The 112,500-nt window shown below is 66.3% G+C and overlaps 12 protein-coding genes across 23 annotated transcripts; 9 read left to right on the plus strand and 3 right to left on the minus strand.

The window, feature by feature from the left end:
* The first annotated feature begins 2,270 nt into the window (after positions 1–2,270).
* LOC135173860 (fibroblast growth factor 11-like) lies at positions 2,271–7,038 on the plus strand. The gene is made up of 5 exons (XM_064141064.1): positions 2,271–3,315; positions 3,865–3,975; positions 4,775–4,878; positions 5,448–5,646; positions 6,240–7,038. Exons 1-5 carry the CDS (start codon positions 3,102–3,104, stop codon positions 6,308–6,310), a joined length of 699 nt encoding a protein of 232 aa, XP_063997134.1. The 5' UTR covers positions 2,271–3,101; the 3' UTR covers positions 6,311–7,038.
* Positions 6,952–13,295, plus strand: LOC135173854 (acetylcholine receptor subunit beta-like). Its single transcript, XM_064141055.1, is given in 10 exon segments — positions 6,952–7,026; positions 7,883–8,110; positions 8,486–8,530; positions 9,042–9,151; positions 9,579–9,687; positions 10,272–10,405; positions 10,862–11,076; positions 11,779–12,002; positions 12,205–12,369; positions 12,371–13,295. Coding segments are annotated over 10 exon segments (1,983 nt in total). The 3' UTR covers positions 13,049–13,295.
* A 699-nt stretch (positions 13,296–13,994) lies between these two features.
* Positions 13,995–20,457, plus strand: SENP3 (SUMO specific peptidase 3). The gene is made up of 11 exons (XM_064141065.1): positions 13,995–14,087; positions 14,633–15,331; positions 15,652–15,856; positions 16,863–16,974; positions 17,461–17,608; positions 17,902–17,949; positions 18,078–18,155; positions 18,691–18,828; positions 19,308–19,391; positions 19,812–19,862; positions 20,178–20,457. Exons 2-11 carry the CDS (start codon positions 15,320–15,322, stop codon positions 20,286–20,288), a joined length of 987 nt encoding a protein of 328 aa, XP_063997135.1. The 5' UTR covers positions 13,995–14,087; positions 14,633–15,319; the 3' UTR covers positions 20,289–20,457.
* A 1,407-nt stretch (positions 20,458–21,864) lies between these two features.
* Positions 21,865–29,697, plus strand: EIF4A1 (eukaryotic translation initiation factor 4A1). Of its 3 annotated transcripts, none has more exons than XM_064141057.1 (10): positions 21,865–21,972; positions 22,761–22,893; positions 23,421–23,560; positions 24,470–24,638; positions 25,713–25,822; positions 26,637–26,780; positions 27,532–27,669; positions 28,232–28,321; positions 28,625–28,704; positions 29,284–29,697. In XM_064141057.1, exons 1-10 carry the CDS (start codon positions 21,949–21,951, stop codon positions 29,426–29,428), a joined length of 1,173 nt encoding a protein of 390 aa, XP_063997127.1. In that variant the 5' UTR covers positions 21,865–21,948; the 3' UTR covers positions 29,429–29,697. The 3 variants fall into 3 exon arrangements, with proteins under 3 accessions (XP_063997127.1, XP_063997128.1, XP_063997129.1); XM_064141058.1 differs by having other exon boundaries at positions 21,882–21,972; positions 23,492–23,560; XM_064141059.1 differs by lacking the exon at positions 22,761–22,893 and having other exon boundaries at positions 21,927–21,972; positions 23,492–23,560.
* Positions 29,698–32,492: 2,795 nt separating this feature from the next.
* On the plus strand, positions 32,493–35,509 carry MPDU1 (mannose-P-dolichol utilization defect 1). 2 transcript variants are annotated; one of them, XM_064141061.1, is made up of 7 exons: positions 32,493–32,632; positions 32,807–32,872; positions 33,242–33,374; positions 33,768–33,853; positions 33,935–34,053; positions 34,539–34,649; positions 35,108–35,320. In XM_064141061.1, exons 1-7 carry the CDS (start codon positions 32,545–32,547, stop codon positions 35,234–35,236), a joined length of 732 nt encoding a protein of 243 aa, XP_063997131.1. In that variant the 5' UTR covers positions 32,493–32,544; the 3' UTR covers positions 35,237–35,320. The 2 variants fall into 2 exon arrangements, with proteins under 2 accessions (XP_063997131.1, XP_063997130.1); XM_064141060.1 differs by lacking the exon at positions 33,935–34,053 and having other exon boundaries at positions 35,108–35,509.
* A 304-nt stretch (positions 35,510–35,813) lies between these two features.
* On the plus strand, positions 35,814–39,522 carry COPS6 (COP9 signalosome subunit 6). The gene is made up of 10 exons (XM_064141056.1): positions 35,814–35,937; positions 36,255–36,380; positions 36,673–36,804; positions 37,051–37,139; positions 37,557–37,619; positions 37,760–37,807; positions 38,275–38,389; positions 38,849–38,941; positions 39,026–39,126; positions 39,360–39,522. The coding sequence occupies exons 1-10, from the start codon at positions 35,859–35,861 to the stop codon at positions 39,498–39,500; spliced, it is 987 nt and encodes a 328-aa protein (XP_063997126.1). The 5' UTR covers positions 35,814–35,858; the 3' UTR covers positions 39,501–39,522.
* Positions 39,523–39,914: 392 nt separating this feature from the next.
* Positions 39,915–45,268, minus strand: MCM7 (minichromosome maintenance complex component 7). 2 transcript variants are annotated; one of them, XM_064141063.1, is made up of 16 exons: positions 45,129–45,268; positions 44,920–44,996; positions 44,500–44,664; positions 44,261–44,391; positions 43,981–44,161; positions 43,761–43,898; positions 43,253–43,402; positions 43,057–43,168; positions 42,777–42,908; positions 42,487–42,570; positions 41,804–42,197; positions 41,315–41,398; positions 40,927–41,095; positions 40,578–40,687; positions 40,376–40,502; positions 40,181–40,268 (listed from the first exon to the last, which is right to left on the minus strand). In XM_064141063.1, the coding sequence occupies exons 1-15, from the start codon at positions 45,157–45,159 to the stop codon at positions 40,409–40,411; spliced, it is 2,052 nt and encodes a 683-aa protein (XP_063997133.1). In that variant the 5' UTR covers positions 45,160–45,268; the 3' UTR covers positions 40,181–40,268; positions 40,376–40,408. The 2 variants fall into 2 exon arrangements, with proteins under 2 accessions (XP_063997132.1, XP_063997133.1); XM_064141062.1 differs by lacking the exon at positions 40,376–40,502 and having other exon boundaries at positions 39,915–40,268; positions 45,129–45,267.
* A 230-nt stretch (positions 45,269–45,498) lies between these two features.
* Positions 45,499–49,853, plus strand: AP4M1 (adaptor related protein complex 4 subunit mu 1). Of its 3 annotated transcripts, none has more exons than XM_064141071.1 (15): positions 45,499–45,816; positions 45,910–46,004; positions 46,090–46,199; positions 46,300–46,396; positions 46,591–46,701; positions 46,790–46,873; positions 46,957–47,019; positions 47,344–47,410; positions 47,609–47,662; positions 47,742–47,848; positions 48,499–48,575; positions 48,721–48,765; positions 48,887–48,937; positions 49,009–49,126; positions 49,416–49,853. In XM_064141071.1, the coding sequence occupies exons 1-15, from the start codon at positions 45,759–45,761 to the stop codon at positions 49,602–49,604; spliced, it is 1,326 nt and encodes a 441-aa protein (XP_063997141.1). In that variant the 5' UTR covers positions 45,499–45,758; the 3' UTR covers positions 49,605–49,853. The 3 variants fall into 3 exon arrangements, with proteins under 3 accessions (XP_063997141.1, XP_063997142.1, XP_063997140.1); XM_064141072.1 differs by having other exon boundaries at positions 45,502–45,816; positions 46,300–46,369; positions 48,484–48,575; XM_064141070.1 differs by having other exon boundaries at positions 45,503–45,816; positions 48,484–48,575.
* Positions 49,779–59,794, minus strand: STAG3 (STAG3 cohesin complex component). Its single transcript, XM_064141066.1, has 33 exons — positions 59,493–59,794; positions 59,064–59,208; positions 58,762–58,846; positions 58,131–58,232; positions 57,950–58,046; positions 57,512–57,874; positions 57,275–57,426; positions 56,990–57,063; positions 56,778–56,901; positions 56,608–56,706; positions 56,454–56,533; positions 56,110–56,217; positions 55,538–55,607; positions 55,344–55,455; positions 55,002–55,105; positions 54,771–54,860; positions 54,577–54,666; positions 53,871–54,071; positions 53,438–53,508; positions 53,267–53,354; positions 53,048–53,128; positions 52,865–52,957; positions 52,591–52,777; positions 52,137–52,264; positions 51,936–52,037; positions 51,504–51,637; positions 51,294–51,416; positions 50,936–51,075; positions 50,682–50,787; positions 50,522–50,557; positions 50,204–50,291; positions 50,024–50,086; positions 49,779–49,929 (listed from the first exon to the last, which is right to left on the minus strand). Exons 2-33 carry the CDS (start codon positions 59,192–59,194, stop codon positions 49,921–49,923), a joined length of 3,531 nt encoding a protein of 1,176 aa, XP_063997136.1. The 5' UTR covers positions 59,195–59,208; positions 59,493–59,794; the 3' UTR covers positions 49,779–49,920.
* Positions 59,671–63,896, plus strand: GAL3ST4 (galactose-3-O-sulfotransferase 4). Its single transcript, XM_064141069.1, has 4 exons — positions 59,671–60,442; positions 60,962–61,078; positions 61,503–61,770; positions 62,382–63,896. The coding sequence occupies exons 2-4, from the start codon at positions 60,966–60,968 to the stop codon at positions 63,237–63,239; spliced, it is 1,239 nt and encodes a 412-aa protein (XP_063997139.1). The 5' UTR covers positions 59,671–60,442; positions 60,962–60,965; the 3' UTR covers positions 63,240–63,896.
* An 81-nt stretch (positions 63,897–63,977) lies between these two features.
* On the plus strand, positions 63,978–69,917 carry TRAPPC14 (trafficking protein particle complex subunit 14). Of its 2 annotated transcripts, XM_064141067.1 has the most exons (11): positions 63,978–64,696; positions 65,276–65,371; positions 66,103–66,235; positions 66,320–66,406; positions 67,038–67,158; positions 67,237–67,384; positions 67,671–67,753; positions 67,856–68,019; positions 68,619–68,752; positions 68,844–69,037; positions 69,393–69,917. In XM_064141067.1, exons 1-11 carry the CDS (start codon positions 64,304–64,306, stop codon positions 69,544–69,546), a joined length of 1,707 nt encoding a protein of 568 aa, XP_063997137.1. In that variant the 5' UTR covers positions 63,978–64,303; the 3' UTR covers positions 69,547–69,917. The 2 variants fall into 2 exon arrangements, with proteins under 2 accessions (XP_063997137.1, XP_063997138.1); XM_064141068.1 differs by lacking the exon at positions 65,276–65,371.
* Positions 69,573–71,561, minus strand: LAMTOR4 (late endosomal/lysosomal adaptor, MAPK and MTOR activator 4). Of its 5 annotated transcripts, none has more exons than XM_064141074.1 (4): positions 71,488–71,539; positions 71,051–71,131; positions 70,816–70,933; positions 69,576–70,237 (listed from the first exon to the last, which is right to left on the minus strand). In XM_064141074.1, exons 1-4 carry the CDS (start codon positions 71,497–71,499, stop codon positions 69,810–69,812), a joined length of 639 nt encoding a protein of 212 aa, XP_063997144.1. In that variant the 5' UTR covers positions 71,500–71,539; the 3' UTR covers positions 69,576–69,809. The 5 variants fall into 5 exon arrangements, with proteins under 5 accessions (XP_063997146.1, XP_063997144.1, XP_063997143.1 ...); XM_064141073.1 differs by having other exon boundaries at positions 71,493–71,531; XM_064141075.1 differs by having other exon boundaries at positions 69,577–70,237; positions 71,497–71,541.
* Positions 71,562–112,500: the final 40,939 nt, after the last annotated feature.

Here is a 112,500-nt window from a genome sequence, read left to right on the forward strand (position 1 = left end):
CCTTGGGGGCTGCCTTGCCCCAGCATAAGGACCCTCAGAAATAGCTGCGGGGGGGCCACCCCCCCCCAAGCTGCCTGGACCCTCCCCCCCCGCCTGGGGGCACTTTTTTGGGGGGGTTCTCATCCCCCTTGCTCGCTGCCCCCCCCCCGTCCCCTCCCATCACCGTTGCATGTTCCCGGCGGCGGGAAACGAGGCCCAGCTCGGGGGGGAACACCCACGGGGACCCCCCACATACACTCCCGGGGGGGGGGCCCTGAAATTTGGGGGCGGGTCTCTTCCTTCCCTCCCCTCCACACCCCCCCTCCGTTTTTTTTGTCCCCCCCCGCGCTGCCTGTACAAAGAACTCTGGTGCCAAACGCAGCAGCTCCGGGGGCGGGGGACGGGGCGGGGTGTGACCCCCCCAGCTCCTTCCCCCCCCCTCCTCAGCTGCTCCCCTCCCCCAAACACCCCCCCCCAAATTCCCCGTGCCAAGATGGCTGCCGGTGCCATCCAAAATGGATGCCGGGGGGGGGATGCTGGAGGGGGGAGCCACAGCCTGAGATGGCGGCGGCCAGGCCGTTGCCAGGGCAACCAGCGGCAGCTCCTGGTTGCCATGGAAACGCCAAGGGCGGGGGGGGGCCTGGGTACCACCTGGCTCGCAGCCATGGTGGCCTCTGGTGACCCTGGCGCCCACCCCCCCCCCCCTCCCCCCCGCCCAGGGCTGGTTGCCATGGCGACCAGGATGCCCCACCCTCCCACCCCGACCCGGCACCTCCCCGCTGGGTCTGTGCCCCCCTCTGGGGCAGGTCGCTGTAGTGACCCCACCCAGCACCCACACCCTCCCCCCCCGCGACCTTTGCCCTCGTGGGACATTCCCTTGCCCCCCCCCCCCCGTTGCTGTGGCGCCCCCATGGTGACGTCACTCCCCTCCCCCTCCTCTCCCCTCCCCCCGCCGTGGCCCCGCAGCCCCCCCCCCAGAGCGTCTCTATTTTTATTCCCAGGGGGCCGCGGGGAGGCGGGAGGGGTAGGGGTGTGGGAAAGGGAGGGGCCTCGGGATGGGCGGGGCCTCGCGGGGGGGTGGGGAGGGGGAGGGGCGGCCCCGGGGGTGGTTTTTAAGAAAAAAAAACGACAAAAAAGAGTGACAAAAAAAAACAAAACTGAAAACGACCTTGTGCGGGGGGGAGGGGGAAGAGCTGGGGGCGGGGGACAGCTGAGGGGGTTACAGCTGGAGGGGTTCCCCCATGCCACCAGGGGGCGCCAGCGCGGCCCTGAGGGGGAGGTAGGGGACCGGGGATGGCCTCCGGCTCCCCCACCTGGAGTACTGCTGCTGGGCTCACATTGACTGCCTCTACCTCTGTCGCCCTCCTGTGGGCACCCCTGGCACCACAGCTCCCATTGACTGCCTCTACCTCTGTCGCCCTCCTGTGGGCTCACCTGGCACCACAGCTCCCATTGACTGCACCACAGCTCCCATTGACTGCCACTACCTTTGTCGCCCTCCTGTGGGCTCGCCTGGCACCACAGCTCCCATTGACTGCACCACAGCTCCCATTGACTGCCACTACCTTTGTCGCCCTCCTGTGGGCACCCCTGGCACCACAGCTCCCATTGACTGCCACTGCCTTGTGGCGCCGCCTAGTGGATGCCCTTTGGTGCTGCCGTGCTCCCATTGACTGCCACTGCCTTGTGGCGCCCTCCTGTGGATTCCAGGGACACCACAGCTCCCACTGGCTGCGGCTCCCCTTATGGCGCTCCCCAGCGACGCCATCGCAGAGCGGGGTTGAGTGGGAGAGTCCTCGGCAATGCCGTGGGGCTCTACTGGGCGCGAACGGGGAGGGGTTGTGGGGGAGGGGTCTCTGAGGTTCCTGGGCTGGGGGCGGTGACTCTGGGGGTGGGGTCCCCGAGAGAGCTGAGTCTGTTGGGAGCCACTGGGGATGCTCCGGAGCTGCGCTAGGAGCCAGCTGAGACTGAATGGGGGGGTGGGTTTGGGGACCCCCTGCGGGTCCGGAGGGGTCCCCTAAGGTTCCCGGCAGGGGAAGCCCGGGGGGAGGGGGCGGAGCAGAAGCCTATACTGGGAGCAGACTGGGACGGCGCTGGGGATGCTCTGGGATATCCCCGACGTGGGAAAGGGGGGGGCAGGGGGAGGTGGAGCCTTGGGCATCCCCCCCCACCCCCCACGGCGCCGTCGCGCCTGCGCCTCGCCCACGCATGCGCCCGTGGCCGCCCACGCCCTGCCCCCCCCCCTCCCCCCCATCAGCATCAGCATCCCCCCCCCACGCCGCGGGACACAGACGCCGGGAACCTCCCCCCCAACACAGCCCCCACCCCCGACCCCCCACCGTCCGGAACCCCTCCCCCCGCCTCCCGGGGACCTGGGAACCCCCTCCCCATCTCTAGAGGACCTGGGAGCCCCCCCCCGCTAAACGGAACCTGGGACCCCCCCCACCCACCTGCTATAGGGGACCTGGGACTCCTCCCCCCCCCCCATAAGGGACTCGCGACCCTCCCCGCACCCCCTCTTAGGACCTCGGGATCCCCCCCCTCGCCTATAGGGACGCCCCCGGCCGTCTATAGGGGACCTGGGACCCCCCCGCCAGGGCACCGAGCATCCGGGACCCCCCCTCCCCCTACAGGGGACTCGAGACCCACCCTCACTCCCGATAGGGGGCCTGAGACCCCCACCCTCACCTATAGGGGACCCCCCCACACTCCCCATAGTGGACCTGCGCCCCCCCTACTCCTTTTAGGGGACCCAGACCCCCCCATCCTCATTGTCCCACTGTGGGGGGGGGTCCCGAAGCTGCTCAAGGGAGAGGCAGGGAGAGGGAGGGGCGGGGGGTGACCCCTCCCAGCTCGTGCCGGGCGCGACCCTCCCCCTTCACCCTCGTGCAGCCCACGTGGTCCTCGTGTGACACGTGCGAGACCCTCGTGTGACCCCCACCCCGTGCCCCCCCACGACTCCCCCCACTCTCGTGCACCCCCATACCCCCTCCCCGCAAGAGCGTTGTGCCCCCCCACCCGCGACACCCATAGACCTCCCTCACCACCCCTCCCCGTTTGTCTGTCCCCACTCCCCCTGACCCCCGCGACCCCCTCCCCACTTCGTGCGCCCCCCCCGAGCCATGGCAGCTTTGGCCAGTTCCTTGATCCGACAGCAGCGAAGGGGAGGAGGAGGGGGTGGGGGTCGCGATTTGCCCCCCCCCCGCCCCTCAGGCCCCTCTCGGGGCCCCCCCGGTGCCCCCCGGCCCCCCTCCCTCTGCCAGCAGCAGCTCCGAGGGCTGGTGGCGAAGGTTCGAGGCTGTGGCAGGAGGAGAAGACCTCGCGAGAAGCCCCCCGGTGAGGGGGGTCTGGGGTCGGGGCGGGTTGTTGGGAGGCTGAAGGGGGCCTGGGGGGGGCGGGGTGAGGAGGAAGAGAATGGAGGGTTGGGTCTGGGGAGGGGTCTTTGGATAGGGAGGGGTCTGGGGGGGAAAGACAAAAGGTCGGGGGGGACGATGGGGGCTGACTGCAGGAGGAGGTCCAGCAGGGCCTGGGGTGGGGTCCTAAGGGGGCAGGAAGGGGGGGGTAGGGTTTGCGGGTGGGGAGGGGCCTGGGGGTGTGGGTTGAAGGGTGGGGAGGAGGATCCTGGGAATGGGGGGGGGGCAGGAAGGGGCAGTATGGAGGGGGGGGAGGCTCTGGTGGGGGGGAGTCTGGGAGGGAGGTCTGGGAGGGTCTTTGGGGGGGCAGGGAGGGTCTTAGTGGGAGGGGTCTGGAGGGTCTGGGGGTTCTGGGGGGGAGGAGGAGGATATTGGGGGGACACTGTGAGGGTACTGGGAATGGGGAGGGGCCTGGGGGTGCACTGGGCCGGGGGGTCCCTGTTGGGGTCCCTGAGCCCTGTCCCCCCCCCAGAGCCGCAGCTGCGGGGGGCTGTGGCTCGGCTGCGCTGCGGCCATGGCCACTTCCTGCAGATGGGAGCTGACGGCCGATTGGATGGCACCTGGGAGGAGGCGGGGCCTGGCAGTGAGTGGGCGGGGCCCGGGCAGGGCGTGGCTGCTAAATGGGTGGAGTGTTGAGAGGGTGGAGTCAGAGGGGTGTGGTCCAGAGAGGCAAAACCTGGGAAGGTGGGGACTGATTGGGTGATGCTTCAAGAGGGTGGAGTCTCAGAGGGTGTGGCTCAGATGGGTGGAGTCTGCAAGGATGTGGTCAAAACGGGTGGAGCCAAAGAGGATGGGGTCAGATGTGGTGAAAAAAAGGGGGGGATTGGTGAGGTGTGGTCCAAAGGGGAGGGGTTTGGTTGGGTGTGGCACAGGAGGGTGTGGCATAAAATGAGTGAAGTCAAAGGAGGTGGAGCCTGAAAGGGTGGGGTCCAGAGGGGCGGGGTCTGGGATGGAACTGGGGTGGGATGGATGTGCACTGGTGTGGCACAGGGATGGGACTGGTTTGCACTGGTGTGGCACTGGCGTGCCCTGGCTGGCACTGGTGTGCACTGCTGTGCCATGGTTGGCACTGGCTGGCACTAGTGTGCCCTGCTGTGCACTGGCGTGGCACTGCTGTGCCCTGGTTGGCACTGGCGTGGCACTGGTGTGGCACTGGCGTGCCCTGGCTGGTACTGGGTGGCACTGCTGTGCACTGGTGTGGCACTGACGTGCCCTGGCTGACATTGGTGTGCCCTGCTGTGCACTGGTGTGCACTGCTGTGCCCTGGTTGGCACTGGCTGGCACTGGTGTGCCCTGCTGTGCACTGGTGTGCACTGCTGTGCCCTGGTTGGCACTGGCTGGCACCGCTGTGCAGCGCTGTGCCCTGCTGTGCCCTCCCCCAGCTCTCTTCAACCTGATCCCCGTGGGGCTCCGAGTCGTTGCCATTCAGGGTGCCCGAGCCGGGCGCTACGTGGCCATGAACGGGGCGGGGCTGGTCTACACCTCTGTGAGTGCCCCCCCCGGGACCCCACACCCACCCGCGACCCCCCCGGGGCCATCACTGACCCCTCAGTGACCCTCCCGGGTCTGTAACTGCCTCCTCCCTGGTCCTCCTTCCCCGAGTCGTGTCCCCCCCACCTCAGAATGCCCCCCAGGGGGACCCCAGTGCCCCAGACCCCCACCCCAATGAGACTCCCACCCTTGAGACCCCCGCCCCAAGCTGCCCTCAGCCCCAGCAGGACTCAGCTGCCCACAGCCCCAAGCCCCCATCCTGCATCCTTCATCCCTCCCCCCAGGAGGACTCAGGTGCCCCAGAGCCCCCTCCCAGCGGGACACTTACCCCCTCCAGCCCCCTCCCCACACAAACCCAGACCCCCCCTCTCAGCAGTACCCCCAGCCCCCTCCCCAACAGGACCCAGACCCTCAAGCCCCCACCCCGAGAGGACTCCCAGCCCACCAAGCTCCCATCCCGCACCCTTCATCCCTCCCCCCAGCAGGACTCAGGCGCTCCAGAGCCCCCTCCCAGCGCGCCCTCCACCCCCTGTGCCCCCTCCCCACCCGCTGCACCCCCCCCAGGTGCACTTCACGGCCGAGTGCCGGTTCAAGGAGTGCGTGTTCGAGAACTACCACGTGCTGTACGCCTCGGCGCTGTACCGGCAGCGCCGCTCGGGCCGCGCCTGGTACCTGGGGCTGGACCGGCACGGGCGGACCATGGCCGGGCACAGAGTGCGCAAGGACAAAGCCGCAGCTCACTTCCTGCCGCAGCTGCTGGAGGGTCCGCGGCCCGGGGGGGCGCGGGGGGTGGATGGGATGGGAGTGGGATGGGATTGGGATGGGGATAGGGGTGGGGAGGCAATGGGAGTGGGGATGGAGATGGAATGGGGATGGGGATAGTGTTGGGGATGGGAATGGGGATGGGGTGGGGAAGGAATGGGAGTGGGAATGGGATAGGGATGGGAGTGGGGATGGGATGGGCATGGGAATAGGGATGAGGATAGTGTTGAGGATGGGATAGGGATGGAGATGGAATGGGGATAGGATGGGGATAGGGATAGGGATGGGGATGGGATAGGGATGGGAGTGGGGATGGGTTGGGGACGGTGATGGGGATGGGATAGGGATGAGGATGGGATGGGAGTGGGGATGGGGATGAGACACTGGAGGGGTCACTTGTTGCTCTGAGGGGGCAAGAAATGCATCGGGGGGGGACACAAGAAATGGGATGAGAGTGGAGATGGGATGGGAAAGGGTTTGTGGGGCTGGGGGTGCAGGGAGATCTTCCAGGGGGTCCCCGACTGGGGGGGGTGTCCCTCATTAGGGGTCCCCCACTCGCGGGTCCCTCATTCGCGGCTCTCTGCTGCCCCCCAGTGGCCCTGTACCGGGAGCCTTCGCTGCACGAGGTGGAGGAGCCCCCCGGAGCCCCCCCCGAGGACACGTAGCCGACCTTTGACCTCTGACCTGTTGACCTCTGACCTGTGACCCCAACCCAACACACACCTCCCCCCCCCTCCGGCCCCTCCTGCACTGAAGCCCACCCGGGGGGGGGAAGTTCCCCAAAACCCCTAACCCCCCTTTCCCCCCCCCCCAAAGACCCCCCCCAAGGTGCGCGTGGGGGCTCGAGCCCCCCCCATGTGCAGCATAGGCCCCGCCCCTTCATCTGCCCACGCCCCCTCGTTTGCATAGCCACACCTTCACGTGACAGCCAATCACATACTGACCACGCCCCCCATTCACCATTCCCTGGTGTTAACCACGCCCCCCCGTGCTGGCCACGCCTTGTATTACCGACCACGCCTCTCACCCGTTGGCCACGCCCATTATTAGTGGACCCTTCCCCCCTCCCCTTTTCTCTCCCACTCCCACTTTTCTCATTGGCCACAGCCCAAGGGATAGCCACGCCCCTCCAGAGATTGGCCCCACCCCTTACTGACTGCCCCGCCCTCCTCGTCTGACCACGCCCCCATGGCCGTCCCCACCTCTCACTTGGCGACCCCGCCCCTTTTCTATGACCCTGACACTGTGCAGGCCCCACCCCCAATAGCAATAAGGCCCCGCCCCCATCCTGGGCCACGCCCCCAGCATGATTGGTATTCTGGCCCCGCCCACCGCGGGCTGGGACACGCCCCCTGCCCCTTCCCCCAATAAACACCAGTTTGTACCAGCGCCAGGCTGGGGGGGGCTGAAATGGGTCTGGGGGAGGCTGAAATGGGTCTGGGGGGGGTTGAAGTGGGTCTGGGGCAGGCAGAAATGGGTCTGGGGGGGCTGAAATGGGTCGGGGGGGTCACTTTGGGGGCTGGGAGGGGTCACTCGTGGCTCTGGGTGGAGCCTTTTGCACCTGGGTGGGGCCAGTTTTGCCCCCCCTACCCTCCCCTTCCCCTCCCCCACTTCCGGAGCAGCTGCTGCTGCCCTTCCCCCCCCTTAGACCCTCCCCTTTTGTGCCCCTCCCCCTCCCCAGCTGTTCCTTGCCCCCCCCCCCGGCCCTCCCCCTCCCCATTTCGCTGCCGATGTCGCCCAAAGGAGCCCCCCCCGGGGCTGTCCTGCTTCTCGGTACCCCCTTGGGAACCCCCCCTGGACCCCCCCCAGCTTTTACCTTGACATCCCCCCCCTCACACCCCTCCCTCCTTTGGGACCCCCCCCCCCGGACCTCCTCCCCTCCACTTTTGGGTGCCCTTTCACCACCCTTGCCCCCCCCCGGCATTAAATCCCCCCCCATGAGCCCTCCCCCACTTTTGGGTGCCCCCCGGAGCCCCCCAACCTTTTTCACTCCTCCCTCCACCTTGGCAGCCCCCCCCCAACATTTGGGAAGGTGTGTCCCCCGCCCCCCCCCTGCACCCTCACCCCCTGAGACCCCCCCCAGGACTATTCCCCCTCCCATTGTTGGGTCTCCTCCCCCTGAAGCCCCCTCCTCAACCTCAGCATCTCCCCAGGTCCCCCTCCCCCTTTAACTCTCCCCCCCCCTTTAATGCCCCCTCCCCTCTCGGGACGCCCCCACCCCATTAACCTGCCCTGAGACCCCCTCCCCATGTATTCCTCCCCCTAACTTTGTGTTGTTTCCCCCTCCCCTGCCCCCAGCAGCCTTATTTTGGGGAGGGGTCTCCCCGCTCGCCCCCCCCGCCGGGGAGCGCCTGCTGGGGGCGCTGCTGGCTCGGTACCGGACGGAGGTCCGCCCGGGGGGGGGTCCTGGGGGGGGTCCTGTGCTGGTGCGCTTGGGGCTGGAGCTGGCGCAGCTCGTGAGCCTGGTACGGGGGGGGTCCTGAGTGGGGGGGGGCTTGGGGGGGGCTTAATGGCGGGGTTATGGGGGGGGTCCTAATAGGGAGGGGCTTATGGTGGGGGGTCCTGTTGGGGAGGGGTCTGAAGAGTCATGGGAGGGGTCCCAAGGGTGAGGGGGGGGCTCAAGGGGGTCAGCACCCAAATTTGGGGGCCTCGGGAGGGGTCCCAAGGGTCAGGCAGGGTCCTAAAGCTGGGGGAGGGCACCCAAAAGTAGTGGGGGGGGGCTTAGAAGAAGGTCCTGGGGGAGGCAGCAGAGGGTCTGGGGGGGGTCAGTGTATGGGGAGGGGTCATAGGGGGAGGGGTACCCTGACGCCCCCCCACCCAATTTCTGTGCTCCCCCCCAGGATGAGAAGAATGAGGAATTGGTCACCAAAGTCTACCTGAATCTGGTGGGGGGCTACGGGGGGGGTCCTGAGGGGGCTTCGGGGGGGGCAGGGGCGGTTTGGGGGTTCGGGAGGGGGCTTGAGGAGGATATTTAGGGGCGGGGGGGGGTGAAGATCTTGGGGGGCTCCTAGAGGGGTCCGGAGGGGGGTCCTGAGGGGGCTTCGGGGGGGGCGGGGGCGGTCTGGGGGTCTTGGGGAGGATCTTAAGGGGCTGGGGGGGGCTGAGGACCTTGGGGGGCCGCGGAGGATGTCTCGTCTGAGTGTGGGGAGGGTCTGGGGGGCGCCGGGGGGGGCATTTTGGGGAGCTCAGGAAGGGCCTTCGGGGGGGGGGGAGGAGTAGAGGGGGTTGGGGGGCTTGGGGAGGGTCTTGTGGGAGGGATCCTGGGGAGGTCCTGAGGGGGAGTCCAAAGAGGGCGTCTTGGGGGGGGGGGGTCTTTGGTGTCACCGGGGGGGCCGGGAGGGGCCTTTTTCTTTTTGGGGGGGGGGGGTCGTGAGCCTGTGCGCACCCCCCCCCCAGAGCTGGCACGACCCAAGGCTGCGCTGGGACCCCCGGGCCGAGGGGGGGCTGCGAGAGCTGCGGGTGGGGGCAGAGAGGCTCTGGGTGCCTGACGTGGGGCTGGAGAACAAGTGAGGGGGGGGCGGGGAGGGGCGACGGGAGGGGGGGACGGGGGGGGCGGGGACGAACAAGAAGTGGGGGCGGGAGAGACTGGGGGGGGCTTCAAAGGGTGGGGGGGGGGAAGGGGAATTGGGCTGGAATGGGGGTTTGGGGAGCATGGCGGGGGGGGGAAGGGGAATTGGGGAAGGGTTTGGGGGTCCTGGCGGTGCCGGGGGGGGTTGTTGGAATCTGGGCCCTGGGGGGGGTCCTGGGGTGAGGGGGGGAAGGAGGGGAAGGAGAAGCCCTGCGGGTGGGGGGGGTCCACAGGGAGGGGGCTGAGATTTTGGGGGTCTGGAGGGGGCTGTTTGCGGTGGGATTGGGGAGGGGAATGAGTCTGGGTGGGGTCGGGGGGTGCTGACTCCTTCCCTCCCCCCCCCCGTTTTTCTCCCCCCCCCCCAGCAACGACGGCGAATTTGGGGTGTCCCTGGGGGTCCGAGCGGTGGTGACCTGGGAGGGCTCCGTGCGCTGGCGCCCCCCAGCGTTGTACCGGAGCCGCTGCCCCATACGCGTGAGGGGGGGGCGGGGGGGGCTGGGGGGGCACGGGGGGGGGGTTCGGGGTCCCTAGAGGGGAAAGTGATGTTTGGGGTGGGGGGGAGAGGGAAAAAGGAGATGGTAGGAAATGGGAGGGGGGTCTGAGGGGGCGTGGGGGAATTGGGGGGGGGTCTCGGGGGGTTGGATTTTGAGGTGACCTCCCCCCTTCCCTTCCCCCCCCCTCCAAGTCTCCCAAGTTCTGGTCCTGGGGTCTGGGGGGGATTGGGTAGGGGGCTTTGAGGGGGGGGGGGCTTGTGGGGGGGAGGATCTGCATTTTAGGGGGGGGTCTGCATTTTAGGGGGGGGTCTGCATTTTAGGGGGGGTATGAACTTTGGGGGGGGCTCCACAAATTTTCGGCTGTGCGCCCCCCCCCCCCCAAAGGATCCCCCCCCAAGGATCCTCCCCAGGTCCGTTCCTTCCTCTGCCTTTGTCACCCAGAGGGGGTTGGGGGCTTTGGGGAGAGGCTTTGAAGGGTCTGGAAGGGTCTGGGGGGGTCCCAATTTTTTTGAGGGGGGGTTACTAATTTTAGGGTGCCCCCCCCGGCCCCCTCCCCCCCCGCAGGTCTCTCATTTCCCCTTCGATTGGCAAAACTGTTCCCTGGTTTTCCGCTCTGCCTCCTACGACCCTGAGGAGCTTCGGCTGCTGCCGCTGGGGGGGGGGCCCGGGGGGGGACCCCCAGGTGACCCTGACCCCTGACTACCAGGGTGAGGGGGGGGCAAGGGGGGGACCCCCAAGTGACCCTGACCCCTGACTACCAGGGTGAGGGGGGGGGCAAGGGGGGGACCCCCAAGTGACCCTGACCCCTGACTACCAGGGTGAGGGGGGGGGAAAGTGAGGGGGGGGGCCGGGGACGTGCATGGGGATTGGGGGAGGGAAGTGTTCGGGGGGGGGGGGTCCCAAGGGAGCTTTGCAGAAGGATTTGGGGGTCCCGCGGGGGCTCTGGGTGGGCATTGGGGCTCCCACGGGAGGTCTGGGTGGGCACTGGGGGTCCCGCGGGGGCTCTGGGTGGGCATTGGGGCTCCCACGGGAGGTCTGGGTGGGCACTGGGGCTCCCACGGGAGGTCTGGGTGGGCACCGCAGGTTCCCGCGGGGGCTTCGCAGGAAGCTTTGGGTGCCCGGGGGGTGTGGGGTGTGGGTGGGTGGCACCGCAGGGGCAGCCCACGAGCGGGTGTGCCCCCCGCAGGCAGCGGGCAGTGGGAGCTGTGGCACCGCTCGGGGCGTGCCCAGCCCGGGCCGTGCCCGCGGGACCTCAGCTTCTTCTTGGTGCTGCGCCGCAAACCTCTCTTCTACCTGGCGAACGTCCTGGTGCCCTGCGTGCTCGTGCCCCTGCTGGCACTCGGCGTCTTCTACCTGCCCCCCGAGGCCGGTGCGGGCACCGCGGGGTGGGGCGGGGGTGGGCACCGAGGGGCTGGCAGCTGGGGTGGGCATAGAAGGTTGGGCACTGAGGGGTTGGCACCGAGGGGTTAGCACCAGGGATTTGCACCAGAGCTGGGCACAGAGGGGTTGGCACCAGGGATTTGCATGAGGGATGGGCACCAGGGTTGGACACCGAGAGGTTGGGCACAGATAGATTGGCACAGAGAGGTCAGCAGCAGGGTTGGGCACTGAGGGGCTGGCATAAGGGATGGGCACTGAGAGGCTGGGCACAGATGGGTTGGCACAGAGGGGTTGGCACCAGGGTTGGGCACTGAGGGGCTGGCATAAGTGATGGGCACTGAGAGGCTGGGCACAGATGGGTTGGCACAGAGGGGTCAGCGTCACGGTTGGGCACAGATGGATTGGCACAGAGGAGTCAGCAGCAGGGTTGGGCACTGAGGGGCTGGCATAAGGGATGGGCACTGAGAGGCTGGGCACAGATGGATTGGCACAGAGGGGTTGGCACCACGGTTGGGCACAGATGGACTAGCACAGAGGGGTCGGCACCAGGGTTGGGCACTGAGGGGCTGGGCACAGAAGCTTGGGCACAGAGAGGTCGGCACCAGAGCATCTGGCGCAAGGGTTGTGCCCCTCTTGGCACCGCCGCCTTGCCCTCGGGCCTTGGCACCAGCCCGCGCCGTGCCCCCCGCAGGGGAGAAGATGTCGCTGGCGCTGTTCGCGCTGCTGACCCTCACCGTGTTCCTGCTGCTGCTGGCGGACAAGGTCCCTGCCACCTCCCTGGCAGTGCCACTCATCGGCCGCTACCTGACTGGCACCCTGGTGCTGCTCACCCTCTGCGTGGTGCTCAGCGTGGGCGTCCTCAACCTGCACCACCGCTCCCCGGCCACGCACAGCCTGCCCCGCTGGGCGCAGGGGGTGAGGACCCCTCCCCACATTCACCCCCTGGCACCCCCAGAGCCCACCGCGACCTCTTGGGTCCCCCCAGACGCCCCCTGACCCCTGTGCCCCCCCACGGGAGGGTGGGAGGCACAGGGTGGGCGTGTCCGAGACCCTCCCCACATTTCGGGGCTGTTGGGGGGGGTCCCTACCCCTCCCCAAAACATTTTCCCCCCCCCAGCTCTTCCTCCAGCGCCTCCCCCCGCTGCTGGGGCTGCGCCCCCCCCCGCCGCCCCCCGCCCTGCCCGCGCTGCCCGCGCTGGGGGCGCTCCCTGGGGCGCCCTCTCGTGGCGCGGATGAGTATTTCCTCCGGAGACCTCCGCACCCCTTCGGGATGGGGGGGCCCGAGGCTGCCTCCCCCCCCCACGCCTGGGGACCCCCTGGACCCCCACCCCCCCCCCGAGCTGCGCGAGGCGGCGGCCGCCGTTGATGTCATCGCCCGGGGGCTGCGCGAGCAAAGGAGGCGGCAGGAGGTGAGCGACCCCCCCCCGGACGGACCCCCCCGTGCGACCCCTCCCCACGCAGCCTCCCGTGCCCCTCGTGTCGGCCAGCCCCAGACGTGCCCCTGTGTGCCCCCTGCCCCCTTCGTGTGCCCCCCCCCGGTCCCCTCATGCCCCTCGCGGGACCCTCTTGTGCCCCTCGTGGGACCCTCGTGTCGGCAAGCCCCAGACGTGCCCCTGTGTGCCCCCTTCTGTGCCCCCCTCATGCCCCTCGTGGGACTCTCTTGTGCCTCTCCTGTGGTCATTGTGCAGCCCTCGGGTGCCCACTGTGTGCCCCCTGCCCCCTTTGCGTGCCCCCTCGGTGCCCACGTGGGCCCCTCCTGCGCCCCGCCGGTGCCAGGCGCGGTGCCAGGCGCGGTGCCAGGCGCGGTGCCCCCCACGCAGGAGCAGCAGGGCTGGCAGTTGGTGGCGCTGGCCGTGGACAGGCTCTTCCTGGGCACCTTCCTGCTGCTGACCGGGGGCTGTGTGCTGGGCACCGGCCTGGACGCTGCCCTGCACCGCCCCCCCGCGACCCCCTTCCCCTGAGCCCCCCTCCGGAACCCCCAAACCCCTCCTGACCCCTTCCCCTGACCCCCCCGGCTCCCGGGACCCCCAAACCCCTCCTGACCCCCCCGACCCTGACCCCCCAAACCCCTCCTGTCCCCAGCCCCGACCCTGACTCCCCCCACCGGGACCCCCAAACCCCTCCTGACCCCTTCCCCTGACCCCCCCGGCTCCCGGGACCCCCAAACCCCTCCTGACCCCCCCGACCCTGACCCCCCAAACCCCTCCTGCCCCCTGCCCCGACCCCTCCCTGCTCCTGGGACCCCCAAACCCCTCCTGTCCCCAGACCCGACCCTGATCCCCTCTCCCCCCGGGACCCCCAACCCCCTCCTGTCCCCAGCCCCGACTTCCCCCTCCAGGACCCCCCAAACCCCTCCTGACCCCAGCCCGGACCCCGCCCCTGCCCCCGGGATCCCCAAACCCCTCCTGCCCCCTGCCCCTTGGGACCCCCCCCACCCCCCAAATTCCTGGCCCCACCCTCGCCAAAAATCAGCCAATGAAAGCACAAACTTTGTGTCACGTGTCGAGGGGGTGGGGCCCGGGAATTGGGGGGGGGGCTTAGGGACTGGGGGGGAGAACAGAAATTAAGGGGGGGGCTCAGGGACTTGGGGGGGACACAGAAATTAAGGAGGGGGCTCAGGGACTGGGGGGGGACACAGAAATTAAGGGGGGGGCACAGGGGTCTGAGAACCGAAGCAGAGTGGGGCTGGGGGGGGTCAATCTCACAACGCCCTGCTCCGAGTGGGGGGATAAATCCCACAATGCCCCGCGTCGAGAGGGGGGATAAACCCCACAATGCACCGCGGCTCCTCCCGCCCCTATCTCCATAGCAATCGCTCGGGGGCGGAGCCGGCGGGTAAGAGCTGGAAGGTGATTGGCTGTGGGCCCTGCCCGCTGATGACGTCACCGCCCATGCCGCGCCCCCTCCCCGCCCCTCTCTGCGTGCGTGACGCACCCTGATGACGCCATCGGGCGGCGCCGGCGGCCGCGGGGAGGCGGCGGCGGCTGAGGGAGCCCCGGGGTGAGCTGGGACCCCCCCGGGGTGTTGGGGTCTGCCCCCGGGGGGGTCGGGACCCCCCTTGCCCACCCCCGTCCGTCCTAGGAATCTTCTCGGGGGGGGTGGAACCGGGATCGGGGGGGGGCAACTGGGACCGTTAGAGGGGAACTGGGGTCTTGGGGGGGGAGTTGGGGCCTGGGGGGCGGCTGGAGCCTGGGGGGGGCAGTCCGTGTGGGGAGGGGGCAGTGGGGGTCTGGGGGGGTTAACTGGGGCCTGGGAGGGGCAGTCCGTGTGGGGAGGGGGCAGTGGGGGTCTGGGGGGGTTAACTGGGGCCTGGGAGGGGCAGTCCGTGTGGGGAGGGGGCAGTGGGGGTCTGGGGGGGTTAACTGGGGTCTGGGGGGGGCAGTCGGTGTGGGGAAGGGGCCGTGGGGGTCTGGGGGGATGGCTGACTGGGATCTGGGGGGGCTAACCGGGGCCAGGGGGGCACTGTTATCTGGGGGTGTTAATAGGGTCTGGGGGGGGTTAATAGGGTCTGGGGGGGTCTCACCGGTGTCTCTCCCCCTCCCCAGCCAATGAAGGAGGCTCTGGCAGCTCGGCAGCTCTGGGGGGGGGGGCCAGGAGGACCTCGCCATTTCCTGCCCCCCCCTCCCCATGATCCCCCCGAGGACCCCCCCCCCTACCCTTTCCCACCCTCCCCTTTCCTGGGGAGGGGTCCCAGTAGGGACCCCTCCCTCGCTTTATTTCCCCCCCCCTTCCTGGGGCCCCTCCCCTCGTGTTGATTCCGAGGAGGAGGAGGAGGAAGAAGAAGTAAAACGAGGGGGGGCTGGAAGGGGGAGGGGAGGGCCCGGAAAAGTAGGGGGGACTCAAAAATGGACCCCTCCTAAATGGAGACCCCCCCTGAGGGGGCTTTTTATGCCCCCCCCGCGCCGGAGACCCCTCCCCAAACGCAGGCTTCGAGCACTCAGGGCCCTGAGGATGCTGCTGAGGGGGGGGGGCCCTTGGAGCTTCCCTTTGAAACGGGGGGGGGCCCTGCGAAGGAGACCCTCCCGGAAGCGACCCCCCCCCCCCTTTGTCTCCCGAGGAGCAAGAAAAGGGGGGGGCAGACCCCCAGACTCCCCCCCCAGAGGAAGATTTGCCTCCCCCGCCTCTGGCTGAACCCCCCTTCCCCCCCCCTTTATTTGGGGAGTTGGAGGAGGGGGGGGAACACCCCCTAAATAATGAGGGGGGGGCGCTGATGGGGACCCCCCCAGGGCTCGATGGGGGAGAAGGTGAGTGAAGGGCCGGGGGGGAGTGGCTTGGGGGGGGTGACCCAAACTGCCTTGGGGGGGGGGGGCACTTTGGGGGGGAGTGGATCTTAAATTTCGGGGGGGGGCTCAGGTCTGGGGGAGGGTCCCCAGGTTCATGTTGGGGGGTGCATTATGGGGGGGTTAAGCTGTCCTAGACCCCCTCCCAGGCCCTTTTTGTGGGGTCCGGGGGGGGGAGTTGGGCTGAAGGACTGGGGGGGGCAACATGGGGGGGGATGGGGGGAGGGGGCTCCAGAACTGGGGGGGGGGGGTTGGAGCCTAAATGCTTTTGTGCCTCCTTTCAGGCCCCCTCCCCAATGGCTTTGGGGGGGGGGGGGGCAGCCCCCTGCAGCCCCCCCGAAGCTGCCATCTTGATCAGCAACGTTTGCAGCATGGGGGGAGGCACTGAAGGACCTCCCCCGACAGGCACTCCCCCACCCCCCCAAATTCGAGGAGCGGGTCCCCAAAATAGCCCCCCCCTGAGAGAGGAACACGTCAGCTGCGTGCAGAGTAAATATGGGGGGGGGCTTTGGGGGGGGGAAGGAAATGGGGGGGGGGTCTTTGGCGGGGGGGAGGTTTGGGCGCGGGGCGGGGCTCAAGGTTTGGGCCCTTTGGGGGGGGTTGGGTCTGTTTTGGGGGGAGGGTCTGGGGGGGTTTGGGCTGTGAGCCCTCAGTAGGGATCAGAGTGAGCAACCTGCAGGGACCTCGGGGCAGCTCCGGGGGGGGGGTTGGGGCCACCTTGGGGTCATTTGGGGCCACCTTGGGGTCATTTGGGGTCACCTTGGGTCATTTGGGACTAGCTTGGGGTCATTTGAGGTCTCTTTGGGGTCATTTGGGGCCACTTTGGGGTCATTTTAAGCATTTTGAGGTAGATTTTTGGGGTTCTTTTGGGTTCTTTAGGGTCGTTTTGGGCTGTTTTGGGGTCCCTTGTGGGCATTTTAGGTCATTTTGGGTCCTTTTAGTGCATTTTGGGGTCCTTTGGGGGCGTTTTGGGGTCGATTTTGGGTGTCTGTGGGCATTTTAGGGTCCTTTTAGGTTCTTTTTGGTCCTGTTACGGCATTTTGGGGTCTATTTGGAGTGATTTTGGGGTCTTTTTGTAGCATTTTGGGGTCATTGTGAGCATTTTGGGGTCAGTTTTGGGTGTTTGTGGGTCAGTTTTGGGCGTTTTGGGGACCCTTTGAATGTTTTTTTTGTCCTTTGTGGGCATTTTGGGGTCAGATTTGGGCATTTTGGGGACCTTTTGAGTCCTTTTTGGTCCTTTGTGGGCGTTCTGGGGTCGGTTTTGGGCGTTCTGGGGTCGGTTTTGGGCGTTCTGGGCTCAGTTTTGGCCGTTCTGGGGTCGGTTTTGGGCGTTCTGGGCTCAGTTTTGGCCGTTCTGGGGTCGGTTTTGGGCGTTCTGGGCTCAGTTTTGGCCGTTCTGGGGTCGGTTTTGGGCGTTCTGGGCTCAGTTTTGGCCGTTCTGGGGTGGGCTGTGGGCCCTGAGCCCCGAGCAGGGCCCAGAGTGAGCTCCCTGCAGGCATCCTGGACGAGTTCCTGCAGGCCTACGGCAGCCTCATCCCGGTCAGCGCCGATGAGGTGGTGGAGAAGCTGGAGGACATCTTCCAGCAGGAGTTCAGCACCCCCCAGAGGTGGGCTGGGGGCCGGGGGGGCTGGGGCAGGGCTTGGGGTGCATCTGGGCAAGTTTTGAGGTAGTTTGGGGCCAGTTCAGGTTGGGGTTTGGAGGCCTTTTGGGGGTGGGTTTGGGGCTCCCCCCTGGACTGGATTGTTTTGGGGGGGGAGGTCCCAGGGTGGGGTTTGGGGGTTCTGAGTTGGACTTTAGGGGTCCCAGGAGGGTTTTTGGGGGTTCTGGGGTGTTCTGGGCTGCTTTTGGGGGTCCCAGAAGGGTTTCTGGGGGTCCTGGGTTGGTTTTGGGGGTCCCAGGAGGGGTTTTGGTGGTCCTGGGCTGCTTTTGGGGCTCCCAGGAGGGTCTTTGTGGGTCCTGGGCCGGGTCTGGGGCATGGGGGGGGCTGGGCCGGGTCTGGAGGAGCTGGGCTGGGTCTGGGCTGGGTCTGGGCTGGGTCTGGAGGGTCTGGGGCCGCCGGGGGGGGCGCGGCGGGCGCTGACGCCCCCTGCAGGCGCGGCTCGGTGCAGCAGCTGATGCAGTCGTACCAGAGGCTCCCTGGCAATGCTCTGCTCCGCGGCTTCCGCGTCAGCTACAAGCGCCACGTCCTGACCATGGATGACCTCCAGACCCTCTATGGCCCCAACTGGCTCAACGACCAGGTCTGACCAGGCCTCCCCAGGGCCGCGGGGGGGGTCCCCAGGGGGTTTGGGGAGGCTTCAGGGTGGTTGTGGGGGACTCCGGGGGGTCCTGGAGGGGATGGGGTCAGACTATCCTCATCTAGTACCTAAGGTGAGGGGATGTAGGGGGGCTGGGGGGACACTGAAGGGACATGGAAGGGGTTTGGGAGGGTCCTGTGGGGATTTGGGCTGTCTGGGGGGGCTTTGGGGTGTGCTTGGAGACCTCCAGGATCACTTTGGGGGGGGAGTCCTGACTCCCTCCTGGCCCCCCCCAGGTGATGAACATGTACGGGGACCTGGTGATGGACGCAGTGCCCGACAAGGTGGGTGTGACTTGTGCCCTGAAGCCCCTCCCCTCGCCTGGGCGTGGCTGGGGGCGGGTCCCCACATTCAGAGGAGGCCTCAAACTCAAGACCCTCCCCCAAAATCCTGCCCCCCCCTGCCCCCCCAGGTGCATTTCTTCAACAGCTTCTTCTACGACAAGCTGCGGACCAGAGGCTATGAGGGGGTCCAGCGCTGGACCAAGAACGTGAGGGGGGGGCTAAAGGGGGCGGGGCTGGAGGGTGGGGCCGCGGGGGGCGGGGCTTACAGAGGTGAGGCCCCAAGGAGGAGGGGTGGGGATGGGAGGGGCCCTGAGGAAGAATGGGGCGGGGCTAAAGTGCTTAGGAGAGGAGCTGGCTGGGAGGGGTGGGGCATGGGGCCCCTGAAAGGGTGGAGCTTTGAGAGGGTGGGGTCTAGTGGGGGGTGTGGCCTAGCAGGGAGTGGGCGTGGCCTTTGTAGGAGGGGTTCGAGGATCTGCCTGTTTGCAGGGGTGGGGCTGGCATGTGGGTGGAGTTAAACAGGGTGTGGCTTGTGTGGGTGTGGCTGAAGCAGGGGTGTGTTTGGGTATGGTTGGGATGGGTGTGGCTTCATGATAGGGGGCGTGGCCTATGGGCAGAGCCCCATTTTAGGGCGGGTCCTGGGAGATGCAGCCAATGGGAGGGCCCTGAGTGGGTGGGGCTGCGGGCTGGGGTGGGCGTGCCTGGACGTGGGCATGGCTCAGCCCCGCCCCGGCTCCGCCCCAGGTGGACATCTTCGGCAAGCAGCTGCTGCTGATCCCCATCCACCTGGAGGTGCACTGGTCCCTGGTGGCCGTGGACGTGGGGCGGCGACGAATCACCTACTTCGACTCCCAGCGCACCCTCAACCGGCGCTGCCCCAAGGTGGGGTGCAGGGGGGGCCTGGGGGGCAGCTGGGGGGGCACTGGGGGCCCTGTCGGTCACTGTCGGTCACTGTGGGGGCGCTGGGGGGCACTATGGGGCAGAGGGGGCCCTGGGGGTCACTGCTTCCAATCCCAGCCCCTCCAAAGTGGGCGGGGCTGTGGCTGGAAGGGGCGGGGCTGTGGAAGGAAATGGGTGTGGCCCTCATTGGGTGTGGCCCAGGTGGGGAAGGGGCTGGGTGGGGTGGGACCAACAGGGGCCCTGCCCCCACACCCAATCCTCTTTGGGGGCGTGGCCTCCGATAGGCCCCGCCCTTTGCGCCCCACCCCCCGTGTTGGGTGGGACAGTTCTGGGTAGGGTCTGTGTTTTGTGGGTGTGGCTTAGGTCATCGAGGGTGTGGTGTGTTGGGAAGTGGGTGGGTGTGTATGTTAATGAGGGGGCGTGGCATGGCATAAGCCCCACCCCTGGTCCTCCCCCCGCAGCACATCTGCCGTTACCTGCAGGCAGAGGCCGAGCGCAGGCAGAGACCTGACTTCAGCAGGGGCTGGAGGGGGGCGTTCAAAATGGTCAGCAGGGGGCGCTGGAGGGGGCTGGGAGCAGTGGGAGGGCACTGGAGGGGCACTGGGAGGGCAATGGATGGGACTGGGAGCAGTGGGAGGGCACTGGAAGGGGACTGGGAGCAGTGGAGGGGCACTGGGAGAAGTGGGAGGGCACTGGAGTGGCACTGGGAGGGCACTGGATGGGACTGGGAGCAGTGGGAGGGCACTGGAAGGGGACTGGGAGCAGTGGAGGGGCACTGGGAGCAGTGGGAGGGCACTGGGAGCAGTGGGAGGGCACTGGGAGGGCACTGGATGGGAGTGGGAGGGCACTGGAGGGGCACTGGGAGGGCACTGGATGGGACTGGGAGCAGTAGGAGGGCACTGGAGGGGCACTGGGGGGGCACTGGGGCCGGCCCAGTCTGACCAGTTTGGAACTGGTGCCCCCAGAACGTTGCCAGGCAGAACAATGACAGCGACTGCGGAGCCTTCGTGCTGCAGGTGAGGCCTGCTGGGAGGGGTCCCGGGGGGCTCTGGGGGGCACTGGGGGGTTACTGGGAGGGGTCCAAGGCTCTCTGGGGGGCACTGGGGGGTTACTGGGAGGGGTCCCAGGGGCTCTCTGGGGGGGGCTCACATCCCCTTTGACCCCCCCTGAGCTGTTACTGCCGGGCAGGGAGGAGCCTCCTTTGCCCCCTCCCCTATTTGCCCCCCAGAGGCGCCCCCTGCTGGCGGACTAGGGTTAGGGTTGGGCACTGAGGGGTGGAGCCTGCCCCTTGTGGCCACGCCCTCACTGTGCCCCCCCCTGTCCCCCCCCAGTACTGCAAGTTCCTGGCCCTGGGCAGACCTTTCAGCTTCACGCAGCAGGACATGCCCCAGCTGCGGCGCCTCATGTACAAGGAGCTGTGCCACTGCAAGCTGGCACTCTGAGCGGGCACCCCTGGCACCCGGGGGGGAGGGGGAGCGGGGGGAGCGCCCCCCCAGAAAAAACTGCCCTGGGAAGTGGCTCCCCCTCTCCCCCCACCCCCCCCTCGGCTCCTTCTCTGTGTCTCCTCCCGGAGGGTTTTTAGTGGAAGCAAATAAAAAGTGAGGGTTTGGAGATGGCTGTGGGGCTGGGGGGGCTGGGGGGGAGTGGGGGGCACGGGGGGGCACTGGGAGGGACTGGTGTGGGTGTGGGGGGCACTGGGAGGGACTGGGGGCACTGAGAGGGGACTGGGGGCACTGGGAGGGGTCTGGGGCACAGTCCTGGGGGGGTTAACCCAAGGGGGGAGGGGTTGGGAGCCCCTTCCTGGAACGGCTCCAAGCTCCTCCCTCCCTCCCCCCTTGCTGGGAGGGGTCCGAGGAGCAAACTGGGAGCACTGGGGGGGGGCACTGGGAGCACTGGAGGGGGGCACTGGGAGGGGCGGGGCGGGGGCCCTTTGTGTGCGCGCGGTCGCCCACGTGATCCCGTAGAACCCCGCCCCTGCCCCGCTCTGAGCCAATCGTCACGAAGAGGGCGGAGTCACGGCCAAGGGGGAGTGGTCAGGTGGAGCCGCCCAATCGGAGCGGGGCAGGGGCGGGGCCAGGCGCGAGCTCTAAAAGGCGCGCGCGGGCGGGCGGGGCCAGACGGATCCCAAAATGTCTGCAAGGTACCGGAGGGGCACCGGGGGCGGGGGGGGGACGCCGACCGGAGCGGGCTGCGAGCGGCGGGGGCGGGAAGCGGAGTGCGGAGAAGCGGGAAGGGAGGAGGCGGAAGCCCGGCGCCGGTTCCCGGCGGCTTTGCCTCCCCACCTCGCGTTGTCGTTTCCGGTATCGCTGATACCGGTTGGACTCCATCGGGATCGGTTCGGCCTCGTTTCGGTCCCGGTTTTACTCCCGCTGGGCCTGGCGGCTGTTCCCCGCCGCTCTCCTGGTGCCGATTCGGTTTCCCGGTCCCGGTTTTCCACCCCCCGATCCCGGTTCCCTTTCCCTGGCCTGGTTCTTCCTCCTCCCCGTTTACTCGGTCCCGGTTTTATCCCTTTCAGCTCTGACTGCCTTTTCCGGTCCCGTTCCCGGCTCCCGTCTTTGGGTCCCGGTCGCGGTTTTCCTCCTTCGGGTTCGGTTCCTTTTCCCGGTGTTACCTTCCGGTCCCGGTCCCTGCTTTGCTCCCTACCGGGGCCGGTTCCGGTCCCGTTTCTCGGCCCCGTTCCCGTTCTCCGCCGCCATTTTCCCTAGCTGGGCCCAGTTCCGGTTCCCTTTCCCGGTCCCGGTTCCTTCTCCCGGTCCCGGTGTTTCCCGCGACCCCTCCCGTCCGTCCCCCCCCCCCCCCCCCGGACCACGTGGTCCGGCCTGGCGCGCGCTCGCGCCCATTGTCCCGGCCGCCGTGCACGCGGCGCTGACGTCACCGCGCCGCGCGGGCGCTTCCTATTGGCTCCCTGGGGCTGGCAGGGCGGGACTTCCGGCGCCACCACGTGGAGCAGCGCGTGGCGCGTTGCGGGGGGGGCGGGGCAGGGAGTGCGGATCCGCTTCCGGGTCAGGGGCGGTGGCGGCCGGAAGCTGAGGGGCCAGGCCGTGACCTCCCCGCGCGGGCGCTTCTTTTCCCGGCAGCCCTCGCGAGAGCGGCCCCGAGGGGATGGAGCCAGATGGGGTCATAGAGGTGAGGCCCGGGGGGGCACCGGGAACGGCACCGGGGGCACCGGGACCGGGGGGCACCGGGAACGGGACCGGGGGCACCGGGACCGGGGGGGCACCGGGAACGGCACCGGGGGGGACCGGGACCGGGCCAAGGCCTGTCCGGGGTTGCGGTGGGGCCAGACCGGGAGGGAGGTTTGCCGTGCCGGGGGCGCTGGGAGCTGCGGGGGGGGACACTGCTGCGGCTGCGCTGGGGTCGGTCGCACCTCGGTATGAACCAGTCCAAACCGGCGCAGCCCCCACCCGCTAGGCAGGGCAGGGCCCCCCCGTGGCCCCGGTCCCGAATCCGGGGGGGGCAGAGCAGCGGCTCCCAGTGCGGAGCAGTGCCCGCTGCTGGTTCATGCCCGGGGCACAGGGGGGCGCTGGGGAAGGGCTCTGGGGGGGGCTGAGGGTGAGGTTGGACTGGGGGTGAGCAGGGGGCGCTAGAGGGGCACTGGGGCCGCTGGGGGGTGCCTGCGTGGCTCTGGGGTGCAATTGGGCATTACTGGGTGGCACTGGGGTGTGGCTGGGCATTACTGGGTGGCACTGGGGTGTGACTGGGTGGCACTAGGGTGTGGTTGGGCATTACTGGGTGGCATTGGGGCGTTACTGGTTGCGACTGGTTGAACTGGTACAGAGCAGACAGGAGCAGTGGGCAGAGCCAGGCCCCAGCTGGGCAAGGCTTGGCTTTACCCTGGGGCAGGGGGCCTGGGGGATGCTCGCAGCTGCCTGGCACCGTGCCCTGAGCGCCCCCCTGCTGGTGCCCCCCCCCAGAGCAACTGGCACGAGGTGGTGGACAGCTTCGATGAGATGAACCTGGCAGAGTCCCTGCTGAGGGGCATCTATGCCTACGGCTTCGAGAAGCCTTCTGCCATCCAGCAGAGAGCAATCCTGCCCTGCATCAAGGGTACAGTGCCCCACAGCTGCCCACACTGCCCCACGGGCACCCAGAGCCCCCCACGGGCACTCAGAGCCCCCCCAGCAGAGAGCAGTCCTGCCCTGCATCAAGGGTACAGTGCCCCACAGCTGCCCACACTGCCCCACGGGCACCCCAGAGCCCCCCACGGGCACTCAGAGCCCCCCCATCAGAGAGCAGTCCTGCCCTGCATCAAGGGTACAGTGCCCCACAGCTGCCCACGCTGCCCCACGGGCACCCAGAGCCCCCCACGGGCACCCAGAGCCCCCCCATCAGAGAGCAGTCCTGCCCTGCATCAAGGGTACAGTGCCCCACAGCTGCCCACACTGCCCCACGGGCACCCCAGAGCCCCCCGCAGGGCTCTCTCTGTCCCACAGTCACCCAGAGAGACCTCCTGAGTCCCTCCCAGGCTCCTGCAGCCGCCCCAGTCCCTCCCTGCCCCTCCCATCCCCTCCCTGTCCCTCCCAGCCCCCCCCGTGCCCCCCGTGCCCGCCGTGCCCAGCGCTGGCTCTCCGCAGGCTACGACGTGATCGCGCAGGCGCAGTCGGGCACGGGCAAGACTGCCACCTTTGCCATCTCCATCCTGCAGCAGATTGAGCTGGACCTCAAGGCCACGCAGGCCCTGGTGCTGGCACCCACCCGAGAGCTGGCACAGCAGGTAGCGGGCACCAGCGGGCACCAGCGGGAGCAGGGCAGGGCAGCGCTGGGCCCCCTGGGAAGGCGACTGCTGCTGGGTGGGCAGGGGGTGTCTGCAGTCCAGACCTGTATGGACCAGTACAGACCAGCATGGACTCATTCAGACCAGTGGGGACCAGTCCAGACCAGTATGGACCCATTCAGACCAGTGTAGGCCAGTGGGGACCGGCGGGAGCCAGCACAGGGCAGGGCAGCGCTGAGCCCTCCGGGAGGGTGATTGCTGCTGGGTGGGGCAGTGACTGTTACCAGTAGGAGCCGGTCTAGAGCAGTAGGAACCAGTCCAAACCAGTATGGACCAGTCCAGGCAAGCACAGACCAGTAAAGACTACTACAGACCAGTGGGGACCAGCAGGAACCAGCCCAGGGCAGGGAGGCAGAGCTGAGCCCTCCCCTGGCAGGGTCACTGCCATGGTGTGGGGCGGTGACTGGCACCAGTCTGGGCCAGTCCAGACCAGTATGGACCAGTTTGGGCAGCAGGGAGCAGTGCAGGCTGGCAGGGGCCAGCCCCAGCAGCGTGGCCCAGTCCAAACCAGTGCAGCCCCCACCCACTGGGCAGGGAAGGGCCCCCCTGTGGCCCTGGTCCCAAATCAGGGGTGGGCAGAGCAATGGCTCCCAGTTCATCCCAGTACAGACCAGTGTCTGCTGCTGGTTCATGCCTGGGGCACAGGGCAGCTGCTGGGGGTGACTGGGTGGGCATTGGGTGGGCACCGTGGCCTTACTGCTTGAGCTGGCACAGCTCAGAGCCCAGGTGGGAGGGCCACAGGAGGTGGCACTTGGGGACCTTCTGATTGCCTTCCCTTGGCACACCCGTGGGGGGCGCTGGGGCACTGGGGGGGCACTGCTGATGCCCTCCTGGGTGCCCCCCCCCCAGATCCAGAAGGTGGTGATGGCTCTGGGCGACTACCTGGGTGCCTCCTGCCATGCCTGCATCGGGGGCACCAACGTCAGGGCAGAGGTGCAGAAGCTGCAGCTGGAGGCTCCTCACATCATCGTGGGCACCCCTGGCAGGGTCTTCGACATGCTCAACCGACGCTACCTCTGTGAGTGGGCACCGCGGGGGGCACCGGGGGGCACCAGGGAGCAGCAACTCCTGCCCGGCGCCGCCAGAGGGCGCCAGAACAGCGCCGAGTGGCTCCAGGCTGACCCAGAGTAGGCTGAGGCTGACCCCAGGTGACCCCACGTTGCCTCAGGTGACCTCAGCTGGCACCGAAGTGTCCCCAGGGGGCACCAGGATGTCCCCAGGGGGCACTGATGCCCACCTGGCACCTCCAAAGGGCACTAGAGCAGCCCCAGGGGGCCCCAGGCTGACCCAGGCCAGGCTGAGGCTGACCCCAGCTGGCACCGAACCATCCCCAAGGGGCATCAGAATGTCCCCAGGGGGCACTGATGCCCACCTGGCACCTCCAAAGGGCACCAGAACAGCCCCAAGGAGCCCCAGGCTGACCCAGAGTAGGCTGAAGCTGACCCCAGGTGGCCTCAGTTGACCCCAGGTGGCACCAGAGGCCACCCAGAGGCTGTCAACCCCACCCAGGGCACTGCAGTGCCCCCGGAGGGCCCCCAGGTGCCAGCTCTGTGTCCCCATGGCGGTTCTCAGTGTCCCCTGGGGGGGGGTCCCCGTCCCCCTGTCTCCCCCCCCCTGCCCGCTGATGACCTCGTGCGTGTCACCTGACCCCGGGGGGCGTGGTCCTGACCCCTGCGTCCTGCCGGGGCTGGGGACCCCCCCGGGGGCTGATCAGAGACTGCCAAGGGCTGAGGGCAGGGGAGGGGACCCCAGGGACCATTCTCCCACCAGGGACCCCCCCAAATCCCTCCAGGTCATGCTGGGATCTCCTGGAGCCCTTTGACTCCCCCCCCCACCCCCAGGACCTGCCCAGGACCCCCAGACCCTTCCAGGTCCCCTCCCAGATGCTCTCAGCCCCCCCCAAGCCCCTCCCTGTGCCCCCCCAGCCCCCAGACTCATCAAGGTCTCCATCCTGAGGTCCTTTATTGACTACTTACACCCCATAGAGTCTCCCCTGGACCCCTCCAGTCCCCTCCAGGACCCCCCAGATCCTCTCAGCCCCTCCCAAATCCTCTCAGCGCCCCCCCCCCAAGCTTTGCCTGTGCCCCCCCAGCCCCCAAGTTCATCAAGATGTTTGTGCTGGACGAGGCTGATGAGATGCTGAGCAGAGGCTTCAAGGATCAGATCTATGACATCTTCCAGAAGCTCTCTGGGAACACGCAGGTGGGGGGGCCCAGGGGGGGACCCGGGGGGGGGGACCCCGCCCACGCCCCCCCTCCTCCCCCTGACTCCCAGCCCCTATCCCCCAGCTGCAAAGCTGGAACCACCAGAGGGGGAGTTGAGAGGGGATCTGGGGGGAGTTGAGGGGGTCTGGGGGCAGAGGTTTGGGGCTTGTGGGGGGGTCTGAGTGTTTTGAGGGGGGTGAGGGGGTCTGAGAGGGGTTTTGAGGGGGTTGGGGAGGTCTAAGAGGGTTCAGGGGTGCCTGGAGGGCTTTTGACGGGGTTTGGGGGGGGGGGTCTGGGGGCAGAGGTTTGGGAGGTGCGGGGAGAGTTTTGGGGGGGCTCTTGGGTAGTTGGAGGCAATTTGGGGGGGGGGCTTTGGGGAGGGTCTGCTGTAGCCTGAGGAGGTTGGAGGTATTTGGGGGGGGTCTTGGGGGGGGGTCACAGGAAAACCTTTGTGGTGCCACAGAGAGGTTTTGGCGGGGGCGGGGGATGGGGTTTGAGGGGTGCTGGGGGGTGCATTTTCAGGGGTGTTCTGTGTGCCCTAGGGGGGCCTCTGTGTGCCCTAGGGGGGGCCTCTGTGTGCCCGGGGGGGGTCTCTGTGTGCCCAGGGGGGAGCTCTGTGGCTCTGTGTGCCCTAGGGGCATGCTCTGCGTGCCTGGGGGGGGGTCTCTGTGTGCCCGGGGGGGGTCTCTGTGTGCCCAGGGGGGAGCTCTGTGGCTCTGTGTGCCCTAGGGGCATGCTCTGCGTGCCCGGGGGGGGTCTCTGTGTGCCCGGGGGTCGGGCACGGCCCCGGTGACCCCCGGGGGGGCCCGCAGGTGGTGCTGCTGTCGGCCACGATGCCCCTGGACGTGCTGGAGGTGACCAAGAAGTTCATGCGGGAGCCCATCCGGATCCTGGTGAAGAAGGAGGAGCTCACCCTGGAGGGCATCAGGCAGTTCTACATCAACGTGGAGCGGGAGGTGGGGCGGGGCCCACGGGCGGGGCCGTGGGTGTGGCAGTCAGGCCCGCGGGTAGGGGGTCTCAGAGGGGTCTCAGCCCCACAGCAGCCTCCCCCCACCCCAGCATGGTTCCAGGATTTGTGGGGCGCCCCCCTGTGGCCCCCCCGCAGTGTCCCCATGCCAGAGTGACCCCCCCTTAACCATGGGTCACCCCCACCCGTGGGGCAGGCCCCTGAGCAGGGGGGGACAAGGGGAGAGCAGCTGGGGAGGGGGCTCTGGGTGGGGTCCTTGGCCGAGTTCTTAGCTGTGATTGGTCTCTGGGGGCTGCAGGTGTGGGTCTGTGGGTGCAGGTGTGGGTCTGTGGGTGCAGGTGTGGGTCTGGGGGCACCCCTGGAGGCGTTGCTGAGGCGTGGGTGTCTGTCAGGAGTGGAAGCTGGACACACTGTGTGACCTGTACGAGACCTGGGGTGTTGATGTGCGGGTCTGGGGGCGCAGGTTTGGGTCTGGGGGTGCACTGATGGCTCTGGGGGTGCACTGATGGGTCTGGGGGCGCACTGATGGCTCTGGGTGCCCATGGGTGTCTGTCAGGAGTGGAAGCTGGACACGCTGTGTGACCTGTATGAGACCCGGGGGGTTGATGTGCGGGTCTGGGGGTTGATGTTTGGGTCTGGGGGCGCAGGTTTGGGTCTGGGGGCGCAGGTTTGGGTCTGGGGGCGCACTGATGGGTCTGGGGGCGCACTGATGGCTCTGGGTGCCCGTGGGTGTCTGTCAGGAGTGGAAGCTGGACACGCTGTGTGACCTGTACGAGACGCTGACCATCACCCAGGCTGTCATCTTCATCAACACGCGGCGCAAGGTGGATTGGCTCACCGAGAAGATGCACGCCAGGGACTTCACTGTCTCCGCCATGGTGGGCACCGCGGGCCCCCCACAGCACCCCACGGCGCCCACGGGCCCCCCACGGCGCCCCACGACACCAAGGGGGCACCGAACGCGCCTCAAGCTGGCTCCAGGGGGCGCCGAAGCTGACCCAGACATCCCCAGAGTGGCACTGACCCCTCCCTGCCCTTGCCACTGTTCCTCAGGGGCCCCAAAGTGCCACCTCAAGGGTCCCAAGGGTTCCCCCAATGCCCCTAGAGTCCCTCTGGTGCCCCCCAGGGACTCCTCCAGTGCCCCCCAGGTCCTTTTGGTGCCACTCAGGGTCCTCCTGCAGCCTCTAAGTGCCTGATGCCCCCAGGGCCCTTCTGCTGCCCCCAGGGTCCCCTCTGCTGCCCCCCAAGGTCCTTCTGATGCCCCCCAAGGTCCCTTTGGTGCCCCCCAGGGTCCACTCACAGCCCAAAGTGTCCCCAAAGCTCTCCTCTGCCCTGCCCCAGCAGGGGTCGCTGTGGGGGGGGGTGCCAGGAAGGGAGGGTGCGCCTGGGTGCTGCCCCTCCCCCTCCTCACTCCTCTCTCTCTCTCCTGCCCCTCCCCAGCACGGGGACATGGACCAGAAGGAGAGAGATGTCATCATGAGGGAGTTCAGGTCCGGCTCCAGCAGGGTCCTCATCACCACCGACCTGCTGGTGAGGGGGGCTGGGCGCAGGGACCCACGGGGAGGGGCAAGCAGGGAGGGGGAGGGTCCAACAGAGGGGAAGGGGCCAGTGGGGAGGGGGGCCAGGAGCTGCCTCCAACCCCCTCCCCAGACACCTTGGAAGGGGTTGGGGAGGGGTAGGGAAGAGTGGGGGTTGGGGAGGAAGGGGAGGGGATATAGTAGGAAAGGGGTGGGGGAGGGGTAAAATGGGGGGGGAGGGAGGCAGAGCGTTGGGAGGGGCTGCGGGGCAGAGGAGGGCCTGGGGGAGGGGTCTCTGAGCCCCCTGTCCCCCCAGGCCCGAGGCATCGACGTGCAGCAGGTGTCCCTGGTGATCAACTACGACCTGCCCACCAACCGCGAGAACTACATCCACCGGTGGGCACCGCGGGGGCGTGGGGAGGGGGCTGGGGCGTCCCTGCGGGTCCCTGCTGCCCCCTGGCGGTGACCGCGGGGATGCTGCGCTGCCGTGGTGGCCGTGGGCGCCCTCTGGTGGTGACCGCGGGGGTGCTGCGCTGCCGTGGTGGCCGTGGGCGCCCTCTGGTGGTGACCGCGGGGGTGCTGCGCTGCCGTGGTGGCCGTGGGCGCCCTCTGGTGGTGACCGCGGGTTCGTGCGGCCCCTTGGTAGTCCCTGTGGGTTCCTGTGGTGCTCCCTGGTGTGTTCCTGAGGGTCCTTGGTGGTCCCTGTGGTGCCCCCTGGGGGTCTGTGGTGGTCCCTGTGCCCCCTGGTAATCACTGTGGTGCCAGTGGTGCCCCCTGGTGGTCGCCCCTAAGGGGTTCCTGAGGGTCCTTGGTGGTCCCTGTGGTGGTCCCTGTGCCCCCCTGGTAATCGCTGTGGTGTCCCCTGGTGGTTCCTGGGGGTCCATGGTGCCCCCTGGTGGGTCCGTATTGCCCCCTGGGGGTCCGTGGGCGCCCCCCGGCGGGGTCCCGCGGCCGTGACCGCTGTGCGTGGCGCAGGATCGGGCGCGGGGGCCGCTTCGGGCGCAAGGGCGTGGCCATCAACATGGTGACGGAGGAGGACAAGAGGACGCTGCGGGACATTGAGACCTTCTACAACACCGCGATCGAGGAGATGCCGCTCAACGTGGCCGACCTCATCTGATTGGCTGCCTCCCCCCCCCCCCCCCCCGGGCCACGCCCAGCCCCGCCCTTTTTGTGCTCTTCTCTCCCCCTCCCGAGGCCTTTTTTGCTCTTGAATAAACGTCAGCCCCCTCCCCCCCGCCCCCCCCACACCTCTGGGGCAGCCTCGCAGCTGTGGGGCAGAGCCAGGCTGAGGAGGAAGCCTCACAGCTGGGGGGGGGGCAGCCCCCTAGCCCCCTCCCCTTTTTGTAACGTTTATTTATGGGAATAAAAGAGACTTTGGGGGAAAAAGAGACTCGGAGAGCAGAGGGGGGGGAAGGGGGACCCCCACTTAAGGGGGCAGCGAGGTGGGGAGGGGCAGGGCAGAGGGGGTGGGGGGCACAGGGAGATGCTTGCATGTTTGTGACCCCCACTGGGGGGGCAGGGATCGACCCTTGCCAGTCAGTACAAAAAGGTCTTTTATTTGGGGGGGGGTCCCACACCAGTCCCCCCCAGCTGTGGGTCTCAGCACCTACCATGCTCTCTGTGTGTGTTCCCCCCCCCCCCAGCCAGGCTCCCCCGTGGCTACCTCAGCCTCGCCTGCCCCACAAGTGCGGAGCTGCTGGGAGACCCCCCCCAAAAGAGTGGCACAGACATATCAGAGACCCTCGACCCCAGTGAGGGTCCTGAAGGCCCCCAGACCCCCAACAAAGCCTGGATCAGACCAAAGTTGGGGGTCTCACTGCCCCCCAGGGGTTTTGGCAGCTCTGGAGAGGGATCCCAGCAGCCTTGAGACCCACCCCCAAGTGCAGGTCCCAGGGAGTCTCCAACCCCCCCCCAGATGCTGCCCCAGGAGCACCCAAACGTGGGTCCCAGCAGCCTCCACCCCCCAGGAGGGGTCTCGAGGGCCTCGATCCCTCCACTCGGGGGTCCCAGGGGTTCCGAGCCCCCCAGCCGGAGACCCTGCCCCCTCCTCACTCCTGCAGCGCCGCCGCCAGCGCCTCCCTGATCCTCCTGGCTGCTGCTTCTGCCTCTCCCCTGCCTTCCTCCTCCTCCTCCGCCTCCTCCTCCTCGTCCTCCCCGCCCAGGCCGGGCGGCGGCGCCAGCCAAGCGGCCGGGCAGGGGTCGCCGCGGGCCTGGCAGACGTTGTGCAGCAGGCAGCAGGCGGCCAGCAGCGTGGGCAGGAAGCTCAGGTCTGTGTCGTTCCTCTTCTGCAGGCACCGCCAGCGGCCCCGCAGCCTGCCCAGCGCCGCCGCCGCCTCCGCCTCGGCCCGGGCGGCTCCGGCGTTGAAGCGCCGCCGGCCCCCGGCGCCCCCCCCGGCCCCGGTCCGCTTGGTCACCTCGGAGCCGCCATAAGGGCGAAGCAGCCACGGCAGGAGGGGGTCGCTGGGGCGCCCCAGCAAGAAGGGCGGCACCGAGACCTCCCCGAAGCGGGCGGGGGGAGCGGGGCAGAGCCCCCCGCGTTGGGCTCGCTGGTACAGAGCCGAGCGGCGGAGACCCTGCCCGGGGGGGTTGACTTCGATGTTCCAGAAGCACCCCCGGCAGTCGACGGCCGCCTGCAGGACCACGACGTGCCAGCCGCGCCCGGTGCTGTAGCTGGGGGCGTTGTCCGGGGGGGCCCGGATGGGCACCCGCAGCCTCGTTAGGACCCCCGCCAGCTGCGGGAGGGCGAAGCCGTGGGCGCGGCTCGGGGGTCGGGCGTAGAGCGGCGCCAGGATGGCGACCACCGCCTCGCAGACGTCCCGCAGGATCTTGCAGACGGTGGAGCGGGAGACGCCGAACTGCTGCTCCACCGCCCGGTACTCGGTGCAGGCGCCCAGGCGCCAGAGCGTCAGCGCCAGGCGCACCTCGGCCGGCACCGCCCGCCGCATGCTCGTGTCCCGCCGCTGGATCGCCGCCCGCAGCCTGCCGCAGAGGAAGTCGAAGGTGGACGGCGCCAGGCGGAAGTTCTCGGCCCACTCCCCGCGGCTGAACGCCTTGGCCCGGACCGTGTCCCAGAACGCGGAGCTCCGAGCCTTGCTCCACAGCCGCCGCTCCCGGCCGCCGCCGCCGCCTCCTCCCCGCCCCGGGGCTGCCGCTGCGGGGCCCAAGCTCCGGCCCGGCGGCCCCAGGCGCGCCCAGAGCCAGAGCGCGGCGAAGCGGCGCCGGTTCCGCGCCGCGGCCAAGCGGCAGCGGATGGCTCGGGCCCGGCGAGCGGCATCCCGCAGGCGGCGGCCCCGCTGCAGCCGGAGGTAGAAGAGGACGCAGAGGGCCACGGCCCCGCGGCACAGCGGGCGGGCGGCGGCGGCCGCCATGGCGGGGCGGCGGGAGACGGAAAGCGCGGCGGGCGCCGTCAAGCGCGGCGGGCGTGAGGGAGGGAGGGGCGTAACGAGCGGAGGGCGCAAAGTGCGTAAGAGGAGAGGAGTGCAAAGCGGGCGGGGGGCGAGAGTGCAGCGCAAAGTGCGTACGGGGGCGCAAGTTGCGTAAGAGGAAGAGAGCGTAAACTGTGTAGAGGAACAGAAATTGCGTAAAAGGGGAGCGTAAAGCGAGGGGCGCGGAGCGAAAACAGCGTAGGGGGGCGCAAAGAGCGTAAGAAGAGGGGAGCGTAAAGCAAGGGGCACGGAGCGTAAACTGCGTAGAGCAGCGCAAGTTGCGTAAGAGGAGAGAAGCGTAAAGCGGCGGGGGGCGAGAGCGCCTAAGGGGCACGCAGCGCAAAGTGCGTACAGGGGCGCAAGCTGCGTAGGAGGAAGAGCGTAAATTGTGTAGAGGGACAGAAACTGCGTGAGAGGGGAGCGTACAGCAAGGGGCGCGGAGCGAAAACAGCGGAGGGGGGCGCAAAGAGCGTAAGAGGAGGGCAACGTAAACTGCGTAGAGGGGCGCAAGTTGCGTAAGAGGAGGGGAGCATAAGCTGCGTGCGGGGAAGCAAGTTGAGCCAGAGGGTTGCGCAAACTGCGTACGAGAGTTACGCAAACTGCAGGGGACGCAAATTGCGTAAGGGGAGAGACGCGCGCAGCTCCCGCCCACGGGTGCCGCCCTCCGCCAATCAGCGGCGGCGCCGGGGGCCGCGCATGCGCGCAGCTCCCGCCCGCGGGTGCCGCCCTCCGCCAATCAGCGGCGGCGCCGGGGGTCGCGCATGCGCGCAGCCGCTCCGGCTCCGGAAGTGGCAGCGGCGCCGCCGCCATGGAGGCCCTGCGCGGGCTGCTGGTGCCGCTGCTGCTCCCCGACAGCTGCTTCGAGGAGCTCGTGCTCAGGCTCCACCTCCTGCACGGTACCGGGAAGGGGAAGTCGGCAGGGAGGGCGCGGGGGTGGGGGAGGGGCGGGCAGAGCCGCTCTGTGGCCGGCGGAAGCCGCAGCGCAGGCCGGGCTGAGGTGGGCGCCGCCATCTTGGGGCCTGGCGGAAGTGGGGAGGGGGTCTGGGGGCTTCATGAGCTGCCCCCCGCAGTGCCCTGCCTGAAGATCCTCCTCAGCAAGGCCCTGGGCTACGCCATCGTGGCCGGATCCGTCTTGGGTGAGCGGCTTGGGAGGGCTGGGGGCGGGGATGGGAGGGCTGAGGGGTCCGTGGGGCTCTGGGGGGATCGGAGGGGTCTGAAGGGCAGTCTTGGGGGGCCGGGGGGGTCTGAGGGGCGGTTTGGAGGGGCTGGAGGAGGCTGAGGGGCAGTTGGGGGGGGCTGGGGGCGGTCTGAGGGGCAGTTTGGGGGGCGGGGGGGTCTGAGGGTGCTTCGGGAGGCGTTTATGGGTCTGGGGGCTTCAGGGGGGATTTATGGGAGGGGTTTTGGGGGTTGGGTCACTCGGGGGGGGCTCATTTGGGCTGGGGAAGGTGTCCGGGGGGGTCTGTGGGGGCGCCTTTGGGTCTGGGGGCTCACTCCGACCCCCCCAGTGAAGCTGCCGCAGCTGCTGAAGGTGTGGGGGGCCCGGAGCGGGGCTGGGCTCAGCCTCCCCTCGCTGGGGCTGGAGCTGCTGGCCCTGGGGGGCTCTGTCAGCTACGGCTGGGCCAGAGGCTTCCCCTTCAGGTGAGGGGGCCGGGGGGGCCTTGACTGGGGAGGGGGCGCTGGGTGGGGCTTTTATTGGGGAGGGGGCGCTTGGGGGGGTTCTTTGTTGGGGAGGGGGCGCTGGGGAGGGTCTTTTGTTGGGGAGGGGCCACTTGAGAGGGGTCCTTTATTGGGGAGGGGGACACTTGGGGGGGTCCTTTATTAGGGAGGGGGCCACTTGGGGGGGTCCTTTATTGGGGAGGGGACCACTTGGGGGGCGGGGGGTCCTGATGCCTGGATCCAAACTGGAGGGGTATGAACTTGAGGGGGAGTCAGCTGGGGGTCAGTTAGGGGCTGCAGGGGGTCGATTTGTGGGCAGGGTCCCACGGGTGCCCCCCCCCCATTACTGAAAGCCTTTTCCCCCTGGCTCTGCAGTGCCTGGGGGGAGGCTCTGTTCCTGCTGCTGCAGACCCTCACCCTCCTCTTCCTCATCCACCACTTTGGGGGCCACACTGGGCAAGGTGAGACCTTGGAGGGGGCTTTTTTGGGGGAGGTCCCCCTGAGCCCACCACCCCTCTGAAGTGCTGTTTCTCTCCCTGCAGGGCTGCTGCTGGTGAGTGCCTATGGGGGGGTTCTGGGGGCTCTGTTGTCCCCCCTGACCCCCCTGCAGGTGCCCACAGTGCTGCAGGCAGCAAACCTGCCCCTGGTGGTGCTGAGCAGGGTGAGGGGGAGGGCCGTGGGTTGGGGGTCCCGAGGGGGGGAAGGCTGTGGGAGGGGTTGGGCCACGGTGGGAGCTGTGAGTGGTGGGGAGGGGTCCCTGGGTGGCTGCAGGGGATCCAGAGGGGTCTCTGTGGCTCTGTCAGGGGTCTGTGGGTGGCTGTAAGAGGGTCCCTGGGGGTCCCTAAGGGCTCACTGGGGGGTCCCTGGGGGTCCCGAGGGCTCCATAGGGGTCTCTGGGTGGCTGTAAAGGGTCTCTGAGGGTCCCTGGGTGGCTGGGGAGGGTCCCTGGGGTCCCTGGGTGGCTGGGAGGGTCCTTGGAGGGTCCCTGGGGAGGGTCCCAGGGGATTTGTAGGGGTCCCTGGGTGGCTGGGGAGGGTCCCTGGGGATCTGTAGGGGTCCGTGGGTGGCTGGGAGGGTCCTTGAGGCGTCCCTGGGGGGGTCCCGGGGGTCTCCCCAGCCCCTCAGAGGCTCCTCCTGCCCCCGCAGCTGCTGCAGGCTGTGGCCAACCACAGGCAGGGCCACACAGGGCAGCTCTCGGGAGTCACCACAGGGCTGCTGCTCGGGGGGGCCCTGGCCAGGGTCTTCACCTCCCTGCAGGTGAGGAACCCCCCCGGACCCTCCCCAGGCCCCTCGCCCCCTCCCCACAGACCTTCTCAGAGTCTCCCACCCCAAACCCCTCTTCCCCCCCACCTAAATCCCATTCCCACCCCCCCAGACCACCTCAGGCCCCCCCAGACCCCCTTTTCTTCACTCAAACCCTCTCTGTCCCCCCCCACTCTCAACCCCTCCCAGATTCCCCTCTCCTATTTTCCCTCCCCACAGACCCCCTCAGAATCTCCCCCCCCCCCCAAACCTCTCCTTTTCCCCCTGCCAGACCACCTCAGCTTGCCCCCCCCAGCCCCTTTTCTTCCCGACCCTTTCTATGCCCCCCCAGACCCCCTCCTCTTTTTTCTTCTCCACAGACCCCCTCAGACTCTCCCCCAGACCCCTTTTCCTCTGCCCCCAGACCCCTTTTCCTCTGCCCCCAGCCCCCCTTCTCCTTTGTGCCCCCCCAGGAGACAGGGGACCTTCTGCTGGCCCTGACCTTCGCCACCTCTGCTGCCTGCAATGCTCTGCTGCTGGCTCAGCTGCTCTACTACGGGGGGGGGCCCAAAGGCCCCAGCCCACGCCCCAAGGCAGACTGAGGGGACCCCTCCCCAGATGGCTGCAGGGAGCCTCCCCCCTCTCAATTCAGGGACTGCAAAGACCCTCCCCAGACACAGTTAGGGTCAGGCCTCTTCCCCCCACCCTGCAAAATGCCCCCTGGGTCACCACCCCCCCCCTGCCCCCAACTCCTTCGGGATCCCTCTGAAGGTTCCCACCCCCCCAGCCCCCCCCCCCCATACTGGACCAAGGGTCAGGAGGAGCCACGATATGGGGACCCCACTGGAGCCCCTCCAATAAAGGCCTCAACTGACCCCTCCCATTTCTCTGCATGGGGTGGGGCTGGGAGGGACTGGGAGGGCAGTGGGAGGGTCTGGGCGGGACTGAGAGGGTCTGGGTGGGGCTGGGTGGGTCTGGGAGGCACTGGGATGGACTGGGAGGGCACTGGGAGGGGCTGGGCGGAGCTGGGAGGGGCTGGGAGGGCACTGGGATGGACTGGGAGGGCACTGGGAGGGGCTGGGTGGGTCTGGGAGGGGCTGGGAGGGCACTGGGCGGGGCTGAGGCATCGCTCCGCCCCTGGGTGCGCATGCGTAGCACCGCCCCCCTCGTGCGCTTTGGCCCCGCCCATGTACGGCGGCCGCAGAGGCTCAGCACGAACCCAAGATGGCGGCGGCGGCAGCCGGGGGCTCGTCCTCGGCGGCAGGGAGCAACGGGGCCGGCGGCATGGAGGTGGACGTGGCAGGTACCAACCGGGACCGCTCCGGGGCTGGGCTGGGGCTGGAGCGGGACCGGGACGGCTCCGGGGCTGGGCTGGGGCTGGAGCGGGACCGGGACCGCTCCGGGGCTGGGCTGGGGCTGGAGCGGGACCGGGACCGCTCCGGGGCTGGGCTGGGGCTGGAGCGGGACCGCTCCGGGGCTGGGCTGGGGCTGGAGCGGGACGGCTCCGGGGCTGGGCTGGGGCTGGACCGGGACCGGGACCGCTCCGGGGCTGGGCTGTGCCCGGACCGGGGCCGCTCCGGGTCTGCCCCCGTGCTGACCGCCGCCGCTCCCCCCGCGCAGCGGCGCCGTCGGTGATGGCAGGCGGCGTGACCGGGTCGGTGTCCGTCGCTCTTCATCCCTTGGTCATCCTCAACATCTCCGACCACTGGATCCGGCTGCGCTCGCAGGAGGGGCGCCCGGCGCAGGGTACCGCGGGGACCCCTCCCCACCCGAGACCACCCCCCCGGACCCCTACAGCCTCACACCAACCCCTGCGGGGATGCTCCGGACCCACAGGGACCCCCCAGGAACCCCTCCCAGACCCACAGAGACCCCAAAGGGACCCCCCCAGGGATCCCTCCCTGACCCCCAGAGACCCCACAGGGACGTCCCAGAGCCCCAGGGCTGCCGTAGGGAGGGGCACGAAGGTGCAGGGCGGGGTGGGTGTGGCTCGGCAGTGCCACGCCCGCCCCGCCCACTCTCGCCCCGCCCCCCGCAGTGATCGGGGCCCTGATTGGGCGGCAGGAGGGGCGGAACATCGAGGTGATGAACAGCTTCGAGCTGCTGGCGCACGCCGTGGACGGCCACGTCCTGATCGACAAGGAGTACTACTACACCAAGGAGGAGCAGTGTGAGGGGCTGGGGGGGCCGGGGGGGCTGGCGCAGCCTGGGGACGCTCAGGAGGCAGCCTGGGGTGCAGCGGGGGGTCCTGGGGGGTCCTTGAGGAATCGTAGGTAGGTCTTAGGGGGGCCCTGGAGGGCTTGGGAGGGGGCTGAGAGCAGCCTGAGGAGGGTCTGGGGGCTTAGGAGGGAGCCTGGGGGGCAGCAGGGGGTCCCGGGGGGGGGTCTGAGGCTTGCCCCCCCCCCCCCCTCCCCAGTCAAGCAGGTGTTCAAGGAGCTGGAGTTCCTGGGCTGGTACACAACTGGGGGGCCCCCAGAGCCCCCCGACATCCAGGTGCACAAACAGGTGAGGGGGTGGGGCTGGGAGGGGCTGGGTGGGGCCGAGAGAGGCTGGCAGGGAGTGGGATGGGGCTAAGAGGGGGAGGGTAGGGTGTGGGGGGGCAGGGGTGGGGCAGGGAGGGGCCCAGAGGAGGTTTTGTGTCCCTGCAGCTGCTGCGTGGGGGCTGTGGGGGAGGGGATTTGATCTCGGGGGGGGGAATCTGGGGGCTCTGGTGGGGCTCTGGGTCCAGGGAGCTTTGGGGATGCTCCTTGGGCCTGGGGGGGGTCTCTTTGGGTTTGGGGGTTGCTGTTTGCATCCGGGGAGCCTCTGGGGCTGCTCTTTGAGTCTGGGGGGGTCCGTTTGGCTCTGGGAGGGCTCGGGGGGGGTTCTGTTCGAGTCTGGGGGTCATGGGGGGAGGCCCAGGTGAGCTCTGTGCCCCCCCAGGTGTGTGAGATCATCGAGAGTCCTCTCTTCCTCAAGCTCAACCCCATGACCAAGCACACAGATGTGAGTGGGGGGGACACACACCCCCTTGGGACCCTTCCCCGACCCCTCCCCAGCTTAGATCTTGGCTTTTGGGAGGGGGGGTCTGGACCTCCCCTCCCCCCACAAAGCCTCATTTTGTGCCCCCCTCTTCCCCCCTCCAGCTGCCTGTCAGTGTCTTTGAGTCTGTGATTGACATCATCAATGGGGAGGTGAGGGGGGAGCAGGGGAGGTCGTGGGGGGGTAGAAATGAGGCTGGGGATGTCCAGTGGGGGGGGCTCTTAGGAAGGTATCTGGGGGTCCAAGGAGCCTGTTTGTGTCCAGGGGGGGACAATGCAGGGGCTGGGGGGGGGCTGTGTGGGTCAGTGTGGGTCTGGGGTCTCCCGTGGGGGGTCCCTGAGCCCTGCCCCCCCCCCCCCCAGGCCACGCTTCTGTTCACGGAGCTGCCTTACACTCGTGGGGGGTCTGTGTGGGTCTGGGGTCTCTGGGGGGGCTCTGTGTGGGTCTGGGGTCTCCCGTGGAGGGTCCCTAAGCCCTGCCCCCCCGCCCCAGGCCACGCTGCTGTTCGCGGAGCTGCCTTACACTCGTGGGGGGTCTGTGTGGGTCTGGGGACTCTGGGGTGGCTCTGTGTGGGTCTGGGGTCTCCCGTGGGGGGTCTCTGAGCCCTCCCCCCCCCCAGGCCACGCTGCTGTTCGCGGAGCTGCCTTACACCTTGGCCACGGAGGAGGCAGAGCGCATTGGGGTGGATCACGTGGCCAGGATGACCGCCACGGGGGGGGGAGAGAGCTCCACGGGTAGGGCACGGGGGAGTGGGCATGGGGAGGGTGGAAGGGATGTGGGCATGGGGGGCACTTGGGAGGGGCAGAGGGAGAGTGGAGGGTATGGGCATGAGGGGCACAGGGTGGGGCAGGGGGAGAGTGGAGGGTATGGGCATGGGGGGCACTGGGAGGGGGCAGGGGGAGAGTGGAGGGTATGGGCATGGGGGGCACTGGGAGGGGGCAGGGGGAGAGCGGAGGGTATGGGCATGAGGGGCACAGGGGATAGCTCCACTGGTGTGGGCACGGGGGGGGCACTGGGACAGAGCAGGACAGGAGCAGGGTGGGAGGGACACTCGGAGGGGTGGGGGGCAGCAGGGGTGCAGGCAGTGCCCAGGCAGTGCCCTGGCAGCTTCTGCCCATGGAGCTGCTGCTGCCCCTGGGCTGCCTCTCGCCCTGCTGTGCCCCTGCCCTGACCCCCTGCCCTGCCGGTGCCAGTGGCCGAGCACCTCCTGGCCCAGCACTCTGCCATCAAGATGCTGCACAGCAGAGTGAGGCTGATCCTGGAATACGTCAGAGCCGCGCAGGCAGGTGGGGGCTGGGCACAAGCTGCCCCAGGCTGTCCCCGTGGTGCCCCCCGAGCCCCCTGCCCACCCGTGCCCGCTGTACCCGCAGGGGAAGTGCCCTTCAACCACGAGATCCTGCGGGAGGCCTCTGCCCTCTGCCACTGCCTGCCCGTGCTGAGCACTGACAAGTTCAAGACAGACTTCTATGATGTGAGTGGCCGCGGGGGGGTCCCCAAAACCCGGGGTGGGGGGCGGCATTGCCCAGGGAGGGTCCCCAGAGCCTGGCAAGGGGCTCCCAGAACCCTGTGTTGGCAACACCCTGGGACCAGCACCGAGGCGACTGCCGGCTCGGGGAGCGGTTTGGTGTGAGGAGTTCTGGGGGGGTCCAGGCCGCTTTGGGGGTCCCCTCCTGACCCCGAGGCCGTGCCCGTGCCCCCCCCCAGCAATGCAACGACGTGGGACTGATGGCTTACCTGGGCACCATCACCAAGGCCTGCAACACCATGAACCAGTTCGTCAACAAGTTCAACGTCCTCTACGACCGCCAGGGGCTGGGGCGCCGCATGCGGGGGCTCTTCTTCTAGGGGGGGTCTGCTTCTAGGGGCTGAGGGGGCTGCAGGGGGGCTCTGCTCCTAGGGGAGGGGGCTGGGGGGCTCTTCTTCTAGGGGAGGGGGCTAGGGGGGCTCTGCTTCTAGGGGAGGGGGTTACCGGGAGTGCTGCAGGGGGTCTATGCCTCCAGGGGAGGGGACTTGGGGGGGGGGGGGGGGAGCCTCTTCTTGGGGTGGGGTCTGCTTTAGAGGGGGGGCTGGGGGGGGTGTCCCAGCAGGAGAAACTCCCCCAGGGGCCACGGAGCTCAGCCCAGGCCTGCTCCCCCCCCCAATGCCTTCCCCTTCCCCCCGTGGCTGACCCCAATAAAGCAGCTGCAGGCTGAGAGCAGAGCTGGGAGCTGGGGGGGGTAAGGGAGGGGGGGTGCGGGCGGGGGGAGGAGTCCCCAAAAATCACACAAAGGTTTTTATTGGTTAAAAGGTCAACAAGGGAGGGGCAGGGGGAGGGGCGAGGACCCAACAGGGCCTGGGAGAAGCTTCAGCACCAGGGGCAGGGTTGGGTGCCCAGGGCAGGGGTGCCAGGCTCAGAGGAAGGTGATGCGGCTGCGGGCAGCGTTGAGCTGCAGCACATTGAGCTCTTGCAGCTCCTGCAGGGCCTCCTCCAGCTGTGCCACAGTGAAGCCTTTTGCCAGGCACCGCTGCAGGGCGTCGGCGTAGGGCACCCCCCTGGGCACCCCCCCAGGTGCCCCCCCGGCCCCTGCCAGCTCCCGCAGCGCTGCAAAGATGGCATCGGCTGGGCGCTGGGCACTGGGGGAGGGCAGAGAGAGAGAGAGAGAGAGGGTCAGGGCTGCGGGGGACCACCCACACCCCCCCATCATGGGCTCTCGGTGCCACCCTGGGCACTGCCCACCCACCCTGTGGTGACTCCAGGGACCCAGAGAGCAGCCTTAGGGGCACCTTGGCACTGCCATTCTCAGCCCACGTTGAGCCCCAGGGAGGTGAGAATGAGCCAAGGGGACCCCTGGCACTGCAACCACCCTCCTAGGGATAGAGGGACAGGGTTAGGGGTGGCCCTGGCAGTGCCCACCCCCAGATGCCCCCCGAGGTGTCCCTCACCGGCTCTGCTGTGCCTTGTCCCCCTGCAGTGAGTCCTTGGCCATCTCCAGCAGCCTGATGGCCTCACTCACATCCTCCTTCTCCACCACCTCACCCAGCCTCAGCCGTGCCTGTGGGCACAGAGGGCACCGTGCCACCCGTGGTGCCACAGCAGGGCACGGTGCCCCCCACCAACTGCCACCCCCGTGGCCCCACAAGCAGCAGCTCCCCAAGCACCACAGCCCAGGAGGGGCTGGGGCCAAGGGAGGGGGGCAGTAGGGTGGATGTGGGCATCAGGATGCCCCCCCCCCCCGACTGTGCCCTGTCCCCATCCCCATGTGCCAAGCTGTCCCTTGCACCCCGCCCTTACCAGGGCCGTGGAGAGGCGCAGGATGCCCAGCAGGGTCCTGGCACAGGTGAAGGTGGCATCGGGGCTGTCCCTGGCCTCTCGCCGCAGCTCCACGTAGGCAGCAGTGATGAACTCTGCCAGCTGGGGGGGCACCACCGGGCGCTGGCGGCGGCACAGGGCAAGGTAACGCCTGGGCACGGGTACAGGAGGTCAGGGGGCAAGGGGGGAGGGGAGAGGGCAAGTGACAGGGGGCACAGAACACACAGGGGCAGTGAGCACAGAGGGTGCAGGGCACACAGAGAACTTAGGGCACAGGGACAGAGAGCAGAGAGGGACAGAGGGCACACAGGGGACATAGGGCGGGCACAGGGGGACAAAGGGCGCACAGAGGAGAGGGCACAGAGCTCACCTCATGAGCCTCATGTCGAGGGGCTGCAGGGCACTGGGCGGCTGCCGACTGTGCTGGTGCACATAGGTGATGTGCTGTGCTAGCCTGGGGGGCACGGGAGGATGAGGGGCACTGGGGGCGGCCAGAGACCCTCACAGCCAGCCCTGTGCCACCCCACATCTGCCCCCCCCAGCCCCACAGTGCCCATAGATGCCCACTGGGGTCCTGGTGCCCCCTCACCCACCATCAGGTGCTCTCTCACCACCTGGGTTCTCCCCAGCCCCACAGATGCCCACAGCTCTCCCAGTGCCCCCTTACCCCCCACCATGGTGCCCTCCAGCCCCACAGATGTCCCAGCTGCATGCCCACTGGCATCCAGGTGCCCCCTCACCCACCATTGGGTTCCGCCACAGCTCTCCCCGTGCCCCCTCACCCCCCCGGTACCCACCGCCGCCCGCAGCGCTCCCAGCCCTCATTTCCCTCCCCAGTGCTGCCCCCTGGCGGCCACACCTCAGATCTGCGCCGCGCTCGGGGCGGTCGCGCAGCAGCCAGAGCAGGTCGAAGCGGGACAGGAGGGCAGGAGGCAGCTGCAGATTGCGCTGCAAGCTGCGGGAAGGATCGAAGCGACTCAGGGCAGGGTTGGCGGCCGCCAGGACGGCGCAGCGGGCGTTGAGCTGTGCCAAGATGCCAGCCTTGGCCACGGCCACCTTCTGCTGCTCCATGGCCTCGTGGATGGCAGCTCGGTCCGCGTCCAGCAGCTTGTCGAACTCGTCGATGCAGCAGACGCCGCCGTCGGCCAGCACCAGCGCCCCGCCCTCCAGGGTCAGCGCCCCCGTGCCAGCGTCCCGGAGCACTGCCGCCGTCAGACCCGCGCCCGACGACCCCCGCCCGGTCGTGTATTGGCCTGCGGGGGAGGGGGGGGAAGGGTAAGAGAGGGGTGGCATGGGGCGGGCGGTGCAGGAAGGGGGTGGGGAGAGGCGGAACCGGGGGGGGGGGGGAAGTAGGGTAGGGGTAGGTAGTGGGGGACAGTGGGGGGGCAGTGGGGGACAGGGGGGCACTGTCAGGAGGCCAGGATGAGGGCAATGGGGAAGGCTGGAACCAGTCCTGGGGTCAGTCAACAGGGCAGGGTGAAAGGGGCAGCCTTGGGGCAGTGGCCAAGCAGACAGGGTGCAGTCAGTGGGCGTGGCACTCACTGCGCGGCGCCAATCGGTCGATGTAGGAGAGCAGCTGGGACTTGGCCACGCCTGGGTCCCCCATCAGGCAGATGTGGATGGAGCCTGCGGAGGGGGCAAAAGGGGTGAGAGGCCCCCAGGAGGTGAACTCAGACCCTCCCCCAGCTCCTGTAGACCCCCAGGAGGTGCCCTCAGACCCCTCAGGAGATGCCCTCCGAGCCCTCAGCAGCTCTGCCAGCAGCTCCCCTCTGTCCCTCTGATGTTCCCAGACCCCCCTCCCACCAGGAGGGTGCCCGAGGGTGTGCCCTCACCCCTGATCCTCATGCCCTGGGGGTTCTGGTCCACACCCCCCACCAGCAGCAGCAGCAGAGCCTTCTTCACATCCTCGTGCCCGTAGATCTCAGGGGCAATGGAGGCTGCCAGCTTCTCGTAGAAGTCCTCCTCTGGCACATCAAGGAGGGCACCATGTGGCACAGGTGCTCACCAGGATATGGGTTGGGTGCCCACTCCCCAGTGGCAGGTGTCCACTGGGATGTAGTCTGGGTGCCCACCCCCAAAGCCAGGTGCCCACCCCCCGGGCACGCTGCTCACGAGTGATCTGCCGCAGCTCCTCCTCACTCAGCTCAGCTCCTTCCTCCTCCTCCTCTCCCTTGTTCACCCTCACGATGCTGTGAGCCTCCAGGAAGGTCTCCGAGAGCAGTCCCTGCCCACCCAAGGGGATTCAGTGCCTTTCCTGGTGCCACCCACACTGGTAGGGATGGGGGGGGGGGGGGGGTGTGGCACCTACCTGTGCCATCTGCCTGAAGCCAGAGCGCAGCTGGGGCAGGAAGGTGCCAGTGACACTGACGTGGTCCCCAGGCTGTGCCAGCCTCGTGTTCTCCCCCTGGGCCACCACCGTGATGGAGCGAGGCAGGTGGCCCACAGGCACCTGGTCACTCTGTGGGCACAGTGGGGAGGAGTGGGACAGCTGGAGGGCACTTGGGCAGCACCCCAGGCTGGGCAGCGCTGCTGGCTGGGCACCTCCTGAGCCAGGGGTGGCTGATGCCCAGCCGGAGGGGCCCCCCGCACCCACCGTGGGATGCTGAGGAGCAGAAGCAAGAGGGTGGCAGCCTGGCAGTGGCATCACTTGCTTGACACAGCAGTGTGGGGAGGAGGAGCTGGGGGAGATGGATGGGGAGAGGAAGGCAAGACAGGGACAGGAGGGGGAGGACGGAGAGGGACACACACCCCGAGAGGGATCAGAGGGGCATCCACGGGAGGTCGGGGGGCACCCCTGCAGCCCCCTACCCACTCACATGCTCCTGGACCCTCAGCTCCTGAAACTTGAGGAACCTGCACCCCCTGCTCTGCAGGTACAGGCGGCCCCCGGCCCGGTCCCGCTGGCACTCGCGGCTGGGGCACAGCAGCAGCGGTGTGAAGGTCTCCGACTCGATCTGCGGGGGGCGCCGCGGGGGTGAGTCGAGCCGGAACGAGCCGGACAGAGCCGAGCTACCCCGGGAGCGCCTCGGTGCTTACGGGCTGGTAGGTCTCGGCCCCGCACTGGTCGCAGCTGTAGGTGGCCACCAGCAGCCGAGGCTGCACCTCGGTGGCCCTGGTGACGACGCCGCGGACGGTCACCAGGTGCCCGATGCTGCCCGCACGCACGTCCCGGATCCGCAGCGGCTTGCAGGAGGAGGGGGCGAGGAAGTAGACCTCGCTGCAGGGGGGGAGAAGGTGAATGGGGGGGGACTGGGACCCACGGACAGGGCGGGACGGGAACGTGCGACCCACAGGCTATGGGTCTGGGGTCACTCACAAGCGCCGCAGCAGCTCAGGCGGGTAGCGGTTGTGGGGATCTCGGTTGTCCCCCCCTTCCCGGTCCCGGCCCCGCTGCTCCAGCAGCAGTCGGTGCTCGATGAACACGTCCAGGGCGTCCCTGCGAGTCACCTGTGAGGATGGGGACACGGCGGTGAGGGGGGGGTCACAGCGACACGGTGGTCATGAGGACAACAGGACGGGGGACGTGGGGGGGACATGAGCCGGCCCCGGAGTCACCTCCCGGCGGCGGTAGCTCGGCAGCAGCTCCTGCACCGCGTCCGCGCACAGCCGCCCGTAGCGCCTCGCGTTCTCGCAGGCGGCCTCGGCCAGCTCCGGTTCCTCCTCGGCGACGTCGTCCAGGGACACGTACAGCGCCACCTGATCCCGGTGTGCCAAGGCCTCCTGGCGGGGGCAGACCGGAGAGGGCTCAGAGACCGTTCCCCGTCGCTGTCTCATCTCCCCCCGCGCCGGGCACCCGGAGCGGGGCACTCGGAAACACTAACCCTGGCTGGGCTCCTATACCGCGGGGAGGGGGAGCGGGAAGGGGGCCAGGAAGAGGCCGCGGGGCGACCACCGGCTGGGGGTTGGAAGCGGGGAGGGTGACTCGGTGTGCGTCTTGCCTCCCGGTTCTTCCCCCAGCCCGTCACGGTGCCTCACCAGCTGCTGCCGGTACGGAAACTCCTTGCCGTCAGGGCCATCCCGGTAGAACTCCTCCAAGAACCGCTTCAGCTTCTCTGCGGGCAGTACGGGGACGTCGGTGCCGGTGTCCCGGACTCTGTTTTCCGCCTCCCTACACCCTACGATCTCTGCCTACCGGCCCCGTACCCCCCTCCCCGCCAACTCCCGGTACCGATTCCTGCTCCAACCTTTGTCGGCGGCATAGTCGCGCGGCGCCATGGCAGGGATCGGTCCCGAGCCGGTCCAGCGCCCAAATGACGTCACGCCTGGCCCCGGTCCGCCGGTGCCGCGGCCGCTTCCCGCCAGCCGCAGACGAAAGTGGCGCGAAAAGAGGCACCACGTGACGCCGCCCGCGCGCCCGCAACCGCCCTCCCAGCCAATCGCTGTGCGAGCCGGCCCCGGCCCCGGCCCCTTGTCCGCTACGTCACGTGACCGGAAAGGGCGTTGCGTCTTCCTGACACGCCCCCTCCTTAAAGGGGCCACGACACGGTGCGGCCTGGGCGGCTTGCGGGGGGAGAGCGTTCAGAGTGCCCGGGGGGCGGGCACAGGGTGCTGGGGAGAGGGCTCAGGGTGCCCAGGGAGGGGCTCAAGGGTGCTGGGTGGTGCTGGGGGTCTCAGAGTGTTGCCCGGGGCGGCCCTCACGATTCCGGGGTCGTTTCAGCCTCCCGTGGGCAGAGATCTCAGGGCTCCGGGGAAGGTTCAGCCTCCCGTGGGGAGGGGTCTCAGGGCTCCGTGGTCCTTTCAATCGCCCGTGGGCAGAAGTTTCACGGTTCCAGGGTCGTTTCAGCCGCCCGTGGGGAGGGGTCTCAGGGCCCGCGATGCTGTCGCAGCTCTTCATCCTCTCCTCCAAGGGCGACCCTCTGATCCACAAGGATTGTATCCCACTCCCCCCACTACATACCCTACGGCTTCGCGGGGGGGGGGTCCCTGCTCCCCTTTGTTATCCTTAACCCCCCACACCCACTCCAGTCCGCGGGGACGCCCCCGGCGGCGGCACCGACCTCACTGACAGCTTCTACCGTCGGGTCACGGCGCTGCGTGGGGACCAAGCTCCTGTGTTTATGGTCAGCTGGAGGGGGAGTGTCCCACGCGATTGGGTGGGGGATGTGCTTGACACCTCCGTGACCCTTCCCCCCCAACCCCACTCAGACCCACGACGGCCACCACTTCGCCCACGTACGCCACGCGGGGCTTTACTTCGTGGCCACCACCGGCAGCGCAGGGACCTCTCCCTTCGCCATGGTCGAGTTCCTCAACAGGTGAGGTCGGGGGGGGGCGGGGTGGGTGGGGCACGAGGACGCCCCCCGCCTCCACGAGGGTGCTGGGGGGGCTCTGTGTGCGATTCCCACTCCCACCCAGGTTGGTGACGCTGCTGAGGGACTTCTGCGGACCCCTGAGCGAGAAAAGCCTCAGCGGGAACCTGGCTCTGGTCTGCGAACTGCTGGAGGAGATGGTGGTGGGCACCGGGGGGGGCTGGGGGCACAATAGTGGGGGTCAGGACACTCTTGGGGGGTTGGGGACACATCTTGGGGGGGTGGGGGCACACCTTGGGGGGGTTGGGACACAATGAGGGTGTTGGGGACAGACCTGGGGGGGTTTGGGGACACCGTGGCGGGGGGGTGACTTGGCGCCCCCCGCCCCCTCCCCAAGGACCATGGCCACATCCAGACGACCTCTGCCGAGGTCCTGCGCAACCTCCTGCACGCGGAGCCTGTGCCCACCAAAGCCTTCAGCCTGCTGGACCTGGGCACCGTCGGACTGGTGAGGACCCCCGGGGGGGGGACACTCCCCAAACCCACCCCCCAGGGGGGGATCCTCAGTGTCCCCTCCTCGCTCTGTGTCGTTGCAGTTCGGGGCTGAGACGCAGCAGAGCAGAGTGGCCCCGGGCGGTGCCAGCTGCCGCCCCCTGGCGCTGCCCACGCACGGGGAGCAGGTGCGACCTCCGCCCGCGTGCCCCCCACCCCCGGGGTCACCCCCACACTGTGCTCCCCCCCACTGTGCCCTCTTTGTGCCCAGGGCTCCAGGAACGAGATCTTCGTGGACGTGGTCGAGAGATTGACTGTGGTGATCGCTGCCAACGTGAGTGGCCACCGCGACCCCCCCCACGACGTGTCCCCGACCCCCCACGACGTGTCCCCGGCCCCCCAGACGTGTCCCCAGCCCCCCACGACGTGTCCCCAGCCCCATTTGACCGGTCCTCATCCTCCCTCAAGCATGTCCCAGCCCCATCTGACCTGTTTCCACCCCCCCCCAGCGTGTCCCCACCCCCCCCACAGCGTGTCCCCAGCCCCCCAGGTCTGTCCCCAGCCTCCCCAGATGTGTCCCCAGCCCCACAAGTGTGTCCCTACCCCCCCTCCAAGTGTGTCTCCAACCTCCCCCAGCTGTGCCCCTGTGCCCCCCCAGGGCACCCCCATGAAGGTTGATGTCCAGGGGGAGATTCGCCTCAAGAGCTTCCTGCCCAGCTCCGGGGGTGGGTACGGGGGGGGCACCGCGGGGGGGGGCTGGGGAGGGGCCATGGGGGAGCTGTGGGGACCAGGGAGGTGTCTGTGGGGTCCCGAGGGAGGCTGTGGGGACCTAGGGGGGTCTGTGTGGTCCCGGAGGGGGTTCTATGGGGTCCCGGGGGCAGTCTGCAGGGATCCTAATGCACTCCCCCCTGCCTTGCCCCCAGAGCTGCGTCTGGGGCTGACAGAGGAGTTCTGCGTGGGCAAATCGGAGCTGCGAGGTGAGAGCTTCCCCTCCCCCTCGGCCCCCCCGCGGTGTCCCCCGGCTGCCCCCCAGCAGCTCCCGTGCGCCCCCCCCAGGCTACGGCACCGCGGTGCGGGTGGACGATTGCAGCTTCCACAGCTGCGTGCAGCTGGACGAGTTCCACAGCAGCAGAGTGCTGAAGGTCACTCCTGGGCAGGGCGAGGTCAGTGGGCACCTGAGAGGGCATTGGCTGGGGGGTGGGCATCGATGGGCACCCTACTCAAGTGCTTCCCCAGCCCTCAGCAGCCAAGCCCTGAAGGGTCACCCCCAGGGCAGAGGGCACTGAGTGGGCACCAGGGTGGGTGGGCAGCACTGAAGTGGCACCAAGGGACCCCCACCTTGAGCCCCACGCCCCCTGCTGGCCCCCCAGACCGCCCCCCAGTGGGTCCCAGTGCCTTCATCCACAGCAGAAGAGTCCTGAAGGGTCACCCCTGGGGCAGGGGGAAGTCAGTGGGCACCAGGGGGGTCACTGGGGGGCACCTCCCTTGCGCCCCATGCTCCCCTCCCCAGCTCACCCTCATGCAGTATGAGCTGGCAGGCCCCAGCCCCCCTGAAGTGTCCCCAGCACCCCCAGGTGTGTCCTCAGACCCCCCCGCAGTGTGTTCCTGGCCCCGCCCGAAGTGTCCCCAGTCCCCCAGGGCTCCCAACGCCCCCAGCCCCCCTCCATCCACAGCAGCCGAGTCCTGAAGGTCACTCTGGGGCAGAGGGAGGTGAGTGGGCACCGGGGGGGGGGGGCGGCACTGAGGGGCACCAAAGACCCCTCCTTGAGGCCCCCCGCCCCCTGCTGCCCCCACCCAGCTCACCCTCATGCAGTACCAGCTGGCAGACGACCCTCCCACGCCCCTGCCCTTCCGCCTCTTCCCCACCGTGGACCAGGACCCCACGGGCAGGTGAGTGGGGAGGGGGGGTGTAGGGGGGGGGGGGTCTGAACCCCATACCTGACCCCTCCCAGCCCCAAATCTGACCCTGCCAGGACCCCAAAGTCCTCCTAGCGCCCCCCCCCAAGGATGACCCTTCCCCTCCACCCTCTTGCAGGCTCCGACTCTACCTGAAGCTGCGCTGTGACCTCCCCCCCAAAAGGTGGGGCCCGGGGGGGGGGGGGGGCGCTGAAGGGGTCTGGTGGTCCCTGGAGGCGTCCGGGGGGAGGGTCCTGGAGGGGTCTGGGGTCAGCTCTTAAGCCCTGCCCCCCCCCCAATTGCAGCCAAGCTCTCAACGTGCGCCTGCAGCTACCAGTGCCCAAGGGGGTGAGCAGGTGAGTGCTCGGGGGGGGTCCTGCGGGGGTCTCTGTGTCCCCCAGACTGACCCCCGTGCCCCCCACCCCAGCCTGGCACAGGAGCTGAGCAGCCCTGAGCAGACAGCAGAGCTGCAGCCTGGCACCAAGTCCCTCTGCTGGAGCATCCCACGGTGCCAGGGGGGGTCCCAGCTGGCAGCCACCTTCAAGGTGAGGGCACTCCGGGGGCACTCTGGGGGACCTCTCCCTCCTGGCGGGGGGGGGCTGGGGACATGCAGGGAGCCCTGTCTTGTGCCCACTCTGCCCTCCCCAGTGCCAGCCTGCTGGCCCCTTTCATCCCTGTGCCACCTCCAGTGCCACTGCCCCTGTGCCCAGCACTACCTCTGCATCCTTGTCCCCTGCTGCCAGTGTCCCTGTGGCCACCCTGCCCTCTCCGATGTCCCCCCCCGCGCCCTGCTCCTGCCATGCCCTCACACTCACTCTGTCCCTGTCCCCGCAGATGGCAGTGCCAGGCCCGGGGGCGCTGCTGGAGCTGGGTCCTGCTGCCCTCAGCTTTGAGCTGCCAGGGACCACCTGCTCGGGGCTCCGGGTCCGGTTCCTGCGGGCACCGGGGGGGGGCCCCGGGGGTGCCCCCCAGCGCTGGGTGAGGTACCTGACCCACAGCGACTCCTACGTCCTGCGCCTGTGAGCCTGCCCTGGGGACCCCTGGCAGTCCCCCGGGCACTGCCTGGGCACCACCTGCGCTGCACATGGGCACTGCCTAGGCACCACCTGGGCTGCACATGGGCACCGCCTGGGCACTGCCTGCGCTGCACATGGGCACCGCCTGGGCACTGCCTGCGCTGCACATAGGCTCCAAGGCTGAACTCAAACGGAGCTTTATTAGCTGGCCCCAAACTGAGCTGCAGCAATAAACTGGCACCAAACTGGTACCAAACTGAACTGCAGGAATAAACTGGCACCAAACTGGCACCACGCTGGTTTGTGCTGGGGGTGGTCCTCACTCAAGCATCCTGTGAGGAGAGAAAGGCTCCTGTGAGACCCCCCCCCGCCCAGGGCAGGGTCTGGTTTGTGGTTTGGGATGGCCCCCCTGTGCCCCCTGCTCACCTCGATGCCCAGGATGCTGGAGTCAAAGAGGTCCTGGAGCCGGTCCTGGGAGCCCAGCGCAGCCTTGGGAGGGTGCAGGGGGGCGTGGGTGAGGTGGGCGCACCCCTGAGGGGGGGGCTGGGGGCGCGGGCGGGGTGGGGGCACCCTGGAGGGGTGACCCAGGAGGAAGAGCAGCCTCACCCTGCCCAGCTCGGAGGGCTCCTGCAGAGGCTCCAAGCTGCTCTCTTCCTGCACTTCCTCTTCCTCCTCCTCCTCCATCAGGCTGAGTCTGCAGCCAAGAGGGGGGAGACAATGAAGGGACACCCCCCCCCCAAAAACTGCTCCACTGTTGGGGGGCAAGGGACAAGGGAGGGGCAAGGGAGCGACTCTTCCCCGGGACACCCACCCATGGCAAATTCTCCCGACCCAGTGCCCCACCCCAGGCCCCCCCACCCCCCCCCCCATATTTTCCAGTGCCCCTCCCATGCTCCCCCCCGCCCCGTCGTACCCCCCACTCACCGCTGGGCCTCACTGCGGCGTCGCAGCTGGGAGCTACTGGGGGGGAGAAGACAATGGCGAGTTGTGGGGGCAGGGGCTGGTGTGTGGGGGGGCTCTGCGCCCAGTTTGGGGGGACGGGGACCGGGGGCGGGGGGTCTCGCCCTGCCCTATCAACACTCACCTCAGGGAGTCCCAGGACAGGGCGGGTCGGGGCTGGGGTCCCCCCCTCAGCGCGGTGCTGGTCAGGGCGGGGCTGGCTGGGGGCGTGCTCGGCCAGGGGCTGGAATCTGGGGGCCAGTGGGGGAGGTCTCAGCAGCGAGACCCCCAAATTGCCCCACTGGGACCCCCTCCTCAGGTTGTCCTTGTCCCCACTCGCGAGGGGGTGGGGAGGGGGCCCTGGGGTATAGCTTACCCCCCCCTCCGCCCCCCCCTCACCATCAGGGCGGCGTCTCCTGGGTGGGGGGCGGCTGCTGGGGGCCCCCTCCTCACCCTGCAGCCAGCGGCGGTAGGAGGCCAGGGGCGGCCAGGAGGGCAGTGCCCCCCACTCCTGGCACTGCTGCTCCAGGTAGGCCAGGCTGGGGGGCACGGGGAGGGGCACAATGGGCACCCCACACGGCCCTGGACGCCCCCCACCGGGGACCTCCCTTCACCCCCGGGGACCCCACACGGACCTGTGGGACCTCCCTTCACCGCCAAAGACCCCACACGCCCCTTGATGACCCCACTGGGGACCTCCCTCCGTCCCCGGGGACCCCATCCGGCCCTGAGCGCCCCCCACCCCCAGCCCCCTCACATCTCCCCCCGCTCCGTGCGCCGCAGCCTGGCCGAGAGCTCCTTCAGCACCTCCAGAAAGGGCAAATTGAGGGGGGGCTGCCCCGGCCCGGGGGGGTCCTGCAGGGCAAAGCGAATCCCCTCCCTTATTTTTTGGGGGGGGAGATACGAATGAGCTGTGCTGACCCCCCCCAAGCCCCCTCGAGCCCCCCCAAAGCCCCCTCCCCAGTACCGGAGCAGGGCGAGCAGCGCTGCGCGGTCCTGGCTGAGCAGCGCCGAGAAGCGCCGAGCCAGGAGCAGCAGCTCCGAGAAGCCTTCGCCGGCCGCGACCCCCGGACCCTGCTGCAGCAGCAGCTCCGACAGCGCCTGGGGAGGGGGCGTGGGGGGCCGTGAGAGACCCCTCCCCACACAGAGAGACCCTCCCCCAAACCACTCCCCGAACCCCTGGGGTCAGCTCTGAGAGCTCTGCCCGCAACCTCTTGTGGCACCTCGAAGCCCTCCCAGGGACCCCCCAGAGCCCAATGGAGACTCCCGAGACCCCTCCCCGGTGCGGCAGAGCCCCTCAGGACTCCCCCAGCCCCAATCGAAGCCCCCTTGGCGCCTCCACAGAGCCCCTCAGGACCCCCCCAGCCCCAACTGTAGACCCCCCTTGCCCATGCCCCACCTGCTGCAGGCTGAGCAGGAGGGTCCTGCCCCAGCCCTGCCTGTCCCTGCGCCTGGCACTGCCCAGGGTCTCCCTCAGGATGTCTCCGTAGTCGCTGTAGAACTGGGGAGGGGGCAATGGAGTCTGGGTGTGTGCCCCCCCGCCCCTCCAGCACCACCAGGGCTGTGCCCGGCAGTGAGTGCCCTGCTGGGTGCCCCCCACCTTGGCATAGTGCTTGAAGAGGTCGGTGGCAGCGCCCAGCTCCAGCACCTCCTGCAGCAGCAGCTTGCAGAAGCCTGCCAGGAGCAGGCGGCGTTGGTGCAACTCCTGCAGGGCACCCCCGGTGCCATCTGGGTGGATGGGGGCAAGGGGTCAGGGGCGCCACCAGGCCCACCTGGGCACCTCCAGACCCTTCAGAGTCCCCAAAGCCCTCAGACCTCCCTGGGCACCCCCTGGGCACCTCCACACCCCCCTGGGCATCCCCAGACCCCCTTGGGCACCCTCAGACACCCTCTGGGCACCCCCAGACCCACCTGGGCACCCCCAGACCTCCCTGGGCACCCCCCAGACCTGGATCCTCCCCCATGTCCCCATGCCCACCCCCACGCCTGATGCTTGCAGCATGAGGGGCACGCTGAGCACCCCCTGCTGGGTACGTGGCACCTCGGGGACCCACCGGGGGGCACAGCCTCCTCGTGCCCATGGTGGTGCCCATGGTTGAAGATGTGGTCCACGAGAAAGGCTGCCATCTGGGCATGGAGCCCAGCCTCGGGCACCAGCACCAAGGGCTGCAGCTCCTCCCTGTCACCTTGTGCCAACCTCGGGCCCAGCACCAGCAGCAGGTCGCTAAGCACCATGAAGGCCTGGGGGCACCATGGGCACAGCTTCAGGGCACAGGGGGCACCACCTCGGGCACCCCCCACCCTGCCCACCCCCTGTGCCCCCTGTACCTGCTCCTGAACGCTGCTGTCAGGGTCTGCCAGGCAGCCCTGGCACAAGGAGCAGAAGGTGCCAGCTTTGCTCCTAAGGCTCTGCAGCTGTTCCTGTGCCCCCCCGCGGTGGCCTTTAGAGGGTACTCCAAAGGTGCCACTCAGGGTCAGGCCCCTCTTCTGCCACCCCCTGCCACTGCTCACCTTGGGGACGTTGGCACTGGGCAGCCGCGAGAGCTCCCAGAGCAGATGGAAGTGGAGGCAGGAGATGGTTGGCACCAGGACCTGCAGGGTGCCCACGGCACTGAGGGCACCCCAGGATGCCCACACGATGCCCACACAGTACTGAGGGCACCCCCAGGATGCCCACACAGTGCCCAGGACACCCCAGGATGCCCACACTGCAGTGCCCCAGGTGGGTACCTGCCCTGGCACCTCGCCTGTGTCCGCAGCATACTGCAGCAGCTTGGCACAGGGCTCAAAGATCTGCCAGGGGGTCAGGTCGTGGGCACTGCACAGACAAAGCAAGGTCGGGGGTGGGCATGGGGCAAGGCATGGGCACCCCGGGCACATTGGCACAAGCTCCTCCCTCACCTGAAGAGGGCTGAAGTCCTCCTGAGTACAGCTGCCAGGCTGTAGAGCTCCTCCTCATCCAGGGACGCAGCCTGGCACCCCCGAGGGCACAGTGGGCACACCCCAGTGGGCTTTGGGTACACCCTCTGCAGGTTGGGTAGCCCCTGTGCCCTGCTGGCCCCTGTTGGATGTGCCACTCCCAACCACTGGCAGCCAGAGACTGCCCCAGGGGCACTCCAGCCTTGGAGTCCCCTCCTGCCCCCAGCCCTGGCATGGAGATCCCTGGCATGGGGAGGCCTCAAGCTCCAGGTGCCCGCTCTGTGCACCCCTGTACCCACTCCCTAGCACCTCTCTGCCCCCTATGTGCTCCCCTCACACCCCCTCACCTGCAGCAGCTCAGTGATGCCCCCTGGCACCTCTCTACCCCTGATATACCCTCCCCATGCCCTCTCACCTGCAGCAGCTCAGCAATGCCTGCCTGGCACCTCTCTGCCAGCTGATCTGCCAGGATGCCCAGGGCCAGGTCTGCGTGGGGCCTGGTGGGCAGCTCGGGGGCACAGAGAGCATGGAGGGCACGGGAGGCAGCGCCCAGCACCCCCTTCCCAGAGTGCTTCTGTACCACTTCCTGCAGCTGCCCCAGCAACAGCTGCAGGTGCTGCGGGCACAGGGGCACAGCCGTGGGCACGGGGGACATGGGGAGGGCATGGGGGGGGCATGAAGGGGGCACGAGGAGGGCATGGGGCAGGTGTGGAGGGGACTCAGGGTGGGCACTGGAAAGTCTGGGGTGGGTGTGGGGGGGCCCGGGGTGGGCACTGGGTCTGGGGGTGGTTGTCTTGGGTGGGCATCCTGGGGAGGGTCCCTGCCTTGCCCCCCCTGTTGAAGTGCTGGGGGGGGGGGCGGTCCCCTCCTTGCCCCTCTCTTGGCTGCAGCCTCAGCCTGAGAGGAGGAAGAGGAAAACAAGAAGAGACCCACACTGCCCACCCAGTGCCCACAGTGCCCACCCAGTGCTCACCCAGTGCCCCACAGTGCCCACACGGCACACTCAGTGCTCTCCCAGCACCTTCCATGCGGGCCCAGTGCCCTCCGTGCCTGCCCAGTGCTCCACAGTGCCCCCACAGTGCCCACCCAGCACCCTGCGTGCCCGCCCAGCGCCCACAGACCCTCTCAAGTCGGCGGCTGCGGCACGATGCCAGCTCCAGGCTGGGCACCAGCTCCAGCACTGCTGTCGCTGTCTCTGCATCGGCAGAGAACTGGGGGGGGGGAGGGGCAGGAGTGGCTCAGTTTGGGGGGGGCTGGGGCTTGGTACCCCCTAAATGCCACCCTCTGGGGGTGCCCTTCCCTGTGCCCACCTCACCTTTGCCAGCAGCTGTGGCAGGACTGGCACAAGGCAGAGGCTGAGTCGAGTCCTCTCCTCTGCCTGTGCCCTGCGGAGCTGCGCTGAGGGCTGGGGGCACAGAGGGGCACAAAGGGGGTCGGGGAGGCACGGAGGGGGTGGGGAGGGGCACAGAGGGAGTGAGGGGGGGTCGGGGCGGGGTCTGGGCACTCCCTGGTAGGGGTTTGGGGGTGCCCCTGCCCACGCTGGTACCTTCTTAAGGGGCTCCCTGCCCACTGGGGGATGCCCCTGGGCTGCCTGTGCCACACTGGCAGCCAGGACCTGGACCAGGGCCTGCTCCTGGGGGGGTGCCAGGCCTAGGGGGTGGGCACATAGCAGGGCTGGGGAGGGGGCAGCTGGGCACCTCCTGCCCTGCCAGTATGGCCTGGGCATCATGTGCTGACACTCCAGCAATTGCCCAGTGCTGCCCCACTGCATCCTAGTGCCTATCATGGGTACCCAGTAGGTGCCAGTCACATCCCACTGGCAACCCAGCACATTCCAGTGTCCCCCAGTACCACCTCAGCATCACCCCAGTGCCCTCCAGTGCCCTACCCTCGGGGGGTGCCGCTTGCAGCAGGAGGCTGCTGATGCCCTCCCAGTCTCTCAGCCTGGCACCGGCGCAGTCCCAGAGGCTGTCCACCAGGTAGGCTGCATGCTCGTGGAGCTGGCATGGGCACAGGGCACGTCACAGGGTGCTAGGAACCCCCTGCAGTGCCCACCCTGGTGCCCACTCTGGTGCCCCCGACCTGGCTCTCCAGGAAGAAGTCGAGCAGCAGGCGCAGGAAGCTCTGAGTGTCGCCAGCAGATGCCAACAGCCTGGGGGTACAGCCAGGGAGAGGGCACTGAGTGCCTGGGCGCAAAGTGTGGGGGAGGGGAGTGTGCCCAGGGCACTGAGCAGGATGGAGAGGGCACAAGGACATCAGAGGGGGGCATGGGAGCAGGGGTACCATGGGCACAAAGGGGTACCACAGGGGCAGGGGGTCTCGTGGGCACAGATGGGTCCTAGGGCACAGAGCTGGGCACATGCAGGAAACAGGACCCCGAGGGCCAAGCCTGGATCCTTTCACCCACCCTGCCCAGGAGGCACCGCCTGGCCTCAGGGGACAGGGAGGGACCCGCGGGTGACATCAGTGGGCACTGGAACCCAAACGAGGGCACTGCCAACAGCCAGCAGGGGACACCGAGAGCATGCCAGGGGCACGCCAAGGGCATCCTGCCAGGCCTTTGCCAGGCACGGCTGCAGGGCACAGAAGGGCAGCTGACCCCTGCCACCTGCTGGGCTGGCATCTCGCTGGAGAGGGAGGGTGGTGGTGCCCACCTGCGGTAGAGGAAGAGGCCAGCGGCAGAGGCCAGGGGGCGGCTGGCAGCGTAGACCAGGGGGTACACCTGGCAGCAGTCAACCTCCAACAGGGCATCCTCCATGGTGCTGTGGGGGCACAGCATTGGGTGCCCCTGCCCCCTGGGCACAGCCTTGTGGCCCCCCACACCCACCCCATGTCCTCTGTGCCCCCCACATCCCTCCCATGCCTACCCCCTGTCCCCCCCAAATCTCCCTATGCCCCTCCCTTGTGCCACTCACTCCCTTCCCGTGCCCCCCAGCACCCCACCTTGTGCCCCCCAGGACTCCTCTGTGTCTCCCAGCCCCGTTCCCTGCCCACTCACTCCAGCATCATCGTCAGCAGCTTCACCACCTCCAGTGCCACCTCAGGCTCCTTGTCCAGCACCATTGCCAACAGGCGACCCTGCCAGGGAGGGTTGGCACCATCAGGACCCCCTCCTGGAGAGCCTTGGGGGTGCCCTGCAGCCCCCTCCTCACCTTGAAGCGGCTGGTGAAGAGCTCCAGGTGGGCAGCAGTGCCAGGGTGCCCGTAGAGGCCCTGCAGAGCCTTCACCACCTGCAGCCTCACCTCCCCCTGCTGCGCAGGCACAGGGCTGGCATCAGTGGGGGGGAGGGAACACCCTGCAGTGCCCCTCCCCTGGTGCCCACCTTGTCGTGCAGGGTCCAGCCCAGGTACTTGAGGTGCCCATCGGTGAGGAAGGAGGCCGAGAAGCTTCTCATCCAGATGCCCAACTCCTCCATGCAGATGGCACGGATCTGGGGCACCACATCCCTGCGAGGGCATGGCCCCCAGCGTCCCCACTGCTGCCACTTCCCCCCGGTGCCCAACCCCCCACCCCGTGCCCAACCCCCTCCCCGACCTGTAACGGTGCACGAAGACCCCCTTGAAGATGGCATTCATCAGGTCCTCCACCTCCTGCTGCTGCTCCTGCAGCTGAGGGCAGGGCAGCACCAGGTCAGGTGGGCACAACCGGTGCCCCCCAGGTTCCCCCCACATCTCCCCTTGCCCATTCTCTGCCCCCCCAGGACGCCTCCCTGTTCCCCTCCCTCCCTCTGCCCCTCCCTCCCTCTGCCCCAGCCCCCAGCGGTGCCCCATCAGGCGGTGCCCACCACCACTTCCCCCCCAAGGGGGCACCGCATGTCACCTCCTGGCTCCTCTCCAGCAGCGCCTCCACCCTGCCAGCTGCCCTGTGCCCAGGCTCCTTGCCCAGCTCAGCTTCCAGGTGCCTCCTGTCGCCGTCCCTCTGCAGGCCGATGCCCAGTGCCACCTCGCCCAACTCTGTCAGCAGCTTCACAGCTGGCACCGGGTGGCACCCTCTGCTCAGGGCCTGGCACGGGCACCCTCCTTGCCAGTGCCCACCCTGCCCAGGGCACTCCTTTACCTGCCAAGGTGCTGGTGTGGCGGAAAGCCCTGACCTGGGAGTCTGCGAGGCAGGTCAGCAGTGCCACCAGGGTGGGCATCAGGAAGCCATCAAAGATGGCACTGGAGCGGCAGCGCCGAACCACTGCTGCCAGCAGCCCACAGAAGCCCACACGGAAGCGGCGCCAGGGCTGGGTGCCCATGGACAGAGGGTACTCAGGCGATTCCTGGGTGGGCAGCACAAGGTAGGCACAGGGGCCCAAAGGCAGCCTGGTGCCAGCCGCCAACCAACCCCAACCTGGCATCACCTCAGCAAAGTCCTGCGTCAGCTGCTGGATGAGCTCCGAGCTCTGCAGCTCCTGCAGCATCTTGGGGGTCACCACACCTGGGGGTGCCAGGGGGCACATGGCTGGGGGTTGTTCTCACTTCCAACCCTCTCCCCTGGGCACCCCGGTCCCACCTCTGCAGCCGCAGGAGCGCACCAGGAAGTTTGCCAGCTCCAGGAACCCTTTCTCCTGGTTCCCCTGGTAGGTCTCCAGCCACTCATCTGCCAGTGTCTGCGGGCACAGGGCACGTGGTGCCCATCAGCACCAGCTAGGGAGGGCACCACGAACCCCCGGGGAGCTGCTGGGGGTGGGCACCTCCAGGTCGGCCGTGGCAGACAGCACAGCCTGGTAGAGGGTGCTAGAGTCAGAGTCGATGGGCACTGGGCTGGAATGCTCCTGCCTGGGGCGCTTCGGGACCTGCACAAGGGAAGAGACAGGGCAGGGGTGGGCACAGAACTGGGGGGGCAGGGCTAGTGAAGCACGGGGCTGGAGGGGCACGGGCTAGGAGGGGGCACGGCTGGAGTGGCACAGGGCTGGAGGGGGGCTGGGGGGGCAGGGATAGGGGGCACAAGGCTGGGGAGGCAGGGCTAGGGGGGCACGGGGCTGGGGGGAGCACGGGGCTGGGGGGCACAAGGCTAGGGGGACACAGGGCTGTGGGGGGCACAGGACTAGGGGGCACAGGACTGGGGGGGCAGGGCTAGGGGGGCGCAGGGCTGGGGGGGCACGGGGCTGGAGGGGCAGGGCTAGGGGGCACAAGGCTGGGGGGGCAGGGCTAGGGGGGCGCAGGGCTGGGGGGGCACGGGGCTGGAGGGGCAGGGCTGGGGGGGGCACACGGGGCTAGGAGGGCAGGGCTAGGGGGGCGCAGGGCTGGGGGGGCACGGGGCTGGAGGGGCAGGGCTGGGGGGCACAAGGCTGGGGGGGCAGGGCTAGGGGGGTGCAGCCGCACGTGGGCAGGAGGCTGCCGCCGGCGGCGCTTGGCAGAAGGTCTCAGAGTGGCCTCGAAATCGCTGCCGGAGTCGCTGCTGAGGTCCCTGGGGAAGGTTTGGGGTCGCTAAAGACCCTCCAGGGGTACAGGCTGTAACCATGGCCCCGCCCAGCGCTGCCAGGGGCACCGCCCAGGGCCCCACCCAGAGACACCACCCGAGGCACCGTCCGGGGGCAGCCCTCCCACGCCAGGGCCTCCAGCAGCTGCCCAGCCCCCTCCCATCCCCCCCAGCCCCCTCCCCTGGCTCTCAGGGCCCCACTCACAGGCTGCTGGGGGCTGGCGGTGAAGGGGAGGGTCTGGAGCTGGGCCCGGAGCTGGAGCCGGTACCGGTAGCCCCGGAGGAGCCCGAGCTGGAGGCTGCCCCCCGGGACCGGGTCCTGCGCCGTGAGGCCATCGGAAGGGCAGGACCTGGGGGCAGGGAGGGACGGGGGGGACGCGCAGGGGTCACGGGGGGTGGGGTCCCCGGGCGAGAGAGGAGTCACGGGGGTGGGTCCCCGGGGACGCGCAGGGGTCCCGGGGGGGTCCCAGGGGACACTGCAGCCCCGGGGGCAGGGCTCAGGCGCCCAGCACCACCCTGGCCGGGGTCGTGGGGACCCCTCCCCTCCCCCGGGGGTCTCACTCGGGTTCGAGTCCTGTCCCCACACACTGCCCCCCCCTCTCCCCCCCCCCCCCCCCCCCGCTCCGGGGCCTGCCTCGCCTCGCGCCGCCAATGACGTCAGACCCAGCACGTGCAGCCCGGGCCGCGCGAGCAGGGCGGGGCGGAGACACTGCGCACGCGCGGCACGTGACGTGGGGGCGGGGCGTGGTGCGCCACGTGGGGGCCGTCTGTGGGTGCCAAGCGACCCCCGCAGAGACGCTGCTAGGGATCCCCCTGGGCCGGTGGAGACCCCTGCAGAGACCCCGCTGGAGGTCCCACTCGGCCGGCGGAGACCCCCGCAGAGACCCCGCTAGAGGTCCCCCTGGGCCGGTGGAGACTCCTGCAGAGAGCCTCACAGCTGCGCAGGGCCCGGGAGGCCTCCCTCGCACATCTCCAGTACCTTCCCAGTGCCCCCCACTCCACCCTCAGCCTTCCTAGTGCCCTCCCCCAACCTTCCCAGTGCTCCCAGTGCCCCCCCTTCAGCCTTCCCAGTGCCCCCTCCAGCCTTCCTCGTGCTCCCAGTGTCCCCCCTCCAGCCTTCCCAGTACTCGCAGTGTCCCCCCCCGCCTTCCCAGTGCCTTCCCACACCTTCCCAGTGTCTTCCCAGTGCTCCCAGTGCCCCCCCAGTCTTCCCTGCGCCCCATCTCCGCCTTCCCCAGCTCTCGGCTCGGGTCCGTGCTCGGGAGCTGCCCCCCGGTGCCCTCTGGTCCTGTCCCGGCTCAGTGCCGCTCCCGTTCCCGGTGCCGCTCCAAGGCAGTCCCGGGGCGGAGCGGCGGGAGACAAAGAGGAGAAACTTCTCGGAGTGCGGGAGAGCGGCCGGGACACGGGGAACGGCCGCCGGGATACCGGGAACGGCCGCCGGGATACGGCTTCCTCCTGCCCTGAGCCCCCTGTCCCGGCCGAACGACAACAGGAGCGCGGGGAGCGGATCCCGCTCCCGGGACACCGGAGCCATCCCCGGGCCCCCACGGGCGAGTGGCGGCATGCGGCGGGGCTGAGCCAGCGGTGAGTGCCGGGGGGATGGGGGTGTCCGTGTGGGACCCACGGTTTGGGGTCACGGAGCCCCGGAGCGAAGCCGGGAGGAGGACGCTGGGGACAGGAGGAGCGGACGGGGGGGGCGGGGGGGAGTGCAGCGACTCGGGGACCCTCCAGGGGAGGGGGAGAGGGGGCCGGGGGCGGTAAGAGGCCAGGGGAACGCGGAGGGGAGTCGTGGGGGGGTTACGGCGTGAGTCCCGCGAGGGTGGGAAGGGTCCCGGCAGTGGCCGGGGAGGTGCCGGGTCGCGGGGGTGGGGTTGGGCCTGGCCCTGTCCCCTTCCCGTAACCCGGGTGGGGCCCAAAGCCCCCGCGGACCCCCCCTGGGCTCCACGACGTGGCTCTGGGCGGTCCCCCCCCCCCCCCCATTCGCGCGTGGGATGTGGCTGGGTTTTGAGGTGGAGGGCGATGGACCCCAGAGTGGTAGCAGCCCCCCTACACCCCCCGAGGGGTGCCCCCGGGGTCCCTTGAGCCTCCGCGTCCCCCCCCCAGGAAGATGAAGCTTCCATCCCCCTCCAGCTGCCGCCTGCAGACCCTGGGGGCTGCCCTGGGGGTCTGCGCCACCATCGGCTTCACTCTGCAGCTCCTGGGGGGGCCCTTCCAGCGCAGGTGAGACACAACCCCCCCCCCCAAGACCCCACCACAGGCTGCACACCCCTCCCCCCAGGACCTGCTCCTGCCTGCTCCCTCGGCCTTCCCTCCCCTGCCTCCTGGCTCCAGCCTCCCCTGCCTCCCCTCTCCAGCCTCTCCCTGCTCCAGCCTCCCCTGCCTCCCCGCTCCAGCCTCTCCCGGCTCCAGTCTCCCCTGCCTTCCCTCTCCAGCCTCTCCCCGCTCCAGCCTCCACTGCTCCCTCTCTCCAGCCTCTCCCCTCCCCAGCCTCCCCTTTCCAACCTTCCCAGTGCTCCCCCCAGGCTCCCCAGTCCCCCCCGGCCCCTCTGACCCATTCCAGCACACCTCAGGGCCGGGCTGGGGGGTGGAGGGCTGGATGGGAGGTCTCCCAGCGCCCCCCTCTGTGACCACAGCGCATCTGCAGGGTTGCCACGGCCCCCGCCGGGCACTCCCTGCCCCCGTGCCAGCCTCGTACCCACCTGGTGTTCCTGAAGACCCACAAGACAGGGGGCAGCAGCCTGGTGAACGTCCTGCACCGCTTCGGGGAGGGTCGAGGGCTGCGCTTCGCCCTCCCCCACCGCTACCAATTTGGCTACCCAAGGTCCTTCCGTGCCCACTGGGTCAAAGGGTACCGCCCGGGGGGTGCCCCCTTCGACATCATCTGCCACCACATGCGCTTCAACCGCACCGAGGTACCCGCCGGGCGTTGGGGAGGGAGTGGGGCATGTGCCTGGGGGGGCATCGGGGAGAGGGGAGTGGAGGGGAGAGGGTGTGGGACAGAGGTTGGCATAGGGTGCTGGGGACAGGGAGCAGCAGCAGAGAGGTGGGAGTGGCACCGTGGGCAGAGGTAAGGCAGCAGCAGGGAGGTGAGAGTGGCACCGTGGGCAGAGGTAAGGCAGCAGCAGGGAGGTGAGAGTGGCACCGTGGGCAAAGGTAAGGCAGCAGCAGAGAGGTGAAAGTGGCACCGTGGGCAGAGGTAAGGCAGCAGCAGAGAGGTGAGAGTGGCACCATGGGCAGAGGTAGGGCAGCAGCAGAGAGGTGAGAGTGGCACCGTGGGCAAAGGTAAGGCAGCAGCAGGGAGGTGAGAGTGGCACCGTGGGCAGAGGTAGGGCAGCAGCAGGGAGGTGAGAGTGGCACCGTGGGCAGAGGTGGTCTGGGGTCAACACTTGGCATAGCAGAGGCATCTGGAGCGGGGTCCAGGGGGCCAACGCCTGGGGGCTCAGTGGGTGCTATTGCCAGGGTGGCTCCACTCGCTGTGCCACCCCACTGGGTGCCACCTCTGCCCCGTCCCCAACCCACCCAGGTGCAGAAGGTGATGCCCAACGACAGCTTCTACTTCTCCATCGTGCGTGACCCTGGCACTTTGGCCGAGTCAGCCTTCGCCTACTACCGCTCTGTGGCGCCAGCCTTCCGCCGGGCACCTTCCCTGGCAGCCTTCCTGGCATCTCCGGACCGCTTCTACCAAGCAGGCACCCGCGGCAACCACTACGCTCGCAACCTGCAGTGGTTCGACTTTGGGCTGCCGCTGCCGTCGGGGGCCGGAGAAGCGGTGGCTGAGGGCGGTCAGGCGGCGGCGAGCGGCGGCGAGACGGTCTCGGTGCAGGCGGCGCTGGCCGAGCTGGATCGGGACTTCGAGCTGGTGCTGCTGGCGGAGCACTTCGACGAGTCTCTGGTGCTGCTCCGCCGGGCGCTGTGCTGGCCCGAGGAGGCTGTGCTCGCTTTCGCCCATAACGGCCGCCCCCCCGGGGCCACCCCACGCGTCTCGCCCGCCCAAGCCGAGCGCTTGCGGGCGTGGAACGACCTGGATTGGGCTCTTTACACGCACCTCAACCGCACCTTCTGGCGCCGGGCGGAGGCTTTCGGTGCCGCTCGCTTACGGGAGGAGGTGACCCGGCTGAGACAGCGCCGTGCCGCTATGGCCCGCCGGTGCTTGCAGGGCGGGGGGCCACTGCCCGCCCGAGCTATCGCCGACGGCCGTCTCCGACCCTTCCAGCCGCCCGGGAGGGCTCAGATCCTGGGGTACGCGCTGCGGGCGGGCCTGGCCCGCGCTGAACGGGAGCTCTGCACCCGCCTCGCCACCCCTGAGCTGCAGTACAAGGACATCCTGGACCGGCGGCAGTTCGGCTCGGGGAGCAACGCCTCCGTCCCGCCCGGTGGGTAGCCTGGCGATGGTGCCGGGCATCGGCTTTCCGGGCCCCCCCGAACCCGACAGCGTCGAGGTCCCCCCCACAGAACCACTTTGTGCCTCAGTTTATCTGCTGTGGGTAACGCTGCTGCTTCCCCTGGTCCCAGAGGGACTGCCCTTCCCCCGCCACGGTACAGCTCTGTGCCTCCGGGCCAGTAACAGCCCCCCCAGTCCCTATACCAGGGGGGGTCCTGCCACGGTACCACCTTGTGCCTCAGTTTACCTGCTCCACACAATGGGATCAGTTCTCCCCAGCTCCATGGTACCACCCGGGGCCAGGCAATGTCCTACTCCAGGGCATGTGCATCAGCGTGCCCCTTCTTGGGGCTGAGCCCCCCCACTCTATGGAGCTCAGGTTCCCCCGTCCATGGGGCTCAACCCCCGCCACGGTACTGCCGAGTGCCTCAGTTTACCAGTGCCAAGTCTCGCCCTTCCTTCCCCCCCCTTCCCCCCCCCCCCCCCGTATTTTACTGGGGCTCAGCCTGCCCAGTCGAGCTCCGTGCCTCAGTTTACCGAGGTCAGGCGCTGGGCTCAGCCGCCCCTAACCCCCGCCAGCTGATGGAGGACAGGCCCCGCCCCACTCCCGCTCCTCAGGCTTCGTGGTCGCTATGGCAATAAAGAACTGGAATCTGAGTGGCTGCTGTCGCTGTCAGTCGCTGGAGCGGTCCCGCCTTCCCCGCCCCTGGGGCGATCGATGTGCTCGGTGATCGCCTGCCTGCACTGCGCTTCCGGCGGCGCCCACCCGTTCCGGAAGCGCCGCGCGCCGGAACCGGCCCCGGCCGCGCTCCCGGGAGGCCCCGGCCCGGCCCCCCCGGCCCCGGCATCCCCCCAGCCCCCGGAGTCCTTCCGGCCCCTGGCTGTGGTCCTTATCCATAAGGTCCTGCGGTTCCCCCGCTCCTTCTCGGTTCCTCCCGGTTGTTCCCCGTACCCCCCCCCGCTCCTTTCGGTTCTCTCCGGTCCTTCTTGATTCTTCCTGGTCCTTCTCGATCCTTCCCGACTCTCTCCCCGGTGCTCGGTTCCTTCTGGTCCGACCGGTACCTATGGAGTCGCAGTGCGATTATTTTATGTACTTCCCGGCTGTGCCGTTCGCGGCCCGGGAGCTGCTGTCGGGCGAACCGGGCCGGTACCGGGCGCTCCCCCGCCGTAACCACCTTTACCTGGGTGAGACCGTCCGGTTCCTCCTGGTGCTCCGTTGCAGGCCCGGTAACGGCGGCGGCACTGGTCCGGGCCGGCCAGCCTGGGCCGAGCTGGCCGCCTCCTTGTCCGCCCTGGCCAGCGTCAGCCCCGGTGGCATCGAAGCCTGCGGCGATCGGGACGGAGATGCGGATGGCACCGGGGATGGGACCGGAGCCTCACCCGACCCCGCCGTGTTCCGAGAGTGCAGAGCGCTGCTGACACACAGCCAGGGTCCCCCGGGGCGGCCGGCGGCTGGCGTGAGCGGCGGGCACCGGGGAGGAGCTGGGGGGCGAAGTGGGACCGGGAGGAGCTGGGGACAGTGTAGGGCTTGGGGGGGACAGGGCGGGGACAGGGGAGGGGAAGGAACAAGGGAACAAGGTGGGGACAGGGGAGGGCTTGGGGGGAGAGGGGGGGACAGGGGAGGGCTTGGGGGGGACAGGGGAAGGAGAGGAACAAGGGAACAAGGTGGGGTACAGTGGAGGACCTGGGGGACAGGGGGGGAGAGGGGAGGGGAAGGAACAAGGGAACAAGGTGGGGACAGGGGAGGGCTTGGGGGGGACAGGGGAAGGAGAGGAACAAGGGAACAAGGGGGGGTACACTGGAGGACCTGGGGGACAGGGTGGGACAGGGAGGGGAGAGGAACAAGGGAACAAGGCAGGGACAGTGGAGGGATTGGGGGAGACCTGGGGGCACAGGGCACGGAGGGGCACAAGGGGGGCATGTGGGGCCGAAGGGGAGCATGGGGACAGTACCGGGTCTGGGTGGGATGTGGGGACAAGGGAGGGTGTGTGGGAGGCTGGCAGGGGGCAGCTGAGCCTGGCAGTGCCCCCTCCCAGATCCCGGTGGAGGACCCAATCGTGTGCCCAGATGAGGTCATCTTCCCTCTGACTATCTCCCTGGACAAGCTGCCCCCGGGCACCGTCAAGGCCAAGGTGGCACCGTGGGGGACAAGCGTGGGGGGAAGCCCTTGGGGGGCAGGATGCAGCCATCGGGGGGGGCATTTGGGTCCTCCTGGGCCCTGCTCTACTTTGGTCTGCCTCGACTTCAGCATCAGTTGGCACTAGTGCTGTGCCCCCCAGGGCATCACTGCTGGGCACAGTCGTGTTTGGTATCGTCACGGATGATTTGGGTGAGGGCACCGAAGGCAGCATCAGTGAGCTTGCAGATGGCACCGAGTTGGCAGGGCAGCAGGTGTCGATCTACTGGAGGACAGGAGGGCCCTTGCCAGGCAGGGTGGGTGGGCAGAGGCCAATGGGTTGAGATTGAACAAGTCCAAGTGCCAGGACAGGGTGGGCGGGGGTGTGTGTGGCACCTACCTGTGCCATCTGTGTGAAGCCAGAGCGCAGCAGGGGCAGGAAGGTGCCAGTGATACTGACGTAGTCCCCAGGCTGTGCCAGCCTCGTGTTCTCCCTCTAGGCCACCACCGTGATGGAGCGAGGCAGGCGGCCCACGGGCACCTAGTCACTTTGTGGGCACAGTGGGGGGACAGCTGGAGGGCACCTGGGTGGGGGAGTGGCACCTCCTGAGCTAGGGGTGGTTGATGCCCAGCCTGAGGGCCCCCCCAAACCGCTCTGGGATGCGGCAGCCTGGCAGCAGTGTCGCCTCCCCTGGCACGGCAGTGTGGGGAGGGGAGAGCTGCAGCTGTGCCCCCTGCTGTGCCCAGATCGTGGTGACAGTGTGGCAGAGGGACACGGAGCCAGCGGAGCTGCGGGAGGCTGGCAGCTACCTGGGGCTGCTGCAGGCGCGGGCACCTGCCCAGCTCTTCCGCCAGGAGCAGGGAGCCTTCAAGGCGCAGGGTAGGGCTCTCCCCGTGCCCACCCGTGGCACCTCTTGTCCCCTCCTACCCCCCTGCTGTGCCCTGAGTGCCAATGTCCCTGCAGTGAGCACACTGCTGACCGTGCTGCCCCCACCCGTGGTGCGGTGCCGCCAGCTCACCGTGTCCGGCAAGTACCTGACAGTACTGAAAGGTGAGTGGGCAGGCTACGGGCACGGGGGTGGCACGGGGGTAAACTGCTTAAGGACAGGGACACAGGGACGGGGTTGGCACAGAGGGGAGTGGCACAGGGATGAGGTGCTCAAGGACAGGGGCACAGGGACAGGGGTGGCACAGGGCGGGTGGCATGGGGACAGGGTGCTCAAGGATGGGCGTGGGGGTGGTGGCACCAAGATAGGGACCCACGTGGGGCTGGAGTGAGGGCAGGGGTCCCAAGGGACAGAGAGGATGAAGTGGCTGTACCAGGGGGCTCCGTGTGGGGTCTGTGGGGTGGCTGTGGTGGGGCAGAGGCTGTGGGACAGGGTTGGGAGTCAGCTGGGGCTGTCCGCTGCCAACCCGCTGCTGCCCCCTGCTGCCCCCTGCTGCCCCTTGCTGCTTCTTGCTGCCTCTTACTGCCTCCCTGATGCCCTCTGCCGCACTCTGCTGCCCTCTGCCGCCCCCTGCCGCCCTTTGCTTCTCCCTACTGTCTCCCTGGTGCCCCCTGCTGCCACCCTCTGCCGCCCTCTGCTGCCTCTTGCTGCCCCTTGCTGCCTCCCTGCTGCCCCCTGCTGCTCCCTGTTGCCCTCTCCTGCCCTCTGATACCCTCCTGCTGCCATCCTTGCCAGTGCTCAACGGTTGGTCCCAGGAGGAGATCTCTCTCTGGGATGTGCAGATCCTGCCCAACTTCAATGCCAGCTACCTACCTGTGATGCCCGATGGCTCCGTCCTGCTGGTTGATGATGTTTGGTGAGTGCTTGCAGCGGGCACCCAGCTGGCACCAAGTGCCAACTGCTGCTGTCACCCAGTGGTCTCCCTGTCCTGCAGCCACCACTCCGGGGAGGTGCCTGTGGGGGCCTTCTGCCGCCTGGCAGGGGCTGGCTCAGGCTGCCCTTGTGCCCTGAGTGCCCTCGAGGAGCACAACTTCCTGTTCCAGCTGCAGGCACCCGAGAGGCCTCCAGAGGATGCCAAGGAGGTAAGGGCACACTAAAGGAGACTCTGATCCCCCAAAGTGGGGGCATCCTGGGCTGAGAGCTGCTCTCAGGGGGCACCACCCTGGTCAGGGGCACCACCAGCTGGCATCAGGGTTAGCACCCTGGTTGGTAGCGTGGGGGCCTTTGTGCTTGCCCAGGTCCCTTGCCCCTGGGGACTGTAGAGGCCACCCCGTGGGTGTTTGTCCCTTCTCAGGGAGGCTCTGGGCTGTGGGCACGTTGGGAGCCATGATGCCAGGGACACCTCTGACCCTTTGCCCCCTCCCCCAGGGCTTGGAGGTCCCACTGGTGGCCATCGTCCAGTGGTCAACGCCCAAACTGCCTTTCACCAGCAGCATCTACACCCACTACCGGTGAGTGTCTTCCCCTCGAGGCTCCCCTATCCGCCTCCTCGGGGCTGGGCTTGTGCCGAGTGCCACCTCCCGTGCCCACTTTGATGCCAACCCTTGCCTCAGGCTGCCAAGCATCCGCCTGGAGCGGCCTCGTTTCGTGATGACTGCAGCCTGTGAGTCGCCGGTGCGGGCACGGCAGCGCTTCACTGTCACCTACACCCTGCTCAACCAGCTCCAGGACTTCTTGGCAGTGCGCCTCGTCTGGACTCCCGATGCCACTGCAGCTGGTGGGCACACACAGGGCAACTTGGAGGGTGGCAAAATGGGCACCAGGAGGGAGGGAAAAGGTTACTGGGAGTGCGGAGGTGGTTTGCGTCTGAGGGCATCTCCTGAGGGTCAGGGGGATCTCCTGGGGGGTCAGGGGGAGCTGCTGGGGGCCTGAGGGGATCTTCTGGGGGGTCGGGGGAGCTGCTGGGGGCCTGAGGGGATCTCTTGGTGGTCTGGAGTTGCTGCTGGAGGCTTAGCTGGTCGACAGGAGGAAATGGTCTCAGGCTGCCCTGGGGAGGTCCAGGTTGGGCACCAGGAGCCGTTTCTGTGCCAGGAAGCTTGCCCAGGCCTGGTCCAGGCTGCCCAGGGCAGTGCTGCAGTCTCCAGCCCTGCAGGGGCCCCCAGGTGCTGAGGGCTCATGGTTGGACCCCATGGCCCCAAAGTCTGCTCCGGCCCAAACCCTTCTGCGGGGGGGCACATGCTGGGGAGGATTGGCAAAGACCTTGGGGGTGCCAGAGGGCACCAGCTGGGGGAGAAGGATTGGCAGTGACCTTGGGGGTGCTGTCGGTGGCTGGGCAGTGTGCTCTGTCCCTGGTGCCACCCGTGCCTATCCCCTCAGGCAAGAAGCTGCCCGGTGCCACCCTGGACGCTGTAGTGTGCCACTCCCCCCTCACCAACTTGGGCTACTCACGCAAGGGCAGTGCCATCTCCATCCCCGTGGCCTTCCAGGCGCTGCGGGCAGGGCTCTTTGAGGTGCCCACTGAGCTCCCCTACCCCCCCACACCCCTCCCCAGACCCCCAACCCTGGCACCCAGCTTGATCTTCCCCCCTGTGCCCTTTCCAGCTATCTCAGCACATGAAGCTGAAGCTGCAGTTCAGTGCCAACGTTGCCAACCCCCCCCCTGAGGCGCGGGCACTGTCCCGCAAGAGCAGCCCCAGCAGTCCTGCTGTGAGGGACCTGGTTGAGAGGCACCAGGCAGGGCTGGGCAGGTCCCAGTCCTTCTCCCACCAGCAGCCCTCCCGAAGCCACCTCATGAGGTACTGGCAGGGCTGGAGCAGGGCACAACTGGCAGCAGAGGGGCAGGGTGGAGGGAGTGGAGCAGCAGCTGGGAGCAGTCAGAAGGGGCATTGGTGGTGGGCACAGGGCTGGGAGGTGGCCCAGGGCAAGGGGAGGTGGTGGGCACAGGGCTGGAAGGTGACCCAGGATGAGGCCGTGTGGTGGGCACAAGGCTGGGAGGTGACCCAGGGCAAGGGTGTGTGGTGGGCACAGAGTTGGGAGGTGCTCAGCCAAGAGCTACCAGGCAGAACATGGTAGAGGAGATGGCATCAAGGGAATGCCATGGGCACACTGGGCAGGGGCCATGCCACCCACAGGGGTGTGTGCCTGTCGCAGGTCTGGCAGCGTGATGGAGCGCAGAGCCATCACCCCCCCCGTGGGGTCACCCGTGGGGCGCCCTCTCTACCTGCCCCCCGACAAGACTGTGTTGGCACTGGACAAGATTGCCAAGCGTGAGTGCAAGGTGCTGGTGGTGGAACCTGTCAAGTGACACTGGCACCTGGAAGGGCACCACCTTTGGGGGGCACAAGCGGTATGGGCCTTTGAGGGGCACAAGTGGTAGGGGCTGGGGGTGAGGCCGTGTCCCCCTCCCGCCCCCCCCCCGCGCGGGACTGGCCAGGGCATGGGCACCAAGAAGACTTCTGCACTCCTCTGGCTTCCAGTTTGGCTGCAAAGGGACCAGGACCTATCCCTGGGACCATGGGGAGGGGGCACACTGGGACCACCCCAAGGGGTGTGTAGGGGTGACCTGCACTACCATCCCCCTCCCCCTAGGGATGGGGATGCCACCTGCCCCCTGTGGCACCTCTGCTCCTTATTTATTTGTTTCTGCGGGTGCCAATAAAAGAGTTGGGTTGGGCATGGCACCGATTTGTCACTGGGGGATAGGGACAGGGAGGAGACGCCCCCAGGACAATGCTGAGGGGACTCGGGTGGGGAGCAAGGACCAGGAACGGTGGGGTGGGGCACAAAGGAGGCAGCTGGGGGGCTGTTTATTGTCTCAATCAATGCGCCAGGCGGGTGGCACCGGAGCCACCGAGCGGCCCTGGACACACCACTGGAGGAGCCATCGGCGGGAGGCAGGGACGGCAGCAGGAGCCGGCGGGGACGGGACGGGAGGCACTTGGTCTTCAGCCTCCTCCCCCGCGGGCACAAACGGCACTGGGGGACGAGCGGTGCCCCTGTGCCAAGACAGTGAGGGCACAGCTCAGACCGTGACAGGCTCCTGGACGTGGTTCTGGCGCTTCACCACGAAGAGTTTCTGGCCGGAGATGGTGACCAGCAGAGAGTGCTCCCCAAAAACCACTGCGGGGGGTGACACACTGCAGGGAGTGCTCCCCAAAACCCACGAGGGGACACACACACTGCAGGCAGTGCCCCCAAAACCCACGAGGGGACACACACACTGCAGGGAGTGCTCCCCAAAACCCACGAGGGGACACACACACTACAGGCACTGCTCCCCAAAACCCACTGCAGGGGGACACACACTGCAGGCAGTGCCCCCCCAAAACCCACTGCAGGGACACACACACGCTGCAGACAATGCCCCCCCAAAACCCACTGCGGGGACGCTGAGGGGTTCCTGTGCTCACAGCCACCCCCGGGCGCCCAGCGGCGCCCCCCGCCAGGCCGTGGCCACCTGACTGACTACAGGACCACCAGCACTGCCCTGGGGACAGTTCTGGGGAGGGTCTCCTTGATTCTTGGGGTCAGCGCTAGGGGAACCCGGGGTGGGTGCTGGGTGCCCCCCACTCACCCGAGAGCCGCTTGAAGGGGGGGTCGTGGCCGCGCTGCAGCCGCAGCCCGCAGGCGGTGCCCACCAGCTCCGAGAGCACCGCGGCCGTTTGCTCGTCGTTCTCCAGGTCCCCCGAGGACTGCGGGGGGGACACGGCGACGGCATCAGCGGGGCCAGGCGCCCCAGGCACCGCCCCCCACCTCCCTCCCTCCCTCCGTTCCGTGCCCTGCTAACGGGGGCGGTCCCCGGCCCTCACCGCCAGCACGGCCCCGTCGCTGATCACCAGGTAGCCAACCTGGTCCGGGATCCGCTCCAGCCCCTGCGTCAGCGCCGTGGTCTGGGGGGGTACGGGACAGCAGTTCCCCCAGGGGTATGCCCCCCGACCCCGCTCACCTCAGTCCCTCCAGGGTGTCCCCCTAGCTCACCTCAGTCCCCCCAGTCCCTCCAGTGTGTCCTCCCCCTGCTCATCCCAGCGCTCACCCGAGTCTCCTCCAGTCCCCCCAGCATGTCCCCCCCCGCTCACCTCAGTCCTCCCAGTCCCTCCAGTGTGTCCCCCTCCGCTCACCCCAGTCCCCCCAGTGTGTCCCCCCTGCTCCCCCAGCTCTCTCCCCAGTCCCCCCCAGTGCTCCCTCGTCTCCTTCCCGCCCACCCCCGCTCTCGTCCCACTCCCTCCCAGCGATCCCAGCTCCCCACCGCACTCGCCATATTGCCGCTGCGGTCATGTGATGGTCACGCGCCGCGCTCTCCGTCTTCTGATTGGCTCAGAACACAGCCTGTCACCGATGCGCCTGCCAATGGGCGCCGGCTGGCGCGCTGAGGGCGGGGCTGGCCACCCTATTTAAGTGAGGCGGAGCGGGGCGAGGCTGCTGCGGCGCTACCTGCGGAGTGGCTCGGAGGCAGAAATGCCTTTGCCGTCTTGAGCCTGCGTAGCTGAAAGTAAGGGAGGGAGGGCGTCTACAGGCAGCGTTTAAGGGTCCGGAATGGTCTGTGGAGCTCTGCCAGGTATCTATCAAGTGTCTGCAGGACTCTATTGAAGGTCCGGAGTGGGCTGTAGGGTTCTGTAGAGGTGCAGAGGAGCCTGTGGGTGTGTGTAGAGGTCTTAGGGGTGTGAAGAGTTTGTCGGGGATCTGTAGGGGTCTGCAGACACCTTTGAAAGGTCTGAAGTTGTCCGTAGGGGTCTGTAGGGGTCTGCAGGGGTCTGCAGGCACCTTTAAAAGGTCTGAAGTAGTCTGTAGATGTCTCTAGGGTACTGTAGGGGTCTGCAGGCACCTCTTAAATGTCTGGAGGGGTCTGTAGTTGTCTGCAGAAGTCTCTAGAGCTTTGTAGAGGAATGTGAGTGCCTGCAGCTATCTCTAGGGGTGTGTGGAGGTCTGCAGGCACCTTTTAAATGTCTGGAGGGGTCTGTAGAGCTCTGTCAGGGTCTGTAGATTTTGGCAGGGTTCTGTAGGAGTCTCTGGGCAACTTTTAAAGGTGTGAAGGGGTCTGCAGGTGCCTGTTGAGCTTTGTCCATGTCTGTGGTGGTGTGTAGATGAGTGTGGGTGTCTGCAGAGGTGTGAAGGGGTCTGTAGCTATTTGTCAGGGTCTGAAAGAGTCTGCACAGGTGTGTAGAGTTGAGTAGGTGTTTGGAGGTTTCTCTGTGGGTCTGTAGGTGCCTGCAGGCATCATTTAAGGCTCTGTAGATATGTGCAGGGGTCTGTTAAATGTCTGGGGAGCTCTGTAGGGGTCTGGATGTGTTTGCAGGCATCTGCAGGGGTCCGTAGATGCCTGTAGGGATTTGCAAGGGTCTTAGTTGTCTGTAGAGGTCTGCCTGGGTCTGGAGGTGCCTTTTAATAGGTCTGTGGAGGTCTGGAGGGCTCTGTAGAGTTCTGCAATGGGCTGCAGTGGTCTGTTAAAGGTGTGGAGGGGTCTGTAGGTGTCTGCATTCAGTGAAGGAGTTCTTTGGCTCCAGGACACTTTTGTCTAATGTCTCTAAACTGTGACTGTCCCAAATGAGATAGAGGTGCACTGGCAGCGTGTTTGCAGATGGCCCCAAACTGAGTGGTGCTGTGGAGAAAGCAGAGGGGCAGGATGGCATCCAGGAAACACCTGGGCAGGCAGGGGAGCTAGGCCCAGGTGAAACTTGTGAGGTTCAACAAGAACAAATGGAGAGTGCTGCAGCTGCGTGGGAGCAAGCCTGTCACTGCAGGCTGGGGGTGGAGGTGATAAAGAGCAGCCCTGAGAAGGCCTTAGGGGTGCTTGGGAGAAGCTGAATATGAGCAGACTGTGTGAGCTTGCAGGCCAGAAGGAGTCTGTCAGAGGTGTGTAAGTGTTTGCTGGCTTCTATAGAGGTCTCCAGGTGTATGCAGGGGCATGTAAAAGTCTGTGCATGTCTGTAGGGGCCTGTTAGAGGTCTCTAGGGTTCTATAGAGGCTTGTAGATGTCTGTAGAGGTCTGCATGGGTCTGTATATGTCTCTGTGGATCTGGAGGGGTCAGTAGTTAGATTTTAGGGGTTTGCAGGGATCTCCAGATATCTGTAGGCATTTGTAGGTGTTGCGAGAGGTCTTTGAGTATCTGTAGGCACCCGTTCAGGTGTGTATGGGTGTGTAGAGTTGTGTAGATGTCTGCAGGGGTCTCGTAAAGGCCTGTAAAAGGGTCTAGGGTCGTGTTTAGGGATTCCAGGGTCATCAAAAGAGGTACAAAATGAGGCTTTGGGAACATGAAAGGAGTTATTGTGGACATGTAAATTGGTCTGGGGTCCTCTGGGGGCTCCTGAGGGGTCTCTATTTTTGGTGGCCACAAGGCAGCAAGCATCTGCAGGCTGGTGCCTTGCTTTGTGTTCCGTGACTCTTGGCCAACCAGGAAGCACAGGGGATGGGAGTTCCAGCATGAAATGGGTTAAAGGATGAGGCTTCCTGTGAAATGGTTGGGGTGTATTTAAAATTGTCATTTGCCTTTTGGTGGTTTGGTCCTTTGGCTGCCCGGAGCCCGTCTGCCCTGTAAGGAGGGCGCGAGGCGGTGTCTCCACGCCCGTGGGGGAAAAGGGATCAACCTGGCCCCCGAGCCCACCCGCAAGCGGGGTAGGGTCCTTTGCGCAGCCCCGTTAGCTCGTCGGCTGCCTGTGCAGCGTGACCCCCTGTACTCGGGGCGTGTCACGGCTTTTGTCCTTTGGCCGCCCCTGAGGGCCTTTGGTGTGCCGAGGCTTCCCTGAGCTCCACGCAGTCTGGTGCGGCCAAGTCTGACCCTCTTCTCTCCTGCTGCGGGGTAAGGAAGGCTGTCCCAACGGTGGCTGCCCAGAGCTTGCTCCCTCTCCTGGGAAGAGGTGTGCGTGTGGCCCCCGCCCTTGCCTCTGCGTGTGCGTGCTTGTGTGCCTGTGCGTGCTTGTGGTGTAGGTTGCTGTGAAAAGTGCTGTAGCTTAGCTTAGGCTTCCCAGGAGGGAAAGAGGGGCTCTGGGCAGTAACAGGGGCCGTCTCCTTGGAGTCCCCGAGCGGAGTGGGAGCTCAGCTTGCCCCTCCTTGTCCTGTAGGGACACAGCGCAGGCCCTGTAGTTGAGGGCCTGGGTGTCTGCCTCCGTGGCAGCCTGTCCTGTGGTCAAGGTGGCAGCTCAAGAGCCCTGTAGTCGGGGCCTGTGTGACGAGCTGTGGAGCCTTCTGTCCCGCTCTGTCCCCGTGTGTGGCCAGACGCAGCCCGAGGTCCCTGTAAGCAGGGCCTGGGAGGCTGTTTTGGGCAGCTGAGAGGAGCGTGCCTTCCTGGGCCCTTAGAGGGTCGCGGCGTCTCCCTGGGCTCCCGAAGAGGTGTTGCTGTGCTGCAAGCAGGAGGGCCGGCCCTTAAGTTGGGCGCAGGCCGGAGCCCGTGTCTCCGTAGGCGTTTTTGGGAGTGCCGAGGCGAGAGCGGCCGCCCTGTAAGTAGGGCTGTGCGTCGCGGTGCCCGGCGGGAGGTTGGAGGGAACCCCCCTGTAATCAGGGTGGGTATGTCTGGCCCCAGGCTTTCAGAGGCATGGCGTCGGGTTTGTTTGGCTTAGTGTGTACGCCTGGGCCCCCGGCTTGGATGTGGGGGGGGGGGTGTGTGTGTCCCCCGCCGTGACCCAGGCCTTTGGCCGTGCAAGCCCGCTGCCTGGCTACTGAGTCCGCTTCCTGTAGGTGCGGGGCTAGGCCAAGCTCTCGCCTCCCTGGCGTCGACCCACCCGTAAGCGTTCCCCGGTCCGAGTGCCTTTGTGCTCAGCTGGCAGCCCGTGTGGGGTGCCCGCCTCCTTAGCGGGGTGCGGGTGTAGATGCCCCTAAAATGGAGAGAAGGAGCCTGCGTGGTCCCCTGGGACCAGGGCTGCCCCGTGGGTCGGGGCCCGCTCAGTGCCCTGGCGTCCCAGGCGCTTTTTGATGCCGGCAGCGACTGCAGCGCGCCGTAAGCAGTATCGTGCAGCCTCTGCGGCGGCCGCTTTGCGTGCCCAGCTGGATTTGTCCAGGGTTCGCGCCTCGCAGCCCGTCTCCAGTCCTGTCCGGCATGTGCCGTGCGCCGCTTGGGTGAGACAAGGCTAAGTGGGAGGGCGTTGCGGCGCTGGGGCTGCCTGCGGGTGGGAAGCTGGCCGGGTGGTGCCCCTGGGGAGGTGCCCATTTCCCACGGGTGCGGAGGAGGAGGCGCCAGTGAGGCCTCAGCCTGTCCTCCTTGCTCGGCGGTGCCTGGCACCGACAGCAGAAGAGGCACGGCACAGAATGGCGAGGCCAGAGGCGTCGAGAAGAGGAGGGCCGTCGGTCTGGAGAAGAGGAGACGGGCAAGGAGCTCTGGGCAAAGAGACTGGCCCCTGACCGAAGGTGTGTTAAGACGCGAGCTTTGCCGTCACCTCGAGTGTGGCCTGGGTGGCTTTGCGCTGGGCAGCTTCCATGTAAGTAGGAGTCGGTCTTTGCTTGTGCCGTCATTTGCCTTTTGGTGGTTTGGTCCTTTGGCTGCCCGGAGCCCGTCTGCCCTGTAAGGAGGGCGCGAGGCGGTGTCTCCACGCCCGTGGGGGAAAAGGGATCAACCTGGCCCCCGAGCCCACCCGCAAGCGGGGTAGGGTCCTTTGCGCAGCCCCGTTAGCTCGTCGGCTGCCTGTGCAGCGTGACCCCCTGTACTCGGGGCGTGTCACGGCTTTTGTCCTTTGGCCGCCCCTGAGGGCCTTTGGTGTGCCGAGGCTTCCCTGAGCTCCACGCAGTCTGGTGCGGCCAAGTCTGACCCTCTTCTCTCCTGCTGCGGGGTAAGGAAGGCTGTCCCAACGGTGGCTGCCCAGAGCTTGCTCCCTCTCCTGGGAAGAGGTGTGCATGTGGCCCCCGCCCTTGCCTCTGCGTGTGCGTGCTTGTGTGCCTGTGCGTGCTTGTGGTGTAGGTTGCTGTGAAAAGTGCTGTAGCTTAGCTTAGGCTTCCCAGGAGGGAAAGAGGGGCTCTGGGCAGTAACAGGGGCCGTCTCCTTGGAGTCCCCGAGCGGAGTGGGAGCTCAGCTTGCCCCTCCTTGTCCTGTAGGGACACAGCGCAGGCCCTGTAGTTGAGGGCCTGGGTGTCTGCCTCCGTGGCAGCCTGTCCTGTGGTCAAGGTGGCAGCTCAAGAGCCCTGTAGTCGGGGCCTGTGTGACGAGCTGTGGAGCCTTCTGTCCCGCTCTGTCCCCGTGTGTGGCCAGGCGCAGCCCGAGGTCCCTGTAAGCAGGGCCTGGGAGGCTGTTTTGGGCAGCTGAGAGGAGCGTGCCTTCCTGGGCCCTTAGAGGGTCGCGGCGTCTCCCTGGGCTCCCGAAGAGGTGTTGCTGTGCTGCAGGCAGGAGGGCCGGCCCTTAAGTTGGGCGCAGGCCGGAGCCCGTGTCTCCGTAGGCGTTTTTGGGAGTGCCGAGGCGAGAGCGGCCGCCCTGTAAGTAGGGCTGTGCGTCGCGGTGCCCGGCGGGAGGTTGGAGGGAACCCCCCTGTAATCAGGGTGGGTATGTCTGGCCCCAGGCTTTCAGAGGCATGGCGTCGGGTTTGTTTGGCTTAGTGTGTACGCCTGGGCCCCAGGCTTGGATGTGGGGGGGGGGTGTGTGTGTGTCCCCCGCCGTGACCCAGGCCTTTGGCCGTGCAAGCCCGCTGCCTGGCTACTGAGTCCGCTTCCTGTAGGTGCGGGGCTAGGCCAAGCTCTCGCCTCCCTGGCGTCGACCCACCCGTAAGCGTTCCCCGGTCCGAGTGCCTTTGTGCTCAGCTGGCAGCCCGTGTGGGGTGCCCGCCTCCTTAGCGGGGTGCGGGTGTAGATGCCCCTAAAATGGAGAGAAGGAGCCTGCGTGGTCCCCTGGGACCAGGGCTGCCCCGTGGGTCGGGGCCCGCTCAGTGCCCTGGCGTCCCAGGCGCTTTTTGATGCCGGCAGCGACTGCAGCGCGCCGTAAGCAGTATCGTGCAGCCTCTGCGGCGGCCGCTTTGCGTGCCCAGCTGGATTTGTCCAGGGTTCGCGCCTCGCAGCCCGTCTCCAGTCCTGTCCGGCATGTGCCGTGCGCCGCTTGGGTGAGACAAGGCTAAGTGGGAGGGCGTTGCGGCGCTGGGGCTGCCTGCGGGTGGGAAGCTGGCCGGGTGGTGCCCCTGGGGAGGTGCCCATTTCCCACGGGTGTGGAGGAGGAGGCGCCAGTGAGGCCTCAGCCTGTCCTCCTTGCTCGGCGGTGCCTGGCACCGACAGCAGAAGAGGCACGGCACAGAATGGCGAGGCCAGAGGCGTCGAGAAGAGGAGGGCCGTCGGTCTGGAGAAGAGGAGACGGGCAAGGAGCTCTGGGCAAAGAGACTGGCCCCTGACCGAAGGTGTGTTAAGACGCGAGCTTTGCCGTCACCTCGAGTGTGGCCTGGGTGGCTTTGCGCTGGGCAGCTTCCATGTAAGTAGGAGTCGGTCTTTGCTTGTGCCGTCATTTGCCTTTTGGTGGTTTGGTCCTTTGGCTGCCCGGAGCCCGTCTGCCCTGTAAGGAGGGCGCGAGGCGGTGTCTCCACGCCCGTGGGGGAAAAGGGATCAACCTGGCCCCCGAGCCCACCCGCAAGCGGGGTAGGGTCCTTTGCGCAGCCCCGTTAGCTCGTCGGCTGCCTGTGCAGCGTGACCCCCTGTACTCGGGGCGTGTCACGGCTTTTGTCCTTTGGCCGCCCCTGAGGGCCTTTGGTGTGCCGAGGCTTCCCTGAGCTCCACGCAGTCTGGTGCGGCCAAGTCTGACCCTCTTCTCTCCTGCTGCGGGGTAAGGAAGGCTGTCCCAACGGTGGCTGCCCAGAGCTTGCTCCCTCTCCTGGGAAGAGGTGTGCATGTGGCCCCCGCCCTTGCCTCTGCGTGTGCGTGCTTGTGTGCCTGTGCGTGCTTGTGGTGTAGGTTGCTGTGAAAAGTGCTGTAGCTTAGCTTAGGCTTCCCAGGAGGGAAAGAGGGGCTCTGGGCAGTAACAGGGGCCGTCTCCTTGGAGTCCCCGAGCGGAGTGGGAGCTCAGCTTGCCCCTCCTTGTCCTGTAGGGACACAGCGCAGGCCCTGTAGTTGAGGGCCTGGGTGTCTGCCTCCGTGGCAGCCTGTCCTGTGGTCAAGGTGGCAGCTCAAGAGCCCTGTAGTCGGGGCCTGTGTGACGAGCTGTGGAGCCTTCTGTCCCGCTCTGTCCCCGTGTGTGGCCAGGCGCAGCCCGAGGTCCCTGTAAGCAGGGCCTGGGAGGCTGTTTTGGGCAGCTGAGAGGAGCGTGCCTTCCTGGGCCCTTAGAGGGTCGCGGCGTCTCCCTGGGCTCCCGAAGAGGTGTTGCTGTGCTGCAGGCAGGAGGGCCGGCCCTTAAGTTGGGCGCAGGCCGGAGCCCGTGTCTCCGTAGGCGTTTTTGGGAGTGCCGAGGCGAGAGCGGCCGCCCTGTAAGTAGGGCTGTGCGTCGCGGTGCCCGGCGGGAGGTTGGAGGGAACCCCCCTGTAATCAGGGTGGGTATGTCTGGCCCCAGGCTTTCAGAGGCATGGCGTCGGGTTTGTTTGGCTTAGTGTGTACGCCTGGGCCCCAGGCTTGGATGTGGGGGGGGGGTGTGTGTGTGTCCCCCGCCGTGACCCAGGCCTTTGGCCGTGCAAGCCCGCTGCCTGGCTACTGAGTCCGCTTCCTGTAGGTGCGGGGCTAGGCCAAGCTCTCGCCTCCCTGGCGTCGACCCACCCGTAAGCGTTCCCCGGTCCGAGTGCCTTTGTGCTCAGCTGGCAGCCCGTGTGGGGTGCCCGCCTCCTTAGCGGGGTGCGGGTGTAGATGCCCCTAAAATGGAGAGAAGGAGCCTGCGTGGTCCCCTGGGACCAGGGCTGCCCCGTGGGTCGGGGCCCGCTCAGTGCCCTGGCGTCCCAGGCGCTTTTTGATGCCGGCAGCGACTGCAGCGCGCCGTAAGCAGTATCGTGCAGCCTCTGCGGCGGCCGCTTTGCGTGCCCAGCTGGATTTGTCCAGGGTTCGCGCCTCGCAGCCCGTCTCCAGTCCTGTCCGGCATGTGCCGTGCGCCGCTTGGGTGAGACAAGGCTAAGTGGGAGGGCGTTGCGGCGCTGGGGCTGCCTGCGGGTGGGAAGCTGGCCGGGTGGTGCCCCTGGGGAGGTGCCCATTTCCCACGGGTGCGGAGGAGGAGGCGCCAGTGAGGCCTCAGCCTGTCCTCCTTGCTCGGCGGTGCCTGGCACCGACAGCAGAAGAGGCACGGCACAGAATGGCGAGGCCAGAGGCGTCGAGAAGAGGAGGGCCGTCGGTCTGGAGAAGAGGAGACGGGCAAGGAGCTCTGGGCAAAGAGACTGGCCCCTGACCGAAGGTGTGTTAAGACGCGAGCTTTGCCGTCACCTCGAGTGTGGCCTGGGTGGCTTTGCGCTGGGCAGCTTCCATGTAAGTAGGAGTCGGTCTTTGCTTGTGCCGTCATTTGCCTTTTGGTGGTTTGGTCCTTTGGCTGCCCGGAGCCCGTCTGCCCTGTAAGGAGGGCGCGAGGCGGTGTCTCCACGCCCGTGGGGGAAAAGGGATCAACCTGGCCCCCGAGCCCACCCGCAAGCGGGGTAGGGTCCTTTGCGCAGCCCCGTTAGCTCGTCGGCTGCCTGTGCAGCGTGACCCCCTGTACTCGGGGCGTGTCACGGCTTTTGTCCTTTGGCCGCCCCTGAGGGCCTTTGGTGTGCCGAGGCTTCCCTGAGCTCCACGCAGTCTGGTGCGGCCAAGTCTGACCCTCTTCTCTCCTGCTGCGGGGTAAGGAAGGCTGTCCCAACGGTGGCTGCCCAGAGCTTGCTCCCTCTCCTGGGAAGAGGTGTGCGTGTGGCCCCCGCCCTTGCCTCTGCGTGTGCGTGCTTGTGTGCCTGTGCGTGCTTGTGGTGTAGGTTGCTGTGAAAAGTGCTGTAGCTTAGCTTAGGCTTCCCAGGAGGGAAAGAGGGGCTCTGGGCAGTAACAGGGGCCGTCTCCTTGGAGTCCCCGAGCGGAGTGGGAGCTCAGCTTGCCCCTCCTTGTCCTGTAGGGACACAGCGCAGGCCCTGTAGTTGAGGGCCTGGGTGTCTGCCTCCGTGGCAGCCTGTCCTGTGGTCAGGGTGGCAGCTCAAGAGCCCTGTAGTCGGGGCCTGTGTGACGAGCTGTGGAGCCTTCTGTCCCGCTCTGTCCCCGTGTGTGGCCAGGCGCAGCCCGAGGTCCCTGTAAGCAGGGCCTGGGAGGCTGTTTTGGGCAGCTGAGAGGAGCGTGCCTTCCTGGGCCCTTAGAGGGTCGCGGCGTCTCCCTGGGCTCCCGAAGAGGTGTTGCTGTGCTGCAGGCAGGAGGGCCGGCCCTTAAGTTGGGCGCAGGCCGGAGCCCGTGTCTCCGTAGGCGTTTTTGGGAGTGCCGAGGCGAGAGCGGCCGCCCTGTAAGTAGGGCTGTGCGTCGCGGTGCCCGGCGGGAGGTTGGAGGGAACCCCCCTGTAATCAGGGTGGGTATGTCTGGCCCCAGGCTTTCAGAGGCATGGCGTCGGGTTTGTTTGGCTTAGTGTGTACGCCTGGGCCCCAGGCTTGGATGTGGGGGGGGGGGGGTGTGTGTGTCCCCCGCCGTGACCCAGGCCTTTGGCCGTGCAAGCCCGCTGCCTGGCTACTGAGTCCGCTTCCTGTAGGTGCGGGGCTAGGCCAAGCTCTCGCCTCCCTGGCGTCGACCCACCCGTAAGCGTTCCCCGGTCCGAGTGCCTTTGTGCTCAGCTGGCAGCCCGTGTGGGGTGCCCGCCTCCTTAGCGGGGTGCGGGTGTAGATGCCCCTAAAATGGAGAGAAGGAGCCTGCGTGGTCCCCTGGGACCAGGGCTGCCCCGTGGGTCGGGGCCCGCTCAGTGCCCTGGCGTCCCAGGCGCTTTTTGATGCCGGCAGCGACTGCAGCGCGCCGTAAGCAGTATCGTGCAGCCTCTGCGGCGGCCGCTTTGCGTGCCCAGCTGGATTTGTCCAGGGTTCGCGCCTCGCAGCCCGTCTCCAGTCCTGTCCGGCATGTGCCGTGCGCCGCTTGGGTGAGACAAGGCTAAGTGGGAGGGCGTTGCGGCGCTGGGGCTGCCTGCGGGTGGGAAGCTGGCCGGGTGGTGCCCCTGGGGAGGTGCCCATTTCCCACGGGTGCGGAGGAGGAGGCGCCAGTGAGGCCTCAGCCTGTCCTCCTTGCTCGGCGGTGCCTGGCACCGACAGCAGAAGAGGCACGGCACAGAATGGCGAGGCCAGAGGCGTCGAGAAGAGGAGGGCCGTCGGTCTGGAGAAGAGGAGACGGGCAAGGAGCTCTGGGCAAAGAGACTGGCCCCTGACCGAAGGTGTGTTAAGACGCGAGCTTTGCCGTCACCTCGAGTGTGGCCTGGGTGGCTTTGCGCTGGGCAGCTTCCATGTAAGTAGGAGTCGGTCTTTGCTTGTGCCGTCATTTGCCTTTTGGTGGTTTGGTCCTTTGGCTGCCCGGAGCCCGTCTGCCCTGTAAGGAGGGCGCGAGGCGGTGTCTCCACGCCCGTGGGAGAAAAGGGATCAACCTGGCCCCCGAGCCCACCCGCAAGCGGGGTAGGGTCCTTTGCGCAGCCCCGTTAGCTCGTCGGCTGCCTGTGCAGCGTGACCCCCTGTACTCAGGGCGTGTCACGGCTTTTGTCCTTTGGCCGCCCCTGAGGGCCTTTGGTGTGCCGAGGCTTCCCTGAGCTCCACGCAGTCTGGTGCGGCCAAGTCTGACCCTCTTCTCTCCTGCTGCGGGGTAAGGAAGGCTGTCCCAACGGTGGCTGCCCAGAGCTTGCTCCCTCTCCTGGGAAGAGGTGTGCGTGTGGCCCCCGCCCTTGCCTCTGCGTGTGCGTGCTTGTGTGCCTGTGCGTGCTTGTGGTGTAGGTTGCTGTGAAAAGTGCTGTAGCTTAGCTTAGGCTTCCCAGGAGGGAAAGAGGGGCTCTGGGCAGTAACAGGGGCCGTCTCCTTGGAGTCCCCGAGCGGAGTGGGAGCTCAGCTTGCCCCTCCTTGTCCTGTAGGGACACAGCGCAGGCCCTGTAGTTGAGGGCCTGGGTGTCTGCCTCCGTGGCAGCCTGTCCTGTGGTCAGGGTGGCAGCTCAAGAGCCCTGTAGTCGGGGCCTGTGTGACGAGCTGTGGAGCCTTCTGTCCCGCTCTGTCCCCGTGTGTGGCCAGGCGCAGCCCGAGGTCCCTGTAAGCAGGGCCTGGGAGGCTGTTTTGGGCAGCTGAGAGGAGCGTGCCTTCCTGGGCCCTTAGAGGGTCGCGGCGTCTCCCTGGGCTCCCGAAGAGGTGTTGCTGTGCTGCAGGCAGGAGGGCCGGCCCTTAAGTTGGGCGCAGGCCGGAGCCCGTGTCTCCGTAGGCGTTTTTGGGAGTGCCGAGGCGAGAGCGGCCGCCCTGTAAGTAGGGCTGTGCGTCGCGGTGCCCGGCGGGAGGTTGGAGGGAACCCCCCTGTAATCAGGGTGGGTATGTCTGGCCCCAGGCTTTCAGAGGCATGGCGTCGGGTTTGTTTGGCTTAGTGTGTACGCCTGGGCCCCAGGCTTGGATGTGGGGGGGGGGGTGTGTGTGTGTCCCCCGCCGTGACCCAGGCCTTTGGCCGTGCAAGCCCGCTGCCTGGCTACTGAGTCCGCTTCCTGTAGGTGCGGGGCTAGGCCAAGCTCTCGCCTCCCTGGCGTCGACCCACCCGTAAGCGTTCCCCGGTCCGAGTGCCTTTGTGCTCAGCTGGCAGCCCGTGTGGGGTGCCCGCCTCCTTAGCGGGGTGCGGGTGTAGATGCCCCTAAAATGGAGAGAAGGAGCCTGCGTGGTCCCCTGGGACCAGGGCTGCCCCGTGGGTCAGGGCCCGCTCAGTGCCCTGGCGTCCCAGGCGCTTTTTGATGCCGGCAGCGACTGCAGCGCGCCGTAAGCAGTATCGTGCAGCCTCTGCGGCGGCCGCTTTGCGTGCCCAGCTGGATTTGTCCAGGGTTCGCGCCTCGCAGCCCGTCTCCAGTCCTGTCCGGCATGTGCCGTGCGCCGCTTGGGTGAGACAAGGCTAAGTGGGAGGGCGTTGCGGCGCTGGGGCTGCCTGCGGGTGGGAAGCTGGCCGGGTGGTGCCCCTGGGGAGGTGCCCATTTCCCACGGGTGCGGAGGAGGAGGCGCCAGTGAGGCCTCAGCCTGTCCTCCTTGCTCGGCGGTGCCTGGCACCGACAGCAGAAGAGGCACGGCACAGAATGGCGAGGCCAGAGGCGTCGAGAAGAGGAGGGCCGTCGGTCTGGAGAAGAGGAGACGGGCAAGGAGCTCTGGGCAAAGAGACTGGCCCCTGACCGAAGGTGTGTTAAGACGCGAGCTTTGCCGTCACCTCGAGTGTGGCCTGGGTGGCTTTGCGCTGGGCAGCTTTCATGTAAGTAGGAGTCGGTCTTTGCTTGTGCCGTCATTTGCCTTTTGGTGGTTTGGTCCTTTGGCTGCCCGGAGCCCGTCTGCCCTGTAAGGAGGGCGCGAGGCGGTGTCTCCACGCCCGTGGGGGAAAAGGGATCAACCTGACCCCCGAGCCCACCCGCAAGCGGGGTAGGGTCCTTTGCGCAGCCCCGTTAGCTCGTCGGCTGCCTGTGCAGCGTGACCCCCTGTACTCGGGGCGTGTCACGGCTTTTGTCCTTTGGCCGCCCCTGAGGGCCTTTGGTGTGCCGAGGCTTCCCTGAGCTCCACGCAGTCTGGTGCGGCCAAGTCTGACCCTCTTCTCTCCTGCTGCGGGGTAAGGAAGGCTGTCCCAACGGTGGCTGCCCAGAGCTTGCTCCCTCTCCTGGGAAGAGGTGTGCGTGTGGCCCCCGCCCTTGCCTCTGCGTGTGCGTGCTTGTGTGCCTGTGCGTGCTTGTGGTGTAGGTTGCTGTGAAAAGTGCTGTAGCTTAGCTTAGGCTTCCCAGGAGGGAAAGAGGGGCTCTGGGCAGTAACAGGGGCCGTCTCCTTGGAGTCCCCGAGCGGAGTGGGAGCTCAGCTTGCCCCTCCTTGTCCTGTAGGGACACAGCGCAGGCCCTGTAGTTGAGGGCCTGGGTGTCTGCCTCCGTGGCAGCCTGTCCTGTGGTCAGGGTGGCAGCTCAAGAGCCCTGTAGTCGGGGCCTGTGTGACGAGCTGTGGAGCCTTCTGTCCCGCTCTGTCCCCGTGTGTGGCCAGGCGCAGCCCGAGGTCCCTGTAAGCAGGGCCTGGGAGGCTGTTTTGGGCAGCTGAGAGGAGCGTGCCTTCCTGGGCCCTTAGAGGGTCGCGGCGTCTCCCTGGGCTCCCGAAGAGGTGTTGCTGTGCTGCAGGCAGGAGGGCCGGCCCTTAAGTTGGGCGCAGGCCGGAGCCCGTGTCTCCGTAGGCGTTTTTGGGAGTGCCGAGGCGAGAGCGGCCGCCCTGTAAGTAGGGCTGTGCGTCGCGGTGCCCGGCGGGAGGTTGGAGGGAACCCCCCTGTAATCAGGGTGGGTATGTCTGGCCCCAGGCTTTCAGAGGCATGGCGTCGGGTTTGTTTGGCTTAGTGTGTACGCCTGGGCCCCAGGCTTGGATGTGGGGGGGGGGGTGTGTGTGTGTCCCCCGCCGTGACCCAGGCCTTTGGCCGTGCAAGCCCGCTGCCTGGCTACTGAGTCCGCTTCCTGTAGGTGCGGGGCTAGGCCAAGCTCTCGCCTCCCTGGCGTCGACCCACCCGTAAGCGTTCCCCGGTCCGAGTGCCTTTGTGCTCAGCTGGCAGCCCGTGTGGGGTGCCCGCCTCCTTAGCGGGGTGCGGGTGTAGATGCCCCTAAAATGGAGAGAAGGAGCCTGCGTGGTCCCCTGGGACCAGGGCTGCCCCGTGGGTCGGGGCCCGCTCAGTGCCCTGGCGTCCCAGGCGCTTTTTGATGCCGGCAGCGACTGCAGCGCGCCGTAAGCAGTATCGTGCAGCCTCTGCGGCGGCCGCTTTGCGTGCCCAGCTGGGTTTGTCCAGGGTTCCCGCCTCGCAGCCCGTCTCCAGTCCTGTCCGGCATGTGCCGTGCGCCGCTTGGGTGAGACAAGGCTAAGTGGGAGGGCGTTGCGGCGCTGGGGCTGCCTGCGGGTGGGAAGCTGGCCGGGTGGTGCCCCTGGGGAGGTGCCCATTTCCCACGGGTGCGGAGGAGGAGGCGCCAGTGAGGCCTCAGCCTGTCCTCCTTGCTCGGCGGTGCCTGGCACCGACAGCAGAAGAGGCACGGCACAGAATGGCGAGGCCAGAGGCGTCGAGAAGAGGAGGGCCGTCGGTCTGGAGAAGAGGAGACGGGCAAGGAGCTCTGGGCAAAGAGACTGGCCCCTGACCGAAGGTGTGTTAAGACGCGAGCTTTGCCGTCACCTCGAGTGTGGCCTGGGTGGCTTTGCGCTGGGCAGCTTCCATGTAAGTAGGAGTCGGTCTTTGCTTGTGCCGTCATTTGCCTTTTGGTGGTTTGGTCCTTTGGCTGCCCGGAGCCCGTCTGCCCTGTAAGGAGGGCGCGAGGCGGTGTCTCCACGCCCGTGGGGGAAAAGGGATCAACCTGGCCCCCGAGCCCACCCGCAAGCGGGGTAGGGTCCTTTGCGCAGCCCCGTTAGCTCGTCGGCTGCCTGTGCAGCGTGACCCCCTGTACTCGGGGCGTGTCACGGCTTTTGTCCTTTGGCCGCCCCTGAGGGCCTTTGGTGTGCCGAGGCTTCCCTGAGCTCCACGCAGTCTGGTGCGGCCAAGTCTGACCCTCTTCTCTCCTGCTGCGGGGTAAGGAAGGCTGTCCCAACGGTGGCTGCCCAGAGCTTGCTCCCTCTCCTGGGAAGAGGTGTGCGTGTGGCCCCCGCCCTTGCCTCTGCGTGTGCGTGCTTGTGTGCCTGTGCGTGCTTGTGGTGTAGGTTGCTGTGAAAAGTGCTGTAGCTTAGCTTAGGCTTCCCAGGAGGGAAAGAGGGGCTCTGGGCAGTAACAGGGGCCGTCTCCTTGGAGTCCCCGAGCGGAGTGGGAGCTCAGCTTGCCCCTCCTTGTCCTGTAGGGACACAGCGCAGGCCCTGTAGTTGAGGGCCTGGGTGTCTGCCTCCGTGGCAGCCTGTCCTGTGGTCAGGGTGGCAGCTCAAGAGCCCTGTAGTCGGGGCCTGTGTGACGAGCTGTGGAGCCTTCTGTCCCGCTCTGTCCCCGTGTGTGGCCAGGCGCAGCCCGAGGTCCCTGTAAGCAGGGCCTGGGAGGCTGTTTTGGGCAGCTGAGAGGAGCGTGCCTTCCTGGGCCCTTAGAGGGTCGCGGCGTCTCCCTGGGCTCCCGAAGAGGTGTTGCTGTGCTGCAGGCAGGAGGGCCGGCCCTTAAGTTGGGCGCAGGCCGGAGCCCGTGTCTCCGTAGGCGTTTTTGGGAGTGCCGAGGCGAGAGCGGCCGCCCTGTAAGTAGGGCTGTGCGTCGCGGTGCCCGGCGGGAGGTTGGAGGGAACCCCCCTGTAATCAGGGTGGGTATGTCTGGCCCCAGGCTTTCAGAGGCATGGCGTCGGGTTTGTTTGGCTTAGTGTGTACGCCTGGGCCCCAGGCTTGGATGTGGGGGGGGGGGGGTGTGTGTGTCCCCCGCCGTGACCCAGGCCTTTGGCCGTGCAAGCCCGCTGCCTGGCTACTGAGTCCGCTTCCTGTAGGTGCGGGGCTAGGCCAAGCTCTCGCCTCCCTGGCGTCGACCCACCCGTAAGCGTTCCCCGGTCCGAGTGCCTTTGTGCTCAGCTGGCAGCCCGTGTGGGGTGCCCGCCTCCTTAGCGGGGTGCGGGTGTAGATGCCCCTAAAATGGAGAGAAGGAGCCTGCGTGGTCCCCTGGGACCAGGGCTGCCCCGTGGGTCGGGGCCCGCTCAGTGCCCTGGCGTCCCAGGCGCTTTTTGATGCCGGCAGCGACTGCAGCGCGCCGTAAGCAGTATCGTGCAGCCTCTGCGGCGGCCGCTTTGCGTGCCCAGCTGGATTTGTCCAGGGTTCGCGCCTCGCAGCCCGTCTCCAGTCCTGTCCGGCATGTGCCGTGCGCCGCTTGGGTGAGACAAGGCTAAGTGGGAGGGCGTTGCGGCGCTGGGGCTGCCTGCGGGTGGGAAGCTGGCCGGGTGGTGCCCCTGGGGAGGTGCCCATTTCCCACGGGTGCGGAGGAGGAGGCGCCAGTGAGGCCTCAGCCTGTCCTCCTTGCTCGGCGGTGCCTGGCACCGACAGCAGAAGAGGCACGGCACAGAATGGCGAGGCCAGAGGCGTCGAGAAGAGGAGGGCCGTCGGTCTGGAGAAGAGGAGACGGGCAAGGAGCTCTGGGCAAAGAGACTGGCCCCTGACCGAAGGTGTGTTAAGACGCGAGCTTTGCCGTCACCTCGAGTGTGGCCTGGGTGGCTTTGCGCTGGGCAGCTTCCATGTAAGTAGGAGTCGGTCTTTGCTTGTGCCGTCATTTGCCTTTTGGTGGTTTGGTCCTTTGGCTGCCCGGAGCCCGTCTGCCCTGTAAGGAGGGCGCGAGGCGGTGTCTCCACGCCCGTGGGGGAAAAGGGATCAACCTGACCCCCGAGCCCACCCGCAAGCGGGGTAGGGTCCTTTGCGCAGCCCCGTTAGCTCGTCGGCTGCCTGTGCAGCGTGACCCCCTGTACTCGGGGCGTGTCACGGCTTTTGTCCTTTGGCCGCCCCTGAGGGCCTTTGGTGTGCCGAGGCTTCCCTGAGCTCCACGCAGTCTGGTGCGGCCAAGTCTGACCCTCTTCTCTCCTGCTGCGGGGTAAGGAAGGCTGTCCCAACGGTGGCTGCCCAGAGCTTGCTCCCTCTCCTGGGAAGAGGTGTGCGTGTGGCCCCCGCCCTTGCCTCTGCGTGTGCGTGCTTGTGTGCCTGTGCGTGCTTGTGGTGTAGGTTGCTGTGAAAAGTGCTGTAGCTTAGCTTAGGCTTCCCAGGAGGGAAAGAGGGGCTCTGGGCAGTAACAGGGGCCGTCTCCTTGGAGTCCCCGAGCGGAGTGGGAGCTCAGCTTGCCCCTCCTTGTCCTGTAGGGACACAGCGCAGGCCCTGTAGTTGAGGGCCTGGGTGTCTGCCTCCGTGGCAGCCTGTCCTGTGGTCAGGGTGGCAGCTCAAGAGCCCTGTAGTCGGGGCCTGTGTGACGAGCTGTGGAGCCTTCTGTCCCGCTCTGTCCCCGTGTGTGGCCAGGCGCAGCCCGAGGTCCCTGTAAGCAGGGCCTGGGAGGCTGTTTTGGGCAGCTGAGAGGAGCGTGCCTTCCTGGGCCCTTAGAGGGTCGCGGCGTCTCCCTGGGCTCCCGAAGAGGTGTTGCTGTGCTGCAGGCAGGAGGGCCGGCCCTTAAGTTGGGCGCAGGCCGGAGCCCGTGTCTCCGTAGGCGTTTTTGGGAGTGCCGAGGCGAGAGCGGCCGCCCTGTAAGTAGGGCTGTGCGTCGCGGTGCCCGGCGGGAGGTTGGAGGGAACCCCCCTGTAATCAGGGTGGGTATGTCTGGCCCCAGGCTTTCAGAGGCATGGCGTCGGGTTTGTTTGGCTTAGTGTGTACGCCTGGGCCCCAGGCTTGGATGTGGGGGGGGGGGGTGTGTGTGTGTCCCCCGCCGTGACCCAGGCCTTTGGCCGTGCAAGCCCGCTGCCTGGCTACTGAGTCCGCTTCCTGTAGGTGCGGGGCTAGGCCAAGCTCTCGCCTCCCTGGCGTCGACCCACCCGTAAGCGTTCCCCGGTCCGAGTGCCTTTGTGCTCAGCTGGCAGCCCGTGTGGGGTGCCCGCCTCCTTAGCGGGGTGCGGGTGTAGATGCCCCTAAAATGGAGAGAAGGAGCCTGCGTGGTCCCCTGGGACCAGGGCTGCCCCGTGGGTCGGGGCCCGCTCAGTGCCCTGGCGTCCCAGGCGCTTTTTGATGCCGGCAGCGACTGCAGCGCGCCGTAAGCAGTATCGTGCAGCCTCTGCGGCGGCCGCTTTGCGTGCCCAGCTGGGTTTGTCCAGGGTTCGCGCCTCGCAGCCCGTCTCCAGTCCTGTCCGGCATGTGCCGTGCGCCGCTTGGGTGAGACAAGGCTAAGTGGGAGGGCGTTGCGGCGCTGGGGCTGCCTGCGGGTGGGAAGCTGGCCGGGTGGTGCCCCTGGGGAGGTGCCCATTTCCCACGGGTGCGGAGGAGGAGGCGCCAGTGAGGCCTCAGCCTGTCCTCCTTGCTCGGCGGTGCCTGGCACCGACAGCAGAAGAGGCACGGCACAGAATGGCGAGGCCAGAGGCGTCGAGAAGAGGAGGGCCGTCGGTCTGGAGAAGAGGAGACGGGCAAGGAGCTCTGGGCAAAGAGACTGGCCCCTGACCGAAGGTGTGTTAAGACGCGAGCTTTGCCGTCACCTCGAGTGTGGCCTGGGTGGCTTTGCGCTGGGCAGCTTCCATGTAAGTAGGAGTCGGTCTTTGCTTGTGCCGTCATTTGCCTTTTGGTGGTTTGGTCCTTTGGCTGCCCGGAGCCCGTCTGCCCTGTAAGGAGGGCGCGAGGCGGTGTCTCCACGCCCGTGGGGGAAAAGGGATCAACCTGACCCCCGAGCCCACCCGCAAGCGGGGTAGGGTCCTTTGCGCAGCCCCGTTAGCTCGTCGGCTGCCTGTGCAGCGTGACCCCCTGTACTCGGGGCGTGTCACGGCTTTTGTCCTTTGGCCGCCCCTGAGGGCCTTTGGTGTGCCGAGGCTTCCCTGAGCTCCACGCAGTCTGGTGCGGCCAAGTCTGACCCTCTTCTCTCCTGCTGCGGGGTAAGGAAGGCTGTCCCAACGGTGGCTGCCCAGAGCTTGCTCCCTCTCCTGGGAAGAGGTGTGCGTGTGGCCCCCGCCCTTGCCTCTGCGTGTGCGTGCTTGTGTGCCTGTGCGTGCTTGTGGTGTAGGTTGCTGTGAAAAGTGCTGTAGCTTAGCTTAGGCTTCCCAGGAGGGAAAGAGGGGCTCTGGGCAGTAACAGGGGCCGTCTCCTTGGAGTCCCCGAGCGGAGTGGGAGCTCAGCTTGCCCCTCCTTGTCCTGTAGGGACACAGCGCAGGCCCTGTAGTTGAGGGCCTGGGTGTCTGCCTCCGTGGCAGCCTGTCCTGTGGTCAGGGTGGCAGCTCAAGAGCCCTGTAGTCGGGGCCTGTGTGACGAGCTGTGGAGCCTTCTGTCCCGCTCTGTCCCCGTGTGTGGCCAGGCGCAGCCCGAGGTCCCTGTAAGCAGGGCCTGGGAGGCTGTTTTGGGCAGCTGAGAGGAGCGTGCCTTCCTGGGCCCTTAGAGGGTCGCGGCGTCTCCCTGGGCTCCCGAAGAGGTGTTGCTGTGCTGCAGGCAGGAGGGCCGGCCCTTAAGTTGGGCGCAGGCCGGAGCCCGTGTCTCCGTAGGCGTTTTTGGGAGTGCCGAGGCGAGAGCGGCCGCCCTGTAAGTAGGGCTGTGCGTCGCGGTGCCCGGCGGGAGGTTGGAGGGAACCCCCCTGTAATCAGGGTGGGTATGTCTGGCCCCAGGCTTTCAGAGGCATGGCGTCGGGTTTGTTTGGCTTAGTGTGTACGCCTGGGCCCCAGGCTTGGATGTGGGGGGGGGGGGTGTGTGTGTGTCCCCCGCCGTGACCCAGGCCTTTGGCCGTGCAAGCCCGCTGCCTGGCTACTGAGTCCGCTTCCTGTAGGTGCGGGGCTAGGCCAAGCTCTCGCCTCCCTGGCGTCGACCCACCCGTAAGCGTTCCCCGGTCCGAGTGCCTTTGTGCTCAGCTGGCAGCCCGTGTGGGGTGCCCGCCTCCTTAGCGGGGTGCGGGTGTAGATGCCCCTAAAATGGAGAGAAGGAGCCTGCGTGGTCCCCTGGGACCAGGGCTGCCCCGTGGGTCGGGGCCCGCTCAGTGCCCTGGCGTCCCAGGCGCTTTTTGATGCCGGCAGCGACTGCAGCGCGCCGTAAGCAGTATCGTGCAGCCTCTGCGGCGGCCGCTTTGCGTGCCCAGCTGGGTTTGTCCAGGGTTCGCGCCTCGCAGCCCGTCTCCAGTCCTGTCCGGCATGTGCCGTGCGCCGCTTGGGTGAGACAAGGCTAAGTGGGAGGGCGTTGCGGCGCTGGGGCTGCCTGCGGGTGGGAAGCTGGCCGGGTGGTGCCCCTGGGGAGGTGCCCATTTCCCACGGGTGCGGAGGAGGAGGCGCCAGTGAGGCCTCAGCCTGTCCTCCTTGCTCGGCGGTGCCTGGCACCGACAGCAGAAGAGGCACGGCACAGAATGGCGAGGCCAGAGGCGTCGAGAAGAGGAGGGCCGTCGGTCTGGAGAAGAGGAGACGGGCAAGGAGCTCTGGGCAAAGAGACTGGCCCCTGACCGAAGGTGTGTTAAGACGCGAGCTTTGCCGTCACCTCGAGTGTGGCCTGGGTGGCTTTGCGCTGGGCAGCTTCATGTAAGTAGGAGTCGGTCTTTGCTTGTGCCGTCATTTGCCTTTTGGTGGTTTGGTCCTTTGGCTGCCCGGAGCCCGTCTGCCCTGTAAGGAGGGCGCGAGGCGGTGTCTCCACGCCCGTGGGGGAAAAGGGATCAACCTGGCCCCCGAGCCCACCCGCAAGCGGGGTAGGGTCCTTTGCGCAGCCCCGTTAGCTCGTCGGCTGCCTGTGCAGCGTGACCCCCTGTACTCGGGGCGTGTCACGGCTTTTGTCCTTTGGCCGCCCCTGAGGGCCTTTGGTGTGCCGAGGCTTCCCTGAGCTCCACGCAGTCTGGTGCGGCCAAGTCTGACCCTCTTCTCTCCTGCTGCGGGGTAAGGAAGGCTGTCCCAACGGTGGCTGCCCAGAGCTTGCTCCCTCTCCTGGGAAGAGGTGTGCGTGTGGCCCCCGCCCTTGCCTCTGCGTGTGCGTGCTTGTGTGCCTGTGCGTGCTTGTGGTGTAGGTTGCTGTGAAAAGTGCTGTAGCTTAGCTTAGGCTTCCCAGGAGGGAAAGAGGGGCTCTGGGCAGTAACAGGGGCCGTCTCCTTGGAGTCCCCGAGCGGAGTGGGAGCTCAGCTTGCCCCTCCTTGTCCTGTAGGGACACAGCGCAGGCCCTGTAGTTGAGGGCCTGGGTGTCTGCCTCCGTGGCAGCCTGTCCTGTGGTCAGGGTGGCAGCTCAAGAGCCCTGTAGTCGGGGCCTGTGTGACGAGCTGTGGAGCCTTCTGTCCCGCTCTGTCCCCGTGTGTGGCCAGGCGCAGCCCGAGGTCCCTGTAAGCAGGGCCTGGGAGGCTGTTTTGGGCAGCTGAGAGGAGCGTGCCTTCCTGGGCCCTTAGAGGGTCGCGGCGTCTCCCTGGGCTCCCGAAGAGGTGTTGCTGTGCTGCAGGCAGGAGGGCCGGCCCTTAAGTTGGGCGCAGGCCGGAGCCCGTGTCTCCGTAGGCGTTTTTGGGAGTGCCGAGGCGAGAGCGGCCGCCCTGTAAGTAGGGCTGTGCGTCGCGGTGCCCGGCGGGAGGTTGGAGGGAACCCCCCTGTAATCAGGGTGGGTATGTCTGGCCCCAGGCTTTCAGAGGCATGGCGTCGGGTTTGTTTGGCTTAGTGTGTACGCCTGGGCCCCAGGCTTGGATGTGGGGGGGGGGGGGGGTGTGTGTGTCCCCCGCCGTGACCCAGGCCTTTGGCCGTGCAAGCCCGCTGCCTGGCTACTGAGTCCGCTTCCGGTAGGTGCGGGGCTAGGCCAAGCTCTCGCCTCCCTGGCGTCGACCCACCCGTAAGCGTTCCCCGGTCCGAGTGCCTTTGTGCTCAGCTGGCAGCCCGTGTGGGGTGCCCGCCTCCTTAGCGGGGTGCGGGTGTAGATGCCCCTAAAATGGAGAGAAGGAGCCTGCGTGGTCCCCTGGGACCAGGGCTGCCCCGTGGGTCGGGGCCCGCTCAGTGCCCTGGCGTCCCAGGCGCTTTTTGATGCCGGCAGCGACTGCAGCGCGCCGTAAGCAGTATCGTGCAGCCTCTGCGGCGGCCGCTTTGCGTGCCCAGCTGGATTTGTCCAGGGTTCCCGCCTCGCAGCCCGTCTCCAGTCCTGTCCGGCATGTGCCGTGCGCCGCTTGGGTGAGACAAGGCTAAGTGGGAGGGCGTTGCGGCGCTGGGGCTGCCTGCGGGTGGGAAGCTGGCCGGGTGGTGCCCCTGGGGAGGTGCCCATTTCCCACGGGTGCGGAGGAGGAGGCGCCAGTGAGGCCTCAGCCTGTCCTCCTTGCTCGGCGGTGCCTGGCACCGACAGCAGAAGAGGCACGGCACAGAATGGCGAGGCCAGAGGCGTCGAGAAGAGGAGGGCCGTCGGTCTGGAGAAGAGGAGACGGGCAAGGAGCTCTGGGCAAAGAGACTGGCCCCTGACCGAAGGTGTGTTAAGACGCGAGCTTTGCCGTCACCTCGAGTGTGGCCTGGGTGGCTTTGCGCTGGGCAGCTTCCATGTAAGTAGGAGTCGGTCTTTGCTTGTGCCGTCATTTGCCTTTTGGTGGTTTGGTCCTTTGGCTGCCCGGAGCCCGTCTGCCCTGTAAGGAGGGCGCGAGGCGGTGTCTCCACGCCCGTGGGGGAAAAGGGATCAACCTGGCCCCCGAGCCCACCCGCAAGCGGGGTAGGGTCCTTTGCGCAGCCCCGTTAGCTCGTCGGCTGCCTGTGCAGCGTGACCCCCTGTACTCGGGGCGTGTCACGGCTTTTGTCCTTTGGCCGCCCCTGAGGGCCTTTGGTGTGCCGAGGCTTCCCTGAGCTCCACGCAGTCTGGTGCGGCCAAGTCTGACCCTCTTCTCTCCTGCTGCGGGGTAAGGAAGGCTGTCCCAACGGTGGCTGCCCAGAGCTTGCTCCCTCTCCTGGGAAGAGGTGTGCGTGTGGCCCCCGCCCTTGCCTCTGCGTGTGCGTGCTTGTGTGCCTGTGCGTGCTTGTGGTGTAGGTTGCTGTGAAAAGTGCTGTAGCTTAGCTTAGGCTTCCCAGGAGGGAAAGAGGGGCTCTGGGCAGTAACAGGGGCCGTCTCCTTGGAGTCCCCGAGCGGAGTGGGAGCTCAGCTTGCCCCTCCTTGTCCTGTAGGGACACAGCGCAGGCCCTGTAGTTGAGGGCCTGGGTGTCTGCCTCCGTGGCAGCCTGTCCTGTGGTCAGGGTGGCAGCTCAAGAGCCCTGTAGTCGGGGCCTGTGTGACGAGCTGTGGAGCCTTCTGTCCCGCTCTGTCCCCGTGTGTGGCCAGGCGCAGCCCGAGGTCCCTGTAAGCAGGGCCTGGGAGGCTGTTTTGGGCAGCTGAGAGGAGCGTGCCTTCCTGGGCCCTTAGAGGGTCGCGGCGTCTCCCTGGGCTCCCGAAGAGGTGTTGCTGTGCTGCAGGCAGGAGGGCCGGCCCTTAAGTTGGGCGCAGGCCGGAGCCCGTGTCTCCGTAGGCGTTTTTGGGAGTGCCGAGGCGAGAGCGGCCGCCCTGTAAGTAGGGCTGTGCGTCGCGGTGCCCGGCGGGAGGTTGGAGGGAACCCCCCTGTAATCAGGGTGGGTATGTCTGGCCCCAGGCTTTCAGAGGCATGGCGTCGGGTTTGTTTGGCTTAGTGTGTACGCCTGGGCCCCAGGCTTGGATGTGGGGGGGGGGGGGGTGTGTGTGTCCCCCGCCGTGACCCAGGCCTTTGGCCGTGCAAGCCCGCTGCCTGGCTACTGAGTCCGCTTCCTGTAGGTGCGGGGCTAGGCCAAGCTCTCGCCTCCCTGGCGTCGACCCACCCGTAAGCGTTCCCCGGTCCGAGTGCCTTTGTGCTCAGCTGGCAGCCCGTGTGGGGTGCCCGCCTCCTTAGCGGGGTGCGGGTGTAGATGCCCCTAAAATGGAGAGAAGGAGCCTGCGTGGTCCCCTGGGACCAGGGCTGCCCCGTGGGTCGGGGCCCGCTCAGTGCCCTGGCGTCCCAGGCGCTTTTTGATGCCGGCAGCGACTGCAGCGCGCCGTAAGCAGTATCGTGCAGCCTCTGCGGCGGCCGCTTTGCGTGCCCAGCTGGGTTTGTCCAGGGTTCCCGCCTCGCAGCCCGTCTCCAGTCCTGTCCGGCATGTGCCGTGCGCCGCTTGGGTGAGACAAGGCTAAGTGGGAGGGCGTTGCGGCGCTGGGGCTGCCTGCGGGTGGGAAGCTGGCCGGGTGGTGCCCCTGGGGAGGTGCCCATTTCCCACGGGTGCGGAGGAGGAGGCGCCAGTGAGGCCTCAGCCTGTCCTCCTTGCTCGGCGGTGCCTGGCACCGACAGCAGAAGAGGCACGGCACAGAATGGCGAGGCCAGAGGCGTCGAGAAGAGGAGGGCCGTCGGTCTGGAGAAGAGGAGACGGGCAAGGAGCTCTGGGCAAAGAGACTGGCCCCTGACCGAAGGTGTGTTAAGACGCGAGCTTTGCCGTCACCTCGAGTGTGGCCTGGGTGGCTTTGCGCTGGGCAGCTTCCATGTAAGTAGGAGTCGGTCTTTGCTTGTGCCGTCATTTGCCTTTTGGTGGTTTGGTCCTTTGGCTGCCCGGAGCCCGTCTGCCCTGTAAGGAGGGCGCGAGGCGGTGTCTCCACGCCCGTGGGGGAAAAGGGATCAACCTGGCCCCCGAGCCCACCCGCAAGCGGGGTAGGGTCCTTTGCGCAGCCCCGTTAGCTCGTCGGCTGCCTGTGCAGCGTGACCCCCTGTACTCGGGGCGTGTCACGGCTTTTGTCCTTTGGCCGCCCCTGAGGGCCTTTGGTGTGCCGAGGCTTCCCTGAGCTCCACGCAGTCTGGTGCGGCCAAGTCTGACCCTCTTCTCTCCTGCTGCGGGGTAAGGAAGGCTGTCCCAACGGTGGCTGCCCAGAGCTTGCTCCCTCTCCTGGGAAGAGGTGTGCGTGTGGCCCCCGCCCTTGCCTCTGCGTGTGCGTGCTTGTGTGCCTGTGCGTGCTTGTGGTGTAGGTTGCTGTGAAAAGTGCTGTAGCTTAGCTTAGGCTTCCCAGGAGGGAAAGAGGGGCTCTGGGCAGTAACAGGGGCCGTCTCCTTGGAGTCCCCGAGCGGAGTGGGAGCTCAGCTTGCCCCTCCTTGTCCTGTAGGGACACAGCGCAGGCCCTGTAGTTGAGGGCCTGGGTGTCTGCCTCCGTGGCAGCCTGTCCTGTGGTCAGGGTGGCAGCTCAAGAGCCCTGTAGTCGGGGCCTGTGTGACGAGCTGTGGAGCCTTCTGTCCCGCTCTGTCCCCGTGTGTGGCCAGGCGCAGCCCGAGGTCCCTGTAAGCAGGGCCTGGGAGGCTGTTTTGGGCAGCTGAGAGGAGCGTGCCTTCCTGGGCCCTTAGAGGGTCGCGGCGTCTCCCTGGGCTCCCGAAGAGGTGTTGCTGTGCTGCAGGCAGGAGGGCCGGCCCTTAAGTTGGGCGCAGGCCGGAGCCCGTGTCTCCGTAGGCGTTTTTGGGAGTGCCGAGGCGAGAGCGGCCGCCCTGTAAGTAGGGCTGTGCGTCGCGGTGCCCGGCGGGAGGTTGGAGGGAACCCCCCTGTAATCAGGGTGGGTATGTCTGGCCCCAGGCTTTCAGAGGCATGGCGTCGGGTTTGTTTGGCTTAGTGTGTACGCCTGGGCCCCAGGCTTGGATGTGGGGGGGGGGGGGGGTGTGTGTGTCCCCCGCCGTGACCCAGGCCTTTGGCCGTGCAAGCCCGCTGCCTGGCTACTGAGTCCGCTTCCTGTAGGTGCGGGGCTAGGCCAAGCTCTCGCCTCCCTGGCGTCGACCCACCCGTAAGCGTTCCCCGGTCCGAGTGCCTTTGTGCTCAGCTGGCAGCCCGTGTGGGGTGCCCGCCTCCTTAGCGGGGTGCGGGTGTAGATGCCCCTAAAATGGAGAGAAGGAGCCTGCGTGGTCCCCTGGGACCAGGGCTGCCCCGTGGGTCGGGGCCCGCTCAGTGCCCTGGCGTCCCAGGCGCTTTTTGATGCCGGCAGCGACTGCAGCGCGCCGTAAGCAGTATCGTGCAGCCTCTGCGGCGGCCGCTTTGCGTGCCCAGCTGGATTTGTCCAGGGTTCGCGCCTCGCAGCCCGTCTCCAGTCCTGTCCGGCATGTGCCGTGCGCCGCTTGGGTGAGACAAGGCTAAGTGGGAGGGCGTTGCGGCGCTGGGGCTGCCTGCGGGTGGGAAGCTGGCCGGGTGGTGCCCCTGGGGAGGTGCCCATTTCCCACGGGTGCGGAGGAGGAGGCGCCAGTGAGGCCTCAGCCTGTCCTCCTTGCTCGGCGGTGCCTGGCACCGACAGCAGAAGAGGCACGGCACAGAATGGCGAGGCCAGAGGCGTCGAGAAGAGGAGGGCCGTCGGTCTGGAGAAGAGGAGACGGGCAAGGAGCTCTGGGCAAAGAGACTGGCCCCTGACCGAAGGTGTGTTAAGACGCGAGCTTTGCCGTCACCTCGAGTGTGGCCTGGGTGGCTTTGCGCTGGGCAGCTTCCATGTAAGTAGGAGTCGGTCTTTGCTTGTGCCGTCATTTGCCTTTTGGTGGTTTGGTCCTTTGGCTGCCCGGAGCCCGTCTGCCCTGTAAGGAGGGCGCGAGGCGGTGTCTCCACGCCCGTGGGGGAAAAGGGATCAACCTGGCCCCCGAGCCCACCCGCAAGCGGGGTAGGGTCCTTTGCGCAGCCCCGTTAGCTCGTCGGCTGCCTGTGCAGCGTGACCCCCTGTACTCGGGGCGTGTCACGGCTTTTGTCCTTTGGCCGCCCCTGAGGGCCTTTGGTGTGCCGAGGCTTCCCTGAGCTCCACGCAGTCTGGTGCGGCCAAGTCTGACCCTCTTCTCTCCTGCTGCGGGGTAAGGAAGGCTGTCCCAACGGTGGCTGCCCAGAGCTTGCTCCCTCTCCTGGGAAGAGGTGTGCGTGTGGCCCCCGCCCTTGCCTCTGCGTGTGCGTGCTTGTGTGCCTGTGCGTGCTTGTGGTGTAGGTTGCTGTGAAAAGTGCTGTAGCTTAGCTTAGGCTTCCCAGGAGGGAAAGAGGGGCTCTGGGCAGTAACAGGGGCCGTCTCCTTGGAGTCCCCGAGCGGAGTGGGAGCTCAGCTTGCCCCTCCTTGTCCTGTAGGGACACAGCGCAGGCCCTGTAGTTGAGGGCCTGGGTGTCTGCCTCCGTGGCAGCCTGTCCTGTGGTCAGGGTGGCAGCTCAAGAGCCCTGTAGTCGGGGCCTGTGTGACGAGCTGTGGAGCCTTCTGTCCCGCTCTGTCCCCGTGTGTGGCCAGGCGCAGCCCGAGGTCCCTGTAAGCAGGGCCTGGGAGGCTGTTTTGGGCAGCTGAGAGGAGCGTGCCTTCCTGGGCCCTTAGAGGGTCGCGGCGTCTCCCTGGGCTCCCGAAGAGGTGTTGCTGTGCTGCAGGCAGGAGGGCCGGCCCTTAAGTTGGGCGCAGGCCGGAGCCCGTGTCTCCGTAGGCGTTTTTGGGAGTGCCGAGGCGAGAGCGGCCGCCCTGTAAGTAGGGCTGTGCGTCGCGGTGCCCGGCGGGAGGTTGGAGGGAACCCCCCTGTAATCAGGGTGGGTATGTCTGGCCCCAGGCTTTCAGAGGCATGGCGTCGGGTTTGTTTGGCTTAGTGTGTACGCCTGGGCCCCAGGCTTGGATGTGGGGGGGGGGGGGGGGGTGTGTGTGTCCCCCGCCGTGACCCAGGCCTTTGGCCGTGCAAGCCCGCTGCCTGGCTACTGAGTCCGCTTCCTGTAGGTGCGGGGCTAGGCCAAGCTCTCGCCTCCCTGGCGTCGACCCACCCGTAAGCGTTCCCCGGTCCGAGTGCCTTTGTGCTCAGCTGGCAGCCCGTGTGGGGTGCCCGCCTCCTTAGCGGGGTGCGGGTGTAGATGCCCCTAAAATGGAGAGAAGGAGCCTGCGTGGTCCCCTGGGACCAGGGCTGCCCCGTGGGTCGGGGCCCGCTCAGTGCCCTGGCGTCCCAGGCGCTTTTTGATGCCGGCAGCGACTGCAGCGCGCCGTAAGCAGTATCGTGCAGCCTCTGCGGCGGCCGCTTTGCGTGCCCAGCTGGATTTGTCCAGGGTTCGCGCCTCGCAGCCCGTCTCCAGTCCTGTCCGGCATGTGCCGTGCGCCGCTTGGGTGAGACAAGGCTAAGTGGGAGGGCGTTGCGGCGCTGGGGCTGCCTGCGGGTGGGAAGCTGGCCGGGTGGTGCCCCTGGGGAGGTGCCCATTTCCCACGGGTGCGGAGGAGGAGGCGCCAGTGAGGCCTCAGCCTGTCCTCCTTGCTCGGCGGTGCCTGGCACCGACAGCAGAAGAGGCACGGCACAGAATGGCGAGGCCAGAGGCGTCGAGAAGAGGAGGGCCGTCGGTCTGGAGAAGAGGAGACGGGCAAGGAGCTCTGGGCAAAGAGACTGGCCCCTGACCGAAGGTGTGTTAAGACGCGAGCTTTGCCGTCACCTCGAGTGTGGCCTGGGTGGCTTTGCGCTGGGCAGCTTCCATGTAAGTAGGAGTCGGTCTTTGCTTGTGCCGTCATTTGCCTTTTGGTGGTTTGGTCCTTTGGCTGCCCGGAGCCCGTCTGCCCTGTAAGGAGGGCGCGAGGCGGTGTCTCCACGCCCGTGGGGGAAAAGGGATCAACCTGGCCCCCGAGCCCACCCGCAAGCGGGGTAGGGTCCTTTGCGCAGCCCCGTTAGCTCGTCGGCTGCCTGTGCAGCGTGACCCCCTGTACTCGGGGCGTGTCACGGCTTTTGTCCTTTGGCCGCCCCTGAGGGCCTTTGGTGTGCCGAGGCTTCCCTGAGCTCCACGCAGTCTGGTGCGGCCAAGTCTGACCCTCTTCTCTCCTGCTGCGGGGTAAGGAAGGCTGTCCCAACGGTGGCTGCCCAGAGCTTGCTCCCTCTCCTGGGAAGAGGTGTGCGTGTGGCCCCCGCCCTTGCCTCTGCGTGTGCGTGCTTGTGTGCCTGTGCGTGCTTGTGGTGTAGGTTGCTGTGAAAAGTGCTGTAGCTTAGCTTAGGCTTCCCAGGAGGGAAAGAGGGGCTCTGGGCAGTAACAGGGGCCGTCTCCTTGGAGTCCCCGAGCGGAGTGGGAGCTCAGCTTGCCCCTCCTTGTCCTGTAGGGACACAGCGCAGGCCCTGTAGTTGAGGGCCTGGGTGTCTGCCTCCGTGGCAGCCTGTCCTGTGGTCAGGGTGGCAGCTCAAGAGCCCTGTAGTCGGGGCCTGTGTGACGAGCTGTGGAGCCTTCTGTCCCGCTCTGTCCCCGTGTGTGGCCAGGCGCAGCCCGAGGTCCCTGTAAGCAGGGCCTGGGAGGCTGTTTTGGGCAGCTGAGAGGAGCGTGCCTTCCTGGGCCCTTAGAGGGTCGCGGCGTCTCCCTGGGCTCCCGAAGAGGTGTTGCTGTGCTGCAGGCAGGAGGGCCGGCCCTTAAGTTGGGCGCAGGCCGGAGCCCGTGTCTCCGTAGGCGTTTTTGGGAGTGCCGAGGCGAGAGCGGCCGCCCTGTAAGTAGGGCTGTGCGTCGCGGTGCCCGGCGGGAGGTTGGAGGGAACCCCCCTGTAATCAGGGTGGGTATGTCTGGCCCCAGGCTTTCAGAGGCATGGCGTCGGGTTTGTTTGGCTTAGTGTGTACGCCTGGGCCCCAGGCTTGGATGTGGGGGGGGGGGGGGGTGTGTGTGTCCCCCCCCGTGACCCAGGCCTTTGGCCGTGCAAGCCCGCTGCCTGGCTACTGAGTCCGCTTCCTGTAGGTGCGGGGCTAGGCCAAGCTCTCGCCTCCCTGGCGTCGACCCACCCGTAAGCGTTCCCCGGTCCGAGTGCCTTTGTGCTCAGCTGGCAGCCCGTGTGGGGTGCCCGCCTCCTTAGCGGGGTGCGGGTGTAGATGCCCCTAAAATGGAGAGAAGGAGCCTGCGTGGTCCCCTGGGACCAGGGCTGCCCCGTGGGTCGGGGCCCGCTCAGTGCCCTGGCGTCCCAGGCGCTTTTTGATGCCGGCAGCGACTGCAGCGCGCCGTAAGCAGTATCGTGCAGCCTCTGCGGCGGCCGCTTTGCGTGCCCAGCTGGATTTGTCCAGGGTTCGCGCCTCGCAGCCCGTCTCCAGTCCTGTCCGGCATGTGCCGTGCGCCGCTTGGGTGAGACAAGGCTAAGTGGGAGGGCGTTGCGGCGCTGGGGCTGCCTGCGGGTGGGAAGCTGGCCGGGTGGTGCCCCTGGGGAGGTGCCCATTTCCCACGGGTGCGGAGGAGGAGGCGCCAGTGAGGCCTCAGCCTGTCCTCCTTGCTCGGCGGTGCCTGGCACCGACAGCAGAAGAGGCACGGCACAGAATGGCGAGGCCAGAGGCGTCGAGAAGAGGAGGGCCGTCGGTCTGGAGAAGAGGAGACGGGCAAGGAGCTCTGGGCAAAGAGACTGGCCCCTGACCGAAGGTGTGTTAAGACGCGAGCTTTGCCGTCACCTCGAGTGTGGCCTGGGTGGCTTTGCGCTGGGCAGCTTCCATGTAAGTAGGAGTCGGTCTTTGCTTGTGCCGTCATTTGCCTTTTGGTGGTTTGGTCCTTTGGCTGCCCGGAGCCCGTCTGCCCTGTAAGGAGGGCGCGAGGCGGTGTCTCCACGCCCGTGGGGGAAAAGGGATCAACCTGGCCCCCGAGCCCACCCGCAAGCGGGGTAGGGTCCTTTGCGCAGCCCCGTTAGCTCGTCGGCTGCCTGTGCAGCGTGACCCCCTGTACTCGGGGCGTGTCACGGCTTTTGTCCTTTGGCCGCCCCTGAGGGCCTTTGGTGTGCCGAGGCTTCCCTGAGCTCCACGCAGTCTGGTGCGGCCAAGTCTGACCCTCTTCTCTCCTGCTGCGGGGTAAGGAAGGCTGTCCCAACGGTGGCTGCCCAGAGCTTGCTCCCTCTCCTGGGAAGAGGTGTGCGTGTGGCCCCCGCCCTTGCCTCTGCGTGTGCGTGCTTGTGTGCCTGTGCGTGCTTGTGGTGTAGGTTGCTGTGAAAAGTGCTGTAGCTTAGCTTAGGCTTCCCAGGAGGGAAAGAGGGGCTCTGGGCAGTAACAGGGGCCGTCTCCTTGGAGTCCCCGAGCGGAGTGGGAGCTCAGCTTGCCCCTCCTTGTCCTGTAGGGACACAGCGCAGGCCCTGTAGTTGAGGGCCTGGGTGTCTGCCTCCGTGGCAGCCTGTCCTGTGGTCAGGGTGGCAGCTCAAGAGCCCTGTAGTCGGGGCCTGTGTGACGAGCTGTGGAGCCTTCTGTCCCGCTCTGTCCCCGTGTGTGGCCAGGCGCAGCCCGAGGTCCCTGTAAGCAGGGCCTGGGAGGCTGTTTTGGGCAGCTGAGAGGAGCGTGCCTTCCTGGGCCCTTAGAGGGTCGCGGCGTCTCCCTGGGCTCCCGAAGAGGTGTTGCTGTGCTGCAGGCAGGAGGGCCGGCCCTTAAGTTGGGCGCAGGCCGGAGCCCGTGTCTCCGTAGGCGTTTTTGGGAGTGCCGAGGCGAGAGCGGCCGCCCTGTAAGTAGGGCTGTGCGTCGCGGTGCCCGGCGGGAGGTTGGAGGGAACCCCCCTGTAATCAGGGTGGGTATGTCTGGCCCCAGGCTTTCAGAGGCATGGCGTCGGGTTTGTTTGGCTTAGTGTGTACGCCTGGGCCCCAGGCTTGGATGTGGGGGGGGGGGGGGGTGTGTGTGTCCCCCGCCGTGACCCAGGCCTTTGGCCGTGCAAGCCCGCTGCCTGGCTACTGAGTCCGCTTCCTGTAGGTGCGGGGCTAGGCCAAGCTCTCGCCTCCCTGGCGTCGACCCACCCGTAAGCGTTCCCCGGTCCGAGTGCCTTTGTGCTCAGCTGGCAGCCCGTGTGGGGTGCCCGCCTCCTTAGCGGGGTGCGGGTGTAGATGCCCCTAAAATGGAGAGAAGGAGCCTGCGTGGTCCCCTGGGACCAGGGCTGCCCCGTGGGTCGGGGCCCGCTCAGTGCCCTGGCGTCCCAGGCGCTTTTTGATGCCGGCAGCGACTGCAGCGCGCCGTAAGCAGTATCGTGCAGCCTCTGCGGCGGCCGCTTTGCGTGCCCAGCTGGATTTGTCCAGGGTTCGCGCCTCGCAGCCCGTCTCCAGTCCTGTCCGGCATGTGCCGTGCGCCGCTTGGGTGAGACAAGGCTAAGTGGGAGGGCGTTGCGGCGCTGGGGCTGCCTGCGGGTGGGAAGCTGGCCGGGTGGTGCCCCTGGGGAGGTGCCCATTTCCCACGGGTGCGGAGGAGGAGGCGCCAGTGAGGCCTCAGCCTGTCCTCCTTGCTCGGCGGTGCCTGGCACCGACAGCAGAAGAGGCACGGCACAGAATGGCGAGGCCAGAGGCGTCGAGAAGAGGAGGGCCGTCGGTCTGGAGAAGAGGAGACGGGCAAGGAGCTCTGGGCAAAGAGACTGGCCCCTGACCGAAGGTGTGTTAAGACGCGAGCTTTGCCGTCACCTCGAGTGTGGCCTGGGTGGCTTTGCGCTGGGCAGCTTCCATGTAAGTAGGAGTCGGTCTTTGCTTGTGCCGTCATTTGCCTTTTGGTGGTTTGGTCCTTTGGCTGCCCGGAGCCCGTCTGCCCTGTAAGGAGGGCGCGAGGCGGTGTCTCCACGCCCGTGGGGGAAAAGGGATCAACCTGGCCCCCGAGCCCACCCGCAAGCGGGGTAGGGTCCTTTGCGCAGCCCCGTTAGCTCGTCGGCTGCCTGTGCAGCGTGACCCCCTGTACTCGGGGCGTGTCACGGCTTTTGTCCTTTGGCCGCCCCTGAGGGCCTTTGGTGTGCCGAGGCTTCCCTGAGCTCCACGCAGTCTGGTGCGGCCAAGTCTGACCCTCTTCTCTCCTGCTGCGGGGTAAGGAAGGCTGTCCCAACGGTGGCTGCCCAGAGCTTGCTCCCTCTCCTGGGAAGAGGTGTGCGTGTGGCCCCCGCCCTTGCCTCTGCGTGTGCGTGCTTGTGTGCCTGTGCGTGCTTGTGGTGTAGGTTGCTGTGAAAAGTGCTGTAGCTTAGCTTAGGCTTCCCAGGAGGGAAAGAGGGGCTCTGGGCAGTAACAGGGGCCGTCTCCTTGGAGTCCCCGAGCGGAGTGGGAGCTCAGCTTGCCCCTCCTTGTCCTGTAGGGACACAGCGCAGGCCCTGTAGTTGAGGGCCTGGGTGTCTGCCTCCGTGGCAGCCTGTCCTGTGGTCAGGGTGGCAGCTCAAGAGCCCTGTAGTCGGGGCCTGTGTGACGAGCTGTGGAGCCTTCTGTCCCGCTCTGTCCCCGTGTGTGGCCAGGCGCAGCCCGAGGTCCCTGTAAGCAGGGCCTGGGAGGCTGTTTTGGGCAGCTGAGAGGAGCGTGCCTTCCTGGGCCCTTAGAGGGTCGCGGCGTCTCCCTGGGCTCCCGAAGAGGTGTTGCTGTGCTGCAGGCAGGAGGGCCGGCCCTTAAGTTGGGCGCAGGCCGGAGCCCGTGTCTCCGTAGGCGTTTTTGGGAGTGCCGAGGCGAGAGCGGCCGCCCTGTAAGTAGGGCTGTGCGTCGCGGTGCCCGGCGGGAGGTTGGAGGGAACCCCCCTGTAATCAGGGTGGGTATGTCTGGCCCCAGGCTTTCAGAGGCATGGCGTCGGGTTTGTTTGGCTTAGTGTGTACGCCTGGGCCCCAGGCTTGGATGTGGGGGGGGGGGGGGGGTGTGTGTGTCCCCCGCCGTGACCCAGGCCTTTGGCCGTGCAAGCCCGCTGCCTGGCTACTGAGTCCGCTTCCTGTAGGTGCGGGGCTAGGCCAAGCTCTCGCCTCCCTGGCGTCGACCCACCCGTAAGCGTTCCCCGGTCCGAGTGCCTTTGTGCTCAGCTGGCAGCCCGTGTGGGGTGCCCGCCTCCTTAGCGGGGTGCGGGTGTAGATGCCCCTAAAATGGAGAGAAGGAGCCTGCGTGGTCCCCTGGGACCAGGGCTGCCCCGTGGGTCGGGGCCCGCTCAGTGCCCTGGCGTCCCAGGCGCTTTTTGATGCCGGCAGCGACTGCAGCGCGCCGTAAGCAGTATCGTGCAGCCTCTGCGGCGGCCGCTTTGCGTGCCCAGCTGGATTTGTCCAGGGTTCCCGCCTCGCAGCCCGTCTCCAGTCCTGTCCGGCATGTGCCGTGCGCCGCTTGGGTGAGACAAGGCTAAGTGGGAGGGCGTTGCGGCGCTGGGGCTGCCTGCGGGTGGGAAGCTGGCCGGGTGGTGCCCCTGGGGAGGTGCCCATTTCCCACGGGTGCGGAGGAGGAGGCGCCAGTGAGGCCTCAGCCTGTCCTCCTTGCTCGGCGGTGCCTGGCACCGACAGCAGAAGAGGCACGGCACAGAATGGCGAGGCCAGAGGCGTCGAGAAGAGGAGGGCCGTCGGTCTGGAGAAGAGGAGACGGGCAAGGAGCTCTGGGCAAAGAGACTGGCCCCTGACCGAAGGTGTGTTAAGACGCGAGCTTTGCCGTCACCTCGAGTGTGGCCTGGGTGGCTTTGCGCTGGGCAGCTTCCATGTAAGTAGGAGTCGGTCTTTGCTTGTGCCGTCATTTGCCTTTTGGTGGTTTGGTCCTTTGGCTGCCCGGAGCCCGTCTGCCCTGTAAGGAGGGCGCGAGGCGGTGTCTCCACGCCCGTGGGGGAAAAGGGATCAACCTGGCCCCCGAGCCCACCCGCAAGCGGGGTAGGGTCCTTTGCGCAGGCCCGTTAGCTCGTCGGCTGCCTGTGCAGCGTGACCCCCTGTACTCGGGGCGTGTCACGGCTTTTGTCCTTTGGCCGCCCCTGAGGGCCTTTGGTGTGCCGAGGCTTCCCTGAGCTCCACGCAGTCTGGTGCGGCCAAGTCTGACCCTCTTCTCTCCTGCTGCGGGGTAAGGAAGGCTGTCCCAACGGTGGCTGCCCAGAGCTTGCTCCCTCTCCTGGGAAGAGATGTGCGTGTGGCCCCCGCCCTTGCCTCTGCGTGTGCGTGCTTGTGTGCCTGTGCGTGCTTGTGGTGTAGGTTGCTGTGAAAAGTGCTGTAGCTTAGCTTAGGCTTCCCAGGAGGGAAAGAGGGGCTCTGGGCAGTAACAGGGGCCGTCTCCTTGGAGTCCCCGAGCGGAGTGGGAGCTCAGCTTGCCCCTCCTTGTCCTGTAGGGACACAGCGCAGGCCCTGTAGTTGAGAGCCTGGGTGTCTGCCTCCGTGGCAGCCTGTCCTGTGGTCAGGGTGGCAGCTCAAGAGCCCTGTAGTCGGGGCCTGTGTGACGAGCTGTGGAGCCTTCTGTCCCGCTCTGTCCCCGTGTGTGGCCAGGCGCAGCCCGAGGTCCCTGTAAGCAGGGCCTGGGAGGTTGTTTTGGGCAGCTGAGAGGAGCGTGCCTTCCTGGGCCCTTAGAGGGTCGCGGCGTCTCCCTGGGCTCCCGAAGAGGTGTTGCTGTGCTGCAGGCAGGAGGGCCGGCCCTTAAGTTGGGCGCAGGCCGGAGCCCGTGTCTCCGTAGGCGTTTTTGGGAGTGCCGAGGCGAGAGCGGCCGCCCTGTAAGTAGGGCTGTGCGTCGCGGTGCCCGGCGGGAGGTTGGAGGGAACCCCCCTGTAATCAGGGTGGGTATGTCTGGCCCCAGGCTTTCAGAGGCATGGCGTCGGGTTTGTTTGGCTTAGTGTGTATGCCTGGGCCCCAGGCTTGGATGTGGGGGGGGGGGGGGTGTCCCCCGCCGTGACCCAGGCCTTTGGCTGTGAATGCCCTCTGCCTGGCTACTGAGTCCGCTTCCTGTAGCTGCCGGATCAGTTTTACGTTTCCATGCCTACTTCTCAGTCACAGGTGTTGTGTAGCCCCAAACTGGTCCATGAACCCAGAGTTTTCTATGGAAAGTTTTCATGAAAATGGTTTGTAACGTTGGGAGGAGAACTCTCAGTGATATGGCTGATGTCCAGTCCTTGCACTCGGTCTTGGTCTTGAGCTCCCTCCTTCTTGGAGTTTGGGAATGGTCAGACCCATGTTCTTGATGATTTTTTGTTTCAAGTTGAACTGATTCGAAGTGGTTATGACGTAAAGCTAAAGCTAAGTTGTCTAGGGAAATACTGTGTAATGGGTGCCAGCATTCTAGAGGTTGGTGACAAGCCTGCAAACCAAATAAGGCCACTTAAAAAGGCAAGTGGAATTGACTAACACATAGCAAGCTCTCTTGGTAAGATTACACTGTAAACATGCCTTTTGTTGGTTGTGCTACTGAGGTACCCTTCTGGAGGAGATTTGCCACGGACATCTAGGAAGTGGACCACACTTGAGCAGGGAATTAAGCTTCTGAGGGAGTTTGCTGTAAAGGAAATACTTTGTGGAGATGATGGTATGCAGAATCCTGATGAAATTCCTGATGGAACATGTCTTTGAAAGAAACTTCTTGACATTAGATGGAGGAGCAAGTTTAATAGTTTGGTAAACAGGTTTGTGTGTGAGAACAACGATGGAAGACTTCCTACAGTTGGTGAATTCCCTGACCAAATGAGGCAGTTAGTGGACATTTTGTCCCACACTTCTTTAGTGTCTGCTTTAAAAACTCTGGCTGCACAAATGAAAGGTAGGATAAAAAAGATGGAGGAGGCCCTTAAGATCTCCATATCTAAGTTGGTGAAGGAAAAAGACAGCATTTCATCTGGAGATGAATCCAGTACCAGTTGAACAGTTTACCTCAGGAGTGGAAACACAGTTGGACAATGTGTCATTCAGTCATCCACAATGCATTGGAGAAAGGTAAAGTCCCCAAACATCTGCAATTCATCAATGACAACATTGTGTGGAGCCAAACTGCTGAGGAAGCCTTTGAGAAAGGTAACACAATAATTGACGTTTGGTTGAAGGTAGGTTTTACCATAAAGAGGGACAAAGTAAAAGGACCTGCCAGACAAATACAGTTTCTGGGAGTTTGGTGGCAGGATGGTCACTGTCACATTCCACAGGATGTGCTAAAGGAAGTCTCCACCATGGCAGTTCCTGTGACTAAAGAAGACCCTTCCAGTTTCTTTGGTGCAGTGGCATTTTTGGAAACCTGGATTCAGTCAGATTGTTAAATCTCTGCAAGATGTGACTTGTGAAAGGAGCAATTTTGTGTGGGGACCTGAGCAGCAAGCAGCCTTTGATCAGATAAAGTGAGTAGTCCGTGCAGTGGGCTTGGGAGCAGTTCAGACTGGTCCAGACATGAAAAACATTCTGCATCCAAATGCAAGTGCCAATGGTCCAACCTGAAGCCTTTTGTCAGAGAGCTCCAAATGAGACATGTGGTTGTGCACTTGGTTTCTGGAGTCATTGGTGCAGAGGTTCAGAAGTGAATTACACTCCAAAAGGGAAAGAAATACTAGCAGCTCCTGAAAGAGTAAAAGCACTTCTGAAGTAATTTGAACAGTCACAACTTCTTTCAGCTCCTAGATTACCAGTTCTGAACTGGATGTTCAAAGGCAAAGGTTTCTCACCACGTCATACCACAGATGCACCCTGGTTTAAGTGGATAGCTTTGATAAGCCCAGGAGCACAAATGGGTACTCTTGCATGACCTGGTCTGGTGGAAGTGTTCACCAATTGGCCAGAAGGCACAAACTGTCCAAAATCTCCAGTAGAGAGAGTAACCTGTGATGAGGAATTTTCTCCTTATGGTGATCTCTCTGATCAGGAAAAGAACCATGCTTTGTTGACGGTTCCTGTCATCTTGTTGGGAAGAAGCGAAGATGGAAGTCAGCAGTCTGGAGTCCCGGCAAGAGAGTTACTGAAGTGAGAGATGGAGAAGGTGAATCCGGTCAATTTGCTGAAGTAAAAGCTGTCCAGCTTGCTCTTGATATAGCCGAATGTGAAAATTTGGCTATCCTTTACCTCTATACTGACTCGTGGATGGTAGCCAATACTCTATGGGCTTGTCTAAAAGACTGGAAAAAGAATTGTTGGCAGATGAATAAAACTCTTTGGTGTGCTGGTCTATGGGAGGAAATGGATGGTTGCCTTTAGAAAATGCCAGTGCAAGTGTGGCGCAGAGACGCACGCAGGCCTAAGAACAAAGCTACTCAGGAACATAAACACGACCATGGGGCAGATCAAGCTGCTAGAGTTTCTCAAGTTGATACAAAGTATGATCTTGACCTCGATAGGAAACATGGAGGTGAGCTGTTCTGGGCTTGGTGGGCCCTTCATTCATTTGGACACCAAGGCTGAGATGCAACTTACTGGTGAGCATGTGACATGTCAATGGACTTCTCCATGGATCACAGGATATTAGGGGTTGGAAGGGACCTGAGGAGATGATTGAGTCCAACCCCCAATGTAACACCATTCTTGGGCTGTAGAGACAAAGGGTGTGGAGACATAGAACTCCAGAGAGGATCAAATTGGACCATGGCACTCAATTCAAGAACAATCCTATGAAAAACTGGGCCAAAGATCACAGTATTGAGTGGATCTACCACCTCCTCTACTATGCACCAGCTTCAGGAAAAATTGAATGCTATAATGGTGTGCTGAAAACCACCCTAAAAGCCAATGGTGGGGTGGTACTTTGAAAAACTGGGACAAGCATGTAGCACAAGCAATCTGGTTGGTAAATAGGGTGTGTGATATGGTAGAAGTAACCACTAGGTGTGTGGAATAGGCTGCATGCTGTTTTTTGATGAACGAATCACAAGATGCCAGAATGTACTAACTGCCACATGAACAGAACTCAAAGTGTCTAAGAGATACACAGTAAAGGTCTTGGGAATCTTGCAGCGTTTGCCACAGTCAAGGTTCTGTAAACAGAACGGGACCTGCACAATCAGATTTGTTGCAAACAGTGGATGGTAATAAAATTCCTGTTGTGCGTGAAAAGAATCTGCTAGGAAAAGCTGTTTGGGAACTTTCTCCTTTGGGTGAAGAGAAACCTGTCCGAGGGGTGGTTTCCGCTGAAGGTCCTGGTCATCCATACCGGGTAATGCAGGAGAATGGTGAAATCCAGTGTATTCCAGGAAGAAATCTAACTTTAGATGAGAGACTTAAACCTCAGAGCGCATAATAGAAGCTGTAAGAACTTGTGTTTGGGGTACAATGCGGCATCAAAAAGATGAATCTTTGAGAGATCTACAGTACAAGGGCATGAAGCTATGTCACTTGGGAGTTCCTGTTTTCATGTCATCTGTGAAGAGACAAACCGTTTCCTGTCTTCTGGTCTTATGAGTCGCCTACATCTAAGATAGCTGGAATGAAGTGGTGTTGCAGAGGGGAAATGAATTGGTGGGAGATGATAGTCTACAAAAACATATAATTTATTAACTGTAATATTCTGAACTCTCGCCAACCCCAACCACTGAATTGTAATATTAATATTTGTTCTTATATGCTTATGGAAGACATTCTAGGAATATCAGCAAACAGAACTATTATTATCTAGCAAACATTCAAACTATAAACAGAGAGAGGAATTTCCCCACAGCCAAATGCCACTTGGGGTCAATCTGAATGATCTAGAGGAGTGATTTGTCATGGTTTGAGGCCAATTGCGATATTTTAATGAAGGAATGAGATGATTGGTTGTAAAAGGAAAATAATGATGAAGTCTGTCATTCATTGGTCTGCTTTCTGGGATAGAAAGAATGTCAACAATTTGTACCACTCTGGTCTGTGATGCTGGATCTAATAGCTTCCTCCTCATTCTGCTCTGGTGTCTGTTCTACTGATTGTGGCTATCAGGAAACAATGTTTCAGCCGCTCACAGTTACTTAAAACTTGCTGTAAGGGGCCACTAGGCTCTTTTGTGTGTGGCACACTGGGGTAACCTTACAGGGCCTCCTGTATTACTAGAGAATTCCTAAGACATCACTCTAAGTGCTCTGTGGGTATGGGCACACCAATATTGGTAGGCTCTTCTCCTGTTGCGTCTATAATTCTTTGTCTGCCCTTGCAGATCAACTCACCTATTGCTTCCATTTGAGTTTGAATGCTTGTTTTTGGTCGATTATAAGATTGCATTGTTTGTCAAGGGCACTGCTTGCCTGGGGATCCTTTCCCCCTTTTCCTTTTTACCATTGACAAACCACGGCAAAAGAGCGCGTGACACGGTTACGGACGAGCAGCAATAGCGATAGTTCAGCGAGTCGTCGGCTGACAGCACCGGCCGCAATCTTTTGAGCAAACTTCCGCAAGACAGACTCAAGGAGAAACCGTTATAGATTGACAGGCATCAGTACCACAGAAAAGTGGCAGAAGAGGAGCAATATCGGCATTAGCGATACCCACAGCGTTTCTAAGCCACTGAATGTTGCCCAGGAGCGTCTGCGCATCAGTAAGGATAGTTAACTTTACATCCAATTCAACCTTTGGTGGCTGAATAACTGAATCAGAATTTTTCTACTCTAGATGATTCCAAGGCGCCCTCTGCTCAACCTTCTCAGCTGCTACTGTTAAACCTTTCTCCCTCAGTTTTGCAGTGATGTGGTTTGTATCTTGATCAGTGAATTGTGTCCGTCTGCAGAACACCATGTCATGCATATAGTGGTAAATGATGACCTCAGACCAGAGGATCAAATGGGTGCCAAAGCCCAAGCCACATATAGTTGGCATAAGGTGGGAGAGTTTTTCGTGCCTTGAGGCAGTACAACCCACTCATAACGCTGACTAGGTTCTGCTTTATTGACAGAAAGTGGGGTAAAAGCAAAGCTTTGTCAATCTTGGTTAGCCACTGCAGTCATGAAAAAGCAATCTTTCAAATCAATTATCACAATATGTCAATTGTGTGGTAACTTAGCAGGAGAGGAGAGACCAGGCTGTAGGGCTGCCGTTGTCTGCATTTGGTCATTTATTTTTTGGCGGTCACACAAAAGATGCCATCTTCTGGATTTCTTTGGGATTACAAAAATGGTAGTATTCCACGGGCTAATGGAAGGTCGAATGTGGCCACCAGCCAATTGTTCAGCTACCATTTTTTTTTGCATATTGCGGCATTTCTTGCGTTATCGGCCACTGCTCAAGCCAAACAGGATTATCGGAGAGCCAAGTAAGTGGCAATATGGGTGGCTGCTCGGCAGTGGCTGTCACTAAAAAGAATGCTTGTCTGTGGTAAGGATAGCACCCGTCTGATCTAGTGCATCCTGTCTGATTAACGTCTGTAAACATCCTGGTAACGGCACGACGTACAAAAAGGTGACAATATGAGGCTCTTTTCCCAATTGTATCACATAAGAATTCCTCTGCAGCTCTGTTTGTCTGTGAGGGATTTGGGGTTTTGTATAGCATCTCCTTTGTTTCTAATTGTAATACTTGTAAATATGTTGTGTATATGTGCTAGTAAATTTGGCTGTGCAATAAATACATCTACATCTCAGCAGTGGGAGCAAATTCCAAGTAAGGTAAGTTCCAAGAGAGGTAAGTACCTATCCCACCACAGAGGTTTAGGGGGTTGGGGTTAGGATTGGAGTGAGATTAGGGGCTTGGAGGTTAGGAGTTGGGAGTTAGTATTAAGGGTTAGGGGTTACAGTTAAGGGATTTGGTTTAGGGTTAGTCCATTAGAATTGAGGTTGGCATGAGGGTGAGGGTTGGGAGCTAGGGGTTGAGGTTAGGGGTGAGGGTTGGAGTTAGGCACTAGGGTTGAGGGGTTAGGGAGTGAGGGTAAAGTTAAGGGGCTGGGGATGGAGTTTTGAAGTTGGGAGTTATGGGCAGGGGGTTAGGTGTGAGGGTTAGTGTTAGTCAACCATTAGGTTTAGGGGGTTGGGGTTAGGCAGCTGTTAGGGTTGGGTTCAGGGTTAAGAAGTTAGGCTTGGTGTTAGGGTTTAAGGTTAGGGAGTTAGGGTTGGGGTTAGGGTTAGTCACATCCGTTCCAGGTGGGGTTATGGTCAGAGGATGAGGGTGAGCGCATTAGGGTTGGGGTTAAGTTTAGGGATTGGGTTAGGGCGTACCTGTTAGGTTTAGGGGTAGGGTTAGTCCGTTAGGGTTGTGGTTAGGGGTTTGGGTTATTG

The sequence above is a fragment of the Pogoniulus pusillus genome, unplaced genomic scaffold (assembly GCF_015220805.1).
Source record: "Pogoniulus pusillus isolate bPogPus1 unplaced genomic scaffold, bPogPus1.pri scaffold_102_arrow_ctg1, whole genome shotgun sequence".
In the NCBI taxonomy this organism is placed as follows: Eukaryota; Metazoa; Chordata; class Aves; order Piciformes; family Lybiidae; genus Pogoniulus; species Pogoniulus pusillus.

Coding starts and splice junctions, on each gene's coding strand:
- STAG3 (XM_064141066.1), bottom strand. CDS start 59,194: ATGGCCTCACGGCGCAGGACCCGGTCCCGGGGGGCAGCCTCCAGCTCG. Junction 54,861..55,001: donor GCAGGGAGCCCCTTAAGAAG/GTACCAGCGTGG, acceptor CTGTGCCCCCAG/CCCTCAGCGCAGCTCCGCAG. Junction 53,355..53,437: donor AGGACTTCAGCCCTCTTCAG/GTGAGGGAGGAG, acceptor TTGTCTGTGCAG/TGCCCACGACCTGACCCCCT.
- LAMTOR4 (XM_064141073.1), bottom strand. CDS start 71,516: ATGACCGCAGCGGCAATATGGCGA. Junction 71,132..71,492: donor CCGCAGCGGCAATATGGCGA/GTGCGGTGGGGA, acceptor GTACCCCCCCAG/ACCACGGCGCTGACGCAGGG. Junction 70,238..70,815: donor CCCCTTCAAGCGGCTCTCGG/GTGAGTGGGGGG, acceptor GTCTTGGCACAG/GGGCACCGCTCGTCCCCCAG.
- MCM7 (XM_064141062.1), bottom strand. CDS start 45,159: ATGGCGCCGCGCGACTATGCCGCCGACAAAG. Junction 44,665..44,919: donor TTCCGTACCGGCAGCAGCTG/GTGAGGCACCGT, acceptor TGCCCCCGCCAG/GAGGCCTTGGCACACCGGGA. Junction 40,688..40,926: donor TGCGCCTCTCCACGGCCCTG/GTAAGGGCGGGG, acceptor CTGTGCCCACAG/GCACGGCTGAGGCTGGGTGA.
- TRAPPC14 (XM_064141067.1), top strand. CDS start 64,304: ATGGAGTCGCAGTGCGATTATTTTATGTACTTCCCGGCTGTGCCGTTC. Junction 67,754..67,855: donor AGCATCTACACCCACTACCG/GTGAGTGTCTTC, acceptor CCCTTGCCTCAG/GCTGCCAAGCATCCGCCTGG. Junction 68,753..68,843: donor TGCGGGCAGGGCTCTTTGAG/GTGCCCACTGAG, acceptor TGCCCTTTCCAG/CTATCTCAGCACATGAAGCT.
- GAL3ST4 (XM_064141069.1), top strand. CDS start 60,966: ATGAAGCTTCCATCCCCCTCCAGCTGCCGCCTGCAGACCCTGGGGGCT. Junction 61,079..61,502: donor GGGGGGCCCTTCCAGCGCAG/GTGAGACACAAC, acceptor GCGCATCTGCAG/GGTTGCCACGGCCCCCGCCG. Junction 61,771..62,381: donor TGCGCTTCAACCGCACCGAG/GTACCCGCCGGG, acceptor CAACCCACCCAG/GTGCAGAAGGTGATGCCCAA.
- SENP3 (XM_064141065.1), top strand. Junction 17,950..18,077: donor TGGACGCAGTGCCCGACAAG/GTGGGTGTGACT, acceptor CTGCCCCCCCAG/GTGCATTTCTTCAACAGCTT. Junction 18,829..19,307: donor TCAACCGGCGCTGCCCCAAG/GTGGGGTGCAGG, acceptor CTCCCCCCGCAG/CACATCTGCCGTTACCTGCA.
- AP4M1 (XM_064141070.1), top strand. CDS start 45,759: ATGCTGTCGCAGCTCTTCATCCTCTCCTCCAAGGGCGACCCTCTGATC. Junction 46,702..46,789: donor ACCTGGGCACCGTCGGACTG/GTGAGGACCCCC, acceptor GTGTCGTTGCAG/TTCGGGGCTGAGACGCAGCA. Junction 47,020..47,343: donor CTGTGGTGATCGCTGCCAAC/GTGAGTGGCCAC, acceptor GTGCCCCCCCAG/GGCACCCCCATGAAGGTTGA.
- COPS6 (XM_064141056.1), top strand. CDS start 35,859: ATGGCGGCGGCGGCAGCCGGGGGCTCGTCCTCGGCGGCAGGGAGCAAC. Junction 37,140..37,556: donor ACATCCAGGTGCACAAACAG/GTGAGGGGGTGG, acceptor GTGCCCCCCCAG/GTGTGTGAGATCATCGAGAG. Junction 39,127..39,359: donor TCAAGACAGACTTCTATGAT/GTGAGTGGCCGC, acceptor GCCCCCCCCCAG/CAATGCAACGACGTGGGACT.
- MPDU1 (XM_064141060.1), top strand. CDS start 32,545: ATGGAGGCCCTGCGCGGGCTGCTGGTGCCGCTGCTGCTCCCCGACAGC. Junction 32,633..32,806: donor CAGGCTCCACCTCCTGCACG/GTACCGGGAAGG, acceptor TGCCCCCCGCAG/TGCCCTGCCTGAAGATCCTC. Junction 33,375..33,767: donor GCCAGAGGCTTCCCCTTCAG/GTGAGGGGGCCG, acceptor CTGGCTCTGCAG/TGCCTGGGGGGAGGCTCTGT.
- EIF4A1 (XM_064141057.1), top strand. CDS start 21,949: ATGGAGCCAGATGGGGTCATAGAG. Junction 23,561..24,469: donor CCCGAGAGCTGGCACAGCAG/GTAGCGGGCACC, acceptor CCCCCCCCCCAG/ATCCAGAAGGTGGTGATGGC. Junction 24,639..25,712: donor GCTCAACCGACGCTACCTCT/GTGAGTGGGCAC, acceptor GTGCCCCCCCAG/CCCCCAAGTTCATCAAGATG.
- LOC135173860 (XM_064141064.1), top strand. CDS start 3,102: ATGGCAGCTTTGGCCAGTTCCTTGATCCGACAGCAGCGAAGGGGAGGA. Junction 3,316..3,864: donor ACCTCGCGAGAAGCCCCCCG/GTGAGGGGGGTC, acceptor TCCCCCCCCCAG/AGCCGCAGCTGCGGGGGGCT. Junction 3,976..4,774: donor GGAGGAGGCGGGGCCTGGCA/GTGAGTGGGCGG, acceptor GCCCTCCCCCAG/CTCTCTTCAACCTGATCCCC.